The sequence below is a fragment of the Rhododendron vialii genome, chromosome 8a (assembly GCF_030253575.1).
Source record: "Rhododendron vialii isolate Sample 1 chromosome 8a, ASM3025357v1".
Classification (NCBI taxonomy): domain Eukaryota; kingdom Viridiplantae; phylum Streptophyta; class Magnoliopsida; order Ericales; family Ericaceae; genus Rhododendron; species Rhododendron vialii.
In genome coordinates, this window is record NC_080564.1 from 16,372,575 (window position 1) to 16,516,753 (window position 144,179).

The 144,179-nt window shown below is 38.7% G+C and overlaps 4 protein-coding genes, 2 long non-coding RNA genes and 1 pseudogene across 16 annotated transcripts; 3 read left to right on the forward strand and 4 right to left on the reverse strand.

Moving 5' to 3' along the window:
• Nucleotides 1-4,847: 4,847 nt before the first annotated feature.
• LOC131336467 (uncharacterized) lies at nt 4,848-45,744 on the reverse strand. 8 transcript variants are annotated; one of them, XR_009202835.1, is made up of 12 exons: nt 45,614-45,744; nt 21,994-22,007; nt 13,592-14,847; nt 10,605-10,911; nt 9,705-9,905; nt 9,397-9,591; nt 9,173-9,285; nt 8,738-9,048; nt 8,555-8,642; nt 7,528-7,559; nt 7,235-7,330; nt 4,848-4,908 (listed from the first exon to the last, which is right to left on the reverse strand). It is a non-coding gene; the product is annotated as an uncharacterized LOC131336467 (long non-coding RNA). The 8 variants fall into 8 exon arrangements; XR_009202840.1 differs by having other exon boundaries at nt 13,592-14,183; nt 45,614-45,739; XR_009202841.1 differs by lacking the exon at nt 45,614-45,744 and having other exon boundaries at nt 13,592-14,033; nt 14,112-14,183; nt 21,994-22,008.
• Nucleotides 45,745-59,393: 13,649 nt separating this feature from the next.
• On the reverse strand, nt 59,394-62,766 carry LOC131336468 (uncharacterized). Of its 2 annotated transcripts, none has more exons than XM_058372325.1 (3): nt 62,510-62,766; nt 59,856-60,046; nt 59,394-59,698 (listed from the first exon to the last, which is right to left on the reverse strand). In XM_058372325.1, the coding sequence occupies exons 2-3, from the start codon at nt 60,027-60,029 to the stop codon at nt 59,462-59,464; spliced, it is 411 nt and encodes a 136-aa protein (XP_058228308.1). In that variant the 5' UTR covers nt 60,030-60,046; nt 62,510-62,766; the 3' UTR covers nt 59,394-59,461. The 2 variants fall into 2 exon arrangements, with proteins under 2 accessions (XP_058228308.1, XP_058228309.1); XM_058372326.1 differs by having other exon boundaries at nt 59,856-60,071.
• An 8,139-nt stretch (nt 62,767-70,905) lies between these two features.
• On the forward strand, nt 70,906-83,773 carry LOC131336319 (beta-glucosidase 44-like). Of its 2 annotated transcripts, XM_058372107.1 has the most exons (11): nt 70,906-71,284; nt 72,022-72,080; nt 80,900-80,975; nt 81,073-81,144; nt 81,326-81,413; nt 81,565-81,817; nt 81,956-82,071; nt 82,553-82,770; nt 82,927-82,958; nt 83,096-83,198; nt 83,311-83,773. In XM_058372107.1, the coding sequence occupies exons 1-11, from the start codon at nt 71,023-71,025 to the stop codon at nt 83,586-83,588; spliced, it is 1,557 nt and encodes a 518-aa protein (XP_058228090.1). In that variant the 5' UTR covers nt 70,906-71,022; the 3' UTR covers nt 83,589-83,773. The 2 variants fall into 2 exon arrangements, with proteins under 2 accessions (XP_058228090.1, XP_058228091.1); XM_058372108.1 differs by lacking the exons at nt 82,927-82,958; nt 83,096-83,198.
• A 632-nt stretch (nt 83,774-84,405) lies between these two features.
• Nucleotides 84,406-94,397, reverse strand: LOC131298601 (uncharacterized; annotated as a pseudogene).
• A 3,613-nt stretch (nt 94,398-98,010) lies between these two features.
• Nucleotides 98,011-102,376, reverse strand: LOC131336011 (small ribosomal subunit protein RACK1-like). Its single transcript, XM_058371617.1, has 3 exons — nt 101,682-102,376; nt 100,259-100,737; nt 98,011-98,282 (listed from the first exon to the last, which is right to left on the reverse strand). Exons 1-3 carry the CDS (start codon nt 102,085-102,087, stop codon nt 98,184-98,186), a joined length of 984 nt encoding a protein of 327 aa, XP_058227600.1. The 5' UTR covers nt 102,088-102,376; the 3' UTR covers nt 98,011-98,183.
• A 12,252-nt stretch (nt 102,377-114,628) lies between these two features.
• LOC131336263 (uncharacterized) lies at nt 114,629-119,049 on the forward strand. The gene is made up of 3 exons (XR_009202767.1): nt 114,629-114,833; nt 115,032-116,795; nt 118,732-119,049. It is a non-coding gene; the product is annotated as an uncharacterized LOC131336263 (long non-coding RNA).
• A 13,975-nt stretch (nt 119,050-133,024) lies between these two features.
• On the forward strand, nt 133,025-142,707 carry LOC131336493 (cyclin-dependent kinase D-3). Of its 2 annotated transcripts, XR_009202852.1 has the most exons (8): nt 133,025-133,412; nt 134,082-134,380; nt 134,465-134,573; nt 135,844-135,969; nt 139,942-140,177; nt 140,244-140,558; nt 142,146-142,272; nt 142,377-142,707. XR_009202852.1 is itself a non-coding variant. In XM_058372361.1 (7 exons), exons 1-7 carry the CDS (start codon nt 133,302-133,304, stop codon nt 142,207-142,209), a joined length of 1,260 nt encoding a protein of 419 aa, XP_058228344.1. In that variant the 5' UTR covers nt 133,025-133,301; the 3' UTR covers nt 142,210-142,707. The 2 variants fall into 2 exon arrangements, 1 of the variants encoding a protein (XP_058228344.1); XM_058372361.1 differs by having other exon boundaries at nt 142,146-142,707.
• Nucleotides 142,708-144,179: the final 1,472 nt, after the last annotated feature.

Genomic DNA, 144,179 nt, shown 5'->3' on the forward strand with positions numbered 1-144,179 from the left:
TCACTCAGCACCACGTGCTCACTATCACTAAGTTACTCAGGGACTCCATGCTCGCTATCACTCGGCTCTACCCCTACAAAGTCAGCGGCTCCAAGCCCATTATCTCAGCGGTTAAACGCCCATGCTCGCCATCCCCGCAGCTTTATGCTCGCTCTAAGTTAACCACCTCAGCAGCTCTACGCCCACTACTCAGCAGCTCCAAACCCACTATCTCAACTGGCTCTATGCCGTAACAATTCTCAACAGGCTCTACGCCGCCTCCATCATCAAGATATCATCTGTTCTCAAACTCTACGCTTGAATGCTCAAAATCCAACATTTTGAATGCTTGAAGCTCTTCGAATGCCCAACCACTGTGTACTAGATGCTCAGGTTCTATACTTGAATGCTCAAACTCTACGCTTGAATGCCCAACCACTGCGTACTGGATGCTTAAAGCCTGCACTTTGAATGCTCGAATTTTACCCTCCGAATGCGCGGGCTCTATGCTCTAAATGCTCAAGTCCTGAACTTGAAAGAAGCTCTATGCTTAAATCAAACAAACACGCACGGGCCCGTGCACATATTGCATCAATCACATCGAGTCTGCATAATCATCAGCATCATTATGTTTGCCTACATCTAACAATCATCATCATCACATATACATATTTTGCATCTCTCTCTCACTCATGAAACAGGTCAATCCTGCAGTCAACAAACTCTACACCTCGGTTTTATTGATCAGTCCAGCTCCTCGATCCTTTAGCTCTACGCCAAAAATTTATGATGGGAAACCTCCATGCACAGACCTTCAGAATGCAACCAACTCTATGCCTCAATTCTATCTCTACAAACTCTAAGCTCCGACTCCTCATGCTCTCGCCTTACGAATGCAACTGGCTCTACGCCTCAATTCTGTCAAGCTCCGTGCATAAACCTTCAGAATGCAACCAGCTCCGTGCCTCGGTTCTATCACCTCAAGCTCTAAGCTCTGTTTCCTCAGGCTCTTGCCTCTCAACTGCAACCGGCTCCATGCCTCGGCTCCCTTATCTCAACGCTCCGTGCTCCAGTTACTGGCCTCGTGCCCCCATATCTCAAAACCGACATCTAACTCGTCTCCAGAAGATGGCTTGGGTTCCACCCCATATCACAAAATTGGCGTCCGATTCATCCCCAGCAAATGGTTTGGATTCCACCCAATTACATCTATTCCATCAAGCTCATTCGCAAGGATAAGGTACTTTACCGAGCTCCCTCAGTCAAAGTAAGGATTGATCAAGAAAAGTAAACGACTGCCCGCTGTGTATTGATCTACCCCAAAATACTAAGAATGCTCTCCGCAAAAATTTCTCCGGCAACCCCGTGCTCCTTCAACTATTCTCCGCCAAAATCCTGGCATTGCCCAGGTACGTTGCACTACGGTTTTTTAAGCCCGAAGGTTGTCTTTTGTTTCTAACCCTCAGAACTTTTTATTTTTCTTTATTGTCCTCCGAACTACGGTTGGTCTGAATTTCCCCTGTGGAATACGTATGCAGCCTCCCGGTCCGACCATAGCTAAAACCTTTTTCAAAAAATCCTTGGAATAGTGGTTGGACCAAATTGAGTTGCTTTTTTACAGCCTTGACTCTTACTTAAACATGTCTCACGATCCGTCTAAGTTCAGTCAAGGAGGGGCATCTGTAGGCACCCCAATATGGCCTAACGATTATTTCAAGGCCCACCTTGGGAACCATCCCGATGATGATATGGATACAGTAATTGCTGATTGACTTCTCGTGAACCTTAGGACTTATGGTGAGAACTTCTAGCCACTTAGAATCCAAAGCCAAATAACCTTTCAGACAGAAATACCGAATCCTATGAGAATCTTTCTGTCGGCCGTAACATTGATCTCATGGCCTCAGCATCATTTCTTCACCCGTGAAGCCTATAGCTTGAAAATCTCCCTGAGAGATAGATCACTCGGCCGCCAAGTCTATCCCTCGGCTGTAACATCAATTACTCGGCCGCCAGATCCTTTAATCGGCCGCCAGATCGTCTATTTTCCAGATTCTAGAACGTTCTGTCAATCGTTTGATCCGTTCACAAAACCCTAGCAACCAAATTCCAATGCATTCAGGCTATACAAGGAGATTACCATGAGGAGTTAGAGTTGCCCTATAATTCCAATTTCAATTGTGCAATGTGATTGGTTGGAGCAATGTCATCCGGTGCCTATATAAAGGAGCCCTTAGGGCTCCAAAAATACAACAATTGAGACACTCAATCACTCCCAAAAGCCACGAAACTTTGCAATTATACTTTCTCGCATCCCCTCTTTAAAAGCCCCAACCTCCCGAAGGCAGCCGCGATCCAACAATTAAACACTGAAGTTCAAACCCTAAACCTAGGGTTTCGAGAAGCAATCAGTCAATCACCCTCAATCTGAAGCAATCAAACCACTGAGGGATCAAGGTGGTGAAGCCCAGGGGCCTCTGGTCCAATTTATTTTCTGTTTTTATGTTTAATCATAGCTCTCTAATCTTCTGTTAGTCGTAAAGTCTGGTGTGAGGAAGAACGTCGGCTGGGTCTTTGATCCATCAGCCGATACATCAAACCAGGAGGATCTCTCGGCCGTGACATCTATTCACAGGCCGTGAGATCCATCTCCCTGGGATAGATTTGTTTTATCCTGCTTTCCTGATGCATGCTTTCAATTACAGTCGCGGCTCACCCTTAACTGCATAAAGGTTAATTAAACAGATTACTTGTTTAGAATTAAATAAAGCATGAATTAGTCACATGTCAAACAACCATGGGCCAGTCTCACGACTGGGCAGAGAGGAGTGCCTAACACCTTCCCCTCATTGTACCTTTGGCCCCCGTACCCGGAATCTCTATCTGTTTTTCCTAGTTTTTATAAACTAGGTGGCGACTCTGTTTTAATGATAACTGCTATCATGTGGCGATGTTCCTAGACATGGGAATATCCACGATCTTGATTTACGAAGCAAACAACCAAACAAACAGCGATGATCAATCTGTATGGTGATGCCCCACTTTTGGGAGGTGTCTACAGATATTGGTCAATAGAGTTTGGATATGCACTCAAGAAAATATCATATGAACATTCGTGGATAAACAATAGGTGGTGATACGTTCAACAATAAAAAGACAAGTAAATTACACAAAGAAAATAGATGAGAGAGGAGGAAAATTTTACCTTTGAGACCTGAGAAGTCAACCACCCAAGTGATCCAATTAGAGAAACAATGTCTAAATAAAATGAAGACTTCAAATGCAAAAGTTTAAATTCATGGTAGTGAGTAAAAAGTAATAGGAGAAAATCCAAAGGAAAATCATTAGTATGTATCAAAAGGCCTTTAGGAAAAAATTCTGACAATGTATCTAATGAGTGAACTCTTGATACTCTTCCACCGTCGCAATGTGGTGTTGGAGCTCAATTCTCTTATGCCAGAAATTTTGACATTTGGCATCTCAACAAGATAAAACATAATGGCACATGTGCAGGGTAACCAACCCTAACATGGGCAATATATCAAACATCTCTACTGTGGGAATACAAAATGGAATAAGGGTGGACTATATTGTTCAAGAAAACCGACATAGGCGGGTTAAAGAGAGGGAGGGACTGAGAGAGGTAGAGAGAAACAAACCTCGATTCAATGACGTCTTTCGCCACTTGCTCCCAGAGAAATTAAGCCTAACAGAGATAGGGAAGGATTATCAAAAAGGGAGTGACTAAGAGAGGAAAAGGAAAAGGAAAAGGAAAATTGTTTGATTACGTGAGATGTTCGCTTGTCAATTGCGCAATAATTAAATCTTGTAGTTTAAATTGAACTCTGAAGGACAAGTTGAACTAATTGCATTGGGAACATGAATTGAAATGTTGGAAACCCTTGGTAATAGGTGCAAACATCTACTATTTTACAATGCAATAAAAGGTTTTGTATCTAATGTTTTTGGGTCTTTTTCGAAATGACCACAGAGAAGAGAATATAATGCTTATTTCGTTTTCACCATGCACAGCTCTCCAAAATGCTTTAGAAAGCTAAAGGTACCCTACCAAATATAACTAGATTAGTTGAAGCTACTTACATAAAAACTCATCTTTCTTTGATAGCGGAAAGTTCAAGTTTTTTCTAGCTCGAAATAATTCGAGAAAGAAAAGGGCAGGCTCATGGAAAAAATCAAGCCCATGTGAGGAACCTAAGGTGAAGGTGTCGAGCATAGAACATAAAAGTTATAGGTCAAAAGTTGTTCGCAAATACCTCTACCCCATCATATAGCTGCTGTAAATATTAGAAAACTATGATGCATGTAATTCTTATGGAAGGGAGAAACTACCTGTAGGGTATAACAACATGTGCATATAAGGTCTAATTTGAGGAAAAACCGTAGAGTCCACATGCATAGGAACTTTGCGAAATCTAATCCATTCAAAACTAATATTCACTTAACAATTGCCCAAAATAAAAATCCAGTTCTATGACAAGCACGGAGAAAATTTATTGTCACGCCCCAAATCCGGGAGCATGACCAGCCGTGAACCATGAAAATTTATTGTCACGCCCCAAATCCGGGAGCATGACCGGTCGTGAACCATGAAGCAATCATGGAACACGAAGCCTAATTAAAAATATTTTTAACAACTCGAAACCAATAAGAGAAAACTGGATATTTTATTAAAGTGAAATCTGCAACTTAAACCAATATTTTCTTGTAACAAGAAAGCATAAAATCTTGTATTCTCCAACTCCAAATTTCACAATGAACTGCCAATAAATAAAAATGCGAAAGCGAATAAATAAAAGTGCGAAAGCGGTTTAATACGACAAAAGAAAATAAAAATGAAAATGCCCTAGAGGTCCAAACGAAAGGTCACGACAATGCCATAGAATCCACTACAATGCCCCATGCACTAACCTGAAAAAATGTGGAATAAATTTGTCAGCTGAAAGCTCAGTGAGTAGTTAAGCATGCTAAAGGTAATACAAAGTGACATACATATAAATGAACGATAACTGAGGTTCCAAAGAGGTGGTTTCAAATTAACAAAGGAGGTCGATAGTTCAACAAATACTATATTGAACAAAGGGGTCAACAACTCAACAAATAGTATCCACAATATGAATAATGAATTAATGAATAATATGAATAATAATCGAATCACCACAACAGTTATACGAACCAATAAGGCCAATAATATCCAAAAGATGAACAACGATAAAGGAAATCTAAACCAAAGTAAGAACCATATTTTCCAAGTACCAAATGCCAAATATTTTCTCAGGGCTTAGCCCGTTAGATCCAACACCATACTTAAAGTCACCACAGGATGGCGCCTGGGACGTTTTCCCTAAGCCAATCCGGAGTAGGGTCACAGGGTATTTCACAAGTCTTTTCCATATCCGTTGAGCACTAGAGTCACAGGGTATTTCACAAGTCTTTTCCCTACAAGTCTTTTCCCTTGCGGCCAAAGTAACCACGATATTTCACAATGAAGCTCCAAAGAATCAAACAATGGTTGCATCATAATTAAACAGAAAAGAAAATTTAAGTAAACTGAAGTGCCAACAAAAAATAAAGATATGTACCCAACGTGAAAACACTCAGCCTAATAATTTTCAGATGATACTGATGCACCTACCCAACGAAGACAACAGGGCTTAACATTACACCACATAATTGAATTGAAATCACACATAAATCCATAAATGCACACAAACACAAGAAACAAGATTATACTTGATCTATTTTGGTCAAAAGAGGAGTCTAAAAATTTATGTTCTTCATTGAATGCGAAGGAAAAAATATGAAAAGGATTCATGAAAAATTCTACTCAACCACGTCTTACTCGCAAGTCTAACGTTCCACTACAAATATACTTCTATGTATCTAACCCTCAAACAAGCAATATATCTAACACCTTTCCTTGCAACAATATGTCCATGAAGCAAAGAGGTGAATTTACATAAGAGTTTTGCGTATGTTAAAATAAAATAAAAAAAGCTATTTAGTCATTTCATGCAGTAAGTCTTTTTTCCCCTTTGGAGCAATTCATATCACACGTTTGAAGGATACAGAGTTTTCAAATGCTATTTACGCTTCTTATATTGTTAGAAACACTGAACATAAATTGTATGAAGTTTGGTTCTGAAAGGATTTGCTTCCATATCTCACTCATCACTAATTAACAACTTAAAATTACCCCGAAAATGTTCATGGACAGAAATCCATATACCCTAGATTTTGTTATGTGTGAGTGTTTGTTGGGCGTGTCATTCAATAAAGAAAGATGTAAACTTTTAAATACAATAGTCATATGTTAATGGTAAGTGTATTGTACCTGGTTGCTTAGGATCAGAATCGGAGGGAGGCTCGTCGGTGTTTCGCTCCCTCCTCAATTTTTTAAATACTGTAGTAGTCTAAGGGTCGGGAAGTTGTTCGTTTGTATCTCTCATGTCGCATTTCGGGTGTTGGAAGGATACGTCTTTGGGAGGTCTACATTATTGCTGAGGGGGAAAACACATAAAGGGTATTTTTGTTAAATTTCTTGGAGGGTTCCAACCTAAAACCAATTGGCAATAGGTGGAGTAACCTCTAGAATTTATTAACCAAGCTTGGGTGGCTTAGATGAGCGATGTGGGACAAGTCTAACACTCCCCCTCACGTGCAGCCCGGATGCACGTGGAGGTGACTGACCAGGAGCTGACTGACTTACTTGGGCGACAGAGATGACAGAGACTTTTCCACAAGAGGTGAGACCACCCACGATCTAGCTCTGATACCATGTTAGATTTCTTGGAGGGTTCCAACCTAAAACCAATTGTCAATAGGTGGAGTAACCTCTAGAATTTATTAACCAAGCTTGGGTGGCTTAGATGAGCAATGTGGGACAAGTCTAACAATTTTTGGGGGGGAAAATGTAGACAAACATCTCATACTTATATAAGAAGTATAGATGGGCAATCCAGCAAAAGCCAAAATAGTGACCTTAAATATTAAAACTTTCATAGCTGAAGCAATGAGTGGAAATCTTTCATACCCGTAACAAATTTTCCTTTACAATATATAAAGTAAGCCAATGCTTCAAAGGAACACAAACAAAGCATTAGTCAACATTAAAAAAGAAAATGAAAAAAATGCCAAAGAATTCAATGTAAGTTTCTTTATAGAGCACACAACAACATCAAAACCCATGTAGATCCCAATCATTGAGGGTATGGATAGGGGAAGATTGGAGACAGACTTAATATTTGGCAATATGCACAAAGTGGCTGCTCTTAGGTAATATTTACACCGTCATCTAATTTGAAACTAACCAACATCGCAGCCAAAAGGGATCCTACACCCACAAAGAAATCAATAAACAAGCATATCAAACAATTCAGACAATTCAAACAATAACTCCCAGAACTCGACACATCAACCAATTGGGAATTAACTCCATATAAACAAGGCCAAAAACTTAAGCATGTATGCGCTGACCAATGCTGCATAAAAAAATCTTTAACAAAAAAGAAAAGGTGCTAAGTTCTCTACCTTTTGATTATTTCAAAATCCCAAACAGTCAACTACGTGAAAAGAAAATCATATATGAGAAAATAACTCAACTAGTTAGAAATGAAAAAGAGACGGCATGAAGATAGCAAATTGGAGTTTAAGTCATTGATAAAGTACTAGAAAATGATGGAGAGGAGGGGGAACCTAGTGTTTTAAACATCTCTAGACGTATTAAGCTGCCACGGTCCTATTCATGTGATTTCCAAAAAAATGGCAGACTTTGCAAAATAAAAACAAATAGTCCCAAACCAACGTAAGTGGTACATATATGTGAATCGGTGCCAATAACTGGGATATATTCAATTTGAGGTCCGTCTATATTAAGTGAAGTGATAGAAATTGAATGGTAAGAGAAAATCGATACCTTTTGAGGTTTGGCTACATAAAATTGTAAATAGTGCTAATAAGTTTATCTTGTAGTACAATTTTTTTTAAATAGTTAAACAATATTCAATCTCATGATCATTAGTCAAAAGGATTTATTTTCCAAGAAAATTGCAGTCTTTATCGCATTTCCCATTACACCAAAAACATTTTCTCCCCAATAACAATTCAAATTAAACATTGAGGGGATTACATAATTATATCTACTTTCTTTACAATATTCTTTTAAAATTTCAAATTATTCAAACACGTCGCAAATATATTTTCTATTCACTTTCTTATACTTCACTTTTCCTCATTTCCACATTCAACTATAATTCTCTTTACAATACAATGTACCCTAATGTTTTCTAAACTAATTCATAGCATAGTGGTGTGTCTCTGTATCTCTGGCAATAAATCAGTTTGAAGACCATTGCTTTCATTTCTAACTACAGCTACCTACAAGCAATACACAACAATTCACACCAACTCAGGAGGTTGTATGAAGTCCCCTTTTATTAAGAACAACTAGAATACAACAATGAGGTTCTCGAATTGCAATTTGCATTCGTGATAAACCCCCCACAGAAAATGATAGAGAAGCTTAACAAAAGAAAGCATGAAGAGTAATAGAACTTACTTCAGGATGACTAGCCACAAAGTCATCAAGTTTTCCATACTTTTTCTTGTAATCATGCCAATGAAGAGCTGCAAGCATTTTGCCAAGCCTATTTGGAAGATGTAATTGAAACAAATAAAAATCATCAGTGAAACCAAAAGTGCCATAAAAAAACACAGTATGATAGAATTAATGTACACCCACTGTAGAGTTAATCCTGATTCTACAACCAGATCCAGGTGGTATTGTTCGAACAACGCAAGCCAATAACAATCTTTCGTCAAGAAGAACAATCTCCGATGCTGTACCAATTGTAGGTATATTTTTCGGCCAGATGAGACAAATGCTTCAGATAAAATTCCACCAGTGGGATTATTCATTGTCACTTCGCTTAAATCCACATGATTGATTAAAGTGCTAGACAATGGCGTGTTGGCAGAGCCTTCTTGTTCTGTAGTGAACCCTTGACCCTCAAGTCCATGATAAGTGGAAGTGGAAATGGTAATGCTCTTCTCCTACACCGGTTTAAATTCAAGACTCACTTAGCATCTGGCAATTTAAGTCAAGCAAATAGACCATTATCATAAGTAAACAAAGATGTAACTCAGTCACCCTCAAATCAATATCCAAATGACAAACCTTAGTTTCACTATTTTGTGAAAGAGTGTCTAATCTTAAAGCATCATGGAACTGGGAAGAAATATGTTGCAAGCTCTGTTGGGGTTGCGGGCTACCAGGTAACTTTTATCGACCTTTTCAAAAACCAAAAAACCGACTTTCAGCGCATAAAAAATGGGAAAAAAAGGCACACAAAGTAATTGCATAAAGCATCGTTGTGAGGGATAACATTTCGGTGACATAACCTGTCCTTCCTCAGCTGTCGGTCTGATCACTGTATCAGGCCCCATTCCCTGGCTGGAATGAATATCCAAACACTCTAAATGAATAGCTTGCCCATTTGCAGAAACTTCATGGTCATAATTAGTATCTGATCGCAACAAGCTCTGATTAGTTTGGGAAAGAGGATACTGGTTGTGAGTTGAACCATCTGATGAAGCCTGAGAGAGAGAGAGAGAGAGAGAGAGAGAGAGAGAGAGATCACTTAATAGGACCACTCGGTGAGTTATGTGAAAGACGAGACAACAACAAAAATGAATCCATTTTCTTGTACCTGTCAGTTCTACCAATAATAAAGGGGTACCAAGTGAAAATGGCCAACATGAGATTGAGCAACATGTTATGGCACAGAGTGGGGAACTCCTCATTGATGCATTACAAATGGATGCAGAGCAGTTACCTGTCCAGGTGGAAGGTAGGTAGGCATCGCAAGCAGGGATGTTGGGGAAATTACAACACCATGAACATGGTTGACCTAGTAATGCAAAGTGGCTACATTATAACAATAATGTATAGATATTAGATTTTACTGTTCATTTGCAGGCAACCACAACTTTGCAAGGAATAAAGGCCTGCCCATACACAATTAAATAATGGAGCAAGCAGAGGAGAGCACAGAGGAGAGCTCCAAAGAAGAAAAGACAAACCAACCTCACACTTCTGTTGCAATCATTTGATTCCACTACATGAATCATGTTTCACCGTCCCACTCTTCCAAAGGATATATGTTCACTTAAATTTAACAAGCTTAGAATCTTTTGTCAATTTAGGTCTTCCCTACCCATTAGCACGAACAATAGTAGTGGTATCACTCTCTTTTGTCATCATACATTACCAAACGATCTAGTTCTCCCTAAAGCTCTTAATTGGTGCTAAATTATGAAAAAAGACCAGAAAGAATGAACAATCCTGGACACGTTAGCCACAAGTACGAACCCACAATGCAAGTACTGCATGTGGATCATCAAATTCCACGCACTTCAAAAACATTGTCAAACTATGAACCAAACGAATACTGATGAAAGGATGGTCCTTTGGCATCCATCTTCAAACTAATATCCTAGTAATCCACAAAAACGAATTTTTTGCTAGAAAAAGCACCGTACAATTTGGTACTTGCAAGTGCTTTCAAGAGAGGTGGGAAAGAATAAATAAACAACAAAACACATTCTACCTCAGTTGAAGCATCGCCAGTTTTTTTTTTTTTTTTTGATTGGCATTGAAGCATTGCCAGTTGAGACAAAGGATGAAACATTTTCAGAATTTCCAGCTGCAAAACCCCTAGAAATTGTGCTTGCCATGATACTTCCATTGACATCCAGTTGGTTTCCATTGTTCTATCAAAACTGAGAAAAATCTTTAGAGTTCGTTTGGGATATATGTGTTTTGTCAGGGTAAGTTCCACTCCTCTCTCTTGCATCTGCCAGTTCAAGCTGGAGTTGCTGTATTTTATGAGCATGAAGCCTCTCCATCTCCGCAAACTAGCATAGATAACCCACAGAAATAAAATCAGTACTGCTAAAAGCTAACAATTGAGGTTAAGCAGCAAATTAACTGCCAAACAGAGATAGAAAACAAACCACCCAACAACGAGCCAATACATGGCATTGTATTTTGCCAACACAATAATGCCAATGACATATTCGTTTTAATTGTTAATCATCTTCAAATAGTTCTAAAATGAGAAATGTTAAAAAGAGGTGAAAAACAACCTTATTGCGAAAAAACATTGAGCTGAAATTAACGAGCGAACCACAAAGAAGATTGTGCACATTAGTTTTCCAGCTTACTACATGAGGAGAGTCATTTATGAGATGGTTCATTTTGATGCCTCACATACAAAATACATTATCTGGAAAACTATAAACTACATTTTAAGCGGAATTTCTAATTCGAATAACACTTTTTTTGTTCTTCGCTATGGGCCAATAAATAGCAAGGCTAACACTATGGAAATGTGAAATCAAAACATCCTAGCAATTTTCCATGCCACCTCCCGTAATAGAATCAACTAATTAATCTAACACTCAGTAAAGAAGTCATCAATTAACACTACCAGCAAAAGATACTACTTTGTACCGACCAGAAGAATGTATTAGTGCTTAGACAAGTTACCTTCCTTCGTTGCCTCCGCTTTTGGTAGAACAGACTTGAAAGTTACAAAGCAAATAAGAGCATATAATGCACTTAGTTTAGACCCCATATAACAGGTCTGGGGAAAGGAAGATTGGATCAAAACCTGGCCTTGTAGATATTAAAGTATAATGTGGAGGTGTTACACAATCACATCCACAAGAAGTTGGGAGTTGGGATTAACCCCAAGAATGAAATCCATCCTAAGACGTTCATTACCTCTTGCTCAACCTATTACGTCATAGTAGAATCAAATAACTTGTTGAGTGAGAAAATAAGAGAATCTTGCAAGAAAGCAGAATAAAAACTGAAATCAGTTTAATAACATAATTACTCTTCTGGCCTAGGGATACAAGGAAAACCTAAAGTCATTGCCGATCAAAAAAAAAAACTTAAGTCATTAATTAACAAAGGAATACATTATTCCAATTTCCCACCCGTGGTTTCTAACCTCGATGTCTGAACAGCTAGCATTCACAAAAGCTACTTGTATTGCACCAACCAGAGTGCAAAAGATTACCCAAAAAAAAACTTTGTGCAAAACTCATAGTAGACGGGAAAAAGCTCTTACTAAGAAGGTTGTCAGATTGATCATTGAAAACATGAGAGATTGACGAATGGCCAGGTACTAATTGAACCACCTATTTAGCTTTTTTGTCCCATCTATTTACTTATTGTAAAACAGTAAACAAGCTGATTACAAGGTCTTAACCAGTCATAGGTTTTGCAATTAAGCATTTGATAGCCTTATTCCTAAATGTAAAGGGGTTCTTCAATACTTCTAAGCTATGTAGCACCGACACTCCAAAAGGGTGCCGTGTCAACGTATTGGACACGGGGACACAGCGGGGACACGCCCAAATACGTATTGGACACGCCACGTGGCGTGTCCAATAATTTTTATTATTTTTTGATGGGGGACACGCCGGGGACACGGCTGAGGGTCAAAATGTAATATATATTTTTAATTTTGAGGGGTTAATATGAAATTATTCAAAAATATTTGGGTTAAATTGTAATTATGCCTTTATTTGGACCATGGTAATCTTATACATTCATATAGGACATGTCTTCATCAACTGTGGAAGAAAAGCAAAAATATATGTATATATGTATTTATATATATATTTATTTATACACGTGGCGTGTCCCCCGCCGTGTCCGTATCCCCATTTTTTTAGAATTGCCGTGTCCCGTGTCTCGTGTCCGTGTCCGTGTCCGTGTCCGTATCCGTATCCGTATCCGTGCTACATAGCTTCTAAGCAATTAGAGGGCCAAGGAACTTTACCCTCTATCACTCAGATTTGCAATAATACTTCTAACCCAGAAGGCTGTGGCACTGAAGAAGTTGTTGGTTGCAGCCATAGAAGTAATTGAAGAAGAAAAACTCAAATCCTTCATGGGTAAATGAAAATACCCATATATCACAATCATCTAAAGATCCGATTTTTGATTTGAAAAAGAGGGGCGAAACCAAGGAATGCAAAGACCATTTCAACCTAACCTTGAACTCTCTCAGATAGAGGTTACAAAAAGGAAAACAAAAAACCACTTGCTAAAAATAATCAGTAGAACCAAAAACTGAAATCATATGAAAATTGAAAAGGTTGCTTGGAAACTTTGCCTGGTGGAAGCAAAATCATGAAGAGAGGGGGGGGGGGGGGGGGGGGGGGGGAGGGTGTGGAAGGAAAAGGTGATCCAACGAAAGGGAAAATAGAAGTTTCAACCCAAATTCTTCATAAACAAAGGTGCGTAAATACGATAAATTGGCCTTCAAACCTTTGAAGGTCAGAGCCATACCCGCAAGGCCTTGAAGCAACTCAACCAGAGAATCTTAAACTGCCCAAAAAAAAATCTAAGTCTAAAAACAAAAGAAAAACAATTGAAATAAGTTTCACATAGCAAACTTTGTACACCACCATGCTCTCTCTCTCTCTCTCTCTCTCTCTCTCTCTCTCTCTCTCTCTCTCTCTCTCTCTCAATACGACAAGATTGGATGGGTTTGAAAATTCTAGAATCTAAGGTTACCTGCAGATAGGCCGTCTTGGTCGAGGTTACTCGCACCGACTTCAGTTCATGGTGTCCCCTGCGGTTATTTGATTATCAATACATAGCGACCGAGAACAGAAACAATGGCGACGCAGAGCAGATTCCGTAGATGAAGTGCGACAAGCGCCGACACAAGCATTGATCATTGGAAGATGGACAAGTTTGATCGTTCCGATCGATGATCACCACATGGGAAACAGGTGAGACAGTGATAAACCACACCTAAGAACCCAAAACATGTGTATACAAATTTGAAAATATGGAGGCCAAAGATTTCAAACATGTAAATCCCAACTCTCCATTGATATCAATTTTAAGTTTTTTTTTTTTTTGGTTAGAGAGGGAGCCGATGACCAGGAAGAATAGCAAAACTTTGTTTCATGTACTGACATCATCATGTGCATATGTGCGGAGAATTGATCTGCAAAAGGAAATCCAACTGAGTTGAACCATGATGAATGTTGAGTGGAAAATCAAAAGAAAATAAGAAAACAATCACCTATTTATTGCAATAAATTGAGCCAGAGCTTGTGACATGGCATATAGCTCTCCAGAAGCATGGCGAAAGTATCTATGCATACAAGAAAGTTACTTTGGTACACAAGTGTAAAGATATGCAGGCAGGACTTAAGCCTTGTAAATACAAGGATCTTCTCGAATTCAATCATATTAGCTGCGTGTTACATCATTGTGACTCATGAGAAAATGTGATCCTTAACCGTGATGTTGGGAAGAGGGAATAGTATAACTGGAAAACTTCCAGGAATTAAATGTTTACTAGGTTTGAAGGACATTATCATCTAATTTAGCAACCCTTTCTCCTCTTTCTTCTACGCCTTTTTTCCAACTATCTTTCATGTAAGAAGAGAGTGATTATCTATTTAGGACTTGAGCAAACTGCAAAAGGTTGATTCTCATAAGAAATGTTATTACTTATAACTCACCGACGAATTACAGTCCACGAAACTTGAAGCAAAAATTATATATAGCAATACTAGCGATTTTTTATCTCCGAATTTGCACCACTCTGACTCATACCATTGATGGGTCCCGAAGAAATTAGGAAATGCTCAGAAAACAAATGGGAAAACACCATGCCAATTTTCTAATTCACAAAACAAGAGAATTGAAAGTAAACAAGACTCACTGTTCAGAGAAAACTTCGCCAGATTTCATGCACCCAATATAGAAACGAGTTTTATCCAAATGATTAGAAAGCGATGCTCCAAGGGCATCTGCATAACAAAAGAACCCATGTAGATAGGTAAGGTCTGCAATTTCCTAAATGCTATCATATCCAAGATATCTGAAACAACCTAGGAAAACAAAGTTTTACATAGACAATTCTTTCTTAGACATCAGAATCGGCTGCATAAATAACTGGAAAAGAAAAACATATTATACCGAGCTCGCTAAAGCGTAACCACTTCGACAAAAGTTAAGGTATTCCAAAATTTTTGTTGATTCTAAGCTCTTTTTCAATAGGCCCTGTCCAATCATCAGAACCACAGTGGCAATGACCAGCTTTTTAACGAAATAAACCAAGACAAAGAAACGATAATAGATGTAGAAGAACAAACAACCAGTCTGTAGATTCATATCCTAAACGAGGCATCTCAATGGTACATTAGAATGGTAGTAACCACAATAAAAGATATTGCTATTACTTTATTTGTCTATTTGCTTGGGACGGATGTAGTTCAAATAAGTTAATACCGTTGCGTAGAAATGCTTCAATACATTTTCTACATTCATCAAGATTTCAAGCAACGAAGTGCAGAATAGCAGGAACATCAAAACAATGGACTACAATAGATTTCTTATCAAGTGCCAACTACCACAAAACTCAAGATGCATTCATTACAAAAGATTTATAGAAGACCAAAGAGATGTCAGAAAATAACCCTGCCCAAATGGCCTCTTATTACATTCTTTCCCATCTCGACTCTCGAGCATCTAAAAAATAGAAGAAAGGACAATGCCAGTATTTCAAGTTTCTCAACTTTGCCAAAGCCGTTAAGAGTTTAAAGCATTTCTCCAGAAGAACTACCCAAAAACCCAACTCTCTCACGCTCTCTGCATAGATTAAGATACAAAGGAAGGGTACGATCATAACTTGGTAGAGTCTCTAAATGACATACCTCAAAATATTGAAATCACAAGAAATTGAATACATATACAAGCTAGCAAAGCACATCCTTTCCATTGTCATCTATAAAAGGAACTGTGCAAACTTAGACATATAGCTAAACATTCCAGGCTGCTAACTACAAGAACGTAATAGCAAGCTCATAACATAATTGACAAATAAAGACATACAACAAACAAAAGCACAACGGGTTTCTTACCTTTGATGACATGCTTTGGTAAACTTGAGAGAGTTCCTAAGGAAACCACAAAGCTCTAGGTACCAAGTAGAATCAACAGATACTAGCATTAGTGCATCACAAGAGCTAAGTGAAGACTATGAGTTAGAGTTGTCTCAAAACAGAACCTCGAGTAGCTTTATTGCAAACACAATTCCATGAGATGGAATGTAAAAACCATTTAAGAAAAAAAGACATAGAGAGATTCCCAACCTAAATATCGACAGGGATCCTCATAAGTCGTAACTATATTTGACAAGGTAGCATATCAAATGAGCGTCCTCAAAGTTCTAGTTATGATTCCCATCAATCTAAGCTGTAGGAGTTATGTGTGATGCCTTGTCCTCAAGTTCTCATTTTATTTATCTTGTTTCATTCAATCTTTCAAAGCCTTTTGCTCTCAACATCAATAAAGCACGAAAAACAATCAGTAGCATTGTAATAACACAATTAACACATCAAATCAAGCTTGAACATTATTGACTTCTAGAACACCTCTGAATGCTAGTAATACTATACCACATAAAAGTACTACCTTGGGATTCAAAATTTAAGCCAAACTTCCAACAAAGGAAAAAAAAAATGAATTGAAAACTAAATCAAACAGAGAGAAATGAGGTGAGAAAATTTCAGCATCTGACACATTTTTTATAGAGATGTTATACCATCAATGACAATCTAAAAGATTCTAAACTCATCTCACATTTACCACGCTGTGGCAATTAAGCAAAGTTATCAAATCAAAAATCCAGATTGAACAAAATAAATTTAATGAAAAGATGAAAACTTCCAAAGCAATGTATATCAGAGGACTAAGTGCCAACCATTCTCAAAACTGCAGACTCTACCTAAGCAAATAGTCAAAACATCTTTACCATCTAGTAGACGAGACAAGATGAAGAACACCCAAGAACTTAATTAGCTCATTGCAAAAGAACATCCTCTAATAGCAGTTGATATCTTGTAGTCCCATAAGAGGAATATATAATTGATCATTATGAAATTCATCTTCCAAAGTATGTGGATCTGTAAGAAATATAGTAGGAGTAATATTAATGATCCAAACACAAGTTAATGATTCCCCATCCTTTTATATCACTTCGATCCGCAATTTAATGATCCAAACACAATATAAAGGTGCAACAACGAGTTTACAAGAAAGAGTTTATCTCACCTGCAGGTGAGCTAAGTTTCTCATGGTAGGTATGGATTAAAATTTGTAGTTGTCCATTCGTCAGCTTCATTACCTAGCTTAAATCTGCTAGCTGGCTTTTCTACTTGCAAAGCACGTTTAGCAGCAGCATCCATGAGACCTGGACCAGCCCCCACTACTACAAAATGGTATAAAGATCACGGTCCAAAAAATTAAAAGATCTCACTTTTTGTAAAAGCGTAATAAAATGTTATGAACTATAGTTTTAATCTCAGTTATACGAAAAAACTGAGATAGAAAGATTTTTTAATCTCAGTAATCTAAAAAGTGAGATTGTAACTTGAAGAATAGATCTCATTCTCAAAAAACTGAGATTATATATGAAAGAATATATCTCGTTTCGAAAAAAACGGAGATGAAAAGATTTTTTAATCTCAATAATCTAAAAGTGAGATTGTAACTTAAAGAATAGATCTCGTTTTTGAAAATCTGAGATTGTATATGAAAGAATATATCTCATTTCGAAAAATTTGAGATAAAAAGAACCTTTAATCTCAATCATCTAGAAACTGAGATCGTAAGTTAGAGAATACATCGCATTTTTTTTTAGACTTGAGATGAAAGCTCTTATATCGGAAAAGTTGAAAGTCGCTTACCCCTTAATCGACTACGCATGGAATACCCCTAAATAAATGTCACTCTCAACCATTCTACAAAAAAATATTGGGATACTTTCGGCGTTGAAAATATATTTCGTCACCAAATGGGTACCTTTGGTGACAAAATTTATGAAGGTTGCGTTTCGTCGCCAAATGTATTTCGAGTATAACTCTATGCTCAAAACTTCGTTAATTGAGATAATTCAAATTGGGTTTGAACAATAACACAAAGGGCTACAACTTTCATGTTTATCAAAATTTCTAATTTTAATATTTAAAGGTTCAAAATGATGTTCGAAATATATTTTAATGTTAAACGCATATGTTATATATTGAAAAGTGTGTGTGGTGCAGTTAGTTGAAACTTCTATGTAAAACTCAAGAGACTTAGGTTCAAAACCCAACAGGATAAATAAAGTGGGATTTTTTCCCTTAGGAAAACGCCACTTTTAATCTCGGTTTTTTCAAAAACTAAGATTATTACTCTCTAAACAACCACGGTTTTATAATGAAATTGAAATGTTAAGCTATTAAAGGTCACGGTTTTGTCATTTTTAATCACAGTTATTATGTTTTTAGTCACGATTTTAATGAATTTTAATCACGGTTTTTTTCCTGTGGTTAAAAGATGGAGACTTTTAGTTACACTTTGATAGACCACGGTTTTGAATGCGAGATTAAAAGTGAAAGATCACACCAAATGACCGAGGTCTTTATCTATTTTTGTAGTAGTGCCCCCGACCATGAAGTACAATTCAAAAGATTAGTGATCTACAGAAAATAAGAATAAGTATGCTCACATGATCTTTCCAATTTTCTGGCAGAACAAATTTGTATTCTACGTTAGTGTACACTATCAAAGTTTCATACCCTTATACGTTTGAAACAAAAAGCATATATATGGTCGTGTGCTTTGAATGTAATTCAGGTCTCTTACAGAGTGCTGACTTGGGTCTCTCCTAATTCTCGTGGATGCAACTAACGTGGATGACTTGGTCCCAGTCTTGAAGAACCCAAGTACTTGGCCTTCCTTACAAGCCAGTGAATGAGCTCATAGGACCAATCCATCTCTTTCTTGACCCTACCTTCAATTAGATTATATTAGTGGAAGAGTTTTTTTTTTTCGAGGGAAGGGGGGGGACTCCTTGGATTGTACAATAAATGATATACAACAAAGGCCAATTGGCTAATAAAGCAGACAAAGTATAACCTGGATGGCAAGCATGGGAAAATTCAAGCAAATCACTTCTTAAGAGTCAAGTCACACTAAATATGAAATGGCTTTTATACTAAAAGAACAGTATAGAAATAAAACAAAAATTGAAAGCTATCCATTAGAAATGTTAATTCCTCCTCGGCAATCAAAATGTGGAGTGCTAACTCTTCTAAATTTGTGAAATCCGTGGGAGGGTGTGCAATATTTTTCTTCGATTTCTAGTTGGACACGATAAATGATGTTTTTGGAGAAGACTTCACTGCGGAACTATGTACATGTCCAAGAATATCATTCTATGCCTAACTTGTGCCCGGTGAAGCTCAAAAGAGCTGCTTGCTGGGTTCTATGCGCATTTTGTACAGCTTTCTCTTATAAGGTACTACAGCTGATGCGGTAAAAAAAAAATTTGAATAAGTTGATTGTTTGGAAGAAAAAGGGTGAAAAACTACACTTTCTTCATATGCCTTTTGACAAATAAACCAATACAAAAACGAAAGAAATATCGACTATTCAAAAGAATTACCAAAGAAGATCATGGTTGGCCTCTTACTTCAAGTTCGCTTAGTTATCACGTGGTTTGATAAAAACATGGTAATTCATTTCCCTCTGGTAATACTCTCCTAATTAGCATAATCAAACACCTCTTTCAAATATTTGAATGGTTATCTCCATTTTACGGGTAGATACGTATTTATACAGCAAATTGGGGTTCCATTTCCCAATCTAGCACTTCATTTGATAAATTTTGGCATCCACATATTTGTTCTACTAATACATTGACAGACAAAAATAGATATATAATGAGATGTCCCAAAATAGACAAAGCAAGAATGCAAAAGTGTAAGGATTCAGTTGTGATCCAAAGCTCATCACACGCCGCCTTTACACCTTCAGAAGCCTGAACAAGGACAAAATGAGAAAAAAAAAATTAGTATCAAAAAACACCAAAAAGCACAAACTGAAAACAACATAATATCCCCGTCTAAAAAAAAACAAGATCACATGACCTCTCCTTCTTCTTTGCACTTTTGCTCTCCCCAGGAGCATTCTTCTTCTTCTCCACCTCTTTAGTGGGATTATCTAGCTTCTTCTCTCGTGCATCTAGAAACATATGTACACATTAGAAAATTTCTCTTGTTCCTTCCGGTAACCACCTCTTTAGTGGGATTATCTAGCTTCTTCTCTCGTGCATCTAGAAACATATGTACACATTAGAAAATTTCTCTTGTTCCTTCCGGTAAATGGCATTACAGCCAAAACCAAAGACATTCAGTTTCATCCAAGCACAGAAGACAAAGACGTGTCCCATATGTTCTAGGCCCAGACTTGAGGACATAGAATTTCAACAGAGACCTTTGTAAATTGGAGGTACAACTAATTTGATGGCTGAATTAATAAAAATAAAAAAATAAAAACTGCTATTTTTCCAAGTACACTACATTAACATGGCTATACTTTGGCTTTTTGCATTATTTTTGTTATAATGCTTTTGTATGGGCTCAATTATTTTCATGCAAAGACCATCACAGATATGCCCAAGATCAAGCCAAGTTTGGGCAATGTGATTGCATTCCAACACACATCAGTCCATGGGTACTGTCATTTTGTTGCAAAACATGGCTTGTAAATAAAGTAATCCAAAGCACTTTCTTCCATTTAAATAGTAAGATTTTCCTTCTCCTCTTTGCAATCCAGAACGGAAACCAACTAAAAATAAGAAGCCCTGTGAAATTTGAAAGTGTAAGTGGTACTGGTAATCATAGCATAGCCAACCAAAAAAACCTCAAGCAAGCACAAATAATACCCAACTTAGAATTGTAATGTTTAATGGTACTGAATCACAAAACCATGCTCAAATGGACAAATATTTAGAGTGTTTAAATGACACAATTCAAGTGCAGCGCATGTCACAAACTATTTGAAATCCTCCCCTTTTTCATAATCCCATCTTTCAGAGCCTTCCCCGTCAACCAACATATATAGAATTTAAACTATTTTTTATGCCCTTAACCCTTTTACCTCATGATCCATTGCTGGGCATTTAGTGAAACACCTAGTAGCCGCTATCTTCTAATGTTTTTCCACTCTTTAATTCCCTAACCAATGGGTTATGGCTAAGCATCATAACTCAGTTTGACAAAAACTATATAATAGCGCACAATTAGGAGAAAGTGCTAGAAAGTAAATTTAGGGATAAATTCAATGCAACTCATTTTCCCTACTTTCATTAACACACAATATTAATTACACAATCATCAAAACAACCAAGACAGTTGTGACATGAGCAAATTGAAAGAAACCTATCTCTTGACCAAGAAGGTTATCAGTGAGAAATCAAATTTACTGATATGAAAACTAGAAAACATATCAAAATACAAAGAAATTACCAAAACAAAGATCACGTCAAACATAAATCATTCCAAACGCATCGTTCCTCAACGCTGAATTAATAAGAGAGAGGGGATGATTGTTGGCTTTAGGTTTAGAGGGTTGATAGACAGATGAAGATTACAGAGAAGGGTTCATGGCGAGAGATTGGGGTGGGGGGGGGGGGGAGTTTGTGTGCTCTTCTTGAGAAGCAACTCAATGTTGCAAAAAAAAAAAATAATAATAATAATAATAGAAATAATAATAGATGAAGAAAAATGAGAGGTTCTGGTCGAAAACCCCACAGATGATTGTAGATGGAAGTTTGGAGTGGTAGTCTTGAGTTTGTGGTCTCCGTGGGAGAGGGAGAGAGGACGGTTTCGTGTGTGGGTGTGGCGGTGGGTTTGAGAGAGAGGATATAAAGAGATCACTAATTACTAACAGTTTATAAATTTGAATGCTTGATTGATCTTTTGCAATGAGAATTAGGGCTGCTAAACGAACCAAGCTACGAATCCCAAAATCCTAACCCTAGGTTTTCAAAACACATCAGTGCGTTACTACATTTCCTATGAAAAGCAAGAAGCATCAGATTAACAGGGAAGGGCCAAGGCGTGGACCTGGGCACATCGACCTTGTCTTTTATTCACTCAATCATCTTCTCCTCCTTTGGCCTCGAGTTTCCGTACTAACGGTTTATAAATTACTAATTACTAAAGGTTTATAAATTTGAATGCTTGATCGATCTTTTGCAATGAGAATTAGGGCTGCTAAACGAACCAAGCTACGAATCCCAAAATCCTAACCCTAGGTTTTCAAAACACATCAGTGCATTACTGTGTGGCCCGTGATCCTCGATCTTCTCCTCCGTTGGTGGCTTGATGGTTGAGTCTTCTCATAGCCTGCACAGTGAACGCACGACTAAAGACCAGGCCGGGGGTTGTCCCGGCTAGGCCCTCCGGCGTGAGGATGAGCAATGTGCAGAGAGTGTAGGCAAAAGATTATGAGCGTGAGTATGTAGTAGCATGTACCTCTTTAGGGTTACCACCGTTAGGTATTTATAGAGCTCCCTCACTTGCTCTCCAAGCACCAGCACGTGCCTTGCGCGAGTCAGGCTGTATCATCATGATGTCACCAAATAGATCTGGTAACCGTTTTTAGGGCTGAGCTGGCACACCCATGTGCGCCCATGATCATCTTCTGTTATAACCGCTTTTATACGTGGAAAGACATGCAAATAGCGGCTAGCCATGGTCGGCAATGGCCTTGCTCTGCGTGTAGCCGAACACGCCTTTGCCGATCGGGCACATGATCGACGGGAGAGGAAAGTCACAAGTGACCCGCAGTGGAAGGTGGCCGAGAACGAGCTGACCTGCCGACGAGTCCGTGGCAAAAGAAATGGTCGACGTAGAACAGGGACGGGAGCCGTGCTCAAGGTTCGAGCTCGGCACGGGCTCGGTCTTTACATAGCAAACTTCATGTTCGGCCTGCTACAATAGCCCCTCAATCTCGGTCGTCGCCGAGTGCACGGTTGGGATTGATGTTAACTTTGGCCGAGCATGGATCTCAGTTACTGGACTGAACTGAGCCGAGCCTAAACCCTTTTCAACAAACCGCCATGGTCGTGGATCAATGGGGATACGCCAGGTGTCCATTTCTTGTTGGGTACGGCTGTCAGAGAGACGGTGGGCACGCGTGGAGCTCTGCCAGCCCGTCTCGTCAGGCCACGCGTCAGATGCTCATTGGTTGTAGGTTCGGCGGTACAGTGATTTGAGCAGGAAACTCAAAATCCCAAACCCTACCTTTATATAAAGGGCAAACGGGTAGAGAGAGAAGCCACCGTTGCTTTCTCTCTCTAAACCTCCATAGCCAGAACTTCGTCCCTCGCTTGTTCGTCTTCCAGCCTTGATTCTCAGCAGATTTTCATCAAATCTCGTTGAAACTTTCAGGTATGTGTTCGATCTTAATCCCTCTTATAGTTTGTGCAATTTTTCTATGCTTTCCTTTCTGTTTTCTTGGGTTTAGGGAGTTTTTCTATTTTGAGTGAACAGTACGAGGTTTGGAGATGAGTGACTGTTCATCTTCATCTCCAATCTGTTCTTCCGAGCACGAGTCTGCAACAATGCCCGTGTTTGGCCTTTGTTGGGATTTGCCGAGCCCACCGTAGGGCGCGGATAGGCCGAGCCCCATTTTGTGTTTTAGTATTTTCCGAGCCTGAATCTCGAAGAGACAAATAGGGTGGGCCAATAGGGTAGCCGAGCATAGAGATCCCTTGCCTTCTGGCCGATGACGAGGTTTCTCATTGTTTTCTTCTTGTTTTTGTTAGGTTTGGCTCACCCAACCATTGTCATCTCTTCCGACTCTGAAAGCTCAGGGGGAGGTTTTGGAGATTTGTTTTTCCGTAAGTGGTTGGAAAAACATAGACGCCGACACCAAATATCGTCCATTGCCTCAAACATGTCTTCCGACTCCTGTGACTCGAATGCCGAACGTGTTTTTGAATATGGTGCCGACGAGTTTGTAACCGATCCCGAGATATCGTTCACAACATCGACCCATTCTGATGCCGAGCCTCATCTGGGACCAGAAGCCGAGTCCAGATTTGTCCCTCAGGCCGACGCCCCAACCCCTATCCTTTCAGGGCATAGTGAATCCCAATCCGAGGGTAGAGGGGTAGACGATCTTTATGAGAGGGGCCAAGTTTGCCCCCATGCCCATTTCTTCACCGGAAATGCTAGGGAGTACCAAGATTTTTGCCGAGAATACAGCATCCCCAACGACGTAATACTTAACCAAGTGGCGAGCAACAGAATCAAGGATACGATGGGGGACCATCCCGAGCATATCACTGTCCCATTGATGGCGATATGTGAGGCTGGTTTGAGGTTCCCTCTCCATTCCTTCTTGAGGGAACTTCTTGCTCGGTTCAGCATCGTCCCACATTATTTTGCCATCAACAGCTACCGAATAGTAATGTCGGTAATTAAGCTGAAGAAGCTTCACAACCTTGAGTTCACCGTAGCCGACCTTTTCCATACTTACATTATGTCTAGGCACAGCCAAACCGAGCGTCGGTACTTGTCCACACGTGGCAAGAAACAACCATTAGTAGACGGTTTGCCCGACATTGACAAATGGGCAAATTTTTATGTTAAAGTGAGGGGCAATTTTGAGTTCGGCGACCAGACCGTACGTAAGTATATAGTGCCGAAGACGAAAGATTTTCGAGGTAATCACGTTTTTTTTGCTTTGCCGACGTTAACTTTTTTCAATGCATGTGATTTTCCTAACAGTTGAATGCTTTTGCAGATCACCGAGCCATAACAAAGACTCAGCAATCTTTGTCTATTGAGGCGCACGTTGACATACTCCTGTCTCAGGCTTGTAGGGACGCGCCGACGCTTCTTGGCTACGAGCCGTCTTACAAGGGAAAGCTAAGGAGGAGGGGAAGGGAGGCGGCGCCGAGCACAGAAGGTCAAAGCCGAGGAAAGAAGGCGAGGCCGACAGGAGGCAATAAGCAGCCGAGGGTGAAGTTGCCGACGTTCAGGAAACCAGCAGAGTTTTGGTTCGGAGAGGATCTACAAGCCGAACACCCAGGAATTAACGTTCCATTAAAAACTCTCGTGCCCGTTCTTACTAGTGACATGGGCCGACGGAACGTTGTCCATGTTAATATAAGAGATGGCAAAGCGGTTCGACAGGAATCTGGGTTTGCCGAGCCTGCTGAGAAGAGGCAAAAAGTCACCCATGACTTCTTCCCGACCAAGCCGCCGAGTTCCAATCCGAGCGAGAGGGAGAAGACAGAGTCGTCAGCGGCTGGTGGCTCAAAGACAGCTGAACGACCTTTAGGTTCGACTGGCCCCGTCGTTGCTCAGGAGTTCACTCCGTCATATGCCTTGGCCGAGGGCAGAGTCGTGACGGTGGAGAACTCTGTGAAAGCTGAACCTGGGTTGGCCACTGCCATTCTCCAAGGTCTGGCATTGCCGAAGGATATGCAGAAAATCCCTCAGGGTCTCCAGCCAAGTTTGGTTCATGCTGGTGCTTATCTTGTTCAGGTATTATCCGACCTTGGTAATTTTACTTCGATTTTTATCCTTGAGTATTTTTATGCCGACGCTTTTTGTTTACCAGGCTGGACAGGCCTTGCTGCGCTCATCAAAGGATGCCGAGCTTGTGCTAGCCGAGCGCGCTCATTTTCATGAAGATTTGAAGGTTGAGCGGGAGAAGGTGAGGAGCTATAAGGGAAGCTTGAAGACGGTGAAAACTCAGGTTGCCGAGCTCGAGAAAGAAAGAGATGAGATGGAGGAGAGGATGAAGAATGCTGAGCGTGAGGTGGCGAAGGTGCTTAGGAGAGAGAAGAGGAAGATGAAAGAGGTAGATGGGGCGGCGTATCAAGCTGGTTTTGACCGAGCTGGAGCCGAGTACATGCGGGAGGCTCGGTCAATGGTAAATGATGCCATCCGGATGAGGATCCCCATCGCCTTCCGAACGGGGTACAAGGATGGTGTGAAGGCTGCCTGTGGAGTGATGCAGCTAGAGGCGGACATGAACTTGACGAAGTCTATTCCAACCCCAATTACTCCCGAGCTAGTTTTGCCTTATACCGAGGAGGAGTGTGCACCCCTCCCTCCCGAGGAGTTTCCTGACAGTGACGATGAGGTCGAAGAGGTTTCTGGTGACGGTGGTGAGGTGGGGGCCACTAGGCAAGCTGCAGTTGGTGAAAAAATTGTTGATGAAGTTGCTGAAAAGGTGGTTGGAGGTGCTGAGCAGGAGCCATTAAATGTTGATAAGGATGTTCTTGTCGAAGGTGGTGCTGGCAGTAGTGGTGCTGTGGTCGATTTGGACGCAGCTGCAACTGAGGTTATTGCTGAAGATGCTGCCCAAGGTTGAGGCTGCTGAAGCCGAGGCTGAAATACTTCTACTTGTTAATATTTGTTTTCCTTCAATTTTTGACTCTTGTTAGACTGAACGGATCCGAGTTTGGATTTTGCCGTGCCAGGTGTAATTGTAGGGGGATGAAAACAATTGACGCTTCGGATCAACTGGATTGCAACGGCTTATTCGTGCCTCTTCACCGGAACCCTAGCTCGACGTCTGAACCCTAATCTGCAAAATAGACAGGGGGTGAGTGCACCTTTGCCTCTCGTGGCAAAGGCCCTCCGATGCCTTTGTTAGTATCACGTACTAGAAAACTCCGCCCTAATTATCAGTAGGAAAGCAATAATAATGCAACGTATTGCGTACCTTTTACCTCTAGGTTTTCCTCATATTTATAGATTTATGGATGCTTGCTGTCCAAGCATCCTTATTGCCATAGGATTCCTAACTCGTATAGGAAACCCAGGATATCAAGGAGTCTCGTTTCCTTTATCAGTTTATGGAAAAGAGTCCTTTTAGGATTCTTTTCCTTTAAGAGCCGAACATCCCATACTCGTTGGGTATCTTTCTCAGATCCTATATTCTTGGGATCTTTATCCCTATATGAGACATGACTATTCTGGAATCTTCCAGAGTATTCTCTCTGCTCCTACTCTCGATTGGAGTTCCATCTTTGTTCGGCCGTCTCATAGCCGAACAGACGGCTTGGACCAGTTAACTCACATGTAACTGGTCCTTGAGCCCGTACAACCTCCCTGGACTATTGACTTCTCATGTCACTGGTCCATATTGCCGAACACTTGTTTAGCATGATGACTGTCCTGTCTATATTCAAACTATGGTCCCACGTACCATTTATTCGGATATCGATTGCATTGCTTTCAACCCATGATCACTCGTATCACGTGCTAGGTTCTTTACATCATCTGTTCGGCTGTATCATAACCGAACAGTCTTTTTATAGCCATGACTTCTCATATCACTGGTCCATATCGCTGTTCACCGAACTGCCCGACGATAAGTCCAGTTGTATTTACCTCGTGTTCCCAAACATCACGTGTTTGGTAACTAAATGTATCTGCTCGGGAATACCTCCCTACAATTGCTCCCCAGCTTCATGTATTTACCACTGTTCGGGGGTAATATATGATGCTTAGAAACAGAATTCTATCTAGACCAAACTCTTTTGATCCCGTGCAGTCAAAATTTCAATACTTCATTGATGCCTTTTGGCGCCTATGTCATTATACCATTTCGGGGTAAAACGACTCCACGTGGCACGTTTTCGTATGCCTAGCATTAACTTCGAACTGACGTTCTATGAAACGGCGTCAGAACGGTTTCCGCTTTCCGTTACTTTTTCCTGTAACGGTGTGAGAGGAGACGTTTCGTCTCCGTCTCTCACCGTTAAACCCCTGAAAGGGCTCTTTTTGGTTTTTCATCCAAAAATATTCAAACGTTCAGTTTTTCTCTTAAAAGCTTTCTGCCATTGCCGCCGTCTGCAAACTCGATTGCATTTCAGGGAATCGTCACAATATTCTTGTAAGATTCTCGCTCTCATTCCCCTTCTTCTTCTTAGGTTTCTATCCGAGATCTCATTCTCAAATTTGGTGGGTCGTTTCTAGGGTTTCAATTCGTACCCATTCCCATCTTTTCTTCTTTTCTGAATATACTCATGGCGGATGACAACCCTCCTAGACCCAGTAAGTTTAGGAAGCTTTGTGATACCCCTGCTGCCATGGCGGCATTTAGAGAAAAATACAATATCCCTGAAAACGTAGGGCTTGAACTCGCTCCATTAGGAGCGGATAGGGATGCTGGATCGTGGGATAGAATGTGTATCCCAATCGTGTCCATTGTCGAAGGCGGGGTCCGTTTCCCCCTTCATCCACTCCTCCGCCAGATTTTAAGCTGGTACCGTCTTACACCCATGCAAGTTTCTACGAACGTTTTTAGACTGATAATGGGGACTATAGCCCTAAATGGGATTCTAGAAACCAATTTAGGAATCTGGGACATCCAGTGGTGGTATAGTATAGTACTAAACCCTGAGTATAATACTTACTACTTCAAAGTTAGGAGAGCAGAGAAGCGCTTCGTGCTCAATCTGCCAGATTCTGCTCGTGACCACGAAATCGACTTCCTCTATGTGACTGGAGCATTCGAACCTTTAGGGGAAGATGGCCAAGTGCTGGGGCTCCATTGCCCCCACATATGGGGCTATCCACGTATGCTCTTGATTTTACCCTTTTACAATTCTTCATTTACTGCTTTCTCGTAGCCTTTCCATGTACTAAATTTGTTTTGTTGATTTGAATTTTTGCAGCTGAAAACGTTAATCATCGTCCCAGACGCACCCCAAGCAACATCCGAACAGAGGACATTAACAAAGTCCTCAAATATAAAGGTGTGCCTGGTACCCGAACAGCTGGTCGGGGTCGTGACGCTGACGTGCTGCTGGGATACGATCCTGCGTACAGAGGTGTCATCGACAGGCGGCTTGCTCATCCTAGCACCAGTGCTGCCTCTACATCAACTGCTCCTCCGACCAGGAGCACAAGAGCTAACGCAGGAGTAACCGTAGCTGGTCAACTGGGTGAAATCCCAATTTCTGAAGGAATTCCATTACCACGAGTGAGAGTTCGAAGATCCTCACGAAGTCAGGCCTCCTCTCTTCAACCCGAACAGCCAGTAGTGAATCTTGACACCAGTCAATCATCCTCTTCAGGTTATTCTCAATTTTCTCCTAACTCTAGCACCATGACACGTCAGCCTTTAAACCTCAGCTCTCTCCTCACCGTCTCTTCTCGGGGACGGGGATCTGGTCGGGTAGCTTCCACAGGGAACGCCCCTCCTGCACCCTGTCGTAACAGAGGCGGTTCGAGCCGCTCCACTTCATCTCGTGAAGTGGAGACTACCATAGAGGCCAGTGATGCTCACAGAGACAAACGGCCTAGATCAGAAGACCCTACTGGTACTGCTTCTCAAGCAGACATCGAAACACATCACCCCGTTTCACCAACTACCCAAATACTTCCTCAAACATGGACTCCTCTATTCACTAGAGGAGACCGTCCCGTTCACGTCGGGGATAGTGCTAGTTCGTCGGAGACAGCACTTGCTCTGGCCCAAGGGTTGCTACTCCCTGTTGACTTACAGAAAGAGTCATTGTCTCCCCCTGATCGGCTTGTGTCCACTGGTCTCGTCAGTGGAATCAAGGTAATAAAAACTTCTCTTCTTTAAAGCTTCATCTTTATAAGTTTTAAGAAAAAAGTTACTCACGATCTGGTATTTGCTATAGTTTATCCAAAAAATGGTCGTACTGGGCCAAAAATTCCAGGAAGCTGAAGCCGAGAGGATCAGGCTTTTAAATGACAACACCAGGCTGATCCGAACAGTCACGAGATTAGAGAGAGAGAGAGATAAAGCTAAAGCTGACTTGTCTGAGACAAAGGGCAAGCTTGTGACCACGGAGGAGAGTCTGCATCAAGTCTTGGCCGAGATGGACAGCACCAAAAAGGCATCCTTTGAAGATGGTTATCAGAAGGGGTTTGACGCCACAACATCAAGTTATGTCGAGCAGATGCCTGATATTCAAGACCAAATCTGGGTTGCTTGCTGGGAGGCGTGCCTTACAAAGGCAGGAGTTGCTGAGGATTCTCCCCTATGGGTTGAGAATGATCTACCAAGTCGCCAAGTTGCAGCTCCAGCAGACGACGTTGATCAACAGATTGATGATTTTGCAGATGTTGATGAAGAAATACAAGTTGAGGCACAAAATGACGTTGTGCAATCATCTGTTCTGGAAGTGACCACTGAGATCGTTATCCCAGAGGTACAAACTGCTACTGTTGTTGATGAGGCTGATGTCCCTTCTGAGGTTCAGAACCTGGATTAAGATAATAAACAGGTAGTTTTAAAAATCATCTGGCTGGTCTTGCATGACCATAGCCTTTTTTACCCTGCGTGGTACCAGTACTATCAATACTTTACTTTTAAAACAGGTATTCGGCCCTTCGTGGCATAACTTTTATGGTTTGCTCGGCTTCCATGTTTGCTGCATCTGTTCGTATGCAATTTCAATCTAAGTATTTCGTACTGTTTAAGCATCGTTTATGTATCATTCGTTTGCATAAGTATTTCGTACTTTTTAGCAAATCTTTCACGCCTGTTAAGTTTCACGTACTTAATGTTGTTTAAGTTTCACGTACTTAAAAACATTTGTTTCCCAGTGTCTCGTACTGTTTTAAGTTTAGTAGTTTACAAGTGTATTCATACTTGTTAAGTATCACGTACTCACACAAAATCGCCTAAGTATCACGTATTTAGAACATCACACAAGTGTTTCGTACTTGTGTTTAAGTTTCACGTACTTAACTAAATGTGGCTTACATTTAAGTCAAGCCAATATAGGTTCTCAAGTATCACGTACTTAAAATACCATATAAGTATCTCGTACTTTGAACGTCCATACAAGTATTTCGTACTTGTATTTGTTAAAAGAAAACACACAAGTATTTTCATACTTGCTAAGTATCACGTACTTTAAGAAAATACATACAAGTGTGTTCATACTTGCATTCAAATGTATACCCAGGTTTCACATACTGGGGATTCTATACAAGTGTTTCGTACTTGTATTCGTACTTTTAAGTTTCACATACTCAAAAAGGTATACCCTGCTCCCCAATACGAATAAGGAGAACCAAACTCGTAGTTCGTATTTAAATACCACAACAGTTATTCGAAAGAAGTGATTTTATTCATAATCTGTAAAACGCAAGAGGGCGTTACTCGTACCCTTTTTAAAAAATAATCAAAACTAGAACAAAGGAATTATATTCGTAATTCCCACACAATCACGTAGTGTAAATCCAAAACAGGATTTAATACTTCTAAACAAAGAATTTTCGTAAATTATGAACATTCCAAGGCCTTGGAATTGGATCACCATCCAAATCTGCCAATCGATAGGCTCCTATGCCTATAATCTCAGTTACTCTGTATGGGCCCTCCCAGTTGGCCCCCAGCTTGCCTTCGTTAGCCACCTTGGTGTTGCCGAGCACTTTTCGTAGCACAAGGTCCCCAACACCAAATTCTCGAGGGTGAACATGCTTGTTGTAGCTTTTCATCAGCTGTTCTTGGTAAGAAGCGAGATGTACCAAGGCTTTTTCTCTCCTCTCCTCGGCAAGGTCAAGCACGATTTGAAGGGCCCTATCATTGCCTCCACTTTCAACCAGAGCTGTCCTGTTGGTCGGCAGACCCACTTCCAGAGGTATGACAGCCTCTGTTCCAAATGCCAACGAATAGGGGGTCTCTCCCGTAGACCTCCTAGGCGTTGTTCGGTGAGCCCACAAAACTAATGGTAACTCATCAGGCCATTTTCCCTTTGCTTTGTCCAGCCTCTTCTTTATCCCATCTAGGATAGTTTTATTAGACGCCTCTGCTTGCCCATTACTCTGAGGGTAGGCTGGGGTGGAATAAAAATTTCTTATTCCATATTGGGCACAAAAAGCCTTGAATTTCTTCTGGAATTGGGATCCATTGTCTGTAATCAATGAATAAGGGACCCCAAAACGAGTGATGATGTTTTTCCACACGAACCTTTCTATCATAGGCTCAGTGATTTTGGCCAGTGGTTCTGCCTCAATCCACTTTGTAAAATAGTCAGTTGCAACAAGCAGGAATTTTTGATTCCCAGTTGCTTTGTGCAATGGACCCACGATATCCATCCCCCATTGAGCAAAAGGCCAGGGACTTGTTAATGGCACCAGATCTTCGGCGGGTGTTCAAATCATTGGTGAGAACTTTTGACACTTCTCACAAATCTTTACATACACCTTTGCATCTTCTTGCATGTGTGGCCACCAGTAGCCTTGAGTAATTGCTCGGTGGGCAATAGATCTGCCTCCAGCATGGCTCCCACATGTTCCCTCGTGGATTTCATGAAGGAACTTCTGTACCATCTCAGGATGTACGCATAGCAAATAGGGACCCGTAAAGGATTTCCTATACAACTTACCCTCTGGGGACAGCCAAAACCTAGCAGATTTGACTCTTATCTTGTGGGCCTCCTTTTTATCAGAAGGGAGTATCTCGTCTCGTAAGAACTCCATTATTGGGTCCATCCAACTTGGTCCTTGGTTCACGTCCAAGACCAAGTCTACACTCCTCCCAATGCTCGGCTCACTGAGGTATTCTACTGCCACCCTTCTTTTAAACTCTGTTGGTACTGCTGCAGCCAACCAAGCTAAAGAATCTGCATGAGCATTCTGTCCAGAACTTATTTGCTCAATATATACCCTCTCGAAGGTATCAAGCAAGTCTTTTGCTGCCTGCACGTAGGCTACCATCTTTTCATTCCGAGTCTCGTACTCGCCGGACAGCTGATTCACAACAAGCTGGGAATCACAATACACCCTGACCCGTTCGGCTTTAAGGGTCTTTGCACTTCTCAATCCAGCCAAGAGTGCTTCATATTCAGCCACATTATTCGATGCACTGAATCCAAGCCGAATAGAGAGTTCAATCAGAACTCCTTGAGGAGGAAAGAGGACAACTCCAATTCCAGAACCAGTATTACATGCTGATCCATCAACGAATAACTTCCATTCTTTGGGATCCTGTTCGGCTACGGGTTGATCCTTCAAGGATGATGTCTTAACTGCCTGTTCCTTTCTCGTAGGAGGCAAGGGAGCAACAGTGGGGGAAAACTCTGCCACAAAATCAGCCAACACCTGGCCTTTAATTGCTGTGCGTGGCTGATACTCGAGATCATACTGACTTAACTCCACGGACCACGTCGAGATCCTTCCCGAGAAATCTGCTTTTCGAAGCAGTGATTTTAATGGATACTCAGTATAAACCACAACCTTATGGCTTTGGAAGTAGTGTGGCAATTTCCTGGTTGCTGTCCTAAGTGCCAGGACAAGTTTTTCTAGAGGCAGATATCTCGTCTCTGCATCCAACAATGTCTTGCTAACATAATAGATGGGGATTTGTTCGATCCCCAAATCCCTCTACAAGACTGCACTTACTGCATGCTCGGAAACAGCTAAGTACAGAATTAAAGACTCACCAGGCTGTGGAGTTGACAACAGTGGGGGCTCGGCCAGGTACTTCTTCAGGTCCTGGAAAGCTTGTTCACATTCTGTTCCCCATTCAAATCCCTCCTTTTTTTTCAATAACTGAAAAAAGGGTCTGCATTTGTCACTTGACCTGCTGATGAATCTGTTAAGTGCTGCTGCCATTCCAGTCAGTCTCTGGACTTCCTTGGTAGTTTTGGGACTCTGTAGTCTTTGTAAGGCATCAATCTGATCGGGATTTGCTTCTATCCCTCTCAAAGTTACCAAATGGCCCAGGAATTTTCCTGAACCAACTCCAAACGCACACTTCGAGGCGTTGAGCTTTAATTTATACTTCCTCAGGATTTCGAACACTTCCTTTAGATCAGAAATATGCCCTCCCTTTTCTCGACTCTTTACCACCATATCATCTATGTAAACTTCCAAAGTCTTCCCGATGAGCTTCTTGAACATAATGGTTGCAAGTCTTTGGTATGTAGCCCCAGCATTCCTCAGCCCAAACGGCATGACACTGTAACAGTATAACCCTCGTGGTGTGATGAACGAAGTCTTCTCTTGATCAGGTTCAAACATAGCAATCTGATGATATCCTCGATATGCATCGAGAAAACTCATTCGCTCGTAGCCAGAGGTTGCATCAACCAATTGGTCAATCCTAGGCAAAGGAAAACTGTCCTTAGGACATGCTTTGTTCAAGTCTGTGAAGTCCACGCAGACACGCCACTTTCCGTTCTTCTTCTTTACCACAACAGTGTTGGATAACCACTCTGGGTAATAGACTTCACGTATTGCCTTGGCCTCCAATAAACGATCGACCTCTTCAATCACTGCATCTACATGCTGCGCGGCAGCCCTTCGTTTTTTCTGAATGATCGGCTTGTGTTGAGGGTCAATGTTTAAATGATGACAGATCACGTCTGCATCCACCCCGGGCATTTCCTCTGGCACCCATGCAAAAACATCAATATATTCCTTTAGAAATCTTATTGACTCAGCTTTTTCGTTTGCTGATAATGATTTCCCAATCAAAAAATATCTTTCAGGATCAATCTCGTTGATCTGAATCTTCTCCAGGCCCTCAACCACTTTTTCAGCCGGGCTTCTCCCAACATCCTCGATGGTTGGTTGATCTGGTACTTCTAGTGTGAGAACATGGTGGACCTTTGGGGTTGTTTTGATGATGGAAATCAAGCATTGCTGTGCTACCTTCTGGTTTCCTTTAAGGACTTCAATCCCATTTGATCCTGGAAATTTCACCATCTGGTGATATGTCGAGGAGACTGCTCTCATTTTGTGCAACCATGTCCTCCCTATAATCGCGTTATAGGAAGATGGGACATCGACTACCAAAAAGTCTGTCTTTAACACCACAGATCCAGCCCGAACAGGTAAAGTCACCTTTCCTAGGGGCCAAACTGCTCCTGCACCGAACCCAATTAGAGGTGTTGTTGATTGTTCTAAGTCTGATTGGGCCAGGCCCAGCTTCTTGAATGCATCATAGTACAACACCTCTGTACAGCTCCCCGAGTCCACTAGAATTCTTTCGATGTCGTATTCCCCAACTCGTAGGGTTATGACCAACGCATCATTGTGGGGTATTTGGACCTCCGCCAAATCATCGTCACTGAATGCCATGCTCTCGTTGCATGCATTAGTCTCTCGCCCTCTCTTGTTTCCCAACCGCATCACGTGCTGATCATGCTTGACCTGTCTTTGCAACAGCCTCACCTCACTCCTCGTATAAGGTGCAGCCAACCCATGTATCATATGGATCACGCCTTTAGGGTGTTGCTCGTAACCCAGTTCCATGGCCTTCCCTTTCTCTTTAGGGTCCTCCTGGATAAACTCTTTGAGATAGCCCCGAGAGACCAAATCATCAAGGTGCCTCTTGTATACCTCACAATCCTCGGTCATATGGCCCCAATCTTTGTGATAACTGCAGTGCTGATTCGTAGCACGCTTTGCATCTTTGTCTCCGCCTAGACTTGGGGGCCATCTGAAATATGGCTGATTCTTTATTCGATAAAGAATCCTGTATATTGGCTCCTTCCAAACCGTAGTGATAGAGAAGAAGGACTTGGGGTCAGGAGCTTGTTTGTCCTTGTATGGATCTTTCTTAGCCTGCCCGTACTCCCTTCTGTCTTTGTAAGACTTGGGTTCAGGCTTATCCACCTTTTTGGCAGGTGCCTTCTGCTGTTCGGCAACCGTCCTGCCATCCTCACGGAGTATGTCATCCTCCATTCTGGCATGTTGCTCTATCCGTTCCATCAATTTAGCCAAGGTGGCTACTGGATGTTTATTCAATGAACGGCGCAGCTCTCCCCGAACAGGCAGACCAGTTTTGAACGTAGCAATCGCATACTCTTCACTGCAACTTTCAATTTCGTTAAAAGTTTCCCAGTACTTCTTTGCATAATCCCTGATCTGCTCGTTCTCCTCCTGCTTCATGGTGGAAAGACTCTCAAAAGTCTTTGGGGCCTTTCTGCTCGTTAAGAACCGAGCAGTGAATTCTTCTGCCAACTGCCTCCATCCTCGTATGGATCGTGGGGCCAACTTATGAAACCAAGATAAAGCCACCTTGCCAAGACTGGAGGGAAACATCTTGCACAAGATGGAATCATCCCCCTCATGCATAAACATGGCCTGTTGGTAATGCTGTATGTGAGCTACGGGATCCGTATTTGTCTCGTAAAGTACGAATGCACCGTGCTTCACTCTGCTCGGCAACCTTGCTTCTTGTAGCCTCTTCGTAAAGGGAGAGGCTGCAATATTACTCAGGGCCTTGCGTGCTGCTTCTCGTGCGGTCACTGTCCCATCCTCTTGCTCCTTTGACTTGTGGGCCGAAGTCTTGACCCAATCAGCATCAGGTCTCTCGTACCTGTCTCGATGATGCTTTCTCGTGTCTTCTTCCTCGGGGGTAGAACTCCGGTCTCTGCTCCTCCTTTTTCGTGAAGAAGTCCTTCTCTCTGGTGTTCGGCTTCTACTCTTTCTTCCCCTTTTTCGTGGAGAAGCTTCATGACGCCCTATGACAGGACTTCTGCTCCTACTTCCTCGTGAAGGATCTTTTCTGTATTGTACCATAGCATACCTACTGCCTCTAGATTTTCCTCGAGACAGGCCAGAATCCTCCGGATGCTCCCTAATTCTTTCCAATTCTCTGATCTCATGCTCTCGTTTTTTAATCAGACGAGCATACTCCTCGACTTCTTGCCTCTTCCTATCAAGAACGTCGTCACTATGGTGCACACTCCTGGAGTGCGCGATCGATTCATCCCTTTGATGGGATTTACTCCTTCTCGTGGATCTCGAAGCCGTCTCTCCATCTCCTCTATTTTTGGAGTTATGATGCACGGTAAGGGGGCGGTCCTTACTCGTGTTCCTTCTGTGCCCACCCTGGGGCTTTCTCGGAGCCCCAGGTGGTGATTTGTCCCTTCCCTCATCTAACACATCTTTTAGTTCATGCGGCGTTGCTGGAGTTACTTCCACCATGGTCGTATTTCAAAAGGGAATTCTTTCGTTTCCCACAGACGGCGCCAATTGTAGGGGGATGAAAACAATTGACGCTTCGGATCAACTGGATTGCAACGGCTTATTCGTGCCTCTTCACCGGAACCCTAGCTCGACGTCTGAACCCTAATCTGCAAAATAGACAGGGGGTGAGTGCACCTTTGCCTCTCGTGGCAAAGGCCCTTCGATGCCTTTGTTAGTATCACGTACTAGAAAACTCCGCCCTAATTATCAGTAGGAAAGCAATAATAATGCAACGTATTGCGTACCTTTTACCTCTAGGTTTTCCTCATATTTATAGATTTATGGATGCTTGCTGTCCAAGCATCCTTATTGCCATAGGATTCCTAACTCGTATAGGAAACCCAGGATATCAAGGAGTCTCGTTTCCTTTATCAGTTTATGGAAAAGAGTCCTTTTAGGATTCTTTTCCTTTAAGAGCCGAACATCCCATACTCGTTGGGTATTTTTCTCAGATCCTATATTCTTGGGATCTTTATCCCTATATGAGACATGACTATTCTGGAATCTTCCAGAGTATTCTCTCTGCTCCTACTCTCGATTGGAGTTCCATCTTTGTTCGGCCGTCTCATAGCCGAACAGACGGCTTGGACCAGTTAACTCACATGTAACTGGTCCTTGAGCCCGTACAACCTCCCTGGACTATTGACTTCTCATGTCACTGGTCCATATTGCCGAACACTTGTTTAGCATGATGACTGTCCTGTCTATATTCAAACTATGGTCCCACGTACCATTTATTCGGATATCGATTGCATTGCTTTCAACCCATGATCACTCGTATCACGTGCTAGGTTCTTTACATCATCTGTTCGGCTGTATCATAACCGAACAGTCTTTTTATAGCCATGACTTCTCATATCACTGGTCCATATCGCTGTTCACCGAACTGCCCGACGATAAGTCCAGTTGTATTTACCTCGTGTTCCCAAACATCACGTGTTTGGTAACTAAATGTATCTGCTCGGGAATACCTCCCTACAGTAATAGTTGATGAGGGGTCGACACCGAACAATTTTTTACGCCGTACCTCTTCGTTTATGATTTTTAGTAACATTTTGTCTTTCTATTGAAAGTTGAATGCCGTAGCTCTTTGATTTCTGTGTTTGCGATGTGTCTTCTTTGCCGAACTTGGATTGATATTCTGTATGACATCTGATTTGAATAGGTTTGCTTGGTTTGAAATTTGTTTGAGGTTATGGTTATCCGTAGCCCCTTCTATGGTTTTGGGTCGGCTGAGTTATGTTGACATGTAGCGAAGTAGAAACTGCTTCACCATTTGGTGTTGGCCGAGCTTGAACAATGCATGATGATAATAGAGCCGAGCCTGGGCCATATTAGATGTGTGTTGATGTGAAAGTTTGCCGAGCCTTGGCTAATGGAGTAGTAGTTATCCTGTAGCCCCCACTTTGGTTTGGGTTCGGCCTAATGGTAGGAATTCTTGTCCAATTGTTTAAGTTACTAGCTGTAGGTATTGCCGAGCTTGAACCAAAGTAGAGTAATAGAATAAAGAGAGTTTGCCGAGCGTTTGTTGGTCTCGGCAAGTTGCTAGTATAGTTGATACTGAGATTGGTCGCCAAAGTTGTGGAGGGCACACAACCGTAGTTTGGGCTCGGTAAATTTGTCAGCCCTTAGTCCGTAAGTAAAGTGTTTAATGTTTGTGGGTGGTTTGCTCACCAAAGCATGAGTGTAACCGGGCTGTAGCCGACCATAATGTCTTGCTAAGCCAAACCCGAGCCCAAATTCCAGCCATATTGTGTGTTTTTGGGCTCGGTGGACCTGATGTCAGTGTTTGCTTCTTTTGGGTAGCAATTGTGGCCAAAGCAGAGGCATAGGAGCCGTTTGTGGGTGTGACCGAGGTCAACGTTTGTGTTTGGCCAAGTAAGCCGAGGTAAAAATATAAAGTAAATGAAAAGAAGTTTGGAAATGTAAATGACGAATGCCAGAAAATTTCTTTGATTTCACGAACATGAAGTACAGTTTGAAATGAAAAGACTTGATCCGAAGCGAAAGAAAAATTGGATAATGAGTGGCCGAACATGAGGCACACTGTTGGAATTCCGGCTACATGTATGCCTTCTTGAGGTTCTGTGCATTCCATGGGTTTGTTAGAACTTTCCTGTTCATGTCTTCCAGCACATAGGCACCTTCACCAGTGATCTTGACAATACGAAAGGGACCCTCCCAGTTGGGTTTGAACTTCTGCTTCTTGCTAGCTTGCACCACCTTTCGCCACACCAAGTCGTCTGGTTTGAAGGTCTTTGTTCGAACACTTCGGTTGTAGCCTCTTACTACTTGTTGTTGGTATTCGGCGAGCTTTAGCTGAGCATCGTCGCATTTTTCTTCTGCCAAAATCAATTCTTGTTCTACTGCCTTTGCATTAGTCTTTGGATCGAAATTCTCAGTCCTCAGAGTGGGGAACTTGGACTCCAGTGGGATTACTGCCTCCATGCCGAATGCCATTGAAAAGGGAGTTTGGCCAGTTGAGCGCCGGGGTGTAGAACGGTAAGCCCAAAGAACACGGGGTAGTTCCTCAGCCCATTTTTCTCTCTTGGAGTTCAATCGTCGTTTGATCCCGGCGCAGATGGTCTTGTTTGTAGCCTCGGCTAGTCCATTCCCTTGGGGGTATGTTGGTGTAGAGTTGAAGAAGCGTATCCCGAATTCCTCACAGAGGCTGGTCAGGTCTTTACCGACAAATTGGCTTCCACTGTCTGATACGATGGCATATGGAACTCGAAATCTGGTAACAATGTTTCGCCAGACAAATCTGCGAACGTCAGCTTCTGTGATTGTCGCAAGAGGCTCAGCCTCTACCCACTTGGAGAAGTAGTCTGTTGCGGTGATCAAGAACTTGAATCCTCCTGGTGCTGTTGGTAGTTTTCCGACAATGTCGAGCCCCCATTGTGCAAAGGGCCAAGGGCTGGTAATAGGGGAGAGGTTTTGGGCGGGTTGCTTTGGTATGGGAGAAAACAGCTGGCATGGTCGGCATTTGCGAACAACTTCTTCGCAGTCTTTCTTCATGTTCTTCCAGAAGTAGCCTTGGCTCATGGCACGTTGACAAAGGGGAGCGGCCGCCAGAGTGGCAGCCGCAGCTGCCTGAATGAAGTTCTGTCAGAATTTCGGGCACTTGGGAGGCGTGGACAACGAAGAGATACGGTCTAGAGATGGATTTTCTGTATAAGTGGCCGCTTTCAGAAAGCCAGTAGTAGGCGGCCTTGTTCCTCACACGGTAAGCCTCCTTCTTGTCTGTGGGCAGGGTGTCGTGCTTTAGGAACGCAACGATTTCATCCATCCAGCTGGGGCCGAGTTCAACAATGAGTACTTCTTGAGTGGGCTCAAAAGACGGGCGGCCAATGCTGCCGAAGTTGATAGTTCGAAATCCTGAGGCTTTAGAAGCTGAGGCAAGGCCAGCGAGTGCATCGGCATGTGCGTTGTGTTCGCGGTTTATCTGCTCAATTTTGAAATTGGGGAAGTTGGTGATTAGTTCGGCTACGGTTGCCTGGTATTTTGACATCCGCAGATCCCGAGCTTCATAGTCGCCCAGTACTTGGTTAACTATGAGTTGAGAGTCACAGTAAACGACAAGGTTGGAAATGCCCATGGCAACTGCAAAGCGTAAGCCGGCTAGGAGCGCTTTATATTCAGCTTCGTTGTTGGTGGCGGGGAAGTCGATGCTGATAACACTTTCGTGTAGTGTTCCACATGGGGAGACTAGGACGACCCCGGCCCCTGCTCCGTTGTTGTTTGACGCTCCGTCAACATGTGGACGCCATGTGTCGCCTTGGAAAAGGTGCCAAGGTTTTGGAGACAAATGATGCTCGGCAATGGTTTTTGTTGGGATGGGTGTGTTGATGAGTTCAGTGTCTTGTGGAGTGAGCTCAGCAATGAAGTCCGCAAGGATTTGTCCTTTGATCGCCGTTCGTGGTTTGAAACGGATATCAAAGTTTGCTAACTCAACTGCCCACTTGGAGACCCTGTTAGACAGATCCGCCTTTCGAAAGAGAGCTTTGAGGGGGTGTTCTGTTAGGACGACGATTGAGTGTGATTGGAAGTAGGGCAGGAGCTTCCTGGCCGCTGAGACGAGAGCAAGGGCTAACTTTTCAAGTGGTAGGTAACGAGTTTGAGCTGGAAGGAGTGTCTTGCTTGTGAAATAGATGGGCTTGTCATCGGTGCCTTCCCGCCGTACAAGTGCAGAACTGGTTGCGTGGGCGGACACGGCGAGATAGAGGTAAAGAGTTTCGAATTCTTTAGGTTTTACCAACAGCGGGGCCGATTTCAAGTAGTCTTTTAGTTCGGCAAAGGCTGAGTCACAATCCGGGGTCCATTCAAAGCTGCGTCGGCTTTTGCCCTTCAAGGCGTGGAAGAATGCGTGGCATTTGTCTGAGGATTTGCTTATGAATCGGTTGAGAGCCGCTGCCATCCCAGTGAGCCTTTGAACTTCCTTGATCGTCCTGGGTGGGCACAAATCTTGAACAGCTTTGATTTGGTTGGGGTCGGCCTCGATTCCTCTTCGAGTGACCAGGTGCCCGAGAAATTTCCCAGCGCTTACCCCGAACGCGCACTTTTCAGGATTCAGCCGTAGCTTGTGTAGCTTGAGGATGTCAAAAACTTCAGCCAAGTCTCGCAGGTGGTTGGATTCCTTCTTGCTTTTGATGACCAGGTCATCAATGTAAGCCTCCACAGTGTGGCCGATTTGTTCTTCCAACATCTTGAATATTGCTCTGTTGAACGTTGCCCCTGAATTCTTGAGTCCAAAGGGCATGACGCGGTAGCAAAAGATGCCATATGGCGTGATGAAAGCAGTTTTCTCCATGTCGTCGGGGTCCATGGCAATTTGGTGGTAGCCACGGTAGGCGTCCAGAAAGCTTAGCCGAGCATGGCCTGCTGTTGCGTCCACAAGTTGATCAATCTTTGGCAGTGGGAACCAATCATTTGGACAAGCGTCGTTGAGATTGGTATAATCCACGCAAACTCGCCATTTGCCGTTTTTCTTTTTAACAACCACAGTGTTAGATAGCCATGTTGGGTACTGTACTTCTTGGATTGCATTAGCCTCCAGCAGACGCTTGACTTCTTCAACGACTACGTTGGCGTGTTCGGCTGCAGAACGCCGTGCCTTCTAGATGACAGGTTTAGCGTCCTTCTTGATGTTGAGGGAGTGACTGATAAATTTGGGGTCGACCCCCGGCATTTCGTTGGGGGTCCAAGCAAAGACTTCGATATTTTTCTTTAAGTATTGGAATATTTCTTCGCGGTCAGCCTCGCTGATGGAAGAGCTGATGAGGAAGAATCGGGAGCCATCCTAGTTGATTGGCATTTGGACGAGGTCTTCCTCTGCTTTGTCTTCGGCTTTTTGGCCGACGTCGTCGATTTCTGCTATGTCGGGGATTTCAACCCATTGTACTTGTTTGGCTTTGGCGGAGTTGTGGACGGTAGAGACATAGCATTTTTTGGAGGCCACTTGGTCACCTCGCAAATCTTCTTGTCTTCCTGTGGCGCCGATGAAGCGGACGACCTGGTGGTAGGTAGAAGCAATGGCTTGCATTCCATGGAGCCAGGTTCGGCCAAGGATGGCGTTGTATGGGCTTGGTGCGTTGACGACAATGAATTCGACGGTCAGAGTTTTTGAGCCAACGACGACTGGGAGGAAGATTTGGCCAAGCGGCCAGACAGGTGCACCGTTGAAGCCGATGAGGGGTACGTCGGTAGGTTGTAGGGCTGACTCAGGTAGATCCAACTTTTTGAAAAGGTCGTAGTACATGACCTCTGCTGAACTTCCTTGATCAATAAGAATGCGTTTGACATCATGTACTCCAATTTGGACGGTTACGACGAGGGCGTCGGAGTGTGGTGTTTGCACACGTTCAAGATTGTGCTTGGTAAAAGTAATCGTCCATTTGGGCAACTCTTCTGTTCGTGGACGTTTGGATCCAGGTCCTACTGCGAGTACCTGCCTGGAAGTTGATGCGCGACTAAGGTCGGCCTGAAGAGTTGATTCAAATTCCTTTGTCACTGGGCCGTGGATGACGTGTATCAGTGGGCGCTGTTCATTGGGGTTGGAATTTGTCTGCCGAGTGGGCGTTTTTGATCGGTCAATGTATTGATCGAGATGGCCTTGAGTCACCAAACGTTCCAACAAAGCCTTGTAGGGGGCACATGCCGTTGTGTAGTGGCCGAGCTCGTTGTGATACGAGCACTTCTTTCTTGGGTTCTGATCAGCTTGGTCGTTGTCCGTGCCGAGCTTGCCCGTCGGCCATTCAAACCACGGTTGCCTCATTATCTCTTTCAGAAAAGACCAAATTGGTTCCTTAAAGTGGGTGGTTTTGGCCACGTAGTCGTGCTCCTTTGGCTGGCGCTTTTTCCCTTCCTTGATGTTGTGTACCTGCTTCTTGGGCTGCGAGTGTTGGGTGATTGCAGGCGGCGGCTGAGGTGCGGCCGAGAAAAATGGTGTGGTTGTGCTCGGGATTCCTTGGGCCGCACGGTCCGCATAAAACTCTTCCAGAGCACAGAATCTCTCTACGATGCGCATTAATTCTCCCATGCCGTGTGGTGGGCGGATGGCGAGTTCGTCTAGGATCTTGCTGCCGGTTTCCAGACCGTTTTTGAAAGTGCGCGCAGCCCAATATTCATCGATTCCTGAAATTTCGTTGAACAGCTGCCAATAACGCTCGGCGTATTGTCTGAGTGTTTCGGAAGGGAGTTTCCTCATCTGAGATAAGGACTCAGGTTCTTTAGCCGTTTTGTTGCTTGTGATGAAGCGTGTGTTGAAGGCACGTTCAAGGTCGGCCAGGTTCCGTATGGATCCAGCAGGCAATTTGTTGAACCACTGGAGTCCTAGGGAGCCTAGGCTAGACGGGAACGCCTTACATTTTACTTCATCCTTTAGTGTGCAGAGCTCAATGGTCTGCCGAAAGTGGATTAGGTGAGTGTAGGCCTCGCAGGTTACTGGGTCGAACTTAGTGAATTTGGGCAGATGGAAAGTTGATTCCGGTGCCGTGTTGATGACGTGGGAGGTGAAGGGAGAGACGCTGAGATCTTTTAGTTGTCTTTCAAATCCTGGGCGCGGCGGTTTGCCGTGCTCGTCCGTCTTTGTTCTCTTTGAAATCCTTTCCTGGTTTTCATTTTCTGACGCCTTCTCGGCGTCCCTGCACCGAAGCTTGTCTCGAAGGTCTGTCGTTGTTCGGCGTGGGCCGTCGATGGTTTTGTCCTTGTTACGGCGGGTTCTGTTGTCTTCGTTTGCACCCTCGGTGCGTACGGCTTTCCCGTTTCGCCGTGCATGGTGTTCTTCATCTAGATTCTCGGGCGGAATGTTCCCTAGACGTTCAGAGACATGGGGTCTGGTCCGTGCGGAATCTCGGCTATGGTGCGAGACCGTTGTGCGAGAGAACTCCGCACGACCAGTTGAGTACGTACTTGTAAATGACTCGGTATCCCTCGTCCTGGTCCGCTCGTGATGGCTTCTAGAACGGTGTGTTCCAGATGCGGTGGGTTGCTTGTAAAGGATAATTCCTCTGGCGTCGCCCGGAGCAGGGGTGAAGCCTAGGCGGTCTTTCACGGACCCGCGTTGGCCTCCCTCGTCCTAACGTCTTTGCGGTGGTGGTGGAGGTGGTGTTCGCCTTCTTCTACCCCCTCCTCCACCAGATCTGGATGCGGCGGGGGTGGTGTCTTGCTGCATGTGCTGTTTCATTTGGGCCACCTCCGCCCTTTACGCGGCCAACTCGTTATCGCCTTCGTCGTCGCGACGTTGCAGCAAACAGATGTAGGCTGTCGTTACGTCGTCCGCGACTGGTGAGAGACCGGATCCTGGTGCGAGGGAGATGGACATGTGCCTCTCATGGGGTGTTGTGGGGATGACATTTCCGCTAGTGTCTTTGGTCCCTGAGATGGCCACATCTGTCTGATCTCCGCCCATGGTGAGCGATTTGGTCGTCGTTTTACGGAGGAGTATGGTGTTTGGAGGACGTGAGAGCCGTTTGAATCAGAAGCGATTCACGTCGGGTTCACCAATTGTGTGGCCCGTGATCCTCGATCTTCTCCTCCGTTGGTGGCTTGATGGTTGAGTCTTCTCCTAGCCTGCACAGTGAGCGCACGACTAAAGACCAGGCCGGGGGTTGTCCCGGCTAGGCCCTCCGGCGTGAGGATGAGCAATGTGCAGAGAGTGTAGGCAAAAGATTATGAGCGTGAGTATGTAGTAGCATGTACCTCTTTAGGGTTACCACCGTTAGGTATTTATAGAGCTCCCTCACTTGCTCTCCAAGCACCAGCACGTGCCTTGCGCGGGTCAGGCTGTATCATCATGATGTCACCAAATAGATCTGGTAACCGTTTTTAGGGCTGAGCTGGCACACCCATGTGCGCCCATGATCATCTTCTGTTATAACCGTTTTTATACGTGGAAAGACATGCAAATAGTGGCTAGCCATGGTCGGCAACGGCCTTGCTTTGCGGGTGGCCGAACACGCCTTTGCCGATCGGGCACATGATCTACGGGAGAGGACAGTCACAAGTGACCCGCAGTGGAAGGTGGCCGAGAACGAGCTGACCTGCCGACGAGTCCGTGGCAAAAGAAATGGTCGACGTAGAACAGGGACGGGAGTCGTGCTCAAGGTTCGAGCTCGGCACGGCACGGGCTCGGTCGTTACATAGCGAACTTCATGTTCGGCCTGCTACAATTACTACGTTTCCTATGAAAAGCAAGAAGCATCAGATTTAAAGGGAGGGGCCAAGGCGTGGACCTGGGCACATTGACCTTGTCTTTTGTTCGCTCGATCATCTTCTCCTCCTTTGGCCTCGAGTTTCCGTAGGAACCCTTGAACCTCTTCCCTTTCTTCGTCCTCTTGTCCCCGCATCCGCAGAGGATCGACGCCCCCGCGGCAGCCAGGGGGTTGACTGGTGAGTGTGAGAGAGAGAGAGAGAGAGAGAGAGAGAGAGAGAGAGAAAGGAAGGGTCGAATCGCCGATCATTGAGAGAGAGATGGGGGGTATGATCGTCAGGGAGAGAGATGAGTGGTATGATCGTCTCAGAGAGGGATGACGGGCCAAATCTTCGATCGACCGGTGAGAGAGAAAGAGCGAAGAGGCGCCAATCGTCTGAGAGAGGATAGGGGCTTCGTGTGTGGTGTGGCAGTTGAAGATGCGGCGGTGTGTGAGAGAGAATATAAAAGATCACTAGTTACCAACGGTTTATAAATTTGAATTATTTTTTTTTTTGATCTCCAATATAAATTTGAATGTTTGATCGATCTTTTTATTCTTTTGTAATGTAATGTAATAATAATGAGAATAGTGTTTCCATGGGCGAATCTCAACTCTTATAATGCATTGGGTTTATTCTTAGAGAAAATCTTCTTCGAACCTATTTACAACGCTAATCGCAGCCGTTCAAAACACTTTTGGACAACTGCGATTGATTGCAAAGCAAAAAAAAATTACAATTAATTGTTGATGTAAGAAACTTGCCCATAGCGGAGCTATGAATAAAGGGTAAGATTTACGAAAGGCCAATTGGCCAATAAAGACATCATTTGCTAGCACTTATAATTCTACAAAAAGGTAATGAAGGGAGTTTTTTTCTACCAATTACGGATAATAACTTATTTGGACTTTCTAGCTTATTTGGCCATTGTGGATGTGGTGGGGTGTGTGTAAGAGAGGGAGAGTGTAAAGAGATCACTAATTATCGATGATTTTTGAAATTTGAAGACTTGGTCGATCGGATTTTTGAAATGAGAACAGGGGTTTTGGCTCTCAACCATTAAAATGCATTTGCTTATTCATTCGATGGGAGGGAGCAAATAAAGGCCAATTGGCCAACAATTTTTTTTTATGTTAAAAGTGCTTAACTAGCCGAAGTTAGGATTCATTAACGTTGATAACTGATAAGGTATAAGGTCATCCACAGTGGTATAATCAAATGCCAATTGTTTTTAAAGTTAACAATGTTGTTACAAAAGATCGCTCACAATGGTATAATCAAACTTAGCAACATCTTTAGAAATAATCAAATTTTAGGCTTTGGATAACCAAAATTAGCAACATTTTTCAATAATCAAAATTGTGAATCCTACACCACATAAGTTAACTAATTCCAAAATTTGTATACACGTGTTTCAACTGGTATTTTCTTTTTCTCTTCTTCGCCTACTCGTTTTTTTTTTGGTAAAAAAATAAATTTGAAGAATAAAAATTTTATGTAGCCAAGTTTCTTCGCCTACTCTATGTCTTCTTCACTTCACCCACAAACTATTTCTCTTTCTTTTCCTTCAGAAGTGAAACTCATATCTCTCGATCATCTACAATTCAACTCATCGTCGCCGGATTAAAGTGTTTCACTCTTCTTTCCTGTTTCAATTCCCCCCCCCCCCCCCCCCCCCCCCCCCCCCCAACACACACACACACACACACGCCACCAAAAAAAAATTCATAATAGGAGAGAAGGAAGTCACCGATTTTTTTTCCCAAAATTAAAAGAGAGAATCGATATATTTTAACCCATAAAAAACGTAAATGGAGGGAAGTGAATGACGAAAAATAGAGGGGGATAGAGAGTGAAATTGTAGTGGACCCCATATTTTGGTTATGGACTAGAAGTGACCATAGTGAAGCTTAACATTGTTAAGCTTAGAAACCTTTTAAGTGAATAATCAAAAGCTGATGTGTCAACTTTTGATTATCCTTTTTTGATTATACCACTGTGGATGGCTTAAGAGCATCCACATTGTAATAAGCAAATTGGTATGGATAAACAAACTTAACAACAATGCTAAAAAAACACCTCCCATTGTAATAAGCAAAGTTACAAGTCTTTTAGCAAATAACCAAATTCCACCAATTCCATAACCAAACTTAACAACTTTTACCAATAACCAAAACTCAATAATCAAACCCAATAACCAAATTCAAAACTAAAAAACTAAAAAACACCCCACATTAGAATCATCTCATCGAGAAGAATAATTTGGTGTGGTCGGGTGCATGATTAGAACTCGTTTGTAATTGGACATAGGTGCATTGCGTACTGTGAGGAGTTTTTTTATAGGGATGCAAAAATAACCAATGTGGAGGTAAAGTTTGTTAAGTTTGATTATGAATTAAATGGATAATCAAATGCTGACGTGGCACATTTTGATTATTGATTTTGATTATTCCCATTGCGGATGCTCTAAGTTAGGAAACAAGCTAATAGGAAGCTAATGTGCACTATTAAAATGTCCAACAACCTCTTCTTCTTCTTCTTTTTGTTATAAATGTCAACAGCTGTTTTTTTTCCCACCAACTTTTTTTTTTTATCAAGTTCCTGACAGGTCTATATTTGCCATTCAAATAAAAATCTATATTTGAATGAAATACAACGGTTGTTCATTACCGAACTTTTGAACCACTTTTCATATTGAACTAATTTCTTGGTTATTTCTATTGAACTTATTTTGTTTGGATTTGGATGGTCCACGAGTAAACAAAATATTTGTGTGAGAAATATTTGCTTGCAAAAAAACAATTGCAACAATTTCGATGATTTAACACGAAAAGATATTTTAAAAAATGGCAATTTTAAGATTTAACTTAATTTTTGTCATCTCATTATTCTTGTTCAAACGGTTTTCGTTTATGTATCTATTGATATTCGATCAAAGCTAAAAAAAATCCGTAGATGACATACTCAATGAGCACTACAAAAAGAACAAATTCTGATCATTGTTGTGGATCTTGGAGGGGCCCACAAACAGGGCCGGCCCATGGGCTTGAGCAACCCCCGAACTCGGGCAACCAAAAAAACAAAAATTAAAGTTAGATATAAATATAAAAATGTTTCCTTTAATGGTGTAGACCATTTCTTTGGTGTTGTGGTCTCTAGACAAAGCTAAAAGTTTACGAGAGTTGAGTTTCAATTCTTAGGCCCCTCTTTCCTTTATTTCTCTTGGCACTTTTTGTTTTTCTCTCAATCCACAATATTAATATTACGAAAATCAAATTAGTAAATATTTTGTTGGTAATTTTACATTTAACACACACAACAGTAACATACAAGTGATATGTTCTTACATTTGATGAAAGAAAAACTTATAGTTAAAATAAATTAAGCGAGCTAACACGGGTTTGTATTTTTTTCCACACAAATCATAGTCAAAATATGAAGCAGACTTTTTTATTTCCTTGAAAAAAGAACTAAATCAAGTTCCACAAAGAGCATTTTTTGGGTTTTTGGGGTTTTTTTATTTCACGTTTTTTGAGACATGTCCTTCTCCTCACATATATCAACTAAAAAATCACAAGTTGGCAAAACAGATCCTGAATTCTTGGATAAGGTAAAGTATGAGACTCCATTGAAGAAATTGTTTCGAAAAATGCAAAGAGAAATTGTTTTCTTTGAATCGAATCGTGATAATCATAAAGCACTATAACCAAGGTTACCTTTTGATGTTGATTTTTTTTTTATGTTATTCAAGCTAAAAGAACAATGTAACTTTTATTTATTTTTTTGGGTACTTGTATGTTTTTTGTATTGTATGACTTAATAGTAAGTGGGTAACTGTAAAGACACGTATTTTCTCAAAATCACTTAAAAGTGATATAAATGTAAGGAATTGAGGAAAATGTGAAATGTGGTGTGTTTATATGGTTTCGGGTTAATGTGATAGAATTGTTAGTGGAATGGTGCAAGTGTAATTTATGTGTGAGGTAGTGTGTGGGTGTGGGTGTGGGTGTGTAGTAGAGTAAAATTCCCCACTCTCTCTCTCTCTCTCTCTCTCTCTCTCTCTCTCTCTCTCCCAAATTCACACCTCAAATTCAAAATCCATCAAGATCTTCCACCAAATTCCTCGTACCCGTGTGTCCTAGACCTCGGGTTTTGCTCGCTCAAACTCGGAGAGGAGTATTCGGTTGATTTCAAGGGTTTCAGAGTCTTGGGCTTGTGCTATCTCGTGGGTTTCGCCTTTCAAGCTTGAGGTAGGGAATTGTATCTTTCTTTGCATGTTTTACGAGTCATCGATGTGAAAATTGTTGGATTAACTGCTATAAAACAAGAACGTATTACCTCGGAATCTGCTACTGAAATATAGAATACCAAAATGAAGAACGACGGCTGGGTTGAGTCGCGGACTAGGTCGCTCTCTTTAAGACGTTTCGCGGCTCTGCCCAGATTGTGCAATCAGTTCATTAAGTACCACGCCATCCCCAGGATAAAACAGCCTAGAATTCACCACCTCTGCTCGGCCTTCTCTGCACAGAAGAAAACCAAAAAACAAAACACAATTCTACCTATTGCTCGGACTCAACAGAAACCATTTTGTGGAGGGAGAGAGAGATGTTTTTTTCTGTGTACAAACCTATTCTGAAACTCTGAATTTATAGGAGTAAGAGGAACGGGTTGTGGCCGCGATTTTGGAAAACAAAACAATCAAATCCCGCTAATTATGCACACATTTTTTAATCAATCTGTTAATCAGCAACAAATCAGATCCCATTGATTATGCATACATTTTTAATCAATCCGTTCCGTTAATCAGCCAGAACTTTCCATTTAGAAAATGATTTTTGATTAACTGAATATTTTGTAACAAAAAAACGTGTTTCAGAATTTTAGCAGAAACGTGGGCTTAACAAGTATGTGCACGAGGCTCAAATCCCGGATTTGCACCCCCCCCCCCCCCCCCCCCCCCCCCCCCCCCCCCGCGCGAATAACCCGTGACGCGCACCCTGTTAACTAGTTTCCGAATCAATTTTCCAAATTGCCGCCCATTTTCCTAACCGCGCGAGACCTCTCATTGGGTCCTTATTCACAAACCCATTTGTGTGCAAAGTCATTTAAAGTAGATAGAAGTTTTGTGACTTAGCAATGTAGGACTAGAGAAAACACAATATTTTACAAATACAAACCAAAGTTCCAACAAAAATCGTCTGAAATTTCCATGTTTCTACCAGTAGAACTTCACTTCTGCCGGTATAACCTTTCCTCCTACCAGTAGAACTTCCTTCCTACTGGTAGAACTTCCTTCCTACCAGTAGAATCATATGTGTCCTGATTGTGTCCCTTCTGATTGCAGTTTCTACCTATAGAACTTTATTCCTACCGGTAGAACACTTGAAACTTCTCCGTGTCCAAAATTATGGTTCGTCTAGATTGGGTTTGTACCAATAGAACTTCTCCCCTACTGGTAGAACTTCTAATATTTCTGAAAAAAACTTCCTATTTCATGTTTCAAAGCCATGGTCCATCTTATCGGGTTAGTATGTGCATGTTTACGAGTTTAACGGTAATATCACATGCTTTATGCCTAGTACCTTGTTTGTTGGATGTGCTATGTGTCTTACGCTACGACAATGAGGGTTGTGAAATAGAATACATAATTGAGAATGATACTAAGAAAGCCACGGATCCACCATAAAGGTGAGATGCCGAAAACGGGGCGCACAGGGTCCTTAACACCCGGAAGTGCACAGAAAACCACGGATCCACTATAAGGTGTGATGCCGAAATAAAAATGGGGCGCACGGGGTTCCTAATACCCGGAAAATGAAATCAAAGACTTAAGTTGTTGAGCTATGCGTTTATGATCTGTGTTGACTCCAAGACTTAAGTCACTTAAGTCCCTATTCATTTGAGAAATTCTATAGTAGTCTATGTTCTTTCCGCTGCATTGATCATCTCATGGGCATGTAAATTGAGCATAGATTTCTCTACTGGACTAGTGTAGCTCACCCTATTAAAATTTTCAGGTACACCTCAAGGGCATTGACATGGAATGCTTGATGTGCATGTTGACTCCACACTTTTGAAAGCTAACTCGAGGAATTACTCTGGCATCTTTTGTACATTGTCTTTTGAAAAGATGTAATTGTAATTTCAATTAGTATCCTTTTGACTTTGGAAATCTTGTAAACTCTAAACACTTCTTCTTCTAACTAATCTCTGGGAATTTCGACCAAAGTGCTATTATTGTAAACTTTAAATAGTGATCATACTCTCTTGAATGATTATGGGGAAACCTTTGGGTATTAATATGTACGTTGCGATGAGTTTTCATTAAAATAATAATAATAATAATAATAATATTATTATTATTATTATTATTATTATTATTATTATTATCATCATCATCATGTTGAAAATCGTAGACATAACAGTAACAAAGTATGGGGTCGGGCTTAGGCAACCCAAACATCGGGGCTGCCCCTGCCCACAAAGGCCCAAAACTAGACCAAGTTGGACAACTGACATACAGGATCTCTTCTGTTTCTGCAATGAAAACCGAGGTTTCGACGCGCGAATCTCAACAGTTAAAATTCATTGGGTTATTCTTAGGGAATATTCGTTCAGTAGGAAAGGGGGGCAAGAAACTCAACTCATGATATAGTTTTTGGGAAACTCTAAGCTTGTTCAAGATTGGTTTATTACTATAGGATTCCAGGAGGATGGTTTTGTTTGGATTTGTTTTTTATTTCAACTTATTAAGAAGACATCGTCATTACAAATTTTCCTATCAAGTTTTATCTCTACTTTCCATACTTACCCTCTATGGAGACATCATCATTACACTTTTACTCACTATATTTTTAAAATGAGATATACTTTTAGGGACAAAATGAAAAATATACAAATTTTTACCCACTAACTTTACAAAATAAACATGGACAACCAAAAATAGAATACTGAACTCTAAAAAATGGACGGAGGGAGTATGTGAAAATAGCAGAAACCGTTTTTTTCCATGTAAAAAGCAATATACTTCGACAACTCGGAGATTATTACCTTTATCTCACCCGGATAGATTATTACCTTTATCTAACATGTTACGAAAATGAAAAAAGTAGTCATAGAAAACAAGAAAAAGATCAAACGTTTCTTCAAGAACTTTGAGGGATCAAAGTGCAAATATTCATTTATTAAAAAGTGAAATTGTAAAGACTTTATCTAACTTTGATTTTGATGGACCAAAGTGCAATATGCATTTATTACACTACATAAACCATCTACAGCTTCCTCGCCTTTATATGCAAGAAACACCATAAGGGACAATTCTTGGACGTCCAAATTGTAACCTAATTGAGCTTTTCTAGCTAAATGTTTGAATAGGAAGGGTATTCAATAAAACTTCTTCAGGATTTGCAGCTGATGTGTTTTTCCAACAAGAAAAGCTTGAATTAAGCTCAAAAGGCCTAAATTTTTGCAAGATTCATTCAGTTGCCTTTCTGAGCTAGCTTTTGTTGAAACAATTGAACTCAAATGGGTCGAGAGCACTTAAAACTTGAATGAGACAAAAGATTAAATCAAATCACTATTCGTAGATCTTAAAATAACTTGTAGCTTGTGCCATGAATGCTTCTAAAAGATATACAACATAATACAAACTGGTCAATATAAATGAGGAAAGCCAATGAAAATTGGATTAGTGGAGTATTATTTAAAAGGGTCTTACATGTATCAGATGAAGATATATTAAAAATAACACTTGCAGAAAACAGTTCATACGACAAATGTTTCCAAAACAGATCTACTGTGCTATGCAGATGATGCAAACAATGTATCATGGATGTAAGAAATGTTGAGAGAAGACATAAAAGATCTAAGTCACAAGTCATTTTTTTCTTTTCATTTTTTATTGGTACAAGCTAAATATTCAGTAGGCAAGAATCTCACTCAAAACTTAACAATAAGTTGGATAATTAGGACTACTTTTTGGCTATTTCTTCAATAGTTTAGTGGCATTTTCTAAAAGTCTGCATCTATTAGTGTTTTGTTTTCTTCTTCAGTAGTTTTGAGGGCTCATGTTTTGTTCATACCTAATCTGTAACTTATGGGTACTTGGAGGTCCTCCGCCCCCGGAGGCTATCAGAGGACCATCCATACCTCCTCGGCTCCCTTACACCACTGCTCAGCGAATGGGACCAAAAGCTCCGCACTTATGGCGACTCTGCACAACACCCTAGGCCGGGAGCAGGGCCTAGGTACCTTGCTCGGGACCTAAGGAGGAATGTGGTTTGGAGGCTAGAGTAAAGGGATCGTCAAGGCTCTCCTCCAAGAGGTGAGCTCCAGCTTGACTGGTCATAGAGATAGAGGGGCTCACCAACGTCACCAGACATCTGAAGATCTCTACGGTATCTGGCTAACAACCTGACACATAGGAGCCTGTATCATACCCACCACCTGGCCATGATACAGGCCTCCATATATCACCCGTCTCTAAGAGTTGCATGATACAGAACTGATCATAACAATCAAAGAGAAAACCGTACCCTGCTGCGTATTAATGAGGAGAGACACGCTTCCTTCTCCTCCAAAGATCTTGGGCTCCTATATAAAGAGGAGTTCACTCTCATTGAAGACAAGCATTCAATACACACCTAACACCATACTCCTCTCTCTCTCTCTAAGGCTGCCCTGAGCTCTCTCCTCCTCCACGTCTGGCAGTCCTGAGTCATCATAGTAACCACCACATTCCCAGAGGGCAACCTCGGGTACTCTTCCCACTTCTCATACCCACATAATCTTAGCTAACTTATTTATATGACTTGGCACGAAATGACATTCAGTTTCTAGGGCTTCCATTTTTCAATATTGGGTCACTAAGTAGTAGATGGACATCAACATAGTGGTAAGTAAAAGAAACTGCCAAAGTTTGACATATGATGCATCCTTCTTCCGTGAATGCCAAATAATTAGATGATATTGTCATGCCTACCATCTCGCCTGTTTCTCTTCTTTCCTAACCTTCAAGTTTTGGATTCTCTAAAACCAAAAAATTTGTGTGAAACTAAAACCAGAGCCACAGTCTACATCGAGAAATCTAACCGACCAAATATAATCTCATTTGGAAAACACAAGCCAAATCCGAAGTTGCCACTCCCACCAACCAAATTTCAACATGAGATCTGCTCTACACTGCAAAGTGAGACCATTCTCCAACAGATGGAGATATTGATACTTTGGTCACTGACAAGAATGCTAAACAACAGAAGGTGACTAAGGAAACTGAACAAAGAAAGAAAGGAAAAAATAGTCCATGAAAGGATACATTAAGTTCATGTTCAATATTTCATACCAATGCCAAGCAAAAGAACCTGTTTAAAATTTGCAGGTATCTTACCCATGCCTCTTGTTCTATGACAAGCTTCTTTCTTCCTAGAGACAATCATGTAAAGCTTTACAAACACTAGAAAATGGTTTTCCTACTACGTGAATTTGCGGCTATTATAGTTTTACTTTTCAGCAATGAGAATCGCGTAACAAGTAAAACACTACACAATAACATACTTAAGTATCCCAAGGTTTTGTTCCTCTTTCATATACTCCGTCTGATGCGGTCCAGAAAAGGTGGCCATGGGCATTCCAGTAATATAACCATCATTTGGTCTTGGAGGGTACCGATTGACCATGGGTCCACTTGGGATATTGTCTAGACATGGGCTAGATTCTGAGAAGTGTCTTTTGGTTTCTAGTCAAAGTCTTTCGAGTCAATTAGTTGATCAAAGAGTCATTTGGGTTTTGCATATCATTAATGCAATCAATTAGTTGGATCAAAGAGTCATTTGGTTTTGTCCATGTCATTAAGGCAAAAAAGAGTCTATATTCAATGTGTCTTTGAGAGTCTAAAGTTGGTTAAAGATTATATATTTTGAGAAGTTCTAGAGTCAAGTTAAATTGGTACAAGTAAGATTATAAGCCTTATGGCACATCATGATGACTGATAATAAAAATAAAAAATTGGTCTTAGGTCCATTATGTGAATTTCATAAACCCAAAGCCCACCTATTAGTTTTGCAAGGTGTCAAGTCCAATTTAAAAAGTTCATAGTAGGCCTTGTCCACTCCATAGGATAGGGTACCCTAGGGTTGAGGCACTTTCATAGAATTTTAGGGTACACTTTCCTATTGTAGGGTAGGGTACCCTATGGTTTAAGTACTTTCATAGGGTTTTAAGGTGCACTTTCCTATTATAGGGTTTTAGTGGTTTAAGCACTTTCATAGGGTTTAGGGTTTTAGACACTTTCATAGGGTAACCTAGGGTTTAGGTTACGCATGTGGACTTGTGGGCTTACAAAACTAATAGTGGACTTGTGAGCTTATGAAATCTCTATAATGGATCTATCACCAAATCTCTCTAATAAAAATTGAGTAGCTTTCAAGCTCTAAGATTGTATGATGCAATCTTTTCTTTGGTGTGATGCTAAAGAGTCCCTAGGTGTGATGCCTTGGGTTTTCTAGGTGTGATGCCTAGGTCTATCCTTATCCAACCCTTCCTCCTCAAAGTGGGAATCTTCTATTTGAACCAACTAGAGGAGTTGAATATTAGCAGTCTTCTATTGTAAAGAAAGAGGCTAGGTTCTCCTCTATTTGAACCAACTAGAGGTCTTCCTCCTCAAAGTGGGACTCTTCTCTTCTTTCATTCTATTTTTTATTGGTATGACAACTACATTCATATGAAGGGCTATTAGAGCCACCAATTCTCCAAAATGGGTTTCCCACAAGATTTTTGCTTGCACTACGCAAATATTTACAAGAAATGAAGGCAGTTATTTTGAGATTATCGAGATTCGAGAACCCCAATTGGGTTTGACAAATCTCTGGATCATTTTATCGTGCCGATCAGAAGAGCTTAGTATTGTATCAGATGGGATGCTTCTCAAGGACAAGGCAAAATCAACTCCTAACACAGTTGAATTTGCTTCAGATGAAGAAAAGAAAAATCTTGCTGGCAATCATTTATTAACTCAACGAATTTCCATGGTCCGAATGTTGGTACGAAACAGCAAGAGAGACACGTCCTCGTTGCTTTAAAAGTTACGCATAACATCACTCTTTGTTCAAATGTGATTCCTTCGAAAGAAGACCATTCTGCAATTGTGGATTTTTTATCTACAATAACACAGGATTTTGGTGGATAATCTTTATGTAATTTTAACCTTGAGGGCAAGGTTGATTTTAAGGGGTTGGGACAGTACACATTTTGTTACAAGATATTTAGATATAATTCATTGGATAATAATTAAGTAGAGGTAAGAATTGCGGCCAGTGGGTTAGATAGTAGAATGAGTTAGTTTTCCTATTTTGTAGGGTAATCAGTAATGGATTAGGCGAAAGCATAGTTGTCAAAGGCTCGCCAAGACGCGAGCTGCAGGCCTTGTGCCTTGTAGAAGCCAAGGCAAGGCGAGTGGAAAGAGGCACAGGCAGGCAAGAGGCGATAAAAAGGCACGCTTTTTCACCTTTTCATCACAACCGTAGGATCAAGCTAGGTTTTATTTGTTACCTTCACTCTCTCATCACCGATATACCCAATCGGATTCTCATTAGTTGACTCCAGCAGTCCCCCCCTCTTCTCTTTGATCGATCTTTCTCCTCTCTCTCCAATTGATCTCTCTTTTCTTCTCTTCTCTTGATTACTCAGGTGTGTGTGTATCAGTCAACTTCTTGTAAGGGATCCCTTACTTGGCTTAAGTGCAGACCTCATAGATTCCGATCGAATTTTGATAATCCGAACCATTCAATGTGACCAAAACGTGATTTTAAGGGTGTTCACGAGAAATCATCAAAAAAATATGACCGGGAAGTGCTTCATCCGAGCTGTTTTCATTGAACGATTCAATAAAAAAACTGCTCAGATCAAGCACTTCCCGATCATATTTTTTGTTGATTTCTTGCGGGGACCCTTAAAATCACGTTCTGAACACATTTAACGGTTCGGATCATCGAAATTTGATCGGGAAAGGGAGGTCTGCACTTAAGATCTCACTTAAGGTCCTTACAAGAAGTGTTCTATATCTGCCCTTCCAATAAGGGGATCCTTTAACTTGCTAAGTTAAGGACCTCCCCTTTCCCGATCAAATTTTAATGATTTGAACCGTTCAATGTGATCAGAACGCGATTTTAAGAGTCCCCGCTAGAAATCAGCAAAAAATATGTCCAGAAAGTGCTTCATCCGAGCAGTTTTTTCTTGAACCGTTCAATAAAAACTGCTCGGATGAAGCACTTTCCGAACATATCTTTTGCTGATTTCTCGCGAGAGCTCTTAAAATCACGTTCTGATCACATTGAATGGTTCGGATCATCAAAATTTGATCGGAAAAGGGGAGGTCCTTAACTTAACAAGTTAAGAGATCCCTTAATGGAAGCTCACTATATGTATGTATGTATATGTATGTATATATATATATATATATATATATATATATATAGAGAGAGAGAGAGAGAGAGAGAGAGAGTCAAGATCCAGTCAGGGATCCCTGATTTTGTTACGGTCCGCACCTCATTGTTCCCGATTGAATTTCGATGATTTGAGCCGCTCAATGTGATTAGAACATGATTTTAAGGGTACCCGCGATAAATCGGCAAAAAAATGACCAGGAAGGGCTTCATCCGAACAGTTTTTTATTGAACTGATTTTTTACACAAGTTAAACGGCTCCGAACTATGAGGTCCACACCGTAGGAAAGTAAGGGATCCCTTACTAGAAGAGGACTAGTATATACACACTCTGTTTCCATTACTAATTTACCATATACCCGTTACTGTATATCTCCACCGGATTACTAATTTACTCCTATTAATCTGTTGCTGCTCCTTCTTCTTCTTTTTTGATAAGAGATAATATAAATAAGGTATTAAGGGAATGCTGCTCCTATTCCTATATATCTGTTATAACTCCTATTTAGATCTGTTATCTAATTTACTCCTATTTATGTCTATCACTGAACTATTTTGTGGAAATTAAAACCATTTAGTGCTTATTAATTGAAATATTGGTGTTGCTATGTTTCCTATTTTTCTCCACATAGGTGCGCCTCTCGCCTAGGCCCCAGGGGTTTGCACCTCACGCCCTTGACAACTATGGGCTAAAGTGATCTTTTCATGTTTAAAGATAGTCTCAGTCTGAATTTCAAAAAAAAAAAAAAGATAGTCTCAGTCTGGATGGCAGAAATGGGAATGTGATGGCGTTTGCCCATGATTCCTGCGTATGGAACAAATCTATCGAGGAATCACTTTCTCAAACTAAATTGGAATCTAAGCTCTCCCATCCCCATAGTAATCCAAGGTTCCATGCTCACTCCATAAAAAAGGAAATGTTGACCCTAAGAAGTTCTTCAAATAAGTATTTTCCTGGATAAGATTATTGAACTAACCCAAACTTTGGAATAAAATTACCTTGGTATCCTCATAATCAATTTCCCTTTCCTATCCAAGATTAAGGGCATCAAAACACAAACCATAAGCTTTGTGAATTAAAAGATGAGTTGAACATTCATAGTCTTCTATTGTGCAGAAAGAAGCCAAATTCCCCTTTATTTGAGCCAACCAGAGGTCTTCCCCCTCAAAGTGAGACTCTTCTCTCTTTTCATTATGTTTTTTAATAGAACTTGAGAAGTGTCTTGCTTTTCAATTTTTGCATTAACATGATTCAAATTTCATAACGACTACGTTCGTATCATTGCTTCACTTCCAAGCGCACCAATTCTTACTATGATGACGAGGTAACAACCTGGAGGGAAGCGTACATCAACCATACATGTACACATCCTTAATTTTAGTTTTATGCATGAATTTGGACTAAAAAACTTATTCGAACATAAAAATATAAACAATTCAACAAAACACAACACTCAGGTGGTTTACAACAGAGAGAGGGTGGAAAAAACCTTAATTGTACTCAAAAAGCAATAGAGTGAAATGTATTGAACATAAATGTAGAGTAGGGCACTCACACCAGCATAAGCTGCATCCAAGTAGGAGACATTAATCTCGACAGAAACACCAGTAACCGGAGCACCCACTGTATATATAACAGCCGAGCCCACTAAGTCAACGAGGGTCGCCGTGGCACCACCGTGCAAGAAATCTCCAGTGTTCTACAGAGTTTGACCCCGCACACAAAGACAGGAAAGAATCAACAACACCCAGTTTTTGACATGTTTTGATAATTTTTAATCAACAATTGTTTTGATATTGGAAATAAAGAAATCAGTAGAAGGAGAGAGAGATGGACAGACTCATGGTTTTATATACCAGTAAACGTGGAGGTACTTTCATGGAGCAGATGATGCGGCCAGGTTCCAGGAGATCAACACGGAGGCCTTGCATCACGAAGGGCTCGAAGAATTTGAACGGCATTCCATCGATATTCATCGCATTTTCGTTGCAATCTTTCTCCAAGTATCTCTTCACTGAATCCAAATCCATCTCTTGATGCACCTTCTCTGTTCATCGAAAAGAGTAAGGGAGCTGAACTTTTTGTCAAAATACTACAAAAAATTGGAATAAATTATAGCCATATACAATTTTAGGAATGTATTCTAAAAAAAGTGCTCAATGCACTTTGGAATTGCGTGATAATTTATTATGCACAGTTAAGATGTGGTTCTGGCTATGGGAGGATAGATTTCTGTTTTTTCATTTTTCCTCCACGGTGCGCACTATTTTCTAGTGCCAGGATTTTGAAAAATAAAATAAAAATAATTAGGGGAGTGGGGGAGACTCGAACACACACACTCTTGTTCACAAAGCCAACATTTTACCACTGCACCAAACGTTACTTACTTGCACATATTCGAGGTGTATATATATATATGTACAGTCCGGATCTCCTAAGGGATCCCGCACGGGCTTACCGTGCGGGACTCCCCTTTCCCGATCGAATTACGACGATCCGATCCGCTCAAAGTGATCAAAATGTGATTTTTAAGGGTACCCGCGAGAAATCAGCAAAAAAAATGATCGGGAAAGGCTTCATCCGAACAGTTTTTTATTGAACGGTTCAGTAAAAAACTGTTCAGATCAAGCCCTTCCCGATCATTTTTTTTGCCGATTTCTCCCGGGTACCCTTAAAATCACGTTCTGCACACTTTGAGCGGCTCAGATCGTCGCAATTCGATCAGGAAAAAGGAGTCCCACATGGTAAGCCTGTGCGGGATCCCTCATTGGATCCCTATATATATATATATATATATATATATATATATACGAAATCGGAAAAAAAAAAAAAAAAGGTTAAAAGGGTGTGGGGGCACATGACCCCACGTGCCCCAAGGTGGGTCCACCCCTGCGTATAAATACACACATGTATATGCACATGTATACACAGAAATATACACACACAAGTATATACAGTTACACACACACTGGCACAGCCGCACACACAAGATAGTGTTAATAATTCCTTTGCTATGTGTTTAGATTTTCATCTCTAGGTTCAAGGAATAATATACTAATCCTACTTTCGGTCTAGTAAATGTAATTGATTCAACATGTGAGGGTGGTAATTGATTCACTAAACCTTCTTGAAGAATTCTGTTTAACGAATTTCTCAGGCTATTCTTACTCTCTTTGGGCAATCTTATATAAGGTCGTTGAACTACAACTGTGATAGAGTAGGTATAGAAATTTCTATGCACTCACAACCACCTTATTGTAAAGTGTACAAATGAAAAAAATAAGGCCCCGTTCTGCTAAGGTTCTTATTTTTTAAATACTTATTTCCTGCTTTACGAGACAAGTCATTCTCTCAAAATACATCACCTTTAATTCAAAAAATAAGTTTTTAAATAAGTACTTATTTGTGTTAGTGGAACACACCCTAAATAATTTGAGTACACTTCAAAACTCATCATGCCAAGTTCTTAAAGAATGCCAGAAATGATGTCTAACAGTTTTGTAATGGCCAAGTTCATGAGAAAAAGGTTGGGTAGTTGTTTCCCTTGTTTTGTTCAATTTGCTTGGGACGAGCAAAACACATGTCCTAGGTAATTGAGAGCCTCGCTTTTACGCTAAAAAGTTTGGGTAGTTGGTTCCCTTGTTTCATTCAATTTGCTTGGATGAGCAAAAACATATGTCCTATGTAATTGAGAGCCTCGCATTTAAGAAATAATGTCCTAGGTAACTGGGAGCCTCGCATTTAAGTTAAAGCGAAAAATACAATTTGACCTCATTATAAGCACAGCTAAATCACTCAACTCACTCCACACTAAAGAATTTTCATTTATTGAACTTTTATCAAGCATGTGGTGGGGCATTAAAAATGCAAAAACACAGTTCAAATAATCATCAATTACAGACATACAGTCAAAATGATGATAAAAAGTGCAGTTTGAGAGAGAGATATTGAGAAATGTCAAGGGAACTATAGCTTTCAGTTTCGTCTAGAAGGAAACAGAGAAAAATAGCAGAAAGCAAATGTTGAATGTAAACCCCGAAAGTTATGTTCCACTCACAAAATCTATGCGAACCCCTACTCTAGTCATTGACCTTTTACCCCTCCCTTTCTCTTTCTCTCTCCTATGTCTTTGAATTTCACGGAAACTCTCTCTTGGTGCAAAATCTGGAGAGAGAGAGAGAGACAGAGAGAGAGATCAAGTCAAGGTAGGTGCCATAATAGGATCTGTTGAGAGGATATTCTCCTCCATCAATTTAGTACTCAATTCGGTGTGCATCGGCTCAAAATTCAACTTTACAATACATTGAAGCGCTGCCTAGTCGGGATAATCATTTCATGAAGATTGGCCCGCGGAGCTATTGAGGGATCGGAGGCCCACCTTTCTTTCTTTCTTTCTTTTTTTAGCTTTATTTTCTTTAGTCTCAGATAGCAGTAAAAAAATGCAGGAAGCGTAAAGGCTGAAAAATGTAGAGAGGAGACGAGAAGAGAGAGTCAGAGAGGAGGTGGTTACCGGTTCAGGCGACGGCGTCGAGGGAGGCAGAGCTTGCGTGTGACGGTGTAGGATGCTAGTAGAGGTGTTGGATATAGAGATGGGAGAGAGTTGGATCGATGTTGGATCGGGCCTGTGGAATGTTAAGTTGGGGGGACAGAGGATCGGAGAAGGGAAGAGAGAAGGAATACGAACTACCCTTGGTAAAAATAATTCGGGCGGTTGGATTGCGTTGAACAAATTACTTCGCCCCTGAACTTTCAGTCAAATGTTTCATAAGTACCTATACTCCACTTTATTTCATTTAAATGCAAGAAGTTCACAAAAATCTTTAAATTCTGGCACCGGCTATTAGATTTCGTCATTTTTCTAATGGAATGGATGACATGACACTATTTTCAATGGCGTCTCTATTCGCAGCCCTCTATTTACTCCCGTAGCCCACTAAATTTCGGTAAATGATTGTTGAAAATCATAAATAACATTTCGTTAAATTGCTGTTGAAAACAAGATTATATTTCGGTAACTACATGTCGAAAATATGTTCAACTTTCGGTAAACAACTGCCGAACATGCATTTTCGGTAAACATCTGTTGAAAAAAATATTATATTTCGGTAATTGGACGCTGAAAATATATCTCAATTTCGGTAACTAACTGTCGAGTATAATTGAAAATTTTTAACGGGCTATGGGAGTAAATAGAAGGCTGCGAATAGCAGCGCCCATTTTCAAATGCCCCCTCTCTCTCACGAATGACATGACACTATTTTCACATGCCCCCTCCCCCCTCCCTCTCTCTCACACACCCCACCCCTCATCTTGCCTCTCGTATCATCTCTCTCTCCTCCCTCAAAACCCACCCCACTCCAATCCCCTCTAAAAATTTTGATCTTAAACAAGTAATCTTTTGTTAGCGTTCATTTGTTCTTTTTAACCGTAAAACTTTATATATGATCATTGTAAATTTTGAGAATGTTATTTGTGTTATCGAAATATTAGTGTTGATCTATTTTCCTAGAAATAACTTTATATATGATCATTGTAAATTTTGAGAATGTTATTTGTGTTATCGAAATATTATCATCTATCAGTGTTGATCTATTTTCCTAGAAATAACTAACTTTTATTGTGAAAATAAAAGTCGATTTTGTCTTCTCAAACATTTTCTTTTTGGAAAATAATCTCTTACTCATTTCTATGAAATAATATTGCATCTTGCCAGGATATAATTTGCTCCATGTGTCATCAAAATAGAACTTGAATGTGAACAATTGAGTTTGCCGGTATGTAGTGTTCTCAAACTTTTTATTTTTGAGAAGCTTAACACTTGCTCCTTTTATTGAAATCCATTGCAACTTGTATGGACTTAAGTTGCTCATTGTTTTTTCAAAGCAGCACTTGAATGAGAACGACTGGGTTTGTCAGTGTGTAGTCTTCTCAAACTTCCACTATTGAAAAAAAAAACATATTATTGCTCTTTCATGAAACTAAGATGAACATTGTATCAATATACTTTGCTCCCTATTTCGCAAAACTAGCACCTTAACGAGAACGACTAGGCTTGTCAAGGTGTAGTCTTGTAAAACTTTTTATTTTTGAAAAGCAGTATTGTTGCTTCTATTAAAATGCATTGCAACTTGTATGGATCTAAATTGCTTCTTGTTTTTCCAAAATAGCACCGAATGAGAATGACTGGGTTTGCCAGTGAATGGCCTTCTCAAAAAAAGATAGCAAAAAAACAAACTCTTGCTCCTTGTTTTTTCTAATGTTGCTTTTATTAAGGTAAATTTTTAATCATATTTTTTAATATATAAACAGTCTAAAAAAATTAATGCTTTGTTTGGTTCCCATTTTTGAGAAACTCATTTTTCTCTCAGCACGTTTCTCAATAATTTTCTCTATCTCTCTTCACTTATTACATCAAAAATATTTTTCAAAGATGGGAACCGTAGTGCTCCAATTTTCAATTTGTTTGAATCGATGCTAAGATTTTATTTTTCTGATCATTTTATCCTAAGAGCAACTCCAATGGGCTTTGTTATTTGCAAGAAAGATTTGCCGAGAATTACGCAAGAAAAAAAACTCGTTCGGGTCCATTCAGGTCCCACAAAAATCTAGAAAAATATTATAAATTTTTTAATATTATTTTATGAGGCCTTGTAAAAAGTCAGCTCCAATGGACATCGATAAATATTACTTTTGGATTCGTAGGGCGGGGACCCAAAATAGACCCGAATGAGTTTTTTGTTGCGTGGTTCCCTGCAAATCTTCCTTGCGATTAGGATTTCCGATCTTGAATCAAACATCATCTATTTCTTCATTTTAGAGGATCAAATTAATATTGTTTAGTCAAAAAGTGAATAAAGTGGATTTTACTATCTATATAAGTTCCAATCACAATCATCTATATCTCTATATCCACACTCCATTTCAAATACTTTCTCACTTTTCCTTCCATCATTATTCAAACTCACTCAATAATACTTTTTGTATTTTATATTCAAAAAGTAGTTTTGGAGGATCCTCTGAAACTTTTTTCCATAATTTATATACGGAGGATGAAACTCAATCCTCCAAAATGGAGGAAAATATGGAGGGTGGGTAGGAGTGATGTTTTCCTCTAAAATAGAGGGATGGAGGAAAATTTGGAGTTATGGAGGATGGGTAGGAGATGCTCTAAAAGTCATAATTAATTTGTGACCCAAATGAAGCGCTGATATTTAATTATGAGAGCTCTAGATTTAAAAATTAATTATGACCATTCAGGATAAAATTATCAAAAAAATAAAATCTTTGCACCGATTCAAATGAATTAAAAATTGAAGCACTTAATTTTTTAATTATATTTCATTTAAATTTGCTTTAAACCTCTAGAAATTTTAAGTTTCTCAAGTTATTTTTTCTCTCAAAATCCAAAATTATTGATACTAATTCCAAAATACATGGTTATGACATTATGATTTAGTTCCAGTGCCTGCATATACATAAAAAATACATACATATTTAGATTTTGTACTATGTTTACAAACTTTTGTGTTGAATGCTAACGTTTAATTCAATATTATGCTAAATTCCATTTCAAGCTCAAGAAATATGTGCCCCCATGTGATGAAATTTTTAGGTCCGCCATTGTACATACGTACATATACATGTTAGTCAGTCCTGTAATCCATCTTTTTCCTTTCTCTGAGACGTTATCGTATACTCTCTCCGTCCCAAATTCTGTAGTCTTTTTCGATATTTGTGTCAATTTTTAATTGTTTATATCTTTTAATATAAATCTTAAAAAATATGCAATATAAATCTTGTTTAATAGTTTTCGATTAAATCTATAATACAAAGTTTTCAAAATTATAAAAAAATATTATAAACCGAAACAATTAAGTTTTTCAAAAACAACACGAATAATGAAAAAGACCAAACAAATGGGATGGGGGCGTACTATATTCAATCATTTTACACCTCTTGCAGTCCAAAAATCACATGCGCCTATATCCCTATAATCAAACAAACAATAGGATAAGCCGATAAGGCTAGCAGACCATGGCACCTTTTCCAACAAACATACTCCGATGAAGTTTGGGGCAATTGGAAAGTGCACTGGGAGAGTGGGACCATTTTTGTTTATACTCAATTCAAAATAAAACAATGGACCATTTATAGACTCTTCCGTAAGTAATGGACCCATTTTACGTGGGGCCATCTCATCCTTACCCAGTCTTCTTGTCTGTATATTGCTTGCCTACGATTTGCTTGTCCTCAATCCTCATCCAGTGATGGTTATACATACTATAACAAGGGATAACAGTAATGTCGCAAACCCATTTGTTATTTATGCGCAATTTTTATCTAAGAGCATCCTGAATGGTAATAATTAAAATTAAAATCAAAATGTGCCGCGTCAGCAATATTTGATTATTCATTTAGTTCATAATTAAACTTAACAACCTCTACTTTCACATTGTTTATTTTTACATCCTTAACCAAAAAAACCTCCCACAATACACAATGCATAATTGTCCAATCGCAAACGAGTTCCAATCATACACCCGACCACACCAAGTTATTTGTCTTGATAAGACTATTCCAATGTGGGGGTGTTTTTGAGTTATTGAGTTTTGATTATTAGCAAAAGTTGTTAAATTTGATTATGAAATAGGTGAAATTTGGTTATTTACTAAAAGACTTGTAACTTTGCTTGTTATAATATATAGTGTTTTTTTAGCATTGTTGTTAAATTTGTTTATCCACACACATTTACTTATTATAATGTGAATGCTTTAACCTTGTGTACAATACGACACACTTCATCCTTATTATGAACAAGGGATAACATTAATGTCACAAACCCATTTGTTTGTTTATTTGAAAAGATAAGTAGTAACTTCTTCTTTTTTGTCTTTATTTAATATTTTTTTTCAATTGTTTGTTTTGCGTCAAACTTTTGTGATTTATTGATCCGTTTCAATGAAATGAATCGAAAAAAGTAAAATTTTTTTTATCGAGACTCATAATTTTTTGAATAAAGACAAAAATACAATTTTTTTTGTCTCTTTTTTTTTTAAATTATGAGTTTCGATCAAAATTTTATATTTTTCTGATTCCTCTCGCCGAGACGAATCAATAAGTCAAAAAAAAATTGATGCAAAATTAACAAATGCAATTTTTTTGGAACCAGTCTGCTGGCACAGCAAATCTGTGCACAGATTTCTATGTGGGGCCCACTACGAGTCCCACACAAGTGATTCGAGCCGTTCATTATGTTTCAAACATTTTTTCAAGGGCCTTCGCAAAAAATAAGCTCAATCCGATACTTATAAGTGCTTGATTTAATCATCTAACTTTTCATTCAAGTTTTTAGAGAATGAAAAGTTAGACGATTAGATCAAGTACTTATAGGTATCGGATTGAGCTGATTTTTCGCGAGGGCCCTTGAAAAAATATTTTAAACATAATGAACGGCTCGGATCACTTGTGTGGGACCCTTAGTGGGCCCCACATAGAAATCTGTGCATAGATTTGCTGTGCCAATAGACTTTCTGATTTTTATTTTAGACAAAGACAAAAAATAAGTTACTATTTGACTTTTGAAGCCAAATCCACCCTTCATCCTTACGAATAGTTTCCATTTTGGTCTCTGATTTATACCAAATGTGGCGACTTTGCCCCTCCAATTTGATTTTGTTTTGGATACTCGAGGGTAGATAGGTGTATTTTGATGAATTTGATTGTCTTCTATGTACGTGTAACTTTTCATCCATGTATTAAGGCTGAGTTTTCCAAAAAAAAAAAAACTTCTTAGTTTTTTTGGAATTTTTCCAATAAAGTTTGGGTTCGGTCATAATTTTCTACCTTTTGATTCTTCTCGTTGAGACGAATCAATAATTTATAAAAAAAATGACACAAAACTAATAAACGCGATTTGTTTTGAATAAAAAAAAATCAAAAAGCCAATTGGCTTTTTTTGGGCATCAACCTAATGGTCAACATCACGTGGATCTGATTAGAATTGCAGCTGCCATGACATCCTACATACTCCGTAAATTACACCAAACCACCAGACCATTCATAATATTTTTTGTGAAATCCGCACATAAAATACAAAAAAATATCTATAAATTTTAAAATAATATTTTATGGGGGTCCTGTAAAAAATCAACTCCAACAAATATCGTAAGTATTATTTTTAGATTCATAAGAGCAAAATTGGGGCTCAACAAAATACGTTCCTTTCTTCCTCCGTCACCCCCACACATAAATACCCTCGGACAGTTGTTCGGCTAAATAAGCCGGCCACTTGGCTTATTTTTTTGTCATTATTTAATTTTTTTTCGCATTTGTTAGTTTTTCGTCAATTTTTTTTAGGGATTATTGCTTTGTCATGACGAGAGGAATCTAAAAAGTAAAAAATTACGATCAAAACTTAATTTTTTTGGATAAAGATAAAAATAAGCCAATAAGCCAATTTTTTCGTCTTTATTAAAAAAAAGGATTTCAATTGTAATTTTTTACTTTTTAGATTCCTCTTATCATGAAGAAGCAATAATCCCCAAAAAATTGACAAAAAACTAATAAATGAGAATTTTTTTTGAATAAAAACAAAAAAACAAGCCAAATGACTTATTTAGCTGAACAACTCCTAAGGAGATATCCGACCCTCTTTTTGATATGCTCCAGATGGAAAATTGCCGTGAAGATCAGATCCTCCATGGAGGGCAATCAGATATTTAAGGATTATATATTTTTGTTCCTTTATTCCAATTTTTTCCCTTCTTAGTTTTGCTTAAATTTTATGTCGGACCGATTTTTCACTATCTCTCCTAAAATTAATTGGTGGTAGCAACTAGGAAGGGCTTCAATTAAGGCTGTGTTCCAGAAAGGAATTAAGAACTTATTTTTTGTTGAATAAGAAGGGTTGTTCCGGAAAATAAAAAGGGTGGTAATTATTTTGGTAGAATTTATATAGGTACCAATGGGCGCTGGGCCTTCTCCGGCCACCGGACGGCCAATCCATCATATATACACCGAAAATGGGTGCTCGGATCAAGCACCCTACACACCTCGGATGCCATTGATTCTTGCGCAGGCCCCCTTGTTTTTTTTTTATAGAATTTTTGGACGGCTCGGATCGGCCGTCCGATGGCAGGAGACGGCCTAGCAAGGCCGTGGGTACGATTTCCCTCCGCCGGCGCTCATTTTATCATAGCAACAGTCTTATTTTTTCTATAAGGCAACTTCAAGCTCAAAAATCATATATTTACGCAAAAAATTTTCCTACTACTATGGATCTTGTTTGATAGATCTCATTGAGATCTTTAATACGGTGCAAAAAAAATTAAATTTTTTTTTCATTTATATTATTTTTGAGTTTGAAAATGTGAAATGAACTTTTTAAGAAGGATTTTGTGGAATGTCCCTCCCTATTTTTGAATTAGAAGTGGCAAAATAAGTACTTATTTTTTAAGAAGGTTTTCGGAACGGAGCCTAAGTCTTTTATAGCATTCGTCATTGCACCCACAAATCTATTTTTGGAGCGGTCGCAGAGAGTGGCATTGTGTAACCAAATCCATGAGGGCACTTCGGGTCCAACAGTCCTTCCCTCAAGATGACGCTCCCGCGACTCGAATCCTTGACTTCCTGGCACCAATTGGTGTTAGGAAGAGTTTCAATTAAGTCTTTTACGACATTTGACATCACATCCGCAAGTCTATTTTTAGAGCGGTCGCAGAGAGTGACATTGTGTAACCAAATCCATGGGGGCACTCCGGGCCCAACATTTTACTTTTGTAGGTTATTTATTCTGTCTCAACAAGTGGGATTACAAAAAGAGAGAATGAATTCTTTACACCGCCGGTGTAAACATTTATTTCTTTCAAATTAATTGTATTGTAACATGTGTCAAAACAGTAGTCCCAATTAATAAAATATGGCAATGTGGCGCAATGCAATTGATTTGAAGGAAACAAATGTTTATACCGACGGTGTAAAGAATTTATTCTCTTACAAAAAACGTTTTTTTGCTAAAAACAAGAAAGAGTGTTGATATAAAAAAAGAAGGGTATGAAAATCAATTCCCCAAGATTTATACATACGCTGGGCGCAAAGTTATGTTGGAGCTCGGGGGATGGGGCCCCTCAGCCCTGGTTCTCCGAGCGTCTCGAATTTTTAAAATTTTATTTTGTATATATACATACTTTTGAATATTATTGATATTTATTCGTGTATAGCTACTTATAATTTTAATAATTTTGGTCTAATTTGATTAAAAAAAATGATTATTTTACATTCCCATCTCTCAATTTATTTCATAAATAAAAAATAAACACGTAATAGTTGAAGTAACCTAAAGAAAAAAAATGATTGGTATACTTTAACTGTCTTAGGCTAGAATTATTTCAATGTACAAATATAATAAATTGGAGAGCAAAAATTTTATGATATAATAAATATATGTTATAAGAGTAGTAAAAAAAGGAAAAAGGTATTTACACTCTAAAAATTGATGCAGACACTCCAAAATTAATGTAATTTCAAAGCCATTTTCTTTTGTTTTTAGAGTGACTGCATTAATTTTTGGAGTTCCAATATCATTTTTTCTAAAAAAAAAATACTACTATAGGGCTCCGTTCCAGAAACCTTCTTAAAAAATAAGCAGATTATTTTACATTTTCAAACTCAAAAATAAAGTAAATGAAAAATAATTTTTTAATTTTTTTTTGCATCATATAAAAGATCTCATCGAGATCTTTCAAATAAGATCTATATTGCATATTTTTAGATTTTAATAAACCCATAATTTTTGAGCTTAAAATTGCCTTCTTAAAAAATAAGGACTTATTTTTGGTTCCGGAACGGAGCCTAGATCTATTTTGCTGATCCCGGGGATAAAAATCCCGACTCTACCGCTGTACATATGTTAGTTAAAAAAAGAAAAAAACAACCAAAAAAAACGCGACGCCAAAATTTTTGTCCAAGATGCCTTAATAAAGCCCTCGCTACTCTCTCTCTCTCCGTGTGTGTGCGTGTGTGAAAATGAGAAGAAGAACCCCATTGCCGCCGTTGGTACTTATGCTGCTTATTTGTCTTGTTTATACTACTTGTGTTGTGGTTGCGGCGGAGATTGGAAGCGATGCGTGGCCGGAGACGGTGGATTTGGACAGTGGAGGGCTGAGCAGAGAGACATTTCCAAAGGGATTTGTGTTCGGAACGGCGACGTCGGCTTATCAGGTCGAAGGCATGGCCAACAAGGACGGCCGTGGGCCTAGCATTTGGGACGTCTTTATTAAAACTCCCGGTATTAAAAATTCCCCGGCGGCTGGCTGCCATTCTCTCTCCTCTCTCTACTAAATACACTTCTTCTTCTTCTTCTCTTTTTCATTCACTAAATTTCTATAGAAAAATGACCTCGCTCGCATTTACTTATTCACTTGGTTAAATGTTTTAAAGCTACCTAATAAAGGCAAAAAAAATGAGTTCAAATTGATTAAGAAGGGATTTCGAAAACAATTTGCAACAAATGTTTGCGTGAATCCTGCCCTCGTACTATTTCTCTTTTTCCGTCCATGCCTTCTTTCTATTTCGAGTATTTCTAAAAGGCAAAAAAAGAAGGAAGAAGTTAATTTTGTGGATTTGTTTTGCAGGACTCGATTTTTACACTATTTATTACATTGAAAATTAATATTCACACTTTATTTTTTTTTGTTATCCACATTACCTTTTTGTCTTTTAGCAAAAAATAAAAAATAAAACATACATTTTCGATACTAATTAAAAAATAAAAAAGAAAATGTGAATAACAAAAAAGAGGGTGTGATCGAATATCAATTCCCTATTTATTTTGTCTTTGTCGTTTCTTCAATTCGCTATTGACCCTTTATTTGTTAAAAAGTGAAATACTGTAAGTAGGAAACAAAGTTCCCAGTTTGATATATACAAATTAAACAAGAATTTTGTACAAAAGCGAAACTCAATTCTTCGGTTTTGCATCTTATGGGGCTCTGTTTTGATTAAATTTGATGTGTTTGGGTGCAGGGCTTGAGCCCAACAATGCTACCGGTGATGTTGCAGTGGATCAATACCACCGATACAAGGTAATTAAGTTTCTACGAAAATAAAGATTATACAATTACAAACATGACTTGGACACACGCTACTACGGATCGGAGTAGTATTTTTGGAGACCGACAGGACAGTGATATGGTTTGGTTCATCATGGTCCTCTCATTTTCAAATACGACAAATAGTAACCAGCTTATCGATCTTATCTTATACGTAGTACTCCGTAATTTTAAAAGATTTCATTACCCTCAATTATGGCGGTCCTTGGATTTGGCTTAGATGTGAGGAAGAAGACTGAATAACTTGTACGATTTTCCCTTCCAACCTAATCCACTAAACTAAATTAATTTGGGAAAAGCTAAGGTTGCGTTTGGAACTTGGTGAAAGAAATGGAAATGTATATATATAATTTTAAATATTTACCTTCTATTGTTTAGTTTCTAGAGAAAGATAAGGGAAAGATTAATAAACAAGTTCAATTTTCTCTCCAATTTCTTTCCAATTTTCGTCTTCATTAGTCTCTTTTGCAATGAGATTAAGTTATGTCTGGATGAGACGATGATCGTGGGGTTTCCGCCACCGTCATTTGTGGGCCCTATCAGCACGTTCATTGCGGTAATCTGAACCGTTCATCTTGTAGAGCCTACAAAATAGTGTATCCACGCAAAAAAATCAGCTCTATCGGACATCTATGTGTATATAAAAAATAGAATTTTGGTTTATAAAACGGACGGCTTGAATTCTGTCAATGGTTTTTAAGTTTAAATGTCCATCACCGTCTATTTTATAAATCAAAATTCAATTTTTAATATACCTATCGATGTCTGATCAGGATGATTTTTGGCGTGAATATACTACTCTACGGGTTCTACAAGATGAACGGTTTAAATTACCGCAATGAACGTACGGTGGGAGCCACAATGAAAGGTGGAAACCCCATGATTTCCACCTCATCCGGATGGTTTCCACCTCATCCGGAAATAACTTTTTTCTCTGTTGCAATGAGTAAATTATGCAAACAATTCCTTAATTAAAGACTACAGGTCGATTTCCCTGACTAACAAAAATGCTCTTCAATCCTTTATTGATGTCTTTTGTTCCAACCCTGATCAATCATTGTTTACATTGATGTCCGATGGAAATTGGAAACTCATTTCTTGCCACAACACCACTTATCTCGTTTCTCCCTCTCTGTTTTTTATTATTATTAAATCATGAATTCCATTCTCCAAAATGAAAGGAATTCATTTAAAAAAGAGAGCCAAACATCACTTAAAAAAAAAAAAAAAATTACATCAAAAAACAATTACCATCCGAAATACTCAGATAAGAATCGAATGCATACCCACTAAGTTAAAGATAAACAATTAAAGTACATCAAAGAAGGCTAATGCCTTTCATCTAGACACGAGTCTCAAGCTCTCTAGCACATACCGCAAATGGGATCGAAAACGAGTTCGGGAATAGAATGAGCTGAGATAACAATTAGTACCAGTGACTAATGTTTGCTTACCCACATATTCAAAAACCTGAGCCTCATCCCTCTTCCCCAACTTGCCAGAAAATCTCTCCTTATGATCACAAAATTGGTCATTTCGTGCACAATTCGAACCGTCTATTCGGCAATCAATGCATAGGAGAGTCCCCAAATCCGAGAGAATGGAGGAGAGTTATTTTTTCACATTGGGGAGATAGAAAGGTTAAAACTGTCATTTAAGAAAGAAAGGCACAAGTCTAATAATGAGGCCCTGTTTTGCTAAGGTTTTTATTTTATAAATACTTATTTCTTGCTTATGAGACATGTTATTATCTCATAATACATCACCTTTAATTCACAATATATATACTTTTTCCCCTTAACAGAACATGACCTGAATTGATAAATGTGCAGAAAGAACGAATTGATAATCGCACCGGTTGGACGGCACATGAGACATTGTCAATAGGAGTACTATTTTCCTAGGAGCGCCTACTAGGCCCCCCATTAGCAGGACTGAATATACATGTGATATGGAGAAAAATAGTTTTCATGTCATTTGTGAACTAAAAAAAAGGTAATTTTGGTTATATTAATTAAATTTTGACCGCGTAAATGTAAAATGAAAGTAAAAAAGGTTAGTAGCATTTATGAAGCGGACCCTAGAGGACCTACAATTTTAAATAGTACAATATTATATGCATCTTCAATTGGAGACTTCAAAAAAAGTTTATTTTTTTATTTATTTTTTTTGTCCTTTTTGAATTCGTGTTAGATTTGCGTCATATTTTTTGTTTTATCATCTGTCTCGACGAGAGAAGTCTAGAAAGAAAATTTTTTTTACCAAAACCAAAAAAAATGCACTAAAGACGAAAAAATACCACACAATGTCTTTTTTTGTCTAAAGTATCATCTTATATGAATTTTTTTCGATATTTGTTTACATTTTTATACTTTTCTGATTTTTCTCGTCGAAACGAATAATTAATCCGAAAAATTACGACGAAAAGGTAAACAGAAAAGTATGAAATGTAAAAATTACCAAAAAAATACTAGACAAAAAAGTTAGGAAGAATGGGGCAACCGATGGTAAAATTCCATCTGCGTAAACATAAAATAATATAATTACCATCTAAAAATTAGTGGACTGTGAGACCGATAATACTAAAGTTTAAATTACTAATAGGTTCACAAAACAATATGGGAACCCACCACACACTTAATGAATCAGACGAACTTGAAAAAAAAATGGTGATCAAACTCATATGTTGTTAATATTGGAGGTGACTGAAAGTGTCATTTAAGAAATTGAAAGGACTAAAATGTTTGACTGGTTGATACGAGAATGAAGTATGACAAGTTGGATGGATTCAAAATGATATCACTGCAAGGATTGGGCATTATAATTTTCCCCTTTTCACCCATTAAATAGTGAAATTAACAGTTCTAATCAAAATATTGTTGCTAAAATATTATGAGCTCACTCGGTTTCTTGGCCTAACGGCTTGCGGGTTGCCGCGGAGTCCAGGTGGCTGTCTTTGTTGGTGGTTGACGGTAGGGCTGTCTTTTTGCCGTGGTGGTTGGCGGTGGTGTGGGCGGCGGAGGTTGCTGATTGTTGCTAGGGTTTTGTTTTGTTTTGGGCTGTATTGGATTGGGTTTGTCCCATTATTTGGGCTTTTAGACCCCTTAGGTGTTTGATCTTAATGTTCTTATCTACGCTTTTAGGCTAACGGGTGTGGGGTTTGTCCCAAAGGGTTTTCCGTGTTTGATTTCTTGCCAAACGTGGAGATTGGGTCTCAGATAGACATAGGATTACCCTTAGGCCATGTTTGATAAGTGAAGTGTGTTAGGTCTTAGGATAGGATTGTTAATCCTAAGGGTCTCCTAACTCTTTATTTTTTATATTTGAAAGGATTCCTAACTCTTTATTTGATTGCCAAAAAATGGAGGGGATTAACAAGATGATGGGATTGGTAATCCCACTATTTGTAGGATTACTAATACCATGGGGTACTAGGTATTAGGAATCCTTTCCCAAGCTCCCTCTTGCATAATGACCACATTGCCCATGATATTTTAACTTAATACCAATAATACCCTCCATTACACATGGTTGTAGTGCACCAAAACTGTGTTGTTTTGGGGTGCAAGGGTAGTAAAAAAAGGCTGCAAGACCCTATTTGGTGAAAAGCCAAGGAAAAAAAATTAAGTGCACTAATTTTTAATTCGTTTGAATCAATGCGACGATCTTATTTTTCTAATCATTTTATTCTAAAGGATCATAATTAATTTTAGATTCTAGGACTCTCGTTGGTTAGCTCTAAGAAAATCGTAAAACCAAATCTCTCTTAGGGCTAACTAACGAGAGCCCTAGAATAAAAAATAATTATGACCCTTTAAGATAAAATGATCAGAGAAATAAGATCTTCGCACCGGTTCAAACGGATTGAAATTTAAAGCACTTAACTTTTTAACCATATTTTTTAGGAGTAATATAAAAACTGTCTAAACATGTTTGAAAAATTAAGTGCTCTAATTTCAATCCGTTTGAACCAATGCGAAGATCCTTTTTTTTTTTTTTATCATTTTATCCTAAATGGTCATAATTAATTTTTGACTCTAAAGCTCTCGATAGTTAGTCCTAAGAGATATTTGGTTCTACGATTTTCTTAGGGCTAACTAATGAGAGCCCTAGAGTTAAAAATTAATTATGACCCTTTACGATAAAATGATTAGAAAAATAAGATCTTTGCAGTAGGTCTTCCATGCGAGAAATTTTTGGGTGTCAGATGGGTACCACGTCACCCGGCTGACGTGGTGTCGAGCACCCACATCTGGGCCGTCCAAAAGTGTGTTGGGCGGTCCAGATTAAAACACACTCTCTCCTCTCTCCTCTCACCCCATTACTCTCTCTCCAAATCTGAACCGTCCAAAACGAAAATAGATGGCCCAGATGTACTGAGTGGGTACCACGTGGTACCCGCCCGGCACTTAAAAATTTCTCCTTCCATGCATAGACCAGGTTTTCATCCATGGGTATAAATGGAAAATGCAATTTGTTATCCTATCCCTTGGTATTCCAATCAAACAAGGGATTGAGATTGATAATCACAATCCTATGATTTAATCCTTACACAATCAAATACCTACTTGGGATTACACTCGGGATTACTATTCTCATCTTCTTACCAATCCCATCTAATCCAACACACTTATCAAACATGGCCTTAGTGTTGTAAATTGTTTGGGTCTCGGGATAGGCATTTGATGTCTTCATTTTTTGTTCCTATAAATCTTTATAACAATTTCAGAGATTAATGAATTTTTTTTGCCTTTTAAAATAAAATATTATAAGCTAAATTGATTAAAAAATTCCAAATGTAATATGGAGTCGATTGACGATGGTAGGCGGGAGGAGTATTTACCACATGCGCGAGGGTAGTATTATTTATAAAGATAAAGATATGATACACGGGCCTTTTATTATTGGTTTTAGTGAGGTTTTGGCTATTTTTAATTGTTATCAATTGTTATGCAAACGAGAGGAAAAGTATCTCCAATAGTGGCTTTAGATTCTCATAGGAATTTGTGTAAGATTAACCAATTATTTGTTACTAGTAACATGTTTTTGTTAATTGAAAGGCAAAAAAATAAAGAAACAAAAAAATGAATAGTGAAACGTGGTCTCTGAATGTTTTTTCTGTATGGTGGGGTGATGAGGATTGAGGGGTAAAACGATTGAAGATTTGTTGGTAGCATTAGGGGGTCAGGAAACAGGTGAGGGAAATCCGCCGCAATCCTAGCTCATTCTTTTCTTTATTTATTACTTATTGTCTTAATTAATTAGTGAATGGTGTTTGCTTGCAATTGTGAATAATCAGTAATTTAGTTTTTTTTTTTTTTTGCCCTTATTTGATTACCAAAAAGGTCAAAAAGAATATTTTAAACCCTAATTTGTGATTTATTTACTTATTTAGAGCCGTTGAAAAATGCATGGACAAAAAAGAGTGCAATTTTGTTCACCCACCTTAAAAAGGGGTCAACATTACCCTCTTTCCTATTGGTTGAAATGATGTGGATTTCATCACAAAGTGATTTTATGCTTACCATACAATACACCTTTTGGTAAGCATGACATCATTTTGTAAATGGAATCCACACCATTTTAATCAATAGGAATGAGAATAATGTTCATCCTCTTAAATGGAGGGTGAACAAAAGTCAACTCAACAAAATAGCACTTAATTCTAAAACCTTCTCTGTAAAGTTTAATTAACCTTACCAAACAGTTTAAACTTGTTGGAAAATACATTTATTTTTTGTGATAAAGAACCAATAATACAAGTGCATTAATAAAATCAGAACTCAAAACTTGGAAATCAATGATAACAAAATAGTGATCAAGGCGAGTGTGACACTCTGTCCTTAAGATAAATTCGTTGCCACTACGGTGCTTACGGTTTGCATGGATGTCTATCTTCCAATACTACTTGTTGATCGAACTTCTCACAGAAGTAGCACTAAATCGGTGGATCTGTCAAACCGAACTTGTGTTTGTACTCTCTTATATGAATGGACTTAAATGGAAGGAAAAATCAATCAATCACCCCCCCCCCCCCCCCCACCCCCAAAAAAAAAAAAAAAAAGAAAAAAAGAAAAAAAGAAAAAGGATGCAATATATGTAGACCAATTGGTGACTCTCTGAAAAGCCACCAGGAAAAAAGGGACACCTTTGTTCATAAAGGATGGGCGAACGAGTGTCAATGAAATGACGCGACTCCAAATCAAATCAATTTCCATTCACACTCAAAATAATGAGTGATGCTATATGTACCGACAGGGAGGGGAGAGAAATTGTACCGCCGGCGGGCCGTCTCCGACCACCGGACGGCCGATCCAAGCCGTCCAAAAATTCTAAAAAAAAAACCGATGGGGTCCATCCGAGAATCAACGGCATCCGAAGTGTGTAGGGTGCTTGATCCGAGCACCCCTTTTTCGTGTATATACACGTATATACATATATACATGAAAAATGGGTGCTCAAATCGAGCTTCCTACACACCTTGGATGCCGTTTATTCTCGCGTGCGGGCCCCATCGGTTTTTTTTTTATAGAATTTTTGGACGGCTCGGATCAGCCATCCGGTGGCCGGAGAAGGCGGCCGTCGGTACGATTTCTCTCCCCCTGGTCGGTACGTATATCATTTCTGCAAAATAATATATTATTTCCAACAAAACAAAACTTTTTTACGATTATTATAAAAGTTGCACTGAATGTGTTCATACCACATTTTATCTCCTTTGGATATATAGTAATAATTAAAAAATCATAATCAAATGAATTAAGTAACGCTAGATGGAACCTCATTAGCAAGGGTATGAAATATATCTGTTCAATATCGGTAATCAAGTAATCATTCATTCACTACTTAGGATTTAGTTAAAGAAAGCCTTAATTAGCGCCCACGTAGTGTCTTAAAACTAAGGGCTTGTTTGATAACTTAAATTCAGCACTTAATACTGAATCAATTAAGTAATAAGTGATTCAGTAGGTTTGATAATCACATTTCATATTACTTAACAAATTAAGTACCACTTAAAATATAGGCTAAAAAGTTGAAAAAAATTAAGTAGCTTTGAGCTACTTAATTCTGGCTGAATTTTTGTGTACTTACATTCAACCGTCATACCACCACCACAACCACTTCCACCAACACCTCCACCACTCCACCACCACCACCTCCACTACCACCACTCCTCATCCACCACATCACCACCACCACCACTCCCTCCACTATCACCACCACCACCACCACTTCCTCCACTACCACCACCGCCACCACCACCACCAGCTCCACCACTCCACCACTACCATAACTCCACCACAACCACCACCATCACTACACCACCACCACCACCGCTCCTACCACCACCACCATCGCTCCACCACTCCACCACCATCACCACCACCGCCACTCCCCCACCACTACCATCACTACACCATCACCACCACTCCACCACCACCACCACCACCACCACCACCACTTCCTCCACTACCACCACCACCACCAGCTCCACCACTCCACCACCACCACCACCACATCACCACCACCACCACCACCACCACTCCACCACCCCCATCAATACACCACCACACACCACCGCTCCTACCACCACCTCCACCACTCCACCACCAGTACCATCACTACACCACCACCACCACTCCACCACCACCATTACCAGCACTCCTACTACCTCCACCACTCCCCCACCACCACTCCACCACCATTACCAAAAGTATATTGTGACCGTTAGTAAATTAAGATAGAATTGGAACAAAATTAATTCATCATTTTTTTAATTCAGTACTTAATATATTTATCAAACAGCTTTTCAGCTTAAAAATTTCAGCATTCAGTTTTCAGTACTTAATTTTTCAGCTTTCAGTTTCAGTTTTATCAAACAGTCCCTAAGTTTGGCTCTTAGAACATAATGCCTAACTGTTCAAATACAGTACAGTTGAGGCGAATATAAGCTTAACTTTCTTAAGAATATTGCATTGCTAAAATGAAATTATTACGCACTGTGCTAGACTTGTTTAGAGTGCGTTTGGTAACCTTTTCAATTTTTTTGTTTTTAAGAAACTAGAAGTAGAATTAGGTTTATCTTTTATAAAAACAAGAAACATGTTTGGTGATAATATGATTTTTCAAAACAGTAAAAATGAAATCCTTTTTTTTTCTTTTTGTTGAAGAGGGAGAATAATCAGGGTAAGGGAAAAAAGGAGAAGGGAAAAGCTGTAAAGACGAAAAAGGAGCTATGCCGTTCATTGATTTGGTAAATGTGTATATTGAGCCATCAAATTATCACAAACAGAGGAAATAATTGAGATGCTTGTTTTGGAAGGTGAAATTTCAGAATTGAGATACCCATTATCTATGCACATTTATACGCAAATATCTGAGGCTATTTGGATCGGTGCGATTTGGGGACAAGAGAGACTGAAAGAAGAGTGTGAATTAATGTAAATTGATAGAATTGGAAGTTTGTTTTGGCAGAAAATTATTGATAGGGGAGGGAGAAAAATCGGTTACGAGAGGAGGAGGGAGTAATATGTTTGTGTTCCTTTTGGAAAAAACACTTTTTGTAGTTTTCATAATTTACAAGAACTCTAAAAATATTTATGGAAAACAAAAAACTAGAAACATGTTACCAAACAAGTTTTCTTCATTAGTTTTCAACAAAGTAAAAACAAAACTGAAAACAAAAAGGTTACCAAATGCTCCCGTAACTAACACGGTTTATTTGTTTAATGGAGAGAAAAGTGTTCGATTCGGATGAATTTTAATTGTACATCTCTGTTCTGTGATAACAGGAAGATGTTGATCTGTTGGCAAAGCTGAACTTTGATGCATACCGGTTCTCAATTTCGTGGTCCAGGATATTTCCAAGTAAATCTGTAAAAGTCTTTGCATCAATTATCTGAAATTGTCGCTAAAAATCTTCATGTTCACTGAAATTCTTCTGCCACAATTTTTTTCAACGTAGACGGAACTGGAAAAGTAAACAAGAAGGGAGTTGCTTACTACAATAGACTGATCAATTACATGCTCAAAAGAGGTAGGTAGTTTTTAGTTGACGAATTGGGACAGTTCCATTATTGAATCAAACAAGCTATTCTTACTTTGAATTCTTGTAGGTAATTCCAAAGATGACATTTTTTGATCATCTTTTACAAGTTTTTCGTACATACATTGCTTTTACTATCTTACTATACGTCTCTAACCATACGTTTCCATAGGCATTACCCCTTACGCGAATCTTAATCATTATGATCTTCCTCAAGCACTTGAGGAGAGGTACTTGGGATGGTTGAGCCATAAAGTAGTGTAAGTACTATCACTAGAAATAGCATTTTCAATTCATACGTTGCAGTGATATATTAATTAAAGTTCGGCTAACCCAAAAGGTCAACATTCAGTTTTCTTCATTGCTTCTATGATGTATGTTGAGATTTGAGAAATTGCTCGAATTTTACAGGAAAGATTATGCAGATTATGCAGATTTTTGTTTCAAGACGTTTGGAGACAGGGTGAAGAATTGGATGACATTTAATGAACCTAGAGTGGTGGCTGCTCTTGGATATGACAACGGATTCTTTGCCCCGGGAAGGTGTTCTAAAGCATATGGAAATTGCACGGCTGGAAATTCTGCAACCGAACCATACATTGTGTCCCATAATCTCATCTTGTCTCATGCTGCGGCAGTACAGAGATATCGTGAGAAGTATCAAGTGAGCTCCCATTTTTTATCTATTCTCCTGAGTATTTTCAAGATCTCGCCTGAATTCATTTCATTTGTAAAAGAAAATGAGAAAATGGAAGAGACATAAAATTGGGTCATCTCCTCACTACATGCACTTTAATTCCAGGAAAAACAGAAGGGCAGAATTGGAATTCTGTTGGATTTTGTTTGGTACGAACCTCTTACAAGATCAAAGGCAGACAATTACGCAGCTCAAAGAGCAAGGGATTTCCATATTGGATGGTAATAACTTCCACACAGGGTTCTTTACTGAAGCAAAACTGGTTCAGTCATTAATATACGGGGAAAAAACCTATTCTTGGTGATAGTAACACACCTGATGATTAATAGTTATAAGCCAACAGCTAATTTGTTGGTTTAAGCTTTCAAATTTTGAGGGTGTTTATAACTCGGTAATGTTATCCAAACTAAAAAAATTGGTATGGCATTCTCATACAGGGTGAGGTGGCCTCCTATGTTTTTTTTACTTTGAACTATTTATTTTGATAACTCAAGGTGTCCGGGTCAGCGTACGTGCAACTCAACTAATCCCGGGGGATGAATTGCACCATCCATTAGCGGGTCAAACACACACCACTGCCTATTTTTGGGAAATGCCACTGCTACACAACTCTTGTTTATGATGATTTGTTGTTTTCCCGTGTAATAGCTTTCATAGCTTTGTTGGTACAGTAAATGGTAATGCCTCTGGTGCTTTACACAGGTTTATTCATCCTATCGTATATGGTGAGTACCCAAAAACAATGCAAGAAATTCTCGGTCATCGGCTGCCTAAATTCACAAACAAGGAGGTTAAGATGGTGAAGGGGTCAATGGATTTTGTGGGTGTTAACCAGTATACTGCTTACTACATGTATGACGCTCATCAAGGAAAACCTAAAGTTCTTGGCTACCAACAGGACTGGAATGCTTCATTTGCTTGTAAGACACTATCCTCCCCCCCCCCCCCCCCCCCTTAAGAAAATAATAGTTCTAATTATCCCACAAAACAATGATCTATATACTTGTTCAATAAAGTTGTTCTATTCTATGAATGGAGAATAATGCCTTAGCTTTTTCGGTTGTGAAATTGTGCAGTCAAAAAAAGAGGAGTGCCGATTGGTCCACAGGTGATTCAACTAGAATACAGTGTTTGAAGCTTGAACCGGAAAATTTTATATCCTAATCTCCATGCTTGTGTTCCTATCGTTTGAATTACAAACGGGATATACAATTAATTCACTACGTAATTTTTGAATAACTACAGGCTTACTCTTATTGGTTGTACAACGTACCGTGGGGGCTCTACAAAGCTGTGACTTACATTAAGGAACGTTATGGAAATCCAACGATGATTTTAGCAGAAAATGGTGTGCCTTAATTTTGGGGGGTGTTTTTTTTTTTTATGTATTATATTTTCATTCCTACCATTTGATAATAGTGAGGCCTAACTGTTATGTTGCTTCTATGCACGATTTGCAGGCATGGATGATCCAGGAAATGTTACGTTTGCTAAGGGATTGCACGACACCACAAGGATAAACTACTACAAGGCTTATATTACTCAACTGAAGAGAGCTATAGATGACGGAGCAAACGTGGAAGGCTATTTTGCGTGGTCATTACTTGACAATTTTGAATGGAGATTAGGCTACACTTCAAGGTTTGGCATTGTTTATGTCGATTACAAGACCCTCAAGCGCTACCCTAAGATGTCTGCTTACTGGTTCAAGCAATTACTTAGCAAAAACAAGCATTAGAAAATACTTGAAAACCGTAACATGTTTTCTTTTCTTTGTTTTTGCCAATAAGCTCCGGCAATTCTCATGTGTAACCTCTTTCTCATTATCAAGTAACGACACATGAATTTGTTTCTTAATCTGTTCTTGCAGCTGTTTGCTCAATTGAATGTGTTGCATTTGCCTGTTTGGTTGGCAGTTTTCAACAGTTTTTTGTCCCTTCTTGAATCATTTCTTGGGATTTTGGTTTTTGATCGGGAAAAGTATGGTTTCTCATGTCCGGAGTATTTCATTATCTTCTCGAATTGCAACTCTGTTATTTGCTCTTACTTTGCCTTATTATTTAGTCTTTACTGTTTGATGCGCTATGCTTGCAACCTAAATGTGTGTTATAGTAGAGGATGCCCAAGCGTAGGGCTAAGTCGGTTGTAGCATAATATCCAGTAAGACCGGAGTCAAATCCACATGAAGCCAATGGAGCTAGGCCAGAGATTTGACTTATAGGACCGCCAAACTTTGGATTTGTTTTGGATGGAATTCTCTATATCTCCTTACTTTAATTGAAAATGAAGTTCGACTAAAAATTAAAGGCGGCAAGGTTTAGGAATTTATTCCACCCATAACTTGGGTCGTTTAATGCTTCTCTTTGATAACTCAAGTGAGAGTCATAGTCATTTGCTCTCACTCAGGAGATTTAGCCATGAAAATCAAGTTTAACTCATACAATGGAGTTTGAAAATGGAAAGGAACTCATTTAGGCATTTTATCAAACACATAGGGTGCCATGGCTCTATGCATTATATGTGCAAGAGATCGAGTCCTTGCCTACACATAATTAAAAAGGTTAACAACCTAGGTTTTGTTACATAAAAGTAAGAATTTAATCCATTCACAACCCACATTAACCACAAGAAATGAGAAAAGTCATTAAACTACCGAAGTCATGGGGTAGAAATCACCCCATAACCAAGCCTTAACAACTACTCACCCATGGTGGGTGTAAACAACAAGCAAAATAAGGAGAGAAACAAACATGGACGAAAATGCATATAAAAGCAAGATCTAAATTAATTAAACGAGTACTTACAACTTTAATGAAGACGAAAAGCTCCAAAATCTAGCAAGCTCTTTTGAAGAGAGGAAAGCTTGGAAAGCGAGGAAGGAGGAGGTAGGGAGAGAGTGTAAAATGAAAGATGACCAAATAAAATGGCCAACGCCAATAGAAGGCAGCGTAGGAAAGACGCTTGAGAGCTTCTCTCTAGAGAGAGCTCTCCTTCTTTTACTTTCATTTTCTTCTCAGCCGCTCCCCTTTTCAATTTTCCCCTCTCCCCAGTTGGCTTCCCTCATCTCTTTCCTCCTATGTTCTTCTCTCCTCCTCCTACACTCCCACCTCCATGGATGTGAGATGGTTGAAACTCTCTTCTTAGGGAGGGTAGATCTCCCATTTTCTCCATCATTTTTGGACTTAGGCATCAATCTATGAAATTGGATCTTGGCCATGAGCGGTTCGGCGAAGGCGGCGTTTGTGGCGGGTTCAACCCTTCAGTTTGCGACGGCACAAGCTCAAGTTGGTGCAGCGGGTCATCACGAGATTAGCTCTTCCCATACCTTGCCTCTCCCCTTGGTTTCTCCACCCACCTTCACGAGTGTGATTGATGGGTCCAGCTCCGGTGTTATTTTAGGGTGAGTGTTTCGCGGGTTGAGGCCTCATGGTTAAGGGCCGGTCACTTCTTATTTTGAGGTGTGACATTAAAAGGTGTATTCCACAAAGAATTGTGCTTCTTTTTTTTTCTTTTTCCCTCAGAAGGGACTCAATCAAATAAATGTTGGAATTCATACAAACATTGGTTTTTTCTTGTTAAACTTCTTATTATGTAGTATTTTTTTTATCCACGTAGTATGCAGTATGATCGTTCAAATATGATGAATAATTTGCAAAATATAACTAAATCAAGGTCTGGCCTTCTAGATACCACATGTAATTCCACATCCTTAATCATATATCCCCAGTTCGTGAATCGTGAGTTGATAAAACTCTAAACTCGCGAAAATCTGCTAAAAGTGGGGAAAATGTGCACAATCCAAATCAAATGAAAAAGTGAACAATCCAATTCCCATGTAACAAGCATGATTTGAAGGACTGAGAAAGATCACGGAAAAATGATTTGCGTTGTGTAATTGTTTTCCCCCTACAGATTTTATTCAAGAAAAAGAATGAGGTCCGAAGACCTAACGTCATCAAGGGCAAGATTTGCGATGGAATGGGGGACAATGACCCCCCAAACATCCAATCGTGTTCACCTCGAGCCGCATGATGAAGAGGCTGGATATGGGGGGAGAAGTACGAAGAGGCTGGTTATGGGGGGAGAAGTACAAATGGCGATCAAGAGCAGACAAAAGGAGCTTTGTTTACATCTAGGCTGCAACTTGTTCAAATGTGTCTTAAGAGTACTTTCTTAGGCTTTGTTTGGAACATGGGGAAAGGAAGAGAAAATTTAAAAAAATTCCCTTCCTTTATTTGGTTCAGAGAAAAGAGAAGAGTAAATAGGAAAATAGTATTGAGCACAGTGAAATTTTCCTTCCATTTTTCTCACATTTTCCTTCTTAATTATTCTCTCTTTTCTTTCCTCTCTTCCTACAAGTTCCAAATAGAGCCTTAGGTTGCATTTGGATCAGGGATTTGTAACAGGGGGGTTCATGAAGAGGGACCTGGGGGTGCTATAGTACACCCCGCACTACACGTGTAGTGCGATCAATCCGGCGTCCATCTTGGCAATGGAAGGCTCGGATTTTCATCCGAACAATGGACGGCTAGGGTTTGTAGGAGCTCAGATTAAATCCAAACCATCTGCACCGAGATGGACGGTCGGATCGACCGCACAACATGGATGCACTACAACCCCTCCCATTCCCACGAAGAGAGAAGAACCGGTACAGGAAAAGAAAGAAGAAACTAAATTATTCATCCGGATTCCACATATTTTCCTCTAACAACCCCAATATGAATCCAGAATTCAAACATAGCCTTAAGGAACTAACAGGAGATATTTTTATATTTTATTTTTTGAAAACCCCAAACTATACATTAAGACAAAAGAGTATGTAGCAGGAGCTAGTCACATTTATCAAAGCAAACATCATCTTACATGAAAATTGTAATAGACGCAATTTCCTGCAGTATTAGGAAAATGGCCCTGCTTGGGTGATATTTTCAGAAACCATTATTCAGAACACTTTTTAGAGATTGCCTTTGCAAATTCACACACTCGTCATCCTCGTCTTGCATTTCTTTATTTGCTGAATTGTTTTAAAGAAGTTTAAAAAATCTAATTGGTGTTATCTTAAAAGATTGTTCATCCAAAAAGTTCGTCAAAAACAAGTTTTTGAAGTTCGTCAACCATCCGTTAAAAATAAAAATAAAAAGTTCATCAACCAAGACTGTTCTAACAAATGCCATGGAGAACTCATCCTAATTATGACTACAAAGCACGGACGGACAGGAGATACGGACAAGACATATGTACACATCATTTCTTCAAAAACTAGGATACGGACATGCAAGCATTTCGAATTTAAAAGTTATTCATATCATACATGTATCTTAGGAATTATTCTGACCAAAAAGATGCCCGATGAGTGGCGAAAGAGTATATTAGTTGCATTAATTACAAAGGTATTAAATTGATGAGCAAAACTATGAAGCTGAAAAGAGTTGTTGAGCATTGCCTAAGAATGATGACAAATGTATAAGCTAATCACTTTGGGTTTATGCCAAGTAGATAAACTATGAAAGCAATCTACTTGTAAGGCGATGAATCGATATGTACAGAAAGAAAAAGAAAGACATTGACATGGTCATCAAAGACTTGGAAAAATATAGGATAAGGTGCGTGGAGATGTCCTATGGTGGGTCTTGGAGAGAAAAGGTATGACAAAAGGGTATATTGATGTAATTAAGGATATTTATGAGGGTTTTGTCACTATTATTAGATCCTAGTGGAGAAAACAAGCGAATCTCCAATCACAGAAAGATTACACCAAGAGTCTGCTTTTGGTCCCTACCTCTCTACCTTAGTTATGGAGAAATTGACTAGACATATTCGGGTTAACATCCCTTGGTGTATGTTGTTTGGGGATGATATTCTATTAGTAGATGAAACTGCAAAAGGTGTTAATGATAAATTAGAAGCTTGGAGAGAAGCTTGGTGAGTCGAAAGGATTTAGCCAGTACTCAGTAGGAGTTAAACGAAGTACATGAGTGTAGGCTTAGTGATAGTCAAAGTGCTAGTGCACCTCCCAAATCAGGAGTTACCAAGAAGCGAAATTTTCAAGTATCATCGCTTAATGGTTAGCAAGGACAGATATTACGGAGGACGTGACATATGAAGTACAAATTAGATGGACAAGTGGTGGAACTGGAGTGCTTCGGGAGTGTTTTGTGTATGCAAAGTACCCACTAAGTTGAAGGAACACTCTACTGTATTGTTATATGACTAGCCATGTTATATGGCACATATTGTGTACTAAAAAAATCAAGCAAGTAAGATGAGTGTAATGAAAATTTAAGATGGAATGTGTAACAAGACATTGCTTAGAAAAATTAGAAACTAAAACCTTCGCGGGAAGGTAGGGTTAGCACCGATAGAACATGTATATTATAGAGCGATAGATACGGTTGTTAGGAGTAATATTGTTACGGTGGGGGCGGCATTAAAAGACCGTAGAGAGGGTAGTTTGACAGGATCTATGTTTCTTGGATAGTTCAATGGGGAAAATGGTTTCATGGAACCGACCCCAATCAATTGGGACTTACGGCTCTGTTTGGTTGGGGATGTATCTTAGGAACTCACATAAAAGCCAAAAACATTGTTTCTATCCCAATAAATTATATAAGCAAAACATAGAGATAGTGTTAACAATACTAATATGCAAATCAAGAATCAGTATACTAGAGTGTCCCTAATTTCCTACCTAACAAAACACATTGAAAAATCAGACACGTATTTAGATGTGTCCGACTCCGACACGTGCCTGGAGAGGGCTACGTCGTGGCCTGTTCGAAGGGTTTAGCTAGTAAGTCCAATACACACATCATACAGACTTTCAGAAAACATGCACAATCATAAAAAGATACTCAGTATTTATCAACAAAAACATAAGGGAACTTAAGCTTTTTAATCGAGGTTTTAAAGTTAGCCCAATATAAAGACATTTTATAGAGTTGAAGGAAGTACTATGAATCACAAAATACTTACAGTATCACCTTCAACATCAACTGATTCTAGCATTCTCTTCACGGCCTCTGGATTGCTGGTGCTGTTAATTAGAACTTCAACTATCTCCGTAAATCCTGCAGGCAGTCATTGGCACAAAATTAGCATATAATATGAATTTGACAGTGAAAAGTAGAGGTCAGGGCCTACCGCTTGCACATGCCTCATGCAGAGGAATTGCCCCATCTTGATCCTTGACCTCCAAGCTAGCTCCTCTTTCCAACAATAGCTATAACGCAAAGGGGATCTTCGGTATTAATGCCAAGTAATAGAAGTGAGAAAAAGAAAACAATGTTAGCCGTAGTTGCGATAGCGAGAATATAGAAACATGGGGTAGCTGACCTGGACACAAGGTAGATAGCCGTAGAGACACGCATGATGAAGAGCAGTGTCCCCATCTTCCACTGGTTCATCTATGCTGCCACTAAAGTTATCTGTAGTTGTTGTCAACAAAAGAGAAGGGCAACCATCACCAAAAGGTGGTGTGCATAAGCCCTAACGCTAAGAAATACGCCTTAGCCACTGATGATACTGTCATAGTGACAATGATGGAAATCTCACGACATAGGTTGCTCAAGTTATTCAAAACCTATATTGGGAGTTTTTAGTTCAATAGACCTTTTTTTTAAAGTCTTTGTTAAAGTATCCAACTCAAAAACCGATGTGGGACAAACTCCAACACTCCCCCACATGTACGATCCATAACACTTGGATCACAACAAACTACGGTGCACTTATGGCACAAACAAGGGGGAACAAATTCTCCGAAACCCTAGCTCTGATACCATATTAAAGCATCCAACTCAAAACCAATTGGCAATGACTGGAGAGGCCGCCAATGCTCATATACTAGTTTTGAAGGAGATAATTAACTAATATGGGACAAACTCCAATAGTCTTAAGATCCTTCCATTTTCTTATTGGGAATGCAATCTAATAAGGCTTCATCTGGTACCATATTCTCTTGCAGTGAAACCCTTTCTGTCTCTATGCAAGACTCACACAGTATTTAAGGGAGTGTAAGCTATGATTTTGAACCCAACTACCCAAGGAAGAGACCCTCGTTCGCAGTTTGAACCTTGGTGCCATCCGCTATGGATTCACACAGCTGTCAGAACTTTACTCAGTATTTCAATGATAATTCTCCAACGTAAATATTCTTTTTGAGCTCTCAAACTTCCACGATTAAAGTTTACTGTATCCAACTCATCACTCCAACACAGAAGTCGATTTTAATCCAGGAACAGCAAAAGGTTACATTCCTTCATCTCCATTTCTCTCGTAGTGTACTCCTAAAATTATCTCAAGCAATAATCACAAGATGTAGCCAATCAGAAAAAATAATCACAAGATGCAGGATAGTTCAACTATCCTCCATAAATGAACTGAACTGCATTGACTGAATAACTGAAGTTGGAGGGCTCAAAAGTTTAACGATGACATTGCAGATTGTTTGGCCTTCACCTATGTGAAGAAACTCTTATAGAGTAAATGTACCTCACGATGAAATATTAGGGATGCGAAGGCAATATAAACGGTTTGGCAAATCACAAGTGATTCTCAATATTGGACGTTAAATTGTTGCAATGAAATCGACTCTAGAGGGAAAAGAACCCCTAAGTTACAACCAAGCAATAAACATGATTGGCAACCTTTTTTGCTTTTGTCCTGTTACCTGCTTTTTCAATTTCAACATAGTACAGTCCCCTTTTCCCTAAAACTCTTGAAATAGTTGGGAGGATTATGAGAGTAGTTAAGGGTAAATCCATTAGAGAACTTGGTTTCTTTGGATGACAAAAAACTAAAAAGCCAATGACTCTGAAGGAAACTGGAAAAACTCATGAAGCCAAGAATTCAAGTTGAACACAAGTTTGGGATTTCCACGCCACGTATTGAATTGTTTTACAATTGGCAAATCATCTATAACAGGTGCATCAAGTATTTACTTCCCAATTATAGAAATTTAATAATGGGCTTGCTAGAGACCTTTTCAAATGAAGCACAAATACCACCTATTGGATCCTCATGCACGAACCAAACTACAGGTATATCGAAGGCATGGTTTGAGCATCTACGACACTTATTGAGGGCTTATAAAAGAACCTAGTTGCAATCGTACCAATTACGTGCACGAGCCACAACCAATGCTTTCAAAGGCAAATGCCCAATGCAAGGCGTTTTATCGCTTATGAGGCAAGGCGTAGGTGCAGGCAGCCAGGCATTGAGGTGTAAGCCTATATATATATATATATATATATATATATAGACACACACTCTCACACACACACACACACACAGAGTCCGTTTCACATGAGGGGGTCTTTATTTTAGTTAAAATGAGTGCCCCCCATTTTCCGATCAAATTTCGATGATCCGAACTGCTTAATATGATCAGAACGTGATTTTAAGAGTACTCGCAAGAAATCGGCAAAAAAATGACTGGGAAGAGCTTGATTTGAGCAGTTTTTATTTGAACCGTTCAATAAAAAACTGTTCGGATAAAGCACTTCCTAATCATTTTATGGCCGATTTCTCACCACGAGTACCCTTAAAATCACGTTCTGAACACATCGAGCGGCTCGGATCATCGAAATTCGATCGGAAAAGAGGGTCCGCATTTTAAGAGGTCCGCTTGTGAAACAAACAGTGTATGATATATACAGTTTGTTTCAAATGAGGGGGTTCTCATTTTAGTTAAAATGCGGACCCCCTTTCCTAATGGAATTTCGATGATTCGAGTCGCTAAATGTGTTCAGAACGTGATTTTAAGGGTACCTAGAAGAAATCGGCAAAAAAAATGACCGGGAAGGACTTGATTTGAGCAATTTTTATTTGAACCGTTCAATAAAAAACTGTTCGTATAAAACCCTTCCTGGTCTTTCTTTTTTTTTTGCCGATTTCTCGTGGTTACCCTTAAAATCGCGTTCTGATCACAATGAGCAGCTCGGATCATTGAAATTCGATCGGGAAAAGGGAGAAATTGGGAGGTCTGCATTTTAGTTAAAATGCGGGGGTCCTTAGGAGAAAAGAACTACATATATGTGTGTGTGTGTGTGTTAACAGAAGTGTACACATTTTTATAGAGAAAAAAAATAACCAAGCAAATACTCCCTGACAAGTAGGGCTGTAAATGAACTGAGCTATTCGCGAACTGTTTGAGGCTCGGTTCGGTAAGAGCTCGTTCGAGTTCGATTCGTCTACTAAACGAACTGAACTTGAACCTCAATTCTAGGCTCGTTCCATAAATGAGCCGAACCTGAGCCTAACGGTATTCGGCTCGATTAGGTTCGCGAATCTATACTTAAATTTAATTAATAATTCATTAGGGTTCTATTTGTAAATGTAAAAAATTTTAAGGTTGTATATATAATTCAATACTTATTTTTCTCCCAAATTCTATGCGATCAATGAGAGAGTTTGGGTTCGCTTGAGTTTAATGAGCTGAGCCAAATCAAACCTGAGTCTTGATGAGCTTAATTCAAGCTTAGATTCTGCTGGGCTCAATTCATTTGAGTTTAACTAGCCAAACTCGAGCCAAGATGTTCAAGTTCGAATTAAACCCGAGCCGAACTCGAGCTAGACTAGTATCTTAACGAACCCAACCGAGCTGAACCCGAGCCTTAAAAAATTTTAACGAGCCGAACTCGAGCCAAGTTGTTCAGGCTCGAATCGAACTCGAACCGAATCCGAGCCGAACTCATACCTTAACGAACCCGAGCCGAACTTAACAGGGTTCAGCTCGATTCGGTTCCTTTACAGCCCTACTGACAACCCATTGCTCATGCACGAATCAAGCATGTTGAAACCGATTTCCACTTTATTTGAGAAAAGGTTCTTAATATTCTTATGCCTACATGGCAAAAGGTCCTTAATAATGAAAACGGTTGAGTAACAGTGGATTACGTCTCATAGGCAGTTATCTCCGTCTCTGGTCAATTATGGTTTGTTAGAGTTAGTTGTATGTAAGTTGCTTCCTAGCGCAATTGATTGGGCAGGTAATTGGCATTTTGTTTGGTGAGGGTTTAAACCCCAACCCCCCACGGCCCCACCCACTACCCTTTCTCCTAGGATAGAATAAATTAGTATTTCTTTGGATTGGAAAAAAAAATGAGCTAGTTGTATGTATTCTTTACTAATGTGATATAGAGTGCACAGGATACACTATACTTAGAGTCGTATAAATACATCACCATCTGTCTATTGTGATCAAGTTCTGCAGAATACGATTAAGAAAGATTATTCTTGATTTCTTTACCAATGTGTCTAATGTGACCTTAGTCACATAATCCTTCAAAAAGGCCTTCGCTTCTACACTCAATTCTCGCTATGTGCTCGCGCTCTCATTCCTCGCACTCACAATAGTTTTTTGGTGGAGTGAAAGACACTTTTCATGCTCCCAGTCCCACTCACGCTCCCGATACCCACACCTGCACTCGCATTATGTAACTTAAAGCATGACACATGTACCAACTCAGCCGTCTCTACACACATCTACCAGTTTACACTAAGCTTGCTTCAAGCAAAATATGAGATACAGTCAAACCCTAGCTTTTTAGCTCTACAATTACAATAACAGTGATTTTCGCACTCCCCAACTTGTTAACTTTGGGGAGTGCGAAAATCACTCCCCTAACCTTGACCCCAAAAGAAGGCACAAAACTGGTGATACATAGAAATTGAACCAATGAGGATGTAAACGCACCTAGAGCGCGGCGGAGGGCGTCGACGTCCCCGAGCTTGGAGGCGGAGGCGAGGTCACGGAGGTGCGGAGGGGTATCGGACTCGGTTTCCAGAAGTTCGTCGTCGTCTTCTTCTTCTTCTTGAAAAAGAGCATCTTGTTCTTATTCGTCTTCGCCCAGCATACCGTTTCGCCTCCCGGTACCGCCATGCTGTGGTGCCCAGTCCGCATTCGGGTGCCCTAGTTGACGGAAAAGTACATTAATTACTCTAGGAACAGTGTCACGCGGTTAGGGCTGTTAAGTAGCTAGTCAACTGAGTTTCGTGAAAGCTTGTTTGAGATTAGTTTGTTATATAAACAAATCAAGTTTAAATATTTTTTTGGAAGCTTGTTAAGATTTTAAATCAAGTTGAATAAGTTATTATTCGGTTCGTTTAGCTTATTGTGTATAAAAAATTTAAAAAAGTTCAAGTTACTAGAGATTGGCTCATGTTTGGATAGATTACATTCAAGATCATCTCGTATCATAAACAAACTAAGCTCGAGCTCGATAAGTTTTCAAACTAAGTTTGATCAATTACTTGCTCGGCTCGTTGACTCATGTGGTGCTCTCAAGAGCACTGAATAATCAGTGCACCAAGTAGCGACCAAGAAGCTTGCTCTGGGAGTTTTTGCCATGCGCTGAGAGCATGAGCATCTCTAATAGACTCAATGGGATCCTAAGCAATTTGTCTAGAAAAGTGCACATTTTAACTTTGTCTAGTCATCAAATATTTTTACTACCCAGTAGCCTGGACAAATCCCAACCCAAATTCCAAAACTCTCTTGATTTATAAAAAAAGAAAAAGAAAAACACTCACCTCCTCCACCATCCCTCATCTCCGACACCTCCATACCCACCACACGCCACCACCAGCTATACCCATCTCTCTCTCCACACGCCACCACACGCCGACACCTCCTTTTTAGAGTCTAGTATTTTATTTTGAGTTATCCCTTGATAAATGTTTATTTTTTTATTAAAAGTTAAAAGTAAAAAAGTGTAATGATGATATTTCGATAAAGGGTAAGTAGGGAACGTTGGTGTGAAAAGTGTAATGATTATGTCTCATCAATAAGTTAGAGTTACGAAACTAGACATTTAAAAGAATTAACATCAAAATTGTATTTTGCTACATTACCTTGTATTTTGAAGGGTAAAAGTTTAATTGTGAACTCAAATTGTGACTTGGCTGCTTCCTTCGATAACTTGCTTAGGTTGCATTCCAGTTTATCTTCTTAGAGAGTTTTTTTTTTTCAATTTTCAAACTCAAATATAATGATAATGAAAAATAATTTTTCAAATTTACCCCTTAAGTTTTCCTAATGCCCCATAGCTCCTCTCAAGCAAGCATTAGAGTCTTAGACTAAGGATCTTCTCATTATGCTTTCTTTTGTAGCATTAGTATTTTTTTTATTAGTTCTCACAAAAAATTAATTCAATCCGATACCAAAAAAATGGGCTTGATGTTGATGATTTTGTGGTGCCCATTTCAGACCCACAAGAAAGATTTAAACCGCAAATTATTCTTAAAATGTTTTTTTATGAGTTCATGTAAAAAAAAAAGCTCAATCCGATATTCGTAAGGGTTTTTCCAGAATTCGTAAAGGCCCTACGAGTTTTGGAAAAGCCATTACCAGTATTGGATTGAGCTAATTTTTTATAAGAATCCAAAAAAAAATTTTAAGAATAACTTGCGATTTGAATCATTTTTGGGACCCGAAATGAGTCCACAAAATCATCAATCATTATTTATGCCCATTTATTGATCAGTACCAAACATGGGCAAGGAGAAATGCTAGAAGAGAGCACAAAGAAAAAGAGAGCACAAGGTTTTGATGGGTGGGTAGGGGCAGCAAAGCCCCCACCTCCAAAGAGAACATGGGACAGAGAAGGGGGAATGAGGGAGTTCATTTTTTTTTATTTTTTTTAGAAAAACTGGTTTCGGGGTATGCAGGGACAATTTTGAAAGTTTACAGATATTTTTCAGTTGTATGTAACAAATTTCTAATAAGATCTGTGAGTTTTATTTAGCAAGTGACTGGATTGACATTGCTGTTTTGTTGGGAACAAACAGGACCCCATTTCAGTGCCTGGCTCGTTATCAAAGAAGTCTTAATGCTTCGATAGTCGATAATAAAGAGGGAGTGGACTGAGGATGATGATGATAAACTTCGCGCTGCTGTAGAAACTTTTGGCGAGGGTAATTGGCAACTCGTGGCTTCTACTTTGGAAGGACGGACAGGTACCCAATGCTCTAATTAATAGGTCAGTTAGCCATCTCAATGACAAGTTCTATTGGAATTTAACTGAGGCCATATAATAAAAACCAATGATGCAAATTAGTTAAGGTACTACCGTACTGAAACTATACTTTTGAGTTCCAGAAATGACGAGAGTTCTTCTCTTGGAGAACATTTTGTACTCATCCACTATTCTCTGATTAATTTCTTAAATTGTTGTTTCTCATTATTGGATGCAACTTATTTTGTACCATCCAGATCTTACGGCAAGATGGCTGAATTGGTGAATCGGTGATATATACATGCACATATTACTTGTTAAACTATGGATAGTGATAAGTTTACAATTTTAAAATGCACGTTGGTGAAAGTTTTGTTAGTAGTCCATGCTATCCAACTGTTTGTGCTTCTGAATGGGTTATTAGGTTTTAGTTTAGGGTTGTAAAGTAATTCTACCAGTTTTCATGCATTCTTTATGAAATTTAGTTTCTGAAAGGATGAGAAATCAGTACTTTTCTGCTGCTACCTTGATTCTTACTTCTGGATGATTAATTCTGTATTGTCAAGTTCTGCAAAACTCATGATGGAGTTTCTCCCAAAAGAGGAAATTGATGCCTTGTGACTACTAACGAGTCCCGTGAAAGAAGATAAATTGACTTCAAAGTGATTAGTGCAATGCTTGGATTTAAGCTCTAATAGGTATTCGTGTTGTTAGGAAAGTTGTACGATATTTTAATTTTATTAGCTATTTGTCTTGAGCATATAAACAGTCTTGTGTTAAACAATTTTGTTCCCTGTAGATGAACAAAATTTTAACTCAGTGATAGATTTTGTATTCCGTATTTCTCAGGTAGCTGCCTGTCTATGTCTCTTCTTTAGTCTTCATTCTTCCTCGTCTCGCATGGCTTGATTATTCTTTCATCTTTTCTCTTCCTCTGTCACTTCTGCGTATATTCAGTTTTAGTTTCTCTCTCTCTCTCTCATTAGAAATATTCCATAAGTACCTTTTTGTTTCAAGGGCACAACGGTAATGCCTTGAATTATAAATATGGCATTCTTACAAGTTTACCCTTATTGTACTATATTATAAAACACTAAGCCGTCAATTTTGGATCAAAATTCGAGATTTTTTTATACAGTATAATCGTATTGTTAACGATCTTTTGAATGATATATAATAATAAGAATCTATTTTTTTAGTTCGATTCCTGGGCAGGAGCTAGAACTATACAATTTTATCACAAGAACGTGGGGTAGACATTTAAATTATGACAAAAATTTGAAAGTTCATTATTTTCATTTATAGGGTATCCCTTTTAATTAACTTCAACATTTCTTGTAGTTTATGATCTTCTAGAATTGAATTATTGTAACTGAATAGTTCTACTCCCTATCCAGGGATAGAACTAAAAAAAAATGTCTTTTCTCATTCTCATTTTCATTGTTTAATGATTCATTTCTCATTTATCAGATTTCAAAATGTGTCAAATTATAATGATTCAAAATAGATCCTATTTTATGAAACAAAAAGAGGTCAAATACAAATATTGTTTTAGAGTTCTCATACCTCCGGTTTCTTTGATGAATCAAACTTAACCAGTAAAAAACAAAAAAAAAAAAACTTAACCCTTAAATTAGTGAAACTGCAAGGCCCGTATCTTTTTATTATTACGTATGACCCGCTATCAATCTACATGCATAGGACTCAATAATTAGATATACATCAACGGGGAAAGTTTCAAGCCCGTATCTTTTTATTCTTGACTTATGACCCGCCATCAATCTACAGGTATAGGACTCGATAATTAGATATACTATCACCAGGGAAAGTTTCAATTGAGAACCACTTAAAATGCAAACTTCCTTTTTCCAATCGAAATTCGATGATTAAAACCGTTCAATGTGCTTATCTCAATGTGCTTATAACGTGATTTTAAAGACATTCGCAAGGAATCGTCAAAAAAAATGACCGGAAAAGTTTTGATTCAAATTGTTTTTTATTGAACCGTTCAAATCATATTCTGATCACATTAAACGGCTCGAATTATTGAAGTTCGATCGGAAAAGGGGGAAAGTGGAGGGGTCTGCATTTTATTAACTAAGACCACCTCATTTGAAACAAACTGTACATCACCAAATGAACATCATTATCAGGAAGAAACAATAAACTCAAAACAAAACAACGCAAAGCAACATAATAGCTAAGATAGAGTCGAAACCAAATGTATCATATAACCTTACAAAATATCCAAAACCGAAACAGCATATGCTTCAAAGCCATTAAAACATGGAGAATCCAAATATCCTGCCAACATCTCAACAGAAACCCAACTTAAAAACACTATAACAAAATGCACTCAGGTTATCCATATTAGCATTTCACTAACGACCAATTCCCCAAACTCTGATTATGCCATCAGTATAGCCACTGAACAAAGTGCTTCCATCAGCACTCCAACTCAAGCTTGTGCAGTATATGACCTGAAAATAAGATTTCAAGGTTTATCAGTAATTTTTGAAAAACAAGCACAGGGTTCTATAATTCTCCCATCATCATTACCGATGGCAAACAATGAACAAAACTGAAAGATCAAAATTTTAAGTGGTTTATGCTACAAACACACAGCAGAATTACAACGGCACACAAGTGTGAAACCTAAATTACTATAGCCTTAATCATCAGTTCGATGAAAGAAAATAATGAGAAAACAAAATTCTTAACTATGAGGACCAAGCTGCGGTAGCCAAGTCAGTAGTGTGAGCGTGAAAGTGTCTTTGAAACACATCTCAACCAACTAAAATACGTGAGAGCAAGGATTGAGAGTAGGAGCGCACGGCATTTTGAAGAATTTTGTGACTAAGCTCAAAAGTAAGAGAAAGTTACTGCATTAACAAAGCATTGGCTAGCTACTTCTAGCTACTATGCATCTACTCAATCTAATACTTCTGCAAACACCTATCAAGGTCAATGAAGTTGCAAGACCACTAAAGGTGGGGAAAATGGAAAATTTCAGACCTTTTGGCCAAAATTATGGAGATCTATGTGTGCTACTGACACATATCTGAACACTTCTATTTGTTAATGCATCTTGTCCATGATAATTTGTTCGTTCTATTTGCCCATAGCATTGATTGGATATAAAAAATAAGGAAATCTCTACTAAGTAGAAGAACAAGTCATGGAACTGAGCTTCAATTTCACAACAGAAATACAGATAAGCCTGCAACTGAATGTTGGCAATCTGATCAATGTTTACCAGTCAAATTTGTTCCAAAACCAACTCACTAAAACCTGAAGGCAGATATCAAAAAAGTTGAAATTAAATAAAATAAGTGCTAACTTGTCAATGATAGCCAAGAAAAAATGAACACAGGCCACCATTCAGAAGAGACAACTTTTGGCAGGAAAAGCTAAACAAAACAAAAGATATATACTATGAAGCACGGATACTGATATGAGATACGGATACGACACAATACAGCAAAACCTAAAAAACTGGGATACGTGGGGATACGGCTGTGCAAATTATAGTTTTTTATAATTATGAGTCTCCTACTAGGCATAAGAAGTCAAAAGAGTAGTTAAACTGCCAATACCAAGCATTAAGCACATGTCCATGACAAAAGAGAAAAATCATTCCAAACAAAGAGTTAAAAGTTAAAACTAAAAGAGTGCAAAATTAATAAGGGGCATATCCTCCATACTAAAAACTAGTATATAGTATATTCTATATCGTCCACTAGGACCACCAATTTCGTGTAATACAATACAGTATATACCAGTGTGTGTGTGCCAAATATAAAGTAAAAACTAAAAACACAGACCAAAAAACAGGGAGTATCCAGACCAATAGAGAGAGAGAGAGAGAGAGAGAGAGAGAGAACCAGTCGCAATCTAGGGTTTGGACTTCGGAGGAGTCGACTGGTCCTATCATAAAAATACATAATTTATAGTGTTATTACAGTTTCCCCCTTACAGCTTCTTCTTATATTAGGGTTCCTATCATAAAAATACATACGTAATCTATAGTGTTATTACAGTTTCCCCCTTACAGCTTCTACTTATGTGTAAAATGTTTCATTTTTGACCCCGCCGTATCCCAAAAGTATCCTGACGTATCCCTCGCGTATCTGAAAATAAAAACATTTAATTTAATCACAGGATACTTATTTGCCGTATCCAATAAGTATCGGGCGCGTATCCATATCCAGGAAGTATCTGATACCTTTACGTGACTAGTTTCGGAGGAGTATCCGTGCTCCATAGGATATACAGAACAAAAACACATTTCAACGGCAATTACATCTGGCAAACAGAGCTAAAATACGGCATTGAAAAGGGGCTTCATAGGGATAAGGGAAGGAAAGGGAGGAAAACCAAACCAACCAATATTAAATAACATTTTAATAAGCATAAGAAAATAGCAACGGCAATGGAAGCAATCACAATATTATACCTTGTTTTTGACGCCAGATGATTGGGTAGCACCGCCTTCATTCATCTCAGCCTCCTGCTTTGCATCGACCCTGAGATCCACAACTATGGTTTTGCTCTCCAAATCCCATATCTTGATACTAGCCTCAGTAGCCGCGCAGAGCCAGTACCTGTTGGGGCTGAAGCAAAGAGCATGGATGATGGAGCTCGCATCGAGCGAGTAAAGCCTCTTCCCCTCAGCTAGGTCCCACAGCAAGATGACCCCATCTTTCCCTCCGCTCGCGCAAAGTGAGCCATCAGGGGACACTGCCACTGTGTTGACATAGCCAGAGTGGCTGGCAAGGGTGGACCTCAGCTTGCAGTTGGATAGGTTCCAGATCTTAACAGTACGATCCCACGAAGAGGAGACGATGGTTGGTTGGAGCGTGTTAGGGCTGAATCGGACACAGCTGACCCAATCGGAGTGTCCGTCACCATCTTGGATTGTGTACTTGCACTCACCTAGGGTCAAGCAATAAATAAAACTAAAACGATGCATCCATGCATACATTAACAAATCGCATAAGTTAGCCGCTCCGGAGTTTTTTGGGGAAATCAAACATTGCACAATTTGGATAACCTTTCCAGGAGTTTGAACTAATAATTGTAACAAGCGTAATCCGAAGTCCTTCACATTGAAAGGATTGAAGTCATACAATGGTATCCCAATAACACACGTCTCTTCAACTTCTAATCTATTCCCTATTCTATTTGTTACACAGGCCTATAACCCTTTTTATATCTATCTTTAGTCAACATTGGACATCAAATCCCTCCATTCGGAAATCACATCTATTCATTCCAGAGCCATCCAAATTTATAGAGAGACTACAGTAATTCTTTTAAACAAGCTAAAATGGGAATTCGGAGAGATAATTTTTATCCTTATTACTTCGAGCATCTCCAATCAGCACCCTTTTCATACCCAAACTCAAAATTAGTAAAAACACTAAAAATCCATCTCCAATATGGTAAACTCTTTTGCCTACCCTTTTTGACTTTTACCATTTTCCCTACCCAAATGAGGGGAAACCCAAATCTATAACATTTTTCTCAAGGTCTCTTTTCACTTTCTTATTACTAATAGACATGCCATTTTGACCTAAGTTTTGGAGGGAAAACATAAAAAACAATACATTGGTTAAAAACAAGGATTTGGGATGGGAGAAGGCATACCCAAGTAGAGTTTTTCCGCAAATTTGAGTATAAAAAAAGGGTCAGTGGCCTCAGGGCTGGAGATACTCTCCATCTCTTGAATCTATCCGAGAAAGCACTACTAGTATAGTTGTTCAACAATCCAATCCATCATCCTTAAAAGAAAGAAACACACTTTGTACATTATTTATTTATAGGAGCTGATATTGTAAAATTCCTTCCTTGTTTGCAATAAATACCAATATACTGACCTAGGGTGTTCCAGAGCTTGATAGTGCGATCACGCGAGGCGGAGACAATCTGGCGATTATCGATGGAGAAGGCCACGGAGAGCACGTCCTTGGTGTGTCCCACGAAGCGGCGGGCGGTGGTGCCGGCGGCCAGGTCCCAGAGGCGGAGCTCGCCGTCCCACGACCCGGAGAGGGCGAACTGGCCGTCGGAAGAGAGGACGACGTCCTGGACGAAGTGGGAGTGCCCCGTGAGGCGGCGCCTGGGGAGGCCGTAGACCTTGTCCTCCTTGGTGAGCTGCCATAGGATGATGGATTTGTCGCGGGATGCTGTCACAATCATGTCGGAGTTGTCGATAGGGGTGGCGATTGCCGTCACCCAGTCGGTGTGGGCCCTCATTGTTCCCCGTAGTACCAAAGACTCTCCCATTTTTCTTCTTCTTTCTCTCTCTCTCTCTCTCTCTCTCTCTCTCTCGCTCTCTGTATGTTAGCAGAAGCAGAAGAGGCAGAGAGGCGGAGGAAAATTATGGAAGCATATATATATATATGGGAGTGGCTCTGGAGAAATTAGGGTTTTTTGGAAACTGACTGAGTGGGTGGGCTGGTTCTGATTTGACTTGTATTTGATTGGGCGGGTAATCGGGTTTGGTTTGCTTGGGCTCGGGGGTTGAAAAGCGCTTCTAGACAGAGGATTCTTCCGGACCGATCCTATTGGAGTGGATTATGCTCCATTAAGTCTTTGCGCACATATGTGCATATAAGTATGCGAAAATGACGGTCAATGATGTGATTGATAATTAATATTCTTTAAGGACATTTTCAACATTAATAAATGTTCTCAGCATGTCCTTGATAGGTATTAATTATCAAAACACGTCTTGAGCTGTCATTTTCCGTATAAGTATTCTTTCACAAAGCCCTATTGCAAGCGCGCCCTTCCTCTCTCTCTCCCTACTGGTACATGTTACTAGTATTTTGTTAAATATTTTTTTTGCCACTTGCCATTATTTAATTCCTTTTTTGTTTTTGGTAGATCAATTTAAAATAGAAAAGAGAATAATCGAATATACAACCTACAAAAGGTATACTATTGGAGGAAAAACATAAAAGAAAGAAATGAAAGCCGGGGTTGCCTATGCCAAATGGTTACATAGAACTAAATGAGATACTCCCTCCGTCCCAAATTAGATAACAATTTTTTATATTTGTGCCAATTTCAATTACTTATGTCTTTCAATATGAACCTCAAAAAATATACAATATGAATTTTGTTTGATAGTTCTCAATTAGTTCTATTATACAAAGTTTTCATATTCATGAAAAATATTATAGATTGAAAGATATAAACAATAAAAAATGGCACAAATTTCAAAAATTATCATTCATTTTGAAACGGAAGGAGTACAAATATTTCCTATCCATCTAGAAAGAGGGAAAGAAAATAGATGTCAAAAGAGTAACTCATAAAGTAATGGAATAACTAGGTAAACTGAGTAAATTGAGTAACACAGCAGTCTTCACAACTTCCACAAATCAGCAGCAGCTCTACTGGTCTTCTGCGTTATTATTAGGAGAGTGATTTTGCCACTCATTTTTTTTTGTTAATATCACTCCCCTTTGTATCTTTATTAATGATTTATTTTGTGAAAGAAGAAGAGTGACATTAACAAAAAAAGGGAGTGGCAAAATCAATTTCCTATTATTAACTACATAAGCCTCCCTTCTCCAGTTACAGTCACCAGAGAATAATTCTCACGAAAGTCGAATTCTGTACTTGTGCAGAACAATGCTATTTCATATCTGGTCATAAACCAAACCAATTAATTACCCAAGGAAACTCCAAACTCAACTTGTTCCTACACCAAAAACCTTGAAATGACTGCCTCTTTCCCTGTCGCAAATATGGGTACAGCCACGGAAGATACTGAGCATTGGGCTTTTGGATACTCGCGGAGTCAGAATTTAATTAAGGGGTTGACACCATTTAATTGGAGTTCACTAGTGGAGTATATGTTTTTTTTAGTAATGCAAGGTGCCCAGGACTAGTTTGCGTGTACTGACTAATCCATATAGCCCCTCTCATAACCATTTCACATGCATGCACTTGGGATGGTGGTGACCCCAAAAATTACTGACAAGGATAATTGAACCTAGGAATGAGCCAACTTCTAAGTGTCAAGCCAATACCACTTAACTAATCTCTTGGGATTTCACAGGTACTGTTGTTGGTAGCAATACGAAGAGAAAAGTTAAACGTAAAATCAAACTTTGCCTTATTTTTTTGTTAGAAGGATTTAAGGCTTGACTCAACTATCTTGCGATTTTTGGTTTTTCACTAAAACTCCCCTTCCCCTCCTGGTCCAGGAAGGAGAGTTTGTCGAGCCTTGGGTGTCATATTAGTAGTCGCTCTAACTTACTTTAAGTACTGTATTTTCCATCCCAAGAAATATAATCTTAATGATTAACTCCATACCTTTTGTAAGACTTACGTGGTGTTTATCTTAAATTGGAATTTTAAGAATTCCGTTGCTAAATTTTGCTTTGAGGGTTAATTAAACAAAATTCATTTTTAAAGTTATTAAATCAACAAAAATGGATTTACTTACATTTCCAAAAATCAGAGCGTTACAAAAATCGAGAACGCAAAAATCATGCATGTTTGTAAAAAAACTTCAAACTTTTTGCCGCTAACTACTAAAAATGAATGAATTCTATAATTAGAAAATTAGTCTTAGGTCCATTATGTGAATTTCATAAGCCCACAAGTTCACCTATTAATTTTGTAAGGTCTTAAGTCCATTTTAAGGTACCTTAGAGTAGGGTAAAGTATCCTAGAGTTTAGGCACTTCCATAAGATTTTAGGGTGTACTTTTTTATTATAGGATATGGTACCTTAGGGTAGAGTAGATACTCCTAGTGTAGGGTATCTTAGGGTTTAGGCACTTTCATAGAATTTTAGAGTGCACTTTTCTATTATAGGGTTTTAGTAATTTAGACACTTTCATAGGGTTTAGGGTTTTAGGCACTTTCATAGAGTACCCTAGGGTTTAGGTTGTGTGGACTTGTAACTTTACAAAACAATTAGGTGGACTTGCGAATTTATGAAATGTATATGGTGGACCTATCACTAAATCTTCCTATTTTACTTCTTTCATGTTGCACATGATTGATAGAATGTACATGACGCTTTAGTCTTAATTCTTGACTACTCATATTTTTTCAGTATTCTTCTTTCTTTCGCTACATTGATTCGCAAATGAAAAAAAACACCAAGAGGCAACGGACACGTTATTATCGTGCAACGCACGCAGCCTACTCCCTAATGTGCATAAAAGACATTGGAAGGATACTCGTGAAGTTCTTCCCAATTCTTGAATCGCGTAATCGAGAGTCCGAACTTTTTTTTTACCAGGTTGATACTAATATATTTGGCAGCGATCAATCAACAAGAATTGATTCATTTGTAATTGATTGATCTAGTTATATGTTCAGCCAATTGATCAGACTATTTGAATCAATTAAAATCATATTTGGTAGGTGTGGTAGTTAACAATGATATTGATTGATAGTGATTAGTAAAAATTAATACAATTAGCTAAAGTAGGGTAACTAATTTATTTAATAGATTAACCACGGACTTATCTATTTCAATCCTTCAAATTAAATAATTAGCAAATTTCAAAAATGGTTATTTGATAGTTAACATTGATCACTTGGCCAATGTAAGAGTAACCACTAATATAAATGCTTTTATCTAATTTACATAAAAGTAATACAAGGAGATCCAAATAAAATTTAATGTGGTAGGTACTAGGACATTAATGATGATGCATAAATGTATACCTACCCGTCATTAATGTCATACTTACTATAGAATAAGGTTTACTTACCAAAGTATAAGGCTAGAGATACCACAAAAGCTGACTTTTTACGATGGACTAAAATTCGTTGATAACACTTACCACGTGGTTGACAATACTTAAAATAAAGGTAAAATGACTGTATGCTTAAACCAGTCTTACCACGCAAATTGGTTACGTTTTGCCAATTCCCTTGTTTACCTACTACCAATTATGACATTAATGATATTAGGTTTTTTCATACTTACGTTAAACCCTGCAAACTTATCTAACTCCTCTAGCTCCCATTCATCTCTCCTCTTGTCCAAAAAAATGAAAATTTAAGAAGAAGCTTGGTGGTGTCCATTTGGTAGTCGTTGAAATTTACCAAACGGCCGTCAAATTCAATTATTTATTAACTGGATTACAACTAAAGATTTGCATAGTATAGTAAGGAAGTCCGAGTTGATCCACAGGGAGCTCGAATATAGCTTGTTCGGATTGTAGATGTAAGGGTTTCCGGCGTTTAGGCGGCCAACTTTTGGTTTTCCTTTGAAAGGTGGAGAAACACTCTTATGGAAAAGACTAGAAAGGAGTTTTAACTAAGAATTAAAGGCGGCAAGGCAATGGAGTTACTAACGCCCGTAACTTAAGCCATCTAACAATTCTCAACGAAAACACGGTTGAATCGCACGGCATAGGCTATCAACCGGAAGATTTAGCTATGAAAATGGTTAGATTTGATATAGAGTTTGAATAACAAGCTAAACACAAGGCATGACATCGCTCTCGGAACCATGTGACCGAGCACATGATCACCGGAGGTTAACAACGTCAAGACTTGCATTCAAACTAAATATCAAGGTCAAGAACTAGAAGCATGGTTTGGAAAGCGAGCAAGTTCTTTGGTTCTTTTGACAAACACGAGGCGAGACATAGCTCACGGAACCATATGAGCGAGCATATGATCACCGGAGGTTAACATCGACAAATTTTGTTACATAAAAGGCGAACCACGCATATTTTCAAACCAAACCTCAAGTCTTAAGTTGAGAAAGGCAAGATTAACCAAAGTCACAAGGTGTTATTCACCCATGGCCAAGCCTTATTGACTACTCACACATAGCTAAACAACTAGACATGGTAAGAAAATGGAGCAAAAGATTTAACTGAAGAAAACGAAAATAAACTTGGTATTAATGAGAATCTAGTCCGTAGCTACAACATTAATAAACGAGAAAACATCAAACTAGGAATTAAACTTACAAGTATTGAAGCTTGAAACTAAGAACAACAATGGCAAAAAGACTAGAAAGAAAACTAACCTATAGCATAAAGTAGATTTTGAACTAAAGTGAGAGAGAAGGGTATTTATACAACTCAACTTCTCTCCCAACAAATATCCTAAAAACATACCAAAAGTAGCAATTATTCCATAAATGAAAGGTCCAAAAAGCAGCAAATATCTAGCCGAATGCTCGTGGTATCGATACGGATTAAGCAAAGTATCGATACCACGCTGCTAAGTTGAAAAGGGCATTTCCCCGTAGTGATCCCGTATCGATACGGGTTAAGGTCGTATCGATACAACAAAATCTGCCTTCCCACGAAGCTAATGCGTATCGATACAGAATAAAGCTGTATCGATACGGGGATGTTATCTCCAGTCTTCAGGCCAGCCTTCAAAACTTGGCACCCGACGGCTCCTAGCAGCTTCCACAGCTTCACAGCACCTTATTTTCATTCTGTAAACTTAAGTAAAGACTATATTTTAAACATTTCTTTTACATTTTCTTTACTTTAATTTATTTAATGAAAATAAGAAAGTACCCCCCATTTGAAAACAATGGCATTACCAGAATTTCAAAATTCCAATTAAATCAAAATGTCAACCCCCCACTTTTAGTGTAAAATGGAAAACTGCATATTTTTCTCAAGAGAAAATGGATCAAAACATAACCTTGCTCTTCAAATAAAACCTTGTAACTTTTTAGTTACTCTTAGAAAAATTCAAGGATCAATTATCGCCATTTTTAATTTCGAAAATCGATACTTTTCCAGAAAGTCATTTTTCCATACTTAGACAGATTTTAAGGGGCCGACAGGGTCTTCGGGTACTTGGGCCATCCATGGCGTTGAAATGCGCCTTATTTGCACGTTTTACCTGAAAACACTAAAAACACACCTTACGTACAGTATCAAATAAAAGCTAGATAAATGCAAGTTAAAACAACATAAAATGAGACTAGTCGCACCAAATATCTACAATATTGGGTGCTTATCACGCTCCCCAACTTGAACTTTGCTAGTCCCTAGCAAACTAAACCAAAACATACTTAACTAAGCTATGCAACCCTCTTGAGATTCAAGATACAAAAATTATGCTCAACTATTACAACTAGGCAAGAGTCCAAAACAGCCCTTCAAATCCGAGTACATGCAATCCACACACAAGCATGCCATGAACTAGGATGAACAAACTTTGCCATATTAGAGTAGTCAAGCATGCGTGCACCACAATGAGTTTCGACTCCAAAACTCACAAGGATACGCTCTTATTCGACTTTTTTTCACAGTGAGACACAAGATACATCTCATGACAAGCACTAGCGAGTAAATGCAATAGCTAGAGACAAAAAGCTAGGCATGCTATCAAAAGAGCGCTAAGAAAGAAACGAAAGCTAATTATTGACAACTATGCACGTCAAGGGACAAATCATACTAAAAAAGTAATAGATATCAATCATGCATCAAACGGAGTTAATTAGCGTACAAAAAATCAACGGAGGACGTTATTAGTTTATAACGACCTTGGATACAAAGAGAAAGGGACTAAAAAATTGTAATGGCCATATACTTACATGGTTCATCTACCCTTGGCCACTACCGACCCTAAATTACCCAAGGCATGACTGCATATTGGTCAAACACTAAACAAAGGTACGAAAAAGAAATAAAGAAAAACTACTACCACCGACTCCACCACACGTAGTCGTCATCCTCATCTGGCTCCTCACGGTATTGAGCATCGAGCTCCCCCTCCTCATCGGACTCTTCCTCATTTGGAAAGTATGCTAGCCCATATGTCAAACCAATTCTCTACTCATAGTATTCAACTCTCTTTCGAAAATGATTTTGCTCTTTCTTAGCATTTCTTTGATTTTTCTTTGAGGAATAGGGTCATTTGAATTGAGATTTGTAGTAAGAGAGATTGAAGGACCAATTTCGAGGGCTTGGAGAGGGAGATGAAAATTTGGAGCTTTAACATTTGTAGTGGGAGAGGAGAGAGATAAGGAATCATGTACCAATTTTTCTCCTTTTTGCATTCCAACCACTTCTATCACATTCACACCACCCCCAAATCTCCTTGAAACATTGAAAACTATAGACACACATCCCTCCGAACATCCGGTTACCTAGGTTTGCACAATGGAAGAGACTCGGACTATGGTTCAAAATAAGGACAAAGTGACTCTTATGTGGTTTAATCAAGCAAAAATGCCTTGAATCATTTCCTAAGTACGCTAACAACTCCAAACAAGATGCACAAGAGATATATATACTACTCAAGCATGAACAAAAGATATTATTTATGCAAATGCGGAAAATGAAAGCAAAAAGCATGGGATGCTTAAGAATGAATCTCTACTCTAGCGATGCACAACACTTGACTTGACTTTTAAGCTAAACTTGTTCATCAATGTTCATGTATATGCTTGTGACATAGATTCAAACACATAACCAAATTCGATGGGATACACGACTCTTGCCATATTGACACAATTGAGCATAATTAAAGTATCTAGCAAGCGAAATCACTACTAACAAGGGAAGATTGCACAAAAAATTTAAATTTTTTACCAAAAGCAGAAAAATGAGACAAGTCTCATCAAAATATATATAGCATATATATATCCCTATATCAAGGTCAAGAACTAGAAGCATGGTTTGGAAAGCGAGCAAGTTCTTTGGTTCTTTTGATAAACACGAGGCGAGACATAGCTCACGGAATCATATGAGCAAGCATATGATCACCGGAGGTTAACATCGACAAGTTTTGTTACATAAAAGGCGAACCACGCACATTTCCAAACCAAACCTCAAGTCTTAAGTTGAGAAAGACAAGATTAACCAAAGTCACAAGGTGTTATTCACCCATGGCCAAGCCTTATTGAGTTTTTTCATACTTACGTTAAACCCTGCAAACTTATCCACACTAACTTCTCTAGCTCCCATTCATCTCTCCTCTTGTCCAAAAAAATGAAAATTTAAGAAGAAGCTCCATAACAAGTTGAAGAAACTCACCTAGTAAGTTTTTTGAAGAACAAACCGAATTTAGTTGTGATTACTACCTCGTACTAATTCACCGAAAGATTATAAGTTGAAGAATGTCAAATAAGTGTTTCACAAGAACCTAATGAAGCTTCTATACGGTTTTTACGATTTAAGAAGAAGCTCCATACGATTTTTATGTTTTTTATGCTTATACTTACCATTTCTTATGGCCATCTATACCACTTTTTATGGTATTTTTTATTACCAATGAAAATTGTATTAGGAAGTATTTGGAGAGTAAGTTCTCCGTATTTGTGGTAAGCATATCCAAAATTTAGTAAAAAATCCTGTATTTGTGGTAAGTATAATTATGGAAACGGTAGGTACTTTCCGTAGGCAATATAGTTTTGCTTGCCATACCATAGGTAATAGTATTTGTGGTAAGCATATCTATGTTAGTATAATTTTGCTTAATAGCTATTGAATAATTTTGTAGGATTCTTAATTGAATTAATGGTAGTATTTAATGAAATTAGGCTATTCAATTTCATTAATATAGTTTATATTGACCAATATGATATAATTTGCAAATCTAACAACTAATAGTGTTGATACCAATATACTTGGCAGTGATCAATCAACAAAGATTGATTCATTTGTAATTGATTGATCTGGTTATATGTTAAACCAATTAATCAAACGATTTGAATCGATTAAAATCATATTTAGCAGATGTAGTAGTTAACAATAATGTTGATTGATATTGATTAGCAAATATTAATATAATTGGCTAAAATAGGCTGACTAATTTGTTTAATTGATTAACCACAGACTTATCTATTTTAATCCTTCAAATTACACAATTAGCAAATTTAAAAAATGGTTAACATTGATCGCTTGGCAAATGAAGTCGTAAACAGTCTTTATGATTAACATTGATCACTTGGCCAATGTAGCAGTAACCACTAATGAACCAGTAAATTGAAATATCTCATTTATTTGATCATTTTTTAAAAGTAATTTTAATATAAATACTTTTATTTAATTTATCATAAAAGTAATGATACCAAATACTGTACAATAAAAGACAATGTACAAGGATCGATAATCAATATTGTACAATAAAAGACAATGTACAAGAATCGATAATTAATAAACTGATAATTAATAAACTGACCTTATTATTTAAGGCTGAAGCCAAATGTACAAAAGAGGTGAGAAGAAGACCAGAGTGCTAGGATTTTAGAGAGAGAAAGGGCAATCCAAAACCTACCTCTACAAAGACAGACGCGTCCTTAATATAGAGGACTCCACAATAAATGAAAAACAAATGAAAGTAAAATACACTCAAATTACAGTGAAATGGAGATTCATCGTCGGGTGCGCAGATGGGCCCCATCGTCACGAGTTGATGTCGTCCACCACCAAAAGTTGAGTGTGTCATGCTCTATAATTGAGCAAACTGCCAGTGCACTCCATAATTGAGTGCAAATTGTACCGAAAGTGGAGATTCCTTTGGCACATTTATTGATTCTTTTCTTTCCCTTTCTTGGATGATAGCTGAGCAATCATTATTTCTGTCATACTATCCCAAAAATCACCCAAAGTGGGTTTAGCCAGAACATTATAATCGTTCTCATAAGGGTCTTGAGATTCCCCAGCTAGGCATGCAAATGGATTATTGTCCGTTTCATTACTGATTGCTGAAGTCATCGAAACATCATCATTACTTTGATGAACAAATTGCAAAAATTGATCCTTCATAAAATCTATGGTCTTGATGACAATTTCATCGTCGGATAAGGATGGATTTTTTGCTTTTATCTGAGCATAAATTTTCAAAAAGGGGTTTTTAATAGTGGACTTCTCCCTTTGCTGCAATTGCTGTCTTAGTTCCTGATTTTTCAACTTAATTGTTGACATCTGTTCATTCATTTGAATCGACTTCCACCACTTATACTGAAAAGTCCTTTGGAGCACTGGTAGTCCTAAATTATTAATTCCAACTTGAATATCCCATTTCCAGATCCATGGGGTTCCACACAGTACCATAGCTTGAAGGAAATATTTCCCTTCTGCAGTATCATTAGATCCTCTTAATTAAGATTAAAATCGTATGAAAGACTCTATTTCCTGCCTAAATTCTTGTGGGAGATAATCTGGCTTGGGTCCAAATTTTGACCACCAACTATTGAACCAATTTGGAAATTCATTTTGTCCAACCAGATTTGGACATAATTTAAAAAACCAAGAGTGCTTTCGCTTTTGGTTCTGATAATAAAAAGCTTTTGTCCATGCTTCAATATAATCCCAATAATTATACTGGACAATTGATATGCCATTTTCATTTTTGATTGACAAAGATTTCGATCTCTGTGGATGAATTCCCCACTTTTGGACTGGCAAGACCATCTTAATTATGGCTTTACTATAACTTATTGGACCATTCTTCTGTCCAACTTTCTCATGTGTGTGAGTAATTTCCACAGAATCAGATTGGATAAGCATTGCTTCATAGAAAGATCGGTATTTTCCCTCAGGAACTGGATAACTCATTATATCCATATATCGGGACTTAATTTCCCATGGATCCTCTTTCCATTGTTCATCTTGGGATTCCAAGATCATAATGTTTTCAATTGTTTCTGAAGTTTTAAAAATTTCTTCAGTCTGAACCACTTCCTTGATTGCAGGGGATGATGATGATGCTGAAGCTGCATCTTGAAGTAATGGAAATTGGAGTTTTTGAGCCTGCAAAAAGGCTTCAATGTCAGCCTGTGTGACCTTAGATTTTTCTTGGCCACGAGGAGTATTACCTCGTCCTCGTCCACGATCAGGAGGTCGATGCATTCTGCAATATTAAGCACCAGCTAAAAGCCTTAGTCTTCCCTGAAGTTGCCGAAGCTGTTGATTAAAATAATTATCAACAATATCATCCACTTCATTAGATTCTCGACCATATTCATCATAAAATTGTAATAATGCTTGTTTAGCATTTGCCCATCTTTATAAGTAAAAATGGGTTGGAGTAAGTCTTAGAAAATTCTGTTCCCAATTAGTCTGAGATAAATTTCTCATGACAAGTTTAAATTTTTTATCTTTAGTGATAAAATATTTTAATCGTTCCTCTGAAATTGAGGGACAAGCTTTTCTAAGAAAAGTTTCTAAATCCATATTGAGTACGTGAGCTATCATTTAGCCCTGCAAGAATTCATGAGTAAGAAAATCAGGTAGATAATTATTTTCTCCTTTAATATATTCTATATCAAAATCAAATGCAGATAACTCAGACTGCCAGCGACCAAAAATTTGCTTTGAAGCAAGATTTTTAATATCTTATTTTAAAACTTGCTTTGCTGCACTGCACTCAACTTTAAGAAGAAAATGTTGATTAAGCAAATCACCTTAGAATTTATTTATGCATTTAACAATAGAAAGAATTTCTTTCTTTATTGTGCTATAATTAGCTTGTGCATTTTTGAATAGTCCAGAAGTGAAACTTACCAATTCTTCCTTGCAAGAATTTGGATTATATTGTTTTAGGATGCCACCATACCTAATATTGGATGCATCCGTTTCTACAATTTTCTTCCATTCTAGATTAGCAATAGCCAAACATGGAAATTGTTTAGTGTTTAATTTTATCTTTTGGACAGTCTTTGTATGATATTCTGTTCAAGGGGGAGGATTCTTCTTCAGTCTTTCATACCGAAGAGCCGAATCTTGGGCTAATTCCTTATAATATTCTCCTATATAGTTAAGACTTCCAAGAAACCTTTGTAATTGGGTTTTGTCCTTAATCTCATCTGGAAATTTAGAAGCAAATTCTATACTTCTATCAATTGGGATAATTTTTTCCTGATAAATATTATCACTACAAGAAATCAGTCTTTTTGCGACGAATTTTTTAGCGAGGATTTCTATTTCCTCGCTAAAGGAAGAGTTTTGGCGAGGAAATTACTGTTTCCTCGCTAATGGTGTTTTTTTGCGTGGAAGACATATTTTCCTCGCTATTTAGTTGTCGCTAAAGAGTATTTGCGACGAAGTTTTAAAATTCCTCGCTAATTGTTGTCGCAAAAAACGTGGCGGGAATTTTTTATGTAGGCGGGAAAAATGAATTTGCGAGGAAATACAAAATTTTGTCGCCAAAAGGCTGTAGTTTTTTTTTTGCGTGAAACTGTTTTGGACGTTAAAGTGGTAGACATTTTGCGAGGAATTATGTTTCTTGCAAAAATATTAGTTATTTGCAAGGAAATAAAGAATTGGTCGCTAAAGACATATACTTACTTTTTGCAGGAAATTGTGTTCCTCGCTAACTTACTTTTTGAGGGGAATTATGTTCCTCGCTAAAAATCTGAAGTTACTTTTTAAGTCCCACAAACCCACCTCCAAGGACACCTCAGTAGGTTCATAACTGGGAACTACCCCTTAAAAGGAAAGGCATTTTCGACTCCCTAGTTTCTAGACAACCAAACCAAATAAAGCAAGTTAGAGGATCATTTATATGCTACGTCAGGCTAAAATTGACAGAAAATGGTAGAAAATAAAGGGAAAAAACAGGGGTACTCTGCAATTAAAAAGCAATCTTAGAATCAAAATTGGGTTCCGGGCGAAACCAAATAGATGAAGAAGAATCACCCAGAAATAAGAAGATAAGAAAAAAAAAAGGGTTTCTTTTCACTGCCAAATCCGAAAAATCCAGCCCTAAATTGCAAGTTCTAAGCATCAATTGCAAGGAGTTCAAAGTTCCAGCCATTGGCCGAAATATCCCCTGTCAAGAAACCAAGGTAACGCCTCCACTCTCTCTTGCACCGAACTCTGCCATATCCCTTCTCTTTTCTCACGTCTTCTCATCACCCAATCGTTAAACCACCCATCTCTCACAAAACCCTCATCCCACTGCCCTAACCAGTCCAGAAATCAAACCCTAACCCCCTTCCAAAATCTGTCCGAAACCAGCACCCCCATGGCTCGTTTTGCATCTTTCCTCAGCGAAACCACCGAAAACCCTGCTACCTAGGGCTTATCGATCTACTCCCTCTCCAGAGACCTGGAACATAGTGTAAGGCATCTCTCTCTCTCTCCTCCCTTCGATTTCTCCCCTTATTCCATTGTTTGCAGCTATGTGTTTTACAATATATTATAGTATATACTTGCCCATTAGCTGAACTGTTTCGTTTCATGTTTTTAAAAAATACTTTTTCTATACAAATTAGCAAAATCTAGTAAATTAATACTAGATCTTCTTGGTTTCTGTTAGTTGACAACATAGAAAAGACAAAAAGGAAGAGCAAAAGCACTTGATTGGGACTCTCTCTCTCTCTCTCTCTCTCTCTCTCTCTCTCCCCCCCGTCATTTAGTTCATAGCAAGCCCTAATTAGAGTCCTCATTGTAGTCTAGCTTTAGGAATTCAATTTAATTTAGGGCTTTTGACTCCTGTTACCCAATAATTTATAGCTCTAATTGGCAATTGGTTCTGTAAAATAAAAAGAAACATGCTAATAGGAAAAAAATCCTAGTGGAAGTCAAGTTTTTAGTTTAAAATTAATCACACTTTGTATATAGAATTACCTACTTATTTATTACTTAGTTTATTTGGTGATTTCTTTTGAAACCCAAAACAATTCCGTTGGATCCCAATTATTTGGTGCTTTCACATGCTCAACATGATACTTCACGTGTTTTTTCTTGATTAGTAGTCTTATCCTTGGATTGTCATTCCCAATATAGAATAATGGTGGTTCTTTCTTAATTACCAAGTCCACATTATGTATTGCACATATTTAATGACCATCCCTTTACACAAAGTCTAAAATATGGACTACTTTCTATACTTCTTAATAAAGAGGTTAATAAAGTAGCTTTTACTTTCCACATATGTTTTGTGTGGGGGGCTAGACGGGTTTATGAGGCTCTAAGTTTCTGAAGCAGTTTGGTTAGGTTTTCGTGAGCTTTTCGTTATGAATTAGGTTCTTTTTTTGGCTAGTAGGTTGCTGTTAGTTTGATTGGAGTTTTCTGGATTTTGTCAAAACCATTTGAGTTTGTATTGTTCATTTTTCATTTGGGTACGGGAGAGAGTTTTTATTTTATCTTGTCTAGGCACTCCGCCCGGTGAATGAAGAAATGTTGAGAAGCTCATGCCTTGAATGATGCTCGAATTTTGTATGAAGAAGGTATATGCATTCATGTGCATTTAGTGTAATGATTTTCCATGCATCACTTCTAATTTCGTGTCTAATCTTTAACAGAATAATCACGTTTTTAACTCTTAAGTTATTAGCGCTCTTTGTTTGCTTTTGTGGGTGATGGAAATTTTTTTATAAGGCTTAGAGTGGTGGCTGGCCTTGGTTTGAAAGAGCAAAAATTTTTCTAAGGCAAAAAATGAACAGAAGGCTATGCTAGCGGAGCACCTTAGTAGCGCGCTACCACTTGTATGCGCCCTAAGGGTGCTAGGGCTCTTCGGTGGCGCTATTCAAGGTGTTCTTGATTTTTGATTTAATTTTAATGCCTAAGTTTGAATGGCGCTCGCAGAGCGCCTTAGCAGCGCGCTAGCACTAGCTCGCGTGCTAAGAGCGCCCCAGCAGCGCGCTAGCACCCCAGCGTGTTGCTTTCTCTTTGGCTAGCTCTAGATTTGTACCAGCACATATATAAGCATATTTTTCAATCTTTTAGGGCACCCACTCTTGTATTAGCCCACTTTAGAGAGAGAAAATCAATTTCACTCAGATCCCTTGTGTGGTTATGCATTTGAGATTATCTAAATTGAGTATTTGATCATCCTTTGTCATCCTAGAGAAATACTCTAATATTCAATGTATTCTCTCTAGGTTGATTTGTTTTTCACAAAAACTTCATCTCTTTTTTAAATCCATACATTGTTGCCTAGGACTCTACATGGCCGGATGATTCCAGAGTCGGCTTGACCCGGAGATCGAGGTGGTGAACTTGTGGTGGCTATGGAATCAAGAAGGGGCTCGGAGAGCTATATCAAAGAGTGGAGTTAGGTGTCACAAGAGGCTTGTGGGTAATTCCTAATTTGTATTCTCTTTGTAAACCTTTTGATTTATAGCATTTTGGTAGATTAGGCTGTGGTTTTATGCTTAGGTGAGTTTTCCCTAAGTAGTTTCCACGTATCTCCTTGCGTTCGAGTTCTTTAGTTTTATTGCTATTGTCTTTAGTTGTTGAATTGATAGAATAGCATGGAACTTGGTTAATGATTAAAATAGGAAACTGCATGAATTTTTAATTGATCGTCTTATTTTTAGGCTATGGTTGGCTATCTTTTTGGAGGCTTTCTTATTAATATTGTAGTTTTCTTTCAGTTCATAACGGCTTAAGATGGATAGGAGTTGGATGGAAATTCGTAATAGAAGGCACCCTTTGTATATTGAAGGAGTCAAAGAATTTATCAAATTTGTGATTGATCATATGCGACCTAGTGAAACTCTCATTTGGTGTCCATGTATAAGATGCAACAATTTCAACAAGATGACTCCTGATGAAGCTGAAGAACATAAGTATGCGTGGGGGGTAGTGGTGGCGTATAATCGATGGGTTTATCATGGGGAAGAATTTGATCAAGAAAACAATGGTGATGATACATAATTTCCTATTCCTTGCTTTTGCTATTGATATTGTTATAGACTTGCAATTTTGCAAAAAATAGTGATGATACATAGTTTTATTTGTTCACTACTTGGAGGTTCGAACGTATAATTGTGCTATACACTGCACATTAGATTGAGATATACACTGCATATTAATTATGAAATGTTTTGATCTTAGAGTTTGAAAAACATAAATGGCTGGGTAATCAAACTCTGTATTTGATAACCCTTGTTCTACATAAAAGCTAGCGATTAACAGGTCCAAAGAGGTAACTCCTCTTTGAAGCCCATGTCTACATAAACTGGTAATTGATAAGCTATGGTATTAAGGCTTGTTGAGTAGGGTTGGTTGGTTTTATGACTTGATCATGTGTCTTCTGACTTAAACTGAGCACGCAGTAGCTTGTGTGTCATGAACCGAATTTATGTCCCTCTATCTCACTAGTTTAGGTAATAATCAGCAAGCTAGCTCAACAAAAGAGCCTTCGCTCCATGATTGAAATTAGCGGCTGGCCTTCACCTTGATGCAGCCTTATTGATGCACGAGAGCTGGTACTTTGAGACCAAGTATTGAACTGTTGTTAAATTCCTCAAGTATTTGGACTGTTGTTAAGAGAACGGTTTTAGAACAACTCATTATAGTTTTTTTATTTTTATTGGCAAAAGATGAAATTTTATTAAAAAGGGAAAAGGGGATCCAACCAAAAGTTGGAAGATACATCTCAAGGGCAGAGCCCAAAACACCCAAAGGTCTACAAGGGTCCAACAGACAATATTACAAGACAGCACAACCCCGTACCCAACAAAAACAGAAAAGCCCAATACACCTAATCCGGTCCAACCACAGAGCGGCCCACCCAAACCAACACCCAAAACCCTAAGAGCTATACACTCCGCCGCCGCACAAAACACCGGAAAACCAGCCTCGCCGTTAAGCCTAGCCGGCCCCTCCTAGATGTAGAGACCGGCGGGGGAAAATTGGCCTACGACGACAAAGAATACAGCACTCAAAGCAAGGGTGCACACCACCACCAACAGCCCCATCCGAACCCCAGCACCACTGGAGAAACCAAACAGCAGTACCAAAGCGGAATGATGAACCGCCAACCCCGCTCACGGAGGACAACTCAGAATGGCCGCCGACCGGACTTTGGCACACAAAACGACCTGAGCAACTCATTATAGTTAATGTCATCCGGTTAAGGACTATTGCTGCTTGATTTCTTGTGGGCTCCGTCCGGTCACAATCTACTTGCTAACTAGTTGGGATACTCATGTTTAGTAGTATGATAAATTCATTTTTAAATCATGACTATAATTTGTAAAGCTCTTTATTGTGTTCTGTATATGCAGATTGCTCAACAATCGATGGTGATCATTTGGTGCATGGAGATACAATATTGGAGTAGGAGATCGGAGTTGAAAAATGTTTTGGAGGACAAAACTGCTATTTGCCTTGGTGTTTGAATTTGCACTATAGTAAGACAGTGCATGTTTTGTCCAGTTAGTAGGTGCTGGTTTTGAGGTACATTGAACTGGATTTGTCATACCAAGTGGAATGGGATAAGTAGCTATTGGTTAATGTCATGTACTGACCTCCTTTTTGTTATATGAAGTGGAATGGCATTAGTACTTGGTTTTGTGTATCAATTGGAATTAGAGTATTGATCACTTGTTTTGGATATGAATTAGTGTACCCTATGTTGAACGGACACGGATACAGACATGGGATATGGCAATTTTAAAAAAAATAGGGATACGGACACGGTGGGAGCACGCTACATGTATAAATTAATAAAAAAATGAATATATAATTTTTTTAATGAACCATTGTATATGCTAATTATCGAATTGAAATTCATAAAGTGTCCTCGGCGTGTCCCCAACCATGTCTCCCACGTGTCCCCTATCAAAAATAATAAAAATTATTGGACACGACACTCTTTTGGAGTGTCGGTACTTCATAGAGTGTACCAATTGAAATTAGCTATTATTCATTGATTGAAGAGGGTTTTTTTCTCACAGAATGGTGGTGCTTGGGTGCCAAACATGGGTCTGTGGGAGGGCTAAGAGTTTCTCTTTTCAACTCCCGACTACGGGGAGGGCTAAGAGACAAATTGGTTATGCAACCAGCTTTGAATGGCTGGGTATTGATGTTTGGTTATAATTACCCCTGATGAAAATGTTGTGTTTTGCTGCCTAGTTCATGAGGGCATCTTTCTGCTACTGGATGACCACATCTGATATTTGGAATGAGGCCTTGAAGAGATTTCCTGCTTTAAGAGGATTGTTACTGCAGTTTTGTGTCTAATGGAGTGGAATACTAATTGATGCATAAGCAGTGAAAGTATATCAAGTGGGGGTCATGCGGCTGGATGAGTTTTGGTTGCTGTTATAATGTGCCGTACCTGCGGCTGAATTTCAATGCTGATGAGGGATATGGTTACACTGCTCCATTTGTTTCCTTGTTGCTGGTGATGTTTACTCTGAGTATGAAGCTGATTTTGATCTCAAGAATACCATGTTTCTGTTTTTGTTGTTGGGCCATGGATATTGCTGGTCATGGATTAAAGATTCACATGATTGTTGGTATCCTGTGAGATCGTGACTATTCGGTTTGATGTTAGGGTGATGCCACTCTTCCTTTTGTGGCTTCATCCAAAGTTTCGTTGGGTGTTTTTTCTTTTCTTTTGGCCTTCTCTTTTGCTTCAAGGTTCTTCGTGTAGCTTGAGTTTTGGTCACCTCGATGTACCTTTTGTCGAGTTTCTAATAAAATTTTGTTGCTTATCAAAAAACATGGGTCTGGTTTTAGACCAAAAAAAAACAAGAAAAAACAAAGCAATGCCATCCATCACTTGAACACAGTTTTCCTAACCATCACTGCCTCATTGTGATAACTTTGTTTGATATTATTGCAAATTTTACTCGCTAAAAGCCTAATTGTGGTAACTTTGTTTTATACTAACAATAAAAACATTTTGCAAGGAAATGTGATGGTTGCCAAAAAAAAAAAACATGAGTTGAAAAGAGAAACTCTTAGCCCTCCTCGTGACCCTTGGTAGTTTTATACTATTGTTGCTTTTTTTTAAAATAAATGTCATTATATCTTAGTTTTGCAAAAAAAAAAAAATCATAATAATATTATATTTTAAATAATATTTCAAGGTTTTGTGAAATTGGATTAATTAAATCATTTATTACAGTTAATCATGTATTTGTTAGACACTTGACTGGATGAGAAATATAATTTTTCAATAAATTCACATCCCGATGAAGGGACTATTAATACCTAATCGAGCCAAAAATTTACATGAATGGTTTAATCAACATGCATAACAAAATCAACGATCTCGATTGTCATGATTATGTCGCGACCATGTGGTTATTGTACGTCAACAATTGAACAAGACTTTGTTTACTATAAATTGCATCCCGATGAAGGGGCTTTCTAAACTTTATTGAGTCAAAAATTTACATGATTGCTATAATCAATAAGCCCAACGATATCAACGATCTCGATCGTCATGATTGTGTCATGGTCGCGTGGCTACTATACATTCAACTACTGCACAATATTTAGTTTACTATCAAATAAGTTGAACGTATAGATTATAAAGATCATTGTCAAGTCTATTTTTTATAATGGTCGATCTAAACTGTTAGGATTTCACCTTTTACTGATAACATCATTTCTACTAAAATTTGAGATCATCGAATATTGATAATCACATGATCAGAAGACATTAATGCGTTTGGGGGCATTAAAGTCTTTATGATGCATCACTTGAGCCCACAACGAGGTCTTTTTTTGCCATCCGAGCCATTTATCATTTTTAAATAATATGAATTAAAATTTTTTTGCACCAGCACGAAGTTAATCACCTATCGTTAGATGTTTGATCTAATGAAACGTATCGTTTTATTAATGAATTTGTATCCCGATCGATGAAGCGGTTTATTGAACTCGATTGAGCCAAAAATTTATGTGACTGATTTCATCATCAAACACAGTGAAATTAACGGGATCGATCGTTAAAAAAATTTATATGAGAGATTGTGTTTGATGTTGTGTTTGAATTGTTACATATGTAGCACTGTTGTACAAGAAATGAATATTCACAAAAGAAAATCATTCAGCGATCAATCTGCGAGGAATAATTTTCGTGTCATTTGTCCTAAAATTTCCAATTAGTGAATGGCGGGATTGGGAAAAAAGAAAGGCGCGCTGGAGGGAAAAAAAAGGACAGAAGGGCGGCACCGTTTGGGTATAAAAAGGGGATCGAATACTACTCTCTCTCTCTCTCTCTCTCTTTCTCTCTCTCTCTCTCTCTCTTCTCTTCTCTTATGAAGTTGCAGAGAACGATGACTTCTCATAACCCACGCTGACTTATTTTTCGATCGGAGCCTCAAGCAGCACAACTGGGTTACTTTCTAATCGCTCTAGTCTGAGATTTTAGGTACGGTGGTAAGTTTCCATCTCTTTTGCCATATCTTTCTCCAAAGATCCTAAATCCTAGTTGATTTGTTGTGATTATTTGGGGCAAAGGTTCCATAATCTTATATCCATATTTTTACGTGGTTGTGCATCTTGGGATATTTAGATGAAGCCCTACAAGTGTTTGATGTAATGCGTGATAGAGGGGTGCCGTGTACTGGTCATTTGTGGAAGTCATTGGTTCTAAGTTATTGTAAGAGAGGGCTGGTGGAGGAGGCGGAGTTGCTGAGTATAGAAATGGAATCCCAAGGTTTCTTTATGGATAAAATTATTTACACTACTCTTATTAATGGGTATTGCAAGAAAAAGAAACTGAAAATGGCTATGAGGCTATTTATGAAAATTCTGCAGAAGGGTTGTCAGTTTATTGCACAGATTCCCTTTGTCATTGGTTTAGAAAAATGGAATGCTGTCCTGGGGCTGGAATAATTGTATTGTAATTGAGGTGAAGTGCTTTGGTTGGGTTGTCAATGGGACTTTTGAAAGAAGAATTTTGGTAACAGGGTGCTTGCAACTATTGTGTACCACTGACTGATTGCCATGCAATGTCTCACATGCGCTTGGATAAAGCCTGGGGTGAGCCAAGTATCCCAACAGTGACAGATGGGTGGGCCTATTTTGCTATTTGTTTTTGTGTGTTTTTTGTGGTTTGGTTTCAAATTTTTAGCATTGAAGACCATACTGCGACTCTGTGAGTCTTGGATCTGGATTTTAGCATTGAACAGCTGATGATGCTCAGAGTGAAATTATCTGTTCACCAAGGATTTGACATGTACTCTTTGTTAATGATTGATATCTTTCTGTGGTTTCAATGCGTACAGAGGACATTTCAGTATGTCCCATTTGAAGGGGGATAAAAGTAAAAGATAGAAAGAGTTTGCAGAGGCTTTATTGACCTGCATTTCTTATAAAAAAATTATTAAGTTGCATCCTTTACTTTTTTTTTTACCTGTTGAGTGTTGGATTTGATGTTAATGCTTTTATGTGTAAAATTATATTAGATTCTAAAGGAGTAAAACACGTAAAATCCCATTGAGTGGGGGCTGGGATTAGGTTAGGCTTTACACTAAAACACTTAAAATCCCAACTCTCACAATAATGAAAAGCTGAATCTACTGTGTGGAAATCAAGAATCTTGAAACAATATTGGAGAAATCCGTTTGGAGAGACCAAACATGCATGGAATTTATTTATTTATTTTTTTGCTGATCATGAATTTATGCACATGCAGGAGCTGCTCAGAAAAGTAAAGAATCTTTATTTTCTTCAAATAGGAGATTGTTCACAACCTTGACAAAGCTGATTAGGAAAGTGAAAAATCTCTTTGATCATGAGGAATCATTTCCTAGGGCCTTTACTTGAATCATTTCCTAGGGCCTTTACTTTGAATGTCTTGAAGAAACTTCGTTGCCAATATTTATCTGAAGGTATATTGTTTTGATAAGTTTTTGCTGCGGGACACTTCCTAATGCCCATTGTGAATTGAATTGAAAGAAAGTGCGACAACTATGATGGGAAAAAGGGCTAGTGGCCCCTAGGATTTTGAGGCATATAGGGAATGACTTCCAGGTTTCAATTATGGCTTCCAAAAAAGGTCTGGCTATTTGAGTAGAAACTTTATTGTAAGGAGAATTTACTTGCGTGACAATTGGAATAAGGTGACTGTCGTTTAGTGTTTTGTAGCTCAATTGGCATGATTGAATTGTTTGGGAAGAAAGTTAGGAATTCAGCCCACTTAATGAAGATGCTGATTGAGATGTAGTACGTGTGCCCCTAAACTTTAATTGAGGGAGGTGTGCAATTCAGAATTCCTGAACTAATACCTCAAAGGCTCAAATAGGTTGGTGTTTGTCGGGGACAGTGCTAAGAAGTCTTTGATTTGGTATGAGTTCCACTGTAGAAGAGAATAAGCATGCCGTGAAAAGGAATATAGGGATATTTTGAACTAAAATGTGCCGCTAAATATTTATTGGTATGACGAATTAGGATATATATCATGGATGGACATTAGGCATAATGAGTTCTTTTATTAGACTATACAAAGTGAAATTTAGCTATGTACACTATCTCACTACTTGTTTGCTTTTCATGAAAGAGTCGAAACCGTATTTATTGTTTCAATATGCTTCCTGCAAAGACTTCAACTAATTAACCAATTGGCTGACTACAACTAAAACTAGGTCTCATAAAATCACTAAACTCTATTTACTTCACAATGATGAGAATAAGTTATCATAATTTTTTTAATTGGATGCTTTCAAGTTCAGCCTTTTCTTTGCTCGGGATTGTATTAGACAACAATTAGGTATTACTTATTTTGCGCATCTTGGATGTATTTGATGGTTGGTCTATTCTTATTTTTTGTCAGTCTTATAGATACGCAAAGATGTCTACTAGAGGTGGAGGATGAGGAGGTCGTGGAATGACAGGTCATGGAATCACTGCTCATGGTGTGACTACAAGATCAGTGCTTACTCCTGCTGTGCAATTTTCGCCAAATAATGGTGTGACTACAAGATTAGCGATTACACCTGCTGTGCAATCTATGCCAAATAATGATCCAGAGCAAAACTCATCTGCCGCTCTACACATATCTGAGTCTGAGCAACCAAATGAATCCTTGACACTTGGTACTTGTTAAAGAATGCATTTTTCACTTACAATTTATACAATGCAGTTTCATACAAATCTATATTTCCATTTTTTAAAAGGTACACTTGTAACTAAGCAAGTACGTGGGAGAACTAAAGGTTTAGCGCTAGCTAAAATTCGAAGGCGTGGAGAGAAGGTTAAGTTGGGATTTTCTAGAATGCCAGGACAACCAACGAGTGACAATGAGGATGACTTGACTAGGTACACCACAGAGTTAGGTATTATTGTTCGGCAATTCGCTCCTCTACAGGCCAAAAGCTGGAAGGCAGTGCCCCAAGATGCAAAGGAAATGTGTATTGCACACATTCGTGTAAGTGTTAGTAGCATTCTGAAGTAGCTTTGATAGTTTGATGAAAAATATCGCACATAAGAAAGATAATGTGAATCGTTTTTATAGACTTGTAGTTGGGCAAAAAAATAGTGACAACATAGTTTTATTTGCGCTATAGTTGAACATCTAATAACATTGCATACTAAACTGAGACTTAGGTTTGTATCTTATGGTTTTTGGTTTAGGAGGTTCGAGTATTACTCAAGGAGTTTCCACATAGTGAATGCAAGTCAAAATTTTTGGACAAATGCAATATGGAGATGTATTTTTCTGAATTTTCTAGTACTCCACTGTTAGGCAGATGAACGTTTTTTTTTTTACTTTATAGATGCTTTGTTTCCAGCATGAAAATTTTCGTATAAATCTAGAGAAACTTGATGATTGGGCCTCTGTTCTCTAGTGCTCCAACAAATTATAAATGTCTTTTAGTTATAAGCTAAGATGGACTAGGTTGAAAACTGGTGGTTGCTGCCATTTCTGTTTTGAAAAGAAAAGAAGAGCAAACTCCTAATTGTAGGGTTTTCAATGAGTTTTTTGAGTTGTTGAATTGATGATTAAATATGAAGACGAGGTAGAAGGCTCAACAGAAGGTAGAAAGCCATGCTACTTGCTAAACCCTACGGGTTTGTCAAAGTACCATTGATATCAGAAAAGTCTACATTTGTAGTGAGTATGAACTCCATTAGGTGGCTAATCTCTCTTGCTGCAAATTTTGAATATCCTCGACAGTTTGATTTGATGAATGCTTTCCTCAAATGGAGCTTGGAGGAGGAAGTCAATATGGATAATCCACCTGATTTATCATTTCTTACAACTAATAGAAAAGGATGCAAAGCTTAATACAACCCTTATGAGTTAAGGCAATCCACTTGAGCCTGTTTGATTAAGTTTTTCAAAGCTATACAGAATGGAGATGCAGCCATATATAGTGGAAACGAAAAGGCTAACGTTTGATGGTACATTATTTTCCTAATAACTCCTGATATAAATATTGGTTAGATTGTGGTTGCGGACGATGATAAAGAGTTATGCAACGAATAAAGACTTAAACTGGCTGAAGAGAGATCTGTTTTAGGAAATGAAGTTGCTTTGTCTAGGATGATTCCTGACCTATTGATGGAGGCAAAAGCAGTGGGTTGTGAACCTGTTGATAACTTGTTAAGTATGAAGTCAAACAAATTCAAATGTGGTTGGAATTTGATATCCGGCTTCATGTCAGCATGACAGGAATAGTTCATTAGCTATGTAAGTGAGTTTTCATCCACCAACTGTAACGGCATTGTCCACTTTGGGCTAGGGCAGCTAGGCTCTCTTGGCTTCAAAGTGCGTTACCACTCGGAAGCGCTATGAACTTTCTTATTATACCCCAAGGACTTTTCCTACCTAGTTGATGTGGGATGGGGTGTTAAGGATAGCTGTATCAGTAGTCTTATGTTAAGCATGTGTAACAGTGATGGTTTATTGTAATCAAATGGTAATCCAAGACTAGAATTTGTAAATCTTTTCATTGTGTTACATTTATGCAGATTGCTCAATAAACGATTGTGATCGTTTGGTGGATGAAGATGCAATGGATTACTAGATGGGAAACCAATGATATCTTTTGGTCGATGAAGATGCAATGGAGTACTAGATGGGAAACCAATGATGTTATCTTTTGGTGGATGAAGATGCAATGAAGTGTTAGATGGGAAACTAATGATGTTTGGAGGACAAAGCCGCTTCTTGCCTTTTGTTTTTTGGGACATCTAGATGGAAGAAGGATATTGGAAGGATGCAATTAGTTTTTGGTACTTAACAGTACATAATATAGTACTTCATTGTGGTTTTTGTAAAGATACTTGATACATGATATTATATTTTGGGAATTGAGGTATCAGGTTATGACATTTGTGAAATTGTTTTAATGTTCATGCTATTAACTTTGAGTTTGATGGATTGTGCTATTTGAATTATATAGCAGATTATTGTATGACAGGAAGCAAAAAGAGTTATTTGTGAGGACGAGTTTCCTTGCAAATTGCATTTCCTGTTATGGGACAACTTATTTCCTAGCCAAAAAGTCAATTGTTTGCAAGGGAATTTGGTTTGTTGCCACTGAGTGCACCATTTTGTGAGGAAATGTTTTGTCGCTAAACATGTATATTTTGTGAGGAAATTGGATTGTTGCTATTGAGTACACCATTTTGCGAAGAAATGTTTTGTCGTTAAACATGTATATTTTGCGAGGAAATATTTTGTCGCTAAATATGCATATTTTGTGAGGAAATTTGGGTCGTTGCTATTGAGTATACCATTTTGCGAGGAAAATGTTTTGTCACTAAACATGTATATTTTGCGAGGAAATTTGGGTCGTTGCTATTGAGTACACCATTTTGCAAGGAAAATGTTTTGTCACTAAACATGTATATTTTGCGAGGAAATTTGGGTCGTTGCTATTGAGTACACCATTTTGCGAGGGAATGTTTTGCCGCCAAAACTTGTATATTTGGCGAGGAACGGAGTATTTATAGCGACGAATTTGTTTTACATCACCGTCAAATGAATTTCCTCGCAAAATGGTTCACTCAATAGCAACGAACCAAATTTCCTTGCAAAAAATAACTTTTTGGCGAGGAAAATTATTTTTGTCGCAAAAAAGAATCGGAGACTACCCATTTGCGAGGAATGGACGACGAATTAAATTTCCTCTCAAAAACTCTTTTGCGAGCAAAAAATTGCATTTAGCGACGAAAATGCTTCCTCGCAAAAGGCTTGATTTCTTGTAGTCCTAAAAATCGAACTCCAGTCTGAAATAATTTCATTTTAGGTGCAGACACAACTAAACCATTTCTCTTAATCACATCTTTAAATATTCTAAGATGTTTTACATGCTAATCGATGTTTTGTGAGAAGATTAAAACATCATCAATATAACAAATTGCAAATTCTGCTTAAGGATAAAAAATATCATTCATAATATTTTAAAATTCTGAAGGTGCATTCTTCAATTCAAACGGCATTACACTCCATTCATAATGACCAAAAGGAACTGTAAAAGCTGTTTTATAACAATTAGATTCTTTAATTTGAATCTGCCAATATCCTGATTTTAAGTCAAATTTAGAGAAAATGACTGCTTTATTCAGTCTATCCAGTAAATCTTTTTTTATTAGGTATGGGATACTTTATCCACATTAAAACTTCATTAAGAGGTTTGTAATTGATAACCAGTTTAAGAACACCTCTTTCCTTTTCAGCATTTTTATTAACATAAAAAGCTGTACAACTCCAAGAAGAGTAGCTTTTTCTGATTAATTGCTTTTTAAGTAAACTGTCAATTTCATTTTGACACATTGTTAGATATTCTTGTTTCATTTGAGAATGTCTGGCTTTAGTAGGAATTTTTCTTTCATCGAAATCCTTCTCATAGGGGAGTGAAACAATAAATTTTTTCCTATTCCCAGAAAGCATTGGGTATATCACTACAAATTTCCTTATGAAAATCTTCTTCAATTTGAGAAATTTTCTCTTTCATTACAGGTTTTTGTAATGCTTCTTTGATATTCATAATTTGAATTTCTTTTTGAAGAAAATTTATCTGTTTATCCTTATTTGAGATTTTCCTCATGATGTCATTGATTTCCTTATAAATAGTAGGAGAAACAAATTCAAAGAATATTTTGTGACCATCAATATGAGCAGTTATTCCAGCAGTACTGGTTTGGATTGGCATTAACATTGCTAAAAAAGGAGTTTCCAGTATTAATTCCTACCGGAGATTTCTTATACAAAGAAATGTTGTCTCCAAACAAACTCCTTTATTGCAAATGTAAACATTGTTTAGTTTGTATTTAATTATCATTTTAGATCCACTTGCATTAGTGAGACTTTGAGAAGTTTTCTCAAAATATTGGGTTGAAACTATTCATTCTTGGATATAATTCATATCAGCTCCACTATCAATCAATGCAATAATATTATTGATAGTATATTCCTTTTGTATCACTAAGTTTACCTTTACATGCCATTTTTGGTAAACTACATTATTAATAAGATTTAAATAATTAGAGTCACCAGCATGACTAGTTTCACTTTTTTCTAAAGAGATTATTTTTTTATTCATGTCATAAAGCTCTTGAGTAGCTTTATTTTGAAATGTTTTTAACAATTTTATTTCTATTTTTAAAATATTTATTTCTCCCTTAAGATCAGGAATTGTAACGGGTTTGTAATTATCAATTTGTTCTAATCCGTCTAAAACATTGTTTAGACTATAGGTTTCATTAGGAATTTGGAGTTTTTCTTCCTCTTCCTCTTCTTCTTTAATAGAAGAAATGCATGTTTCAATGATTTTTATTTTCAGTTGAGGATCATTAATTTGATCTATTATATCTAATAATCCTTTTTTTTATCAGTAAGGGCATTAATACTGAGTCCATTCATCTTAACAATTGCCTTCCAATAATTATCGGAAGTTGAACATTCAAGATTAGTACATTTACAATTATTAGAAACTTTTTCATCCTTTGAACTAGAAGAAGTATATTCTTGATCAGATACTTCATTAACCTGATCTACGGATTCCTCCTGTGATTCAGAATCACTAGAATTAAGTATTAGTTTAAAGAGTTGTTGTTTTAACCCTTCATCTATTTCAAGCTCATTAAGCTTTTTCTTAATCTTACACTTATTAGCATAGTGTCCTATTTTTCTACACTTAAAACGTTTGGCTGTGGTTTTCTTTTTATTATTATGTTTTTTAGTAATTGAAGTAGACTCTTTTGAACCAGATTGTTCAATAGCTTTTCTTTTCTTGTGAGATTTTCGCTTGGAATATTGTTGTTTAGTAGTCTTATTACTATTCTTCTTTTTAGTGGTGCTTGGATATCTAGTTATATCATATCCAAATTGGTCACAAAATTGACCTAATTCCTATTTTTCAGTCAGATATTGTTTTTTCAATTGATTATGTAATTTGATGTCGTTACACAAAGTTAATCCTTCCTGGATTATGATTGAAATTAATTGTCCATAAGTATATTTATCATAATTGATGGTTAGACCATTATTTTGATCTCTCAATTTTTTCCTAATTTTTTTCTGCAAAGAAATAAGGTAATCCATCAACGAATTTTGATTTCCAATGCTCACTATTGGCATCAGTTCTTTGCATTACTTTAGCTAGAAACACATCTTTCTATCAACGAAAGTGAGTTAATGTTGGACATTTTAAATTCTGAAGTAATTCTCTACTTCTTTCTCGTTGGTTGTCCCAATGACCAACAAAATGTAAAATAATTGATTGAACAAGAGTGTATACCGCATCCTATATCTGTTCACCCTTTTCATTGATTTTAACTGCATTTAATATTTCTGATTGTTGGTTTACAGTCAGGACATTATCCCACCAACCTTTAATCATGCCAGTAAAACCAACAGTTATCCAACTAGCAACCTATCTATCTTCATTCTTATTATTCACACAAATAGTGCTATACATCATTATTTGATGTACCACGCTAAAAATTTGATATTCCGCCATCCCATCTATGTTCCATTCATAGATAGTTCTACCACTATAGGACATTTGTTTTCGAAAATCAGATTCCTCATATAACATATTTTGAGGAGTTGGCCTTGGATAGTAATATCTATCTGCTCCTGAATAAGGAAAATCCTTACTTTTAGGATATTGAATTCTATTAATAGTATCAGTTTGAGATTGAATAAAAGAATTTTCCAATTCTGAAATATCTTGATTATTCATCTCTTCTAATTCTATTTCATTAGATATAACATTTAATGAAAGACCTTTTAGTCTTTTTTGCAATTCTTTTATCATTTCAATATTCTTGTCTGGATTATTCAAATTAAATCCAATAATAGGAATGGGTGGTCGAATATTTGAAGGAGAAATTTCCTCCTCTTTCTCCTTTTCTCTGTTTTTAAGATCCACAATCTATTCACTTATTTTAGCTATTTGCCCTTCTATTCGGAGTAATTGATCTCCAACAGTATTAAGATATAAATTGGTATAATTATTTTGCTTGTGGTTTTTTCCATTTTTATTAGCATTTGTAGGTTTAACAAATGCTACAGTTTCCAAAGAAGGTTTAGATTATGAACTTCCTTCCAATGACAAAGGAATTGTCGGAGGATGAACTGCTATGATTACAGTTGCAGACATAGATCTCCAATTTCTATGATAATCCTGAATGACATTGATGGATTTATCTAATTCTGTATAATATTTCCCATAAAACCATTGAGTAAAAGGGATAATTTTTATTGTATATTCTATCAAGTTATAGAATTCTTTCTTAAAATTCTGTAACTGATTCTCATTATATTTTGAGAAATACCATACCCTAAAATCTTTATATTTAGATTGGTAAAATTCCTTATTTATTTCTTTTCTAATTTCAGGATCTATTAACATCATTAATTGTGAAAGCCATTTCACTAGCAGTAGGAGATTCTCCTGTATTAACAGGATTATTATAAACTCCATGAGGAATTTGATTTTCAGATATTCTTATACCTGCTAAATTAATATCCCTAATAGGATGTTGCGACTCTGGGATCTCAAATGTTGAGTATCTATTAGTACTCGGGATACTAACCCTATATGGCATTTGTGTTGCAAAAAAACTATTTTCTAGAACTACTGCTTCTAAGAAATCTTTCTGATTGGGAATTCCTAAAATTCAAGAAAACAGTACCCTCATTATCTTGAACTATTTGTTCAATTTGGTTTATAATTGGCCTTGGAGGAACAACATTAGATATAGTCCAATTTTCAAGAAATGTGATTTCTTCCCAATTAATTAGTCTATTGGTTGCTATATTAGAAGTCAACATATTTGTCTCTATTAAGACAGTTTGGTCTGCAAGTCTTAATTGACGAACCCTTGGATTAACAGTATTCATGATTTTATAGCAAATTCTATAGATCACAGCAATAACTTCAGTTCCAGGTAAGAAATCATAACCTATTGTTTGGATCCTACAATTTAAAACTTCACCTATGTTTCTATCTGTTAATGATAGAGTAAGATTTGGGTAGGTATTAAAATAAACAGGACCATGACATAAACTAGTCTCTATTGCCCCCATTGTTGAGGATCTCCAATCATTGCACCTGCCATCCTTACGAGTTACCTGAAGGCAAGTATTCATTCCTAACAAAGTTAATGGTTTAAGAGCTATTTGCACTAAACCAATATGAACATATTTATAATTTCGCATGTGAGCTATGAGATCACTACGATCCATAAGATTTATTATCTTATCATTAAGCTCTAAGCTTTCGGTTCTTTCCATGGTCTTTATTGCCATGCTACTTCTAAATTCAAACATTCCATGCCCATATATAGAAGAAGGACGTACTAGAGGGATAGTCCAGTGATTTAATTGTTCTTGCACATCGGCATATTCCACTAATTCAGTGTTTTTAATCCTATCATTATCAGATCTAAATAATCTTCTCATAGAGATAAAATCGTGTTAGTTACTTAGAAGTAAGTTACTTAAAAGTAAATATATCTATAATATAGTTTTCTATAATACTTAAAAGTAAATTACTTAAATATATCTATAATAAATGGTTATTTAAAAATAAATAAAATAAATACACTTATAATGTTATTTAGAAATTATGGAAAATATTTGTCAAATTTTTTGTTTTTAGATAATTCTTCTAATTATATTATATCTTCCTAACAAATTAAAATTTTAAACTAGATTTATAATTGAACATCATTTTTTAGGTTTTCTACTACCGAATTCTTGCCAAAAAGGAAAAATATATGGTGTATATAGCTTAAAGTGGTGTGAATATATATATCCCCAAAATATCCAGATTTTTCCGCCAAAAAATAGAGTACTTTTTTTAAAATTAATTGTACCTTGTTACCTGCCAACCGGTTATTGTAAGTATTGCGTGTTTGTGTGATAATTTTTGCTTTATAAGATAGTAAGTGTTGTCTTAATCTATGATAAATATTGCCTGTTTCTGTGGTAAGTAATCTTTCTTTTTTTTTTTGTCAAAACCAGCTTGTTTTCAACAAATCGCCCTACTTTTAGTATTTGATTTTGATCCAAAAAATCTGATTTATCTATTTTCCATCAAAGAGTTGTAATTCTTTAGGAGGATGGTGCTTCTAAAACCGCCTGGAGCCGTTTCCCACGTGAATTATGTGAGTGAGGTCCAAGCTCGTAAGTCCAAACAACGGATACAGGTCCAGCGACCCAGGAGAAATAGCCGTTTTGCCTTCCCTACCCTCGGCGTTAGACCTCGCCCCCTACTCTCTCTCAATCGGTAATCCATGGAGGAATTCCAGCATCCTACGAATTCTTCTCGGCCCATAACGAGTCTTCCATTGGATAGTCGCTTCTGAACCCATTAATTAGGCAAAGAACACCACTACGTCGTCAAAACAACCACAATTTGTTACGAGGGTAATGTCTGAAGTAGATCACTTACTGTCAAAGAAGGTCGCCGATCGGTACCTGAAGCGTGAAGTCCTCGGCGAAGGCACTTATGGAGTTGTCTATAAGGCCATCGACACTAAGGTAGGAACTACATCTTTCTAGGGTTTTATGTGGACCTTTTGGGGATGTTCGGTTTCGAGGGAACTAATGAATGATAAGAAAGCAGATAATCAGGCCTTCCTGTCTCTTCTATTTTTTCTTTTTATTCTGAACTAATTACAGCTGCTCTAAACTAGGCCAGAATTTCTGTCCCCTTTACTGATTAAAAGAGGAGGATTTATTATTATTATTATTTTGTGTTTTTTCCTTTACTTTTATTAGGGAGTAAAATGGCTCAAGTAGGCGATGTGGTTTAAGGGGTTGCTGCCTCTCTATCTTGATGATCTAAAGCCGCATAATTAGCTTCTGTTTTCTGTGTTAGAGAAAATTTTATCAACACCTGAGTTTTATCAGTACTTGTGTTGTTAAGTGACATTCACTTTTCTAGGTTTTTTTTTTAATTTTATGTCAGGTTGAATTTTTGCTTCAGAGAGGTGGTTGACCCAATGTTTTCAGAAGACAGATGAATGTTGAACTTGAATGTTGTAGTTGGTTCTTTCTGATATTGTAATTGATAGACTCCATGAGTTATGCACTTGTTGGTTTCATCCTAGTAGCCTTTTGCTGCCGTATACTGTCAGTAGTGGTGGTGTTGTTTCGATCTTGTTTAGAGAAAAAGCAATTGAAGGATCTAGTTTTTGATTTATACAGACGGGACAAACAGTTGCAATTAAGAAAATCCGGCTTGGAAAACAGAAGGAAGGAGTCAATTTCACAGCTCTAAGAGAGATTAAATTGCTGAAGGAGTTGAAGGATTCCAATATAATTGAGCTGATAGATGCATTCCCGCATAAAGGGAACTTGCATCTTGTGTTCGAGTTCATGGAGACAGATCTAGAAGCTGTCATTCGGGATAGAAATATTGTCCTTTCACCTGCTGACATAAAATCATACCTTCAAATGACTTTGAAGGGACTCGCTTTCTGCCACAAGAAATGGGTCTTGCATAGGTACGTTTTTTTGTTCCTTAGATCCTCTTCGAAGTCTTCGCTTCCCAATCTTTTGTATTGAATATATATGGCCTCTCCTCTCAGGGATATGAAACCAAACAATTTGTTGATAGGGCCTCGAGGACAGCTAAAACTTGCGGATTTTGGTTTAGCTCGTATATTTGGGAGCCCAGATCGTCGGTTCACTCACCAGGTATGCTTTTATATTGATTCCATTGAGTTTTGAGCAGTCATACTATATACCTATATACATACACACGCAATTAGAAATGTGTCGTCGGCATCCCCCTCCCGCCTCCCCTGATCTCTCTCTCTCTCTCTCTCTCTCTCTCTCTCTCTCTCTCTTAGTTCAGTTCAGTTTCTCTGTTTTGGGTGCTCCTGTTTCCTAGTGAAGTTCATAGGGGTCCGCAATTGAGGGGCTGCGGTTGTGGCAGGCGTGAATATGACAGCCGAGTGTGAAATGTGAATTGGGTGGTAGCAGGGAGAGGTACGAATATGGTGGCAGTGGTGAGGCAAGAATATGGCGGTTGTAGTGGTGGCTAGGCGTGACATGCTTGGGTGGTTGAGGGCTTTTTGTTGGGGTCTTCTTGGGGTGGAAAGCAATCGGCAGCGGCAACCAGCAAAGAAGTGGATGTGGCATTGTTCAGGGGTGTGCAAGCGGAAGAAACGGCTTCCGATGTTCGGGGCGCATGTGGTACCAGTGGTGTGGCAGTGTTTGTGAGGATTTAGGGGCATCCTGTTGTTGGCGTGTTGTTGTGAGTGGATTTTGGTGTTTACGGTGTTTAGGTGTGGTTTAAGGTGATGTAAGGGGTCATGGCTGAGGTGATAATGGTGGCTAACTGGCTATGGTGGAGTTGCGTAGGTGCAAGGGTTCAGTTTTAGGGGTGATTTTTGGTGATGGCCAACAGAGGATTTCCGATAACTGTTGGAATTTCGGTAGCTCAGATGTTGAGACCTGAGGGTGTTGCGTTGGTAACATGCATTGGGATTTTGTATGCCGTGATACTCTCTCGTAAGTGCTGGTGTTGGGAATGATCATATTGGGGTATGCGGTTTTGGGAAACAACGTTGGCTGGCTATTTGGGCTTTTCAAATCTTGGGCTGAACATTGGGGAGTGCAACAGGTTGGCCTTGGGAACACCTGGCCGTGTTTTGGGGTTGCTTATTTTGTATAGCTGGCATCTTGACACCATAGTTTTGGTGTTTTTTGTTTGTTGTTATTTATCTAAAAGTCGGTTGAGATTCCGCTAGTAGCTGCACTAGAAGAGCCCTTGTTCACACTTAGAAGTTCACTCAATACTTTTCTTTTCTTTCGTTCTGATTTTATATTTTTGTATCCTCGTGATTTATGAAAAATCTTTTGGCGATAAAAAGAAAAATCTTCTTGTCTTGAACATTAGTTTCTCTGGGTTGCATGAATTGCAAATTCACCTTAACTTACTGCTACAATTACTCTTTTATAGGTCTTTGCTCGATGGTATAGGGCGCCTGAGCTGCTGTTTGGTGCCAAGGCTTATGGTCCTGCTGTAGATGTTTGGGCTGCCGCTTGTATATTTGCTGAACTCCTTCTACGCCGGCCTTTTCTTCAGGTGAATCAAATTCGTATTTGTGTATCAAATTCCTATTTGTGTTGTGCAATAACTTGTTTGACTAGAATCCTGTCCAACAGGTATTCTATATTGAATTACCTATGTACTAAGGAGCATGGATATGTAAATAGACACGGACACTAACACGGCTATGGGACACTGCGCGTGGCAATTCTAAATAAATGGGGACGCATATGGCAGTGGACATGGAAAAGAATATGTATATGTTCGAATGTAGAATAGATATTTAGTTGCTATCGTATGATCATTCCATGGGGAAATAACCATAACTAGTAGTATTTGTGCAATTCTTTTTGTTTCCTAGTTAAGTATTACAAGCTAATCAAGGGTTTTATTTGGTCAAAATTCATTTATTTGCACTCTTTTCCTCATAATTTTTTTGAATATAAGTATACCCTGCAAATAAGTATGTAATATACTAATATCATATATATCACCCTATCATGTTTCCATCTGTGTCCAAGTTGGTGTCATGGGTGTCCTCAGGGCCGACTTAGAGGATGGGCGAGAGAAGCATGCTCTTTGCGACCCCAAAAAAGCTAAAAATGAAGGCCTAAAAAATTCTAGGACCTATATATATATATATATATAGTCAGTCTCAAATGAGGGAATCCTCATTTTAGTTAAAATGCGGACCTCCTCATTTCTCTCATTTTCCGATCAAATTTCGATGATCTGAGCCGCTCAAAGTGTTCAGAACGTGATTTTAAGGGTACCCGCTAGAAATCAGCAAAAAAAAAGATCGGGAAGAGCTTCATCCAAGCAGTTTTTATTTGAACCGTTCGATAAAAAACAAACAAAAACTACTCGGATGAAGCCTTTCCCGGTCTTTTTTTTTTTACTGATTTCTAGCGGGTACCTTTAAAATCACGTTCTGAACACATTGAGCGGCTCGGATCATCGAAATTCGATCGGGAAAGGGAGGTCTGCATTTTATTAAAATGAGGTGGTCCTTAAGGGAGACGGACTATATATATATCGGGGCGGTTCCGGAGATACCAAAAAAAACACCTAAAAAAACACCTCATAATTCCCGATCAAATTTTGATGATCCGAGCCGCTCAATGTGATCAGAACGTGCTTTTAAGGGTACTCGTGAGAAATCAGCAAAAAAAATGACCGGGAAGGGCTTGATCCGAATAGTTTCGAATAGTTTTTTATTGAACGGTTCAAATAAAAGCTGTTCAAATCAAGCTTTTTCCGGTCATTTTTTTTGCTAATTTCATGCGGGTACCCTTAAAATCACATTCTGCACACATTGAACGGTTCGGATCATAAAAATTTGATTGGAAACTATGAGATTGAGATTTTGGGTGTTTTTTTTGGAATATATATATATATCGGAGCTATTCCGGAGACCCCTAAAAAAACCTCTAAAAAACCCCCCCAAAGTTCCTAATCAAATTTTGATGATCCCAGCTACTCAATATAATCAGAACGTGATTTTAAGGGTATCCGCGAGAAATCAGCAAAAAAAATGATTGGGAAGGGCTCCATCCGAACAGTTTTTTATTGAACTTTATTAAACGGTTCAATAAAAAACTGCTCAAATCAAGCCCTTCCCGGTTATTTTTTGGCTAATTTCTCGCGGGCACCCGTAAAATTACGTTATAAACACATTGAGCGGCTTGGATCATCAAAATTTGATCGGGAACTATGAGATTAAGATTTGGGGTTTTTTTTAGGGGTCTCCAAAACTGCCCAGTATATATATGCCCCCCACCCCAAAAAAAAAAAAAGTTGCTCTAAGTCTCCTTTATACAAAATAGGCACAATTGAAGTTTAGGAGTCACAAAATAGTCACAATGGTGGAATACACTGATTATCAACTCCCATAGGCCATAACCTATTAGGGTACGTTTGGTTCGATAGAATGGAATATACAATGGAATGGAATTGACAATGCATGGAATGGAATTGAGAAGATTAATTTTCAGAGGATGGATTTTGAGATATTGTAATGGTTGCTTTTTTTTGGGATAACTATATGCTTATATTTTGTAATGGTAAATCTTTTGTAATGGTTTGTTTATGAAACTCTTTATAGACCAACTTTTGTATGAAAAATATAGGAAAGCCTCATTCAAGAGGTTTGCTTCCGGGTTCCAAAAACTTATGAGCCGGCCTTGGGTGTCCTTGGTGTGTTTCCTCTTTGAAAATAATTAGATTTATTGGACAAGTCACCTTGCATTTCCCATACGTATCCTGGGTGGCCCCAGAGTGTGCAACAGGATACGGTAATCAGTGAGGAGTGTCGGTGCTCCATAGCCAATATTCACACGTAAGAAGGGAAGATGAAAATTTTCTGTTGGATTGGTATGTGTTCTCATTCTTGCGTTGTCCTTTCTTTGTGTGAATTTCTTTGTTGATAATTTTCCTTGGCAGCCCTTAAATACTAAGAATTCAATTAAGTTGAAACATGGTGTTTTAATCTCCACGGTAATCAGTAGGTAAGAAACAGGATCCTCTGTCCCTGCTTCGAAAGTGATCTAGGATAGCATTAGGAAACGTAGAGTTGAGCTGTGAAAAATGGAGTTATGACGACGGCTTTGTTCGTTTGCCATTTTAGTTTTGTTTTTCAATCATTACCCTACTTTTTTCTCCAATCATTACCCTATTTTCCCAATTATTACTTTCACTCTCTATCTCTCTCCAATCATTAACCCTATCTTCAATCATTACTCTATTTCTCTCTCCACCCACTACCAAAACTAAACTAAACTAAACTCTCAACCAAACACAACCGACATTACTTTGTTTTTGGTTTTTGTAATGTGTTTTACTAATATGTATTTTAGGGCTGTGGTGGTTTGTTCTCTCTCTCTCTCTCTCTCTCTCTCGTTTCTGCACTTTCCAACCTCTGCCACACCTTTTCCTCATCTGTTTGTTGTACATCTGCTGCCTCCTTTTCCCTTATTTGCTGCTGCTTCATCTCCTTTTGTATTTCTCTTGTATCTTCTTCTTCATTGCTGCAACCTAGTGGCTCTTATGTTACCTTCTTCTTTTTTTCGGGTGTGACTGGCATCAAGAATCTTTTTTAAATCTAAAAGCAAGGTACAAATAACTGGAGAACCAGCGGTCAACCAAAGAAAAGATGCAAGATAACACAACTACAAATGTAAAAAGCAGGCACCTCCCTCTAACCTCTAGAGATAAAAAACAGTGGTATTTCTCTGAAAGGAGGGGATACTGAAGGCCCAAAAAGATGACAAATAACACGCTCAATGACGCAAGGAATCAATAACATGCCCTTATGTCACCCTTTATTTCCACCTTGTTGAGTTGATCAGAGGTGCTGGAAATTTGCTCACAACTTGTGTTTCTCATGTGGTGCAATCATCATCATTTTGCTTCAGAACCTTCCTGTATTAATCAGCTCAATTCCTTAGATGTCCTCGAAGTGCCCAACAGTTGGGTTCCTGTTGCTCCTTCCTATGTTACAACTTACAAGGGGTATTGCTGTTTTTATTCTCGTGTGCTACATTTGAATTGCTGTTAAAAATGAGTTTAGCTAAATTATGTCTAGTTTTGTTTCTAAATCATTTCTTATACCAGACCTAGATTGATAGTTTCTCATAGTTTGTGAACTGTTAGGTGAAATATCATCCTGTACTCTGGCGTGTGTTCAAACCACATCCATTATTATGTTTACGATAGAAGGTTAATGTTTATAAACCTTGGGATGCGTCAAGCCATCAAGTGCAATAAAATCTTATGATTGTAGGCTTATCGATACAATGCTCTGCATATAATTGAGCCACAGGCCCATAGTTCGTCTGTCCGTTTGAAACTGTTGTTTTAGTTTAATAAAATATCATGAGCATCCGTTTTTGCATTAATTGGTTTGGGCTGCTCCTCAGTTGTTTTTACATTCACGATCTAAAATTGTACGGGAGTAGTGCCTATAGTTCATGCATTTTTCTTGACGATTTGCTTTTATATATGATTTAGGGTAATAGTGACATTGATCAACTGGGGAAAATATTCGCTGCTTTTGGCACTCCAAAGCTCTCTCAGTGGCCTGATATGCAATACCTACCTGACTACGTGGAATACCAACATGTCCCCGGACAACCTCTTCGTCAATTATTTCCAATGGCTAGTGATGATGCTTTAGATCTATTGTCAAAGATGTTCATGTATGACCCCAAAGCTAGAATTTCTGCACAGCAGGCATTAGAGCATAGGTACGAAAATTTATCATTTACATTTCCAATATCAGATTTCTGGTTCTCAATTTTGTTTTACCCTAGGTACTTCTCATCTGGACCACCTCCTACAGAACCAGCTTTGCTCCCAAGACCTCCCCCAAAGAGGGATTCCCTAAATTCAAAGGTTTCAGATTTCAATCAGCGGGAGGGTCCTTTTGTATTGTCCCCTCCAAGAAAGTCGAGAAGAGTGATGCCACATCGCGAGGGAATTGATGGACATACATACCAAGTTGATAAAGTTGACGATCATGTAGATGAAATCAAACCAGCAGCCGGTGAAAGGAGTGAACATGTACCGATGTCACTAGATTTTTCTGTCTTTGGAGCACGACCTCCTAGTAGGCCGACAATTAACAGGTAAAATTAATCTGTTTGATGTAATTGTTTGCGTGTTATTTAAGGTCTTTTACCTTATCAATAAAAACAAAAAAAGTTTTGTGCAAGGTCTTTAGCCCTTGTATTTCCAACCAAGATGTATGTCTTAGTTAGTTAAGCAAAAACTGAATTTTGGTTTGAGATGGATTAGAATTTGCATTAATAGTTAATAACTTAATTCTGCTTTGCACTAGAAAAAGATATTATTAATCGAAAAGAAATATTTTTTTGGTAAATTTTGAAAGGAAATATTAGGTCGAGGCCTATGGAAGTTTACCTTTGAAATAGGAGAATGTAGCTTGGTGGCTGAACCTAGGGGACTGTGAGGGTTGCGTGGCTTGTGATTTTGGAGGGAAGGTCTACCTGACGGGTCTCTTAGAGAGAGGGTGTATTGACTAAGTCACAGCATGAATTTTGCTTTTTGGATAAGCAATGTAGGAGCATGCATCATACCTGCCGCCTCATGCCCTCCATGATGATTCATGCCATGTCATATCAATCCTGCTGGCCTATGACACAGACCGAGAGGTCATCCTGACCTGGAGAGGAGGTAGGCAAATGACACAGACCGAGAGGTCATCCAATATGCCGAACCAACATGGAGCCAATATGCCGAACCAACATGGAGGGCCCACTTGTCGTCTGGAAGGTTGAATCTCCCTTCTCTGACCCTCCTATTGAAGGGACTTCCAGGCATACATAAAGGAGTCCCTCTCTACCATCTTTGTCCGCTGAGTACACTAGTTCTTCAGCAAACTCTTAAGAGAGTTTTGGGTGGAGCCCGGCTTGGGGGACGAGTACTGTGGTTAGAGTCTTAGAGAATGAAGGAAATTGCCTCTCTACCATCTTTGTCTGCTATGTACACTACTTCTTGAGCACACTCTTAGAGGGGAGAGAGAGAGGGTTAGAGAATGAAGGAAATTGCTGCCTCTCTACAATCTTTGTCTGCTGCCTCTCTACCGTCTTTGTCCGCTGCATACGAGAGAGAGAGAGAGAGAGAGAGAGAGAGAGAGAGAGTAATTGCTATATTAGACTGGATAAGGGATTGAAAATGTGGAGGAAAACAGTATGAGAGAGAGAGAGAGAGAGAGAGAGAGAGAGAGAGAGAGAGAGATTGCTGTATTAGACTGGATAAGGGATTGAAAATGTGGAGGAAAACAGTATGCAACCCTTCATTGGAGAGAAATGATACGAAGGAAAGAAGGATCTAGTAGGTGTTATAATTTTATAGTCATGTACAACATTGCCCATTGCCCTTGGACTACCCCAAGTGCTCAAGGTCATGCACATTTAAACATATACGAATGGTACGAATGCACATTCAAAACTATGAATCTGTTCATTCTATTTGGAAATCTGTTGTCATGGAATGATGAAGCTAGTGATTTATCTGATCAAGTATCTCACTCACTGTTGGCTACTTAAAGGGTTGAAAAGATGTTGCCTAATATTTTCGATTTGACGGTAAAGGAAATTGGTTATCAGGTTTGTGAACTCTAGTATCATCCGCGATGCTGCTGTCTTGCTAGTGATTGACATATTTTTTTTTGGTTTGATCTTGCTTTGAAGTGTTGACAGATCACACCTAAAGAGGAAACTGGATCTTGAGTTTCAACTTCCTGAAGAAGAATAGTGCAATATACGCCTATTCATAGATTTGGTTGATCTTCAGACCGATTAGTCATTGCTTTATCAGGTATGTGATACCTCTCTAAATGAACATAATTGCATAGTTGCTATGATGTCCTTTGGTATATTTAATGGAGTTCTTTATGTCTAATCTTCTTGTTGAAGTTATAGTGCAAAGCAAGTCCTCGTTGAGAGTAGCAATTTGTAACCCCATCAAAGACAGCCGCCAAATTTTTTGTACAAGGAAGTGGAAGTGGTTCCTTTTCAGATCAAGAGGGAAAGTGTACACTACCAATTGAGAAGTTGCTTATTATTATTTGTAATGAAGCTGGCAAATATTTGATACAAGAATCGGGTTGATAACGGACGGATATTTGATTGTGCATGTGATTTGAGTTGGGACAGCGACTTGATTGTTGAGGCAAAGTTGTTATTCTGTCGTTCATTAGTACTTCTGAGGCAACTTAACTGATTATTACGACAATATGCTTGGTTTCCGGTATTTGATTTGTTTTTCTGGTGTATCATGTTTTTTCTCCCTTCTAATTATTAGAATTTCATTCATAACATTGTATTACCTGTGTCCAAGTTGGAAATATCGAACATTTTACTGATAAATGCACTCTTGTGGCTTTTCCGCCTTGATAACCATCAGTGTTAATCATTATAAGGCGTTCCTTTTTCTCGTTTATTTTGCTCCATGTTTTCGGACTATTATTAGCTTATGTGTTATTTATTTTTATTTTTTTGGATAAGCTTATTAGCTTATGTGTAGTGTAAAACTATGTGGTATTGGGGAGGTGTGACAGTTCAGGAAAAAGAGTCAAGGAACTAGAGCAATGCTCTTTCATGGGAACTAGCTTTTTTCTTTGCAAAACCTCAAATCAGATGCAAGGTGATGTTTGATTCTGTTAGATCTTGCATTTCTTTCTTAAGCTTAGTGAATCCAAAAGAGAATATTTGGAAGATTTGAAGTTGGTAGAAATAGGACTGTTGAATTGGGGGTCTTTCTTGGGTTACTGATGACTCGTATTATGATGATATTTTTGGGGACATCTCCACAGACAGAAATTTAGATTTTGGTAGTCCAGTTTTAGCTGTTGGCATTTCACTCTGTGTTTTGATCATGTGAGAAAACAAAATTAAAAGTGGAGTTTTATTGGCTAAAATTGGAGTGCCAAAATCACATCCTTACGATTAACTAGCTACGTAATGCGAATGTTATACACTTGCATTGCGTACGTGTTCTTGGAGTTTGATAAGTTCCACCTCCCTCCCCGAACAAGTTCTGAGCATTCTCTAGCCGCCTTTCATACCGACATGCTCCGTGCCCGTGGCATCCCATATATATATATATATATATATATATATATATATATATATATATATATATATATATATATATATATACATACATGCAGTCATGTTACTTGCACATACACTTTTACACATATTTTACACATACACTTTTATGGGGCCTACCTCAGGTTCTATCAATATGATCCGAACCGCTCATTATTTTTAAAATAATTTTTTTAAGAGTTCCTGTAAAAAATCAACTTGATAGAATATTGGTAAGGGCTTTTTTAGAAATCATAGGGTGAAACAGTTTGATTTGCACTGCGATTTCTGAAAAAGCCCTTACCGATATCCTATCGAGTTGATTTTTTAAAGGAACTTTTAAAACATTATTTTAAAAATAATGAACGGTTCAGATCATATTGGTGGGACCCGAGGTGAGCTCCATAAAAGTGTATGTGCAAGATATATGTACAAATGTACCTGTCCTTAGCATTTTTGATATACATAGTAGTAGGCCAGTAACGGAAATGAAGTCAGTCAGATTGATTCATTTACAATTCCAGAATTATATATCCACCTCCATCGATCACGACCGTTTAATTAGCTCCTAGCTTGTATTGTATGGAATGAGTTTCGTGATACCAAAATGTATGAAGGTTTGTTTTGTACTTT

Excerpts from the sequence above, each read along its gene's own strand:
- LOC131336011 (XM_058371617.1), bottom strand. The coding sequence starts at position 102,087 with ATGGGAGAGTCTTTGGTACTACGGGGAACAATGAGGGCCCACACCGAC. Across the intron at positions 100,738-101,681 it reads CAAGCTCTGGAACACCCTAG|GTGAGTGCAAGTACACAATC; the intron begins GTCAGTATATTG and ends GCTTGACCCTAG. Across the intron at positions 98,283-100,258 it reads CATCTGGCGTCAAAAACAAG|GTCATATACTGCACAAGCTT; the intron begins GTATAATATTGT and ends TCTTATTTTCAG.
- LOC131336468 (XM_058372325.1), bottom strand. The coding sequence starts at position 60,029 with ATGGATTTGGATTCAGTGAAGAGATACTTGGAGAAAGATTGCAACGAA. Across the intron at positions 59,699-59,855 it reads AAGTACCTCCACGTTTACTG|AACACTGGAGATTTCTTGCA; the intron begins GTATATAAAACC and ends CAAACTCTGTAG.
- LOC131336493 (XM_058372361.1), top strand. The coding sequence starts at position 133,302 with ATGTCTGAAGTAGATCACTTACTGTCAAAGAAGGTCGCCGATCGGTAC. Across the intron at positions 133,413-134,081 it reads ATAAGGCCATCGACACTAAG|ACGGGACAAACAGTTGCAAT; the intron begins GTAGGAACTACA and ends TGATTTATACAG. Across the intron at positions 135,970-139,941 it reads TACGCCGGCCTTTTCTTCAG|GGTAATAGTGACATTGATCA; the intron begins GTGAATCAAATT and ends TATATGATTTAG.
- LOC131336319 (XM_058372107.1), top strand. The coding sequence starts at position 71,023 with ATGAGAAGAAGAACCCCATTGCCGCCGTTGGTACTTATGCTGCTTATT. Across the intron at positions 71,285-72,021 it reads CGTCTTTATTAAAACTCCCG|GGCTTGAGCCCAACAATGCT; the intron begins GTATTAAAAATT and ends GTTTGGGTGCAG. Across the intron at positions 82,771-82,926 it reads CTGGAATGCTTCATTTGCTT|TCAAAAAAAGAGGAGTGCCG; the intron begins GTAAGACACTAT and ends GAAATTGTGCAG.